This window comes from Natrix helvetica (genome assembly GCF_964273705.1).
Source record: "Natrix helvetica genome assembly, chromosome: 2".
Lineage (NCBI taxonomy): Eukaryota > Metazoa > Chordata > Lepidosauria > Squamata > Natricidae > Natrix > Natrix helvetica.
The window spans coordinates 272,729,051-272,831,993 of NC_138552.1; the positions used below are offsets into that span (position 1 = coordinate 272,729,051).

The window sequence follows — 102,943 nt, forward strand, 5'->3', positions numbered from 1 at the left end:
CAGGGTCTCCCCAATGAGAAGAACCTCAGGCCTCCCCCCCACCTTCTGCACCAGGATCTGAAAATCCTGTAAGATCTTGTCCCCGGGGCCTGGGATGCATATTGGTGCAGGAAGCTGTTCCGAGCCCTGCCCCTCCTTGGTCATGTCCTGCTTTCATGGAGTCTCTGTCCAGCTGCCCTGAACTAACCTGGCAAGGCCTCTAGGCAAACCCCCTCCCCCCATGATGTCACAATGCCCAAGCTCAGCTTGTAAACCTGGATCAGCCTGTCCCAAAGACCAACGGTAGCAAAGTTAATTATTTAGCATGGGATTGAAGACAAATTGTTATCTAGCTAATGGAGCCCAGATGGATTCTTTCTAAATAAGAGCATCCCTAGTTAGAACTAACTGTTACTATCAGGTCTGAGGTGGGCTGCAGCCAAGTCAGTCAAACATAGCAGATCCCAAAGCCTTGCAACAACAATCTACTGTCAGAAACCACTTTGTCAGAGGGGTGATCTTTTAGTTATTGCCTAAATGGATCTCCAGAAGAAGTAAACGAAAATGTAAAATCAAGTGATCATAGGAAGGAAGAGGCCAAAAAACTTTGATAATTCTATGTAAGGATGAACACATGAGGAATCAAAAAGAATTATAATGACAGTCACTATAAGAAAGCTAGAAAGAATAACACCTGGAATGGGAGAGAAATCCATACATCCATATATTTTTTTTATTCATATAAAGGTTTAAAGGTTTTCTATTTTTGCTCTCTTTAAGGAAACAGAATCGAACTTGCTGATGTATTCTGGTGAGAGTCATCTTGCAGTTTCTTTTTGCATTTTGAAGACACAATCACCAAAATCAAATGCGAATGGCAACACTCGACGTAAGAAAGAGGATTCTGCATGCACTTTGTCCATCACTGTGTAAAACTCTGCAGACAGAAAATCAGCATGACAAGGGAGAAGGAATAATTCATATTAGTTTTCTCTTTTAATGGACCTGTTTTCTATAGAGAGCTTTCACCCCATATGGGGGGTGGGGACATGTGCAAAACGTTTCACTAGCAATTTACAGGGGTACTTTTCAGTTCTGCAGAAAAATGGTTTCACTCTGGGTTCCAAATAACTACCTTTGTGCATTATGGCTAGTCCTCGAGTTCTGCGGCAATGGAGCCTGCCCATCATAATCATAACCCGTGATGGTTGTAATTCATGACACCCGCATGACTAACCTGATTTTATGACCTTTTTGTGACAGTCATTAAATGAACGCCATGGAAGGAAAGCAAAGCAGTGGTTTGCTATGGATGACAGCAATGCATTTAAGATTGTATTTGATATCGTGCAGTCAGTACAATCTGGACATCTCTGATCCATAAAATTGTAGATTTAGGATGTATTATGCTGGGGATAGGTACTGGTGACTCAGTGGCTAAGACACTGAGTTTGTAGATCAGAAAGGTCGGCAGTTCAGAGGTTCGAATCCCTAGTGCCGCTTAATGGAGTGAGCTCCCATTACTTGTCCCAGCTTCTGCCAACCTAGTACATAAAAATGCAAGTAGAAAAATAGGGATCACCTTGGTGGGAAGGTAACAGCATTCCGCGGGCCTTTGGTGTTTAGTCATGCCAGCCACATGACCACGGAGACATCTTCGGACAGCGCTGGCTCTTCGGCTTTGAAACGGAGATGAGCACTAGCACATATGTGCGAGGGGAACCTTTACTTTTACCTATATTGGGGATAAATCCCACCGAATATAGCAGGGTTTTTAACTAAATAGGTTAATAGGCTATGGGGGAGGGGGGCGCAGGGAAATTGGCTGAATTTACCAAGAAATGCATGCAAAGCGCTTCCTTCAAACGGAGTTCTATAGACCCAAGGAAGACCCTCTTGCTTCTTCTACATTCTCCATGGAGTCCTTTCTCGCCCTGAACACTGAAAAACAAGGTGTAGAATGGTGGCCAGAAGCTGCATCTAACTAGCGCACAGCTTGCGGTTGGTAGACCCGGAGAACGAAAGGGAAAACCGACCTTCCTTCCAACAAAGCGCCCAGGAAGGAAGCGCGCTGGCGTCGAGGCCTCTCTGGGCAACGAAAGGCCGCTCGCTCAGCCCGTTTCTTTCTATTCCCCCTCAGGAAAGACGCGGGGTCACAGGCCGGGACTCTCTCCACGCTGCTCCTTACGCCCAGAAGGGGCCGGCGGACGATTGTGACACCCGCGCAGGACGCGGGAGAGGCTCGCGGGGAGCGACGGCGGCGCGCCGAGCGGCTGGACGGATCCAGGCGGGATGGAGCGCAAAGAGCAGCGGGGCGGGAGCTCGGGTGGCGGCCGGCGGACCGGCGGTCACGGCGTGGCCGGCGAGAGCGAACCCGGACCGTGCGAGGACGGGACGGTGGTGCAGCGCACGCAGGTGGTGCTGCTGGCCGGCGAGTCCTGGGGCTCCGACGGGGGCCAAACTGTGCTCAGCTCCTTCGCGCACCACGTGCTGCCCTCGACGGGCGGCGCCGGCAGCCCGGGCGGCTGCGCTGACCCTTGTGCCCCCCTTGCTGCGCGGCCGCTCCCAGCGCCCAGTTCCACGCCGTCGGGCCAGCTGATCTTCTTCCTGTGCCGGCCGTCGTCGCTGCGGGAGCGGCCCGATCGGTTGCGGGAGGTGTTGCAGGGCGTGCGGGATCAAAGCCGGGACTCCCCGGCTGCCCTGGTAGGGGTGATCGTGCAGCCGCGGCCCGACGAAGAAAAGCCGGCTCTCGTGCAGCTCGAGAAATTGCTCCGTGAGATCTTCCAGTCCGAAGGTGCCGGATACATGGAGGTGCACACGGCCGTCTTCGCACCGGGGCGACGCGACGGTGCCCTGGAGCTCAAGCGCGTCAAGGACGGGGCATCGGGTGAGGGGTGTGCAAAGGTGGTTAGGCGAAGAGAGGGTCGTCGGGTTACCTAGTACTGAGGAAAGGGCGTTATGCATCTAGGGAGATTCTCAGTCCTCCAGGTTATGGTTGTCCAAAGGTGCTTTTTCAAGAGTAACTCGACTTTCTGGGTTTTCTTCGAAGACTTTCGCTTCTCATCCAAGAGGCTTCTTCAGCTCTGACTGGATGGTGGGGAACGGAAGGATTGGAAGGGATTCCAGTCAGAGCTGAAGAAGCTTCTTGGATGAGAAGTGAAACTTCTTCAAAGAAAAACCAGAAAGTCCAGTTGCCTCTTGAAAAAAAGCACCTTTGGGACATTACGCATAGGTTCAGAGCAGGGGGTTCCAAATTTTTTAGAATCTCTTCTGTAGGTGTGGTCTGCTTTGTGGGAGTGGCTTGCTGGTTGTGTGAAGGTGGGAGTGGCTTGCCGGCCATGTGACTGGGTGGGAGTGGCTTGCCGGTCATGTGACTGGGTGGGCGTGGCGAACTTGTAAAATGTGGTGAAACTCACTTAACAACGCTCTTGCTTAGCAACCAAAATGTTGGCTCAGAAACTCTGGCATTTGAAGCACGCATCTTAAAGCTGTCAAGTTACAAGACCCTTGCACCCCTAACCCTTTAGAAAAAAAAAACCCAGGGGTGTTCAAACTTGACAGCTTTAAGACTTGTGGACTTCAACTCCCAGAATTCCTTCTCTCGCTCTTCATCTTGATGATGTGTGGACAGGCAGGGGGAGGGAGCTGGAACCAGTTCTAAACGGCACTGTAGATTTGTGGAACCTCTTCTATAAAAGAGGTTAGAACTGGCAGGAACCCACCCCTGGTTCAGAGGCTCTTCATGCTGACCATATTCCATTCACAGGGACTTTGTAGAGCTTACATCAACCCTTGCAGGAAGCTACTGCTACCAGGAAACCCAGCTGCCTTCACACAACACACAATAATAACCACTTCAGTCAAAGACACCCATTGAGGGGCTTCCTCAGTCTTAGTCTCATGCTTTAGTCCAGGGGTGTCCAAACTTGGGAACTTTAAGACTTGTGGACTTCAACTCCCAGAATTAAGTCCACAAGTCTTAAAGTTCCCAAGTTTGGACACCCCTGCTTTAGTCACACTGCCATACTACAGAGGCTGTCTATGAGGGAGGAAAGGTTATATCTACCCAGAGAGTGATTATTTTAATGATCTGTTGCAAGGGGGCCAGTATCTTTATCTGGTTGCCCTGTTGAACAACTTTGAGCTCCTTATACTACCCTTTGCAATGCCAAGTCAGTCTATCATTCAAAGACTCTTCAACCACACTGTTTTCTAGGGCAGGGGTGTCAAACTCAATTTCATTAAGGGCCAGATCAAGGTTGTGTTTGACCTGGGTGCGCGTGCATGCGGGTGTGGCCAAGCTGGGTGTGGCTAATTCAACATCACTCATGTCGGGGGCGCCTGTGGCGGCCCAAGCGCTCTGCCAGCGAAAACAGGCTCCTGACCTCCGCTTTTGGCTCCGATGGCTTCCTGCCACTCTCTGCCAGCAAAAATGGAGCTGTGGGGTGGGGGCACACACAGCCCTGCTCTGTTTTCACTGGCAGAAGCACCACGGGCTGGTTCTTCGCTTTTTCCAGGGCATCTCCGCAGATCTAAGCACCCTGCTGGCCAGATCCCATCCCTGGGCCTTGACTTTGATACCCCTGTTCTAAAGCATTTACTAGCCAGTCAAATAGTCAACAGAGCAAACGCAACCATGGGATAGGGGCTCCCCCTCCCTTTTTCCATGGGCATGACCACATTATAAAAGGGAGGAGCTTTCATCCCAAACGTATAGCCCATATCTTGATATTTTTGACCTGGTGGTCTTCTCTCCCCTCCAACACATCCCCCTAAGCCAGATCGATATTTCCAGAAGTTTGGAGCCTTTTGACAAAACAATGCCAAATTCACAGAGAATTTGGAAACTCTTTTCTCCTCATCAGACCCGTGGTAAAAATTATCCTTCAAAATCACTTGTTATATGCAGCAGACTTTCCTAGTTTGGCAGGCAGTGCTGATCAGAGCAACTCCTGGAATTCCTTCCTGATGTGGAAATCCGGAAATTGTAGTTCAGATACACCCGGTCAATTGGGAAAGGCTGACAATGCGAATTGAACCATTACTGTATACAAGTAGTGCTCAACTTATGCTTGTTTAACAAGAGTTCAAAGTTACGACAGCCTCAGAAAATGTGCTTTATAACCTGTACTTACAACCATTGCATTATTCCACAGTCACGTGATCATAATTCCGAGGCTAGACAAGCAACTCACATTTTAAAGACTTTAACCTTTCAAGTGACCTTTTAAAAAACATCCATTGGGGAAGCTCAGTTTGCCTTATGACTGCCAAATAAATGGCTATAAAATCCAGTCCAGTCACATGATGACCCAACTTATGATCACACTAACAAGTGACACATCTGTCCTAATTGTGGTCATACATTGAGAACTACCTGTACAGGCAACCCTCAACTTACAAGAATTCATTTAGTGACTATTCAAAGTTACAATGGCATTGAAAAAAGTGACATGACCGGTTTCCACACTTATGACCGTTTCAGCATCCCCATGATCATGTAACTAGAATTAAAAGACTTGGCAAATGATTCATATTTATGACAGTTGCAGTGTACATGATCACTTTGGTGACCTGATAAGCAAAGTCAATAGTGAAGCCAAGTTCACTTAACAGCCATGTTACTAACTTAACAAATGCAGTGATTCACTTAACAACTGAGGCAAGAAAGGTCATAAAGTGGGACAAAGTTCACTTAACAAAATGTCTCACTTAGCAACATAAATTTTGGGCACAGTTGTGGCCGTACATTGAGGATTATCAGTATTCCTCTTCCCAATTTCAACCCAAATCTTGCCCATATTTATTTTATTTATTTATCCAATTTATTGATCACCCATCTTATGACATGTCTATGAAATAAATGTATCTTCTTCTTTCCTCCTTATCTGTCTCTGTCTCCCTCTTCATTTTCTTGTTTCCCAAGTTTTACTAGAAAGCAGAGATGTGGCCTCTTGTATTTCATTTGATATAGTAAAGAATAAATAATTTTTCTCTTCCCTTAAAGCCAATTTAGTGTGGTTGGACAAATCGGTGATGCAAATTTTTGGAGCAATGCTGTGGTTTGGAATCGTGGCATATGGAGGCTATTACTTGTACAACTATTCTCCAGCATGAAGCTTGCTTCCCTGCCTGCACATTGCCCTCCCTACATGGTTAAGGTGGGTACAAGATGCAGGAAAGTGTTTTTGTAAAAGCTGAACTGCCTGACTTCTTTTTCCAACTTCACTGGTGGGAGGGCGAAGCTATTGGAGAAATTACTGTATTTTTCAGAGTATAAGATGCTTCGAAGTATAAGACACATCTAGCTCTTGGAGAGGAAAACAAGAGACAAAAAATCTGCCTCTGCCTCCCAGCAATTTGCCTCCTTGCAGCAAACAGCCTGTTTCAGTTTCAGTTTCAATTTTAGCACAGCTGATTAGCACAAGGAAAAAAATCTGCCTCCGAGCAATTTGCCTCGTTGCAGCAAACAGCCCATTTCAGTTTCAGCACAGCCTGATTAGCACAAGCAGGTGATTGTCGGGCCTCCCGTCAACCAGCTGTTTCAGGCTGCAGGGATTGCCATAGCCTATTGCCGCCTCCGCATGCCCCATTTTCTGCCTGTTTCGGGCAGTAGGGATTGGAATGGGTGGAAAATGGGGTGTGCACAGGCCGAAAAGGGGTGCACAGAGGTGGCAATAAGCAATGGCAGTCCATGCAGCCTGAAACAGGTGATGGTCCGGAGGCTGATCCAACTGACAATCAGCTGCTTGTGCTAATCAGGCTGTGCTGAAGCTGAAACAGGCTGTTTACTGTTTGCTGCAAGGAAGCAAATTGCTGGGAGGCAGAGGTCAAAGGGTGGGGGCCAGCTGGTGGGTGGGGCTACATTCAGTGTATAAGATGCACCCAAATTTTCACCCTCTTTTAGGGGGAAATGTGTGTCTTATACTCTGAAAAATGCGGTAATTCACTTTTTATGCAAAAATATGAAGATGTAAGTTTAAAAGGGGCTTAGCCAAAAGTGAGGCCTTCATAGTCGGAAGCAGTTTGCTTAGTGGTTGGGCAGTGTTCCTCATATTCCTTTATAATCTAAAGATAAGATTTCCTTCTAATAGCATGCATTTTTTTCTAGGTCTCTTATGCATCTGGATTTACAGCTGTCACCCAAAATAAAATTTAAAAAATCAAAAGTTGTTAACCTTGTCCGTGAAGATATGTAAACTTGAGATGAAGTGTTGAATTAGCTAAAGATTCATCACAGCGTCCCATCTCCTCACAAGTCCACTGTGAAGTCCATCTATTCCATCATGGATGTATGCACACATCCTGTCACAGGCTTTAACACAAAGCTGCTACTAGGTGTAGTTTCAAACCAAAAGTCCTCATACAACAGCAAATTATTCTTGATGGTGAAGAAATCCACTTGGATTGTAATAGTCTCCTAAAATATAAATCCAGAATGGACTGAATGGGCAAATAAGAGTTGCTTCAAATAAGTGTGAATAAAGTGATTGCACCAGGAAAGAGATCCCAGCTTTATTATAGATAGAAGGTTACAACATGCTGGCCAAACAGGAAATATATATTAGTTCATGGCTGATAAATCAGTGAAAACATAGGCAAAGTATAACGCACTTAAAGTTTTGAAAGGTTGAAATAAACATTCAGTTTTGAATATGACTTCATCACAAAGTTGGACCCATGATTCTTCCTATAACTGTAGTGAGGAAGGAGGATGTTGTAGTACTGAAAAGGAATTAAAACAATGAACCAAGATAAATTGGGCTGGAAACACCTCCATGATGAGCTAAGCTTCATTTTCCAAACTAGGGCCCCCACATATCTTGGCTTATGGTGCCTGGAATTCCAGCACAGATGATAAAAAATGGAGCTCTAGCCTAGTACCGTGATGGCGAACCTATGGCACACGCGCCACAGCTGGCACACGGAACCATTTGTTAGGGCATGCAAGGCGTTGCCCTGTCAGCTCCAGCATGCATGTGCGGCCAGCTGACTGGCCTTCTTTTGAGGCCGTTTTTTGCCCTCCGGAGGCTTCCTGGAACTGTCCCTACGGGCAAACTGGAAATTCAGGAACAGACTTCAGGTTTGGTCGTAGGGCCATTTTTCGCCCTCTGGAGCCTTCAGGAGGCTTCCCTGAAGGCTCCAGAGGTGAAAAACCGGCCCTATGAGCAAACTGGAAGTGACCGTTCCTGAACTTCTAAGCTGGGCCTCTGGGGGCAGGGGGGGCTTTTTTCTCCCTCCCCAGGTTCCTAGAAAGCCTCTGGAGTCTGGGGAGGGCGAAAAAACCACGCCAAATGTGTGGGTGTGCTCCCCCCCTTTTGGCACGGGAGCCAAAAAAAGGTTAGCCATCACTGGCCTAGCGCATGGAGAGTATGTGTTACGTGGTTTGGAGGGTTTCGTGAGTTGTTATGATCAATCCAGGAAACCAAAGGCTCAACCAGAATATAGAATTCTGACTGCGTGTAAATTACTGCTACAAGATGCAGTGATAATTTTTGGTAAATCAGTTTTGGTGATTTCAAAAGAGAAAGAGAACTTCATATAGGACAAGGGTGTCAAACTCAAGGCTTGCGGGCCGCATCCGGCTCATGGGCTGATTAGATTTGGCCCACAGAGCCACCCTGGAAACAGTGAAGGAACAGCCCATGGTGCCTCTGCCAGTGAAAACAGAGCTTGGGAGTGCTGCATGCAGCCCTCCTGGGCTCCATTTTCGCTGGCACAGGGCTGCAGGAGGCCATTGCAGACGAAAATGGAGCCCAGGAGAACTGCGTGCGCTACAGGATGTTGGGTTGGCCACGCCCATCCCAATCACAGCCACTCAGCCCCCCCCTCCCGAGTTCAAACACAACCCTGATGTGGCCCTTAGTGAAATGAGTTTGACACACCTTATATAGGATAAGGTTATCAGGGGCTACTAATCATGATGGATATATCCAGAGGCAATATACCTCAGTTTCTGGAGAATATGTGGGAGGTGCCTAGAGGTGGTATTCAGCAAGTTCTGACCAGTTCTGGAGAACCGGTAGTGGAAATTTTGAGTACTTTGGAGAACCACTAAATACCACCTCTGACTGGCCCCACCCCCTCTATTGTCTGCCTCCAGAGTCCCAGCTGATTGGGAGGGAATGGGGATTTTGCAGTATCCTCCTGCCACGCCCACCAAGCATGCCACACCCACCAAGCCACACCCACAGAACCGGTAGTAAAAAAAAAACTGAATCCCACCTGTTATTCTTGGCATTTGGATAGCCACTCTGGAAATAAACTAGAGAAGCTTTTTATTTCATTCAGCACACCTCCTTATACAGGACATAGGAGAAGCTATTTAAGTGCCATGGGTGCTTGAAATCAGGACAGAAATAATTGCCTCTGGCAGAAAGGAATCAAGTCAAGATTGGAGATTTTATTCCCAGTAATTAGTCCCTACCTAAACCCACGAGACAATCCAAGACAACAAAGGGGTTCATTACTGACAATAATAATAAACTCGACAAATACCTGACTCATCCTCATCTATGTATCTTGTATCATTTAGTAGCTGCACTGTATAATGATTACTGTGTCCACACAACAGTTTTGCTTCCATGTTATGCAGCGTAAGATCACCTGGCAGAATGGGATTCCAGCATCAGATTCCTTCCTGTGAGACGTTGAAAGCTCCACAGAGAATGTGAGGGTAGCAACTAGGACCAAACTAGCAGAACCTTCGTTGCTAACAACGTCTAAGGATGTTCTAGAAGGGTTGCTAAGATGTGGCAGTTGGAAGCTATGTCCTCCAAGGGCAGCAGCTCACCGTGAACCATCAAGATGACGTACCCCAACCGAGGGGTCCTGAAGGCAGCCATGGGACATTACTTAACAGAAAGTGCCCGGACTGCACTTGAAGCCATGGAACCTGAAGAGGATGTAGTAGAAGTAAGGGAGGGAGGAAAAACTGCAGTTGAACTAACTCTCCGTCTTTATTGCAGTGGGACTGTTATTTCTCAACCTTGGCAACTTTCAAGATATGTGGATGCTTCCTAAGGATGAGTGTGTGACAGGACTAAAGTCACCCAATTGGCTTCATGCCTAAGATGGGACTAGAACTCATGAACTCCTGATTTTTAGCCTGATGCCTTAACGCTGTGATGTTGAACCTATCCCACGTGTGCCATAGGTGGCACAGGGAGCCATATTTGCCGACACGCAAACCGTCAGTTTCAGTGTACATGCATGCTGATTTTCAGCCTTCCAGAGGACTGGAGGAAGCCGTTTTCACACCCCCCCCCAGACTTCAGGAAAGCCTCTGGAGCCTGGGGAGGGTGAAAGATGGGGCCAACCGGAAGTCTGGAAGTGATCCATTTCCAGCTTCCATTGGGCCTCCAAAGGACAGAGGGAGGCCATTTTCACCCTCCCCAGGCTTCAAGAAAGCCTCCGGAGCTTGGGGAGGGCGAAAACTCCCCCCCCCATGTGGGGGAGGGTCACGTGCGCATACACGGGGCGGGGATTACCCGTGCATGCGCAGGTGGTCATGGCACACTGAATTGTGGGTGTGGCCACACATGCTCGCGGGATAGCGCACACGCACAGAATTTTGGCACACCTTTACAAAAAAGTTAGCCATCACTGCCTTAACCACTTCACCAGAGTGGCTCTCTGTATAACTTATGTAGGGCCTTATTCCATTTACTAGCTTAGTTCTCCTTTTAGTTAAGTAGCTCAGACCAGTAATGTACAACTTCAAAAACTTAGAAGATGTATGGACTTCAACACACAGAATTCTCCAGCCAGCATACAGCTAGGGAAATGAGGAAGTTGTGAGCCAAATATGTCTTAAAATTGCCAAGATTGAGAAACTCTGCACTAAGAAGAAAAAAATAAATAGCATCTTTTGGCTGCTTCAGCTAAAGAAGACTCAAAGTAATCCCCCAAACTTTAGGGTTGATGACCTTTTTTGAGTGTGTATGTACGTGTGTGTGTATAATGGGTGTTGTCACAAAATGCCTGCCACATTTATTGTGACTGATTTACTGATTTACCTTTAACTGAATGGTTACTATTTAACATGTAACCATTCACTTAAAGTTAAGTCAGTGATGTGGCCATATACAACTTTTAGTTGATAGGAATATTAATGAAGCCTTCGTGAGGAAGAAGAGGTGATCTGATTTTTTTTACATTTAAACATTTTATTGGTAGATTATAACAATTATGATGAAGTACAACAAAAATATAGCATGGCTAATACGATCAAAAATTTACGAAGTAGTAAGTAAATAAGTGATGTTTGAAGAAATTAAAGATAAATAGTAAAATATCAGAAGCTGTAGAAATTGAATAAATAAATAAAATGCCAATATTGAACAAGCTCAATCCTTTAATACATTAAATCTAGCCATATAGATTTTCTGGTTTAATGCAGTCTTTCTGTACAATGATATTTATGTTGTATACTTTGATTTTAAAATGGAGAGGTGGTGTATTGAGGCAAAACATACATTTTATGTTTATTTTAACATAACATCCAAATTAAAACAATTGGAAATGTTAAAAAAATTAGGTGAGACTTGGTGTCTGGCAGAAGCCGCCAAGCAAGGGGTCTGTAAATTCCCCTGAAATATTTATTCATGTAAAAGGCATAAATAGAGTGGGATTTACTTGGGACTAAGAAATAAAGATTTTTTCCCCTCTCCAGACAAATAGGGCCTGTTCAGAAATGTGTAAAAAATCAAAATTTATAAAGTTCCAATAGCTAAGTAATCTATGACAAGGAAAAATTGGATGCTGTCTGAGCTTCTTGGAGAAAAGATGAATGAAATGGAAAAAAATGCAGTACATATAGTTGCGTTCTGAAATTTGTGGAGCCTGGAGGCTGTGAGATGAAACGGTATAGGGTTGCCTGAAACGGTATAGGGTTTCCTGCCTAGGCAGGGGGTTGGACTAGAAGACCTCCAAGGTCCCTTCCAACTCTACTATTGCATTGTATTGTATTGTATTGTATAAATGGATTGGCTGTGGGTATGCAGAGCCTCGGGGGTGGCACTACCCCAGATACATCCAATTGTGCAACGTGTGGGTTCTCCTAGACTCATGACAGCCATGGATAGGAGACTCTCCACACAACTTTGTGTGGTGCACCAGTTGCACTCTTTTCTGGATTGTGAGGCTCTGCGCTTAGCCCTGGATATCTCATACTTGGATTATTGCAATGCATTCTACTGCTAAGATGTGGAGACTCTAGAAAGAGTGCAGAGAAGAGCAACAAAGATGATTAGGGGACTGGAGGCCAAAACATATGAAAAACGGTTGCAGGAACTGGTTATGTCTAGTTTAATGAAGAGAAGGACATGGGGAGACATGATAGCAGTGTTCCAATATCTCAGGGGTTGCTACAAAGAAGAGGGAGTTAGTCAAGCTATTCTCCAAAGTACCTGAGGGTAGGACAAGAAGCAATGGGTGGAAACTAATCAAGGGCGAGACGCAGTCTAGAACTGAGAAGAAATTTCCTGACAGTTAGAACAATTAATTAGTGGAACAATTTGCCTCCAAAAGTTAATGAATGCTTCAACAGTGGAAGTTTTTAAGAAGAGATTGGATAACCAGTTGTCTGAAGTGGTGTCAGGTTTCCTGCCTAAGCAGGGGGTTTGGACTAAAATATAGGATAACAGAGTTTGAAGGAACCTTGGAGGTCTTCTAGTCCAGCCCCTTGCCTAGGCAGGAAACCCTACACCACTTCAGACAAATGGTCATCTAATCTCTTCTTTAAAAATTCACAACTTTTGGAGGCAAGTTGTTCCACTGATTAATTGTTCTAACTGTCATGAAATTTCTCTTGAAGACCTCCAAGGTCCCTTCCAACTCTGTTATTCTGTTCTGCTACCTTTGAAGAGTATTTAGAAGGTACAATGGATCCAGAACGAATTGATGCAGACAGTTTTGAAGGCCCCTAACATGACACTTGTAACACCATTGTTATGCAAGCTGCATGACATATAATTGTTGAATGCTTGTGAGTTTTATTTTGCTGTAAGCTGCTCAGAGTCACCTAAACCATGAGATGTTGGCAAATGGGTTCGATAAACAAACTCATACAAACTAGCCCTGGCTTGGAAGGAGAGACCAAATCAAACAAGAGCAAAGCTTGTGCATATTCTTGGAGATCTTAAAATACGGAAGCAAATTACTGCTGAGTTATGCAAAACAGATAATGAATAACATGCTTCCTCTATGCTTTTTTTCTTTTCTAGTTGGGTCCTGGGAAACAGATGCCAGTTGTGGGACCTAATCAAATTCTGGACATGCCACTTTTCACCAAGATCCCACTCCTGCCTGGCTCCAACACCATGTTTTACAGAACAAATTTGGGCGAAAAGGTGAAGAGAGACTATCTCAGTTCTGTTTTCCATAAAATGTTGTGGACACAAAATACAAAAGCATGCAACAAGAAACCATTTTTATGGGGCATGAAGCATGAAAACTTGTGGAAGTGTCCCATTGTTATTTTAAAGTAACTGAAACTATCCTGAGAAAGAAATTTAGAAGCAAAAGTGGGAAAGAACCCTTTATTTGTCTGTGTCCTGGCACTTTCCTCTCTCTTGAAGCTACCTTTCTTAGTAAAAACCAGTGTGGGAATCTCTCCCTCTCTCCCTCTCCCTCTCTCTCTCTCTTTGGGGGATGTCTCCGCCCCTGTACGGGAGGCCCACTTCTGCTTGTTCACGGCTGCAACAGGACAGGAGGCCACGTAGAGCGCCAGTGCTACCACTGTGACGTGGGGGTTGGAGCTCCCCCATGTGCCCTTCACTGGCTTACCTCAGGGCCCCGCAGCCAGGCCATCCATGCCCTGGCACCTGCCTTGCCTCGCAGCGGCGGCTTTAACAACCCCATCCAGCAAACCCTGTGCGGCCACCAGCCCACGGCCCATCACTCATGGTTGCAATGGAGCAAGCAAGTGGAGAGAAGGTGAGATGGAATGGGTGGGTGGCCGCAGGATGCATCTTTGCGTTTCTTGCCTTGCCTGCGTAGTGTGTTGGGATCGCCTGTCTTCCCCCCTGCGCCTCTGCCTCCATCTGCTGCTGGTACCGCCACGCAAAGATGAGCCTCCCGTGGCTGCCTGCCTGCTCTGGCCCATTGATTCTCAGATTTCCTGTGTCCTTTGCTTGGACATTCAGTAGACTGCGGCTGCTGCTGGACACCATCGGCCCCCGTGCTCTCACCAGCTCAAGTGCTGTCCACACCCACCTCATTGATGACAACCTTAATTAGGGCTTATTTTTGGGGTAGGGCTTATTATGAACATGCTAAAATCAGGGTAGGTCTTATTTTCAGGCAAGGTCTTATTTCTGGCGAACAGGATTATCTATCTATCTACTATCTACCTATCTATCTATCTATCTATCTATCTATCTATCTATCTATCTATCTATCATCTATCTATCTATCTATCTATCTATCTATCTATCTATCTATCTATCTATCTACCTACCTACCTACCTACCTACCTACCTACCTACCTACCTACCTACCTACCCACCCACCCACCCACCCATCCATCCATCCATCCCATCCATCCATCTATCCATCTATCATAATCATCTATCTATCATTTTTAAACCATGCATCTTCCCCTTTGTCATGCTTTTATATGTATATTTCCCATAGGCTCTTTCCTAGCATAACATTTCCTAATACTTCTTTAATTGATAGATCAAGCATGGTGTTTCCCTCCCCCCTCCCCCGAGGGGAGGGCGTTTCCCAATAAGTTACATGGGATGCCATCTTTCTTTGTTCTTTGTTCTCATCAATCTTTTGTGTTTCTTTCAGCTTTATCAGCCATCAGCTACATTTGATCTGAATGACCCATACTGTAAGATCATGGCCCCCAAATACAAAAGTCTTCATGACCCCCACTTGCGTGCTTATTACAAGCGTAAAGACAATCTGCGGAGACTGAAAAAGTCTGGCCTGATCACTGACAAAAACAAAGTAAGTTTGTGCCCATTCTGTCTTCTATTATACAATACAATACAATACAATAGTAGAGTTGGAAGGGATCTTGGAGGTCTTCTAGTCCAACCCCCTGCCTAGGCAGGAAACCCTATACCATTTCAGACAAATGGCTATCTAACATCTTCTTAAAGACTTCCAGTGTTGGGGCATTCACAACTTCTGGAGGCAAGCTGTTTCACTGATTAATTGTTCTAACTGTCAGGAAGTTTCTCCTCAGTTCTAAGTTTCTTCTTTCTTTGATTAGTTTCCACCCATTGCTTCTTGTTCTACCCTCAGGTGCCTTGGAGAATAGTTTGACTCCCTCTTCTTTGTGGCAGCCCCTGAGATATTGGAACAATGCTATCATGTCTCCCCTAGTCCTTCTTTCTCTTAAGCTAAACATACCCAGTTCCTGCAACCGTTCAGGAACTGGGTATGTTTAGCTTAAGAGAAAGAAGGATTATTAAAGTTACTAATACTAACTATTAAAGTTACTAAAGCAACAATCAGTAACATGGTAGAAGAAAAAAGAAACCCTGAACTAACAGTGGTAAATATCACAGTTAGACAGTCTTATTCCAAAGTCCATTTGTGATGTTATATACAAACTTTGAACTTGGGGTTGCTATCCATGGGTGCCTTCAATGTCTACATTATTTTTTTTTTTAAAAAAGACTTTCCTTATCAAGACTCAAGGACCTCTTCTACTCTTTTTTAAGAGATTCCACATTTTCTTTATCTTCTGACTCTCGGAAAATTCTCAAGAGACTCCCAAATTGTACCTTGTTTATTTATTTATTTTATTATTCATATTTATAGACCGCCCCCTCTCCCGAAAGGGACTCGGGGCGGTGTACAGTCACTAAAATGCGTTATAAAATACATACATAAAACAGTTAAATAATTAAATACGTAGGTTTCATTGCAATAACCTTGCAATCCTGCATACAGATGCCAAGTCTGTTTTTCTCCCAATTCTGACATACTCAACAGATATTCCTGGCTTACGGATTGAAAAGAATATGTAAGTTGATACAGTCATTTTTTACATGTCTCTTATTCATGTCGCTTGTGCTTAACACAAGCCATCAGCCACAGTTGTGGCTTGTAGGGAGCACCTTATGATTTTTGGCATGTTTTACTCAATGATTTTTGAAAACAACATGTTTTACACAGTTATTTTCTTTTAACGTATCGATATAACATTGGTTTCACATATTTTTAATTTGACTCAGAATGCCGTTCAAGTATATAAGCGGATGGGCACATATTCATTTCAGTTTCAAAGAACTGTTTCTTTTCAAAGAACTGTTCTTCATTCTGCATTTCAGCATCAATTAATTTTCCCTTTCCATTTTTTGATCATTGAACGATTCATGTCAATTCGCACAAAAATGAAGATTGCTGCCTTTAAAAGGCATATCCAACTCTAGAGCTCATGTCTTAAGCCACAATAAGCTCTATTCTCTATGTTAGCATCTTGGGGGGAAATATTCTATTGCCTTTCAGTGGTATTGGACTCCTGCATAGAACATTTGATAGTCTTAATGACCTCCTCAATCTCTAGCAATCTGTGACCTAATAATGCATATAATCATAACTGTTGCAAACACTAAATGACATTTGGCATGTCTGAATAATCCATTGTAAATGTAAGTCCATTGGTACAGTAGCACATCTGTATAACTGCCCATGAATGTCCCAAAGGTGCTTTTTCAAAAGGCAATTGGACTTTCTTTATTTTTTTTTCTTTTGAAGATGTTTCACTTCTCATCAAAGAAGCTTCTTCACCTCTGACAGAACAGTGTGGAATGGAAGGGTTTATATTCCTTACTGGTCATTTGCATCCTTTTAGAACAGGGGTGTCCAAACTTTTTGCAAGGAGGGCCAGATTTGGTGAGGTGAAAATGTGTGGGGCCGATCATTCAGCCTGACATTCTTTGAACCCTTAACATTAAATGTGAATTAACTACCGTATTTTTCAGAGTATAAGACGCACCAAGATTTTGAAGAGGCAAATAAAAAAAAAGTTTTTGCACTCTCCCACGAAAATGGGCCTTTTTTTTAAAGGGCATGAATAACCTTTAAGAGGCTTCTAGAGTGCTCCTGGGGGCTGGGGGGGGGCAAAGTTGAGCAAAAAATGACCTGTTTTTTGCTCATTTATGCCCTCCACAGCCCCCAGGAGCACTCTGAAAACTTCCTAAAGGCTATGCACAGCCATTTTGGTGAAGGGGGCAGAGTTTTGGAAGGCAAAAAATGCTGTATTCAGTGTATAAGATGCACCCAGATTTTTAGCCTCTTTTTTGAGGGGAAAAAGATGCATCTTTATACTTCGAAAAATACGGTATTTTATGAAAGACTAAACAAATAACTCCAGTGGGGAGAAGAGGCTGCGGGCCGCTTGAAATTTGAAAAGGGGCCACATTTGGCCCCCGGGCCGCACTTTGGACATGCCTGTTTTAGAAGGTCATTGAAGCCCTTGGAAGTTTATCTGAGTTCTCAGGATCACCTGAGGTAGTCAGCAATTTCCCCCTGGAAATCCATTTCTACTTCCACACCATTCAAAGGCTCTTCTGCAAATCTGAGAATCTCTACCGACTGCCCATGAACTTTATCACATAGCTACGCCTTAAGCTACCAGTGTAAATATATAGTATTAAGATATTCGGATTACAGAATATGATTTGAATGCTTGGCAACTGATTTATATCCATGGCGTTGCAGTGTTCTGAGTGTGACATGATCCCCCTCTGATAAGCAAAGTCAATGGGAAAGCCAGATTCCAGAATATGATCCTAGGCACAATTAGAATTAGATTATTTAAATTCCAATTAAATCTAACTCCTTGACTTATGACCACGATTGAGCCCCAAATTTCCATTGCAAAGTGAGACAATTGTCAAGTGAGTTTTGCCCAATTTTTCAACCTTTTTTTGCCCCACCTGTTAAGTGAATCACTGCAGATGTTAATTTAGTACCACGGTTGTTAAGTCAATCTGGCTTCCCCATTAACTTTGCTCATCAGACAGTTGCAAAGGGTAAACAATAAGTAAGTAAGTAAGTATAACCTTTATTGTCATTGTACTTAAATTTAACGAAATTGGTAATAAACAGTAACAGAGTTGGAAGGGACCTTGGAGGCCATCTAGTCCAGCGACCCGTACTAGGGATTTGAACCGCCGAACTGCCGACCTTTCTGATCGACAAGCTCAGTGTCTTAGCCACTGAGCCACCTAGTCAGACTCGCATGTTCAGTGATCACAGGACCCCCAGGGGATTGCAACCGTCATCAATATAACTCAGTTGACAAGCATCCAAATTTTGATCATCTGACCATGGAAATGCCAAAACCGTCGTAAGTGTGAAAAATGGTCATATGTCACTTCTTTCACTGCCATTGTATCTTCAAGCAATCACTCAACTAGTGGTTGTAAGGCAAGGACTATCTGTATTTTCAAGCCCGGAGTTTAATAAGGAAATAATTAAAGTGATAACATCTTTTTTTCAAACATTTTGAGAATATTTATTTTCATTATACTCTACATTTATTAGTATGCTTCAATTAAATATGTATAATCACATATTTCCTAATCACTGTCAATTTCCAATACTAATGATGGTTCCTAGAATACCTCATGAAACTCCTCTGGAATCCCTCATTGGACTAGGAAGTAGTGAGAGGCATACAAAATATATTAAGAAAATAAGACTGACATTTTAAACAAACACATTAAATGTCTATGGAGCCTTTCAGTCATCTAGGTCATATTTGTCCCAAAAGTGTTTTTTCAAGGGGCAACTGGACTTCCTTGTTTTGTCTTTGAAGAGCTGAAGAAGCTTCTTGAATGAGAAGCGAAACGTCTTCAAAGAAAAACAAGGAAGTCCAGTTACTTTTAGAAAAAGCACCTTTGGGACAAACACATTAATTGTATTTATCCGACACAAGACCTCGTTACATTTTGGATTAGGCTTCTCCTTTTGGAGTTCTGTTGCTGCAATGATAAACATTAAACTAGCTTCTCAATACAAGCTGCTATTTTTCTCACCCTTTGCTATTTAGGTTGTGTGCACTTTGAAGGAATTTAATGAATATAGGCAGTATTTGACCTCCCGCAAGCTGGAGTTTGAAAAACACTACCTAAAAGAACAAGTAAGTCCCGGAACCACTTGTAATTTCATCCTATGCTAACAAGAATATTGTAAATATAATTTCTTGTTTTAGTATCAATTGAATATGTACTATTTAGAAAATCTAACTGGTATGGAGCACAGGAAGAGTGCTGCTTGATCAGGCCCAGAGCCCATCTGATCCCACTTTCTAGATGCATTTGGGAACCTTTGATTAAATGACAATACTCCCTTTTGACTTCTGCAGTTATTATCTAGAAACTAATATATAAAGTATGTTGCCCATAATTCAAAACATCAGTATTAGAAACCTTTGAAGATCTGATGAATGTTCATTTTAAAATCACCCAAATTGGCTGTTTTCAACATTATGCTGGCAGCAGTGACGTGCGGTGAGGTTTATGACTGGTGAGGCACTGACACAGTGCTGAGTTTCAAATATTTTTAGACTTGTGGACTTCAACTCCCAGAATTCCACAGCCAGGCATGCTCAGTTCCAATTTAAAGCGACAGCATTTGTTTTCTCCTTTGCTCCTTCTTTCTTTTTCTTTTTCTTCTCCTTCCCCTCCTTCCTCCCTCTCTCCCTTCCTCCCCCTCTCTCAAACACACACACACACACACACACACACACACACACACACACAAGTTGGATTGGACTATCTCTCCTACCCCTTCCCTCTTCACTCACTCTCAAACAAACCCACACACACACAAAAGTTGGATTGGATATCTTTTCCAGTGGCTTGAAAGCAGCTCCTCTGCCATCCCCCCCCCCATTCCCCTGCTGCCTTTCCCAAACACCTCCACCATTGCAAATGCAGCCTGCTGTCTGGGTGGGAAATGCCTGGAACACAATAAAGCCCACCCACCACCTCCTGCTGGCAGGCTGGGGTGAGAGGAGAGGCAGAGAAGCCGGAGGGGAGCCGAGCCGAGCCTTCCAAAAGAAAGAGGCTGGGGGGAAGTGTGTGTACTACAGCATGGCTCTTTGCCTGGCTTCCTGCCTCCTCCTGTGGTCTCCTCAGTGCTCGCTTGTGCTCTCCCTCCCCAAGTGTAGTTTGATTGCAGGTGGAGCCACGTTGCCTTTTCAAACTTGTAATCAGTGAAGCTGGGCTAGATTTTTATATAGTTTTATCCAGCTGTGTGTGTGAGAGAGAGAAATGAATGGGGGCCTGGGGAGGAAGTCACTACACTTGGGGAGGGAGAGCACCAGTGAGGTTAAGCAGAGTCATCCACGGTGAGGCAGCAACTAGCTCAGCTTTTTCCTTTTACTTTTTTTTTTCATGATGAGAGTGGTGAGGCTGTGCCTCACTTGCCTCACCTGACTGCACGTCACTGGCTGGCAGTGATTTCCACAGTTAAACTGTGCATTAGAACTTAGAATTTAGAATAACTTTATTGTTACTTTGAATGGGCACTAATCAGCATGCATTAAAATGAAATTTTGTTGCATACAGCTCTCAAAAAGGGTCACCACCAATATATACTCCATAATATACACTACATAAACACGACAAAATAAATAAATAAATGCAAAATAATGCCTATACCCACATATATTATATGACACAGAGAAACAACACAGTCTAGTTCAGATGTAGACATGTACATGGCGAGCAAAACGAATCTTGTGAGTTTACCAGACAGATGGCATAGGGAACAAAGCTGTTACAGAATCTGAAACATCCTCCCAGAGGGGAACAATAAAAACAGATGGTAAAGTAAGCGTGTGGGATCTCTGAGAATGCTTTGAGCTCTAAACTCATAGTGCTTAGAAGCAGTATCCTGAATAACAGGAAGCGAGCTTCCTCTAATCTTCTCGGCTGTCCTTACCACTCTCTATATGGACTTTCTATCTGAGGCACTGCTGCCACCAAATCAAACAGTGATGCAGTTTGTTAAAACGCTCTCAATTGTGTCTTTGTAAAAAGTGGCCAGAGCAGAAGGAGAAAGATGTATTCTCCTCATCCGACACAAGAAACTGGTAATCAATCAAATGTAGAGGGAAGGCATGAAACCATATAACCGTAGACCTTTACCAATCTCTCAAAACACTTCATCATAATGGAAGTGAGTGCAACTGGACAGTAATTATTAAGGCATGTGATGATAGTCTTTTTGGACACTGATACAATGATTGCAGTCTTAAAACACGATGGAACCACGGCCTGATGCAACGAGAGGTTGAAGTTGTCTGTGAGAACAGTAGCCAGTTGGTCAGCACACTCCTTAAGTACTTGCCCAGGGATATTATCATGTGGTGAACAGCTAGAACATTATTTGTGTTCTCAAACCATCCAAAAAATGGTTTATATTTTACATAAAAATATTTAGCTTGTTTAGAGAATCCATGTGACCCTAATCCTATAAAGACTTCCTGATTCTAATCTGAAGGAATTACACCATAAAGATTCCTTGGCCCTAAGCCAGGCTACTATCTGGCATTACCATAGTGTCAAAATGGTAGCAGCATCTTGCACAAACTCTTAATTTCATCACAAACTTTTTGTTTCCTACCTGATTTTTAGAAAATGCTGGAGAAACAAGTCACCAAGTTGCAAGACACTCATGTTCTTCCAGAGGCTATAGAAACCTCAAAATACCGAGACTGGCTATTGAAAGAAGAAAGACCTACCATACAGGAGCAAGAGAATGTAATGAGAAACAGGTAAAGAACGGAACAGATAGGATGGGCCTTTGTACATAAAGTTCAGCTTTTCCCGCACTTTGCTGGGTTCCCTGAGCAAATGTTTTCCAAGGTCATTGTGTCAATTTGCTTAACGGTAGAGGCAATCCTGGATAATGGCGCTGGGAATCAGAATTCTGGCGTGCTCGCATCTCTCTCTAGGGGCATTATTGTTATTATTATTATGTGGTTAATCTTTGGTGAGATTCACAGCCCTTAGGGCTGGTTGGTAGCCTAACAGCACAAGTCCTAACCAAGGACCTAGGAACTGTTAAGGTAACGTCGGAGGATATAAGTTGTTCCAAGTAGGGTGGTTTTTTGTAGAGTCAGAATGTTCAAGTCAGGTAAATTTAGAATTTTCAAATAGCGAGGTAGCCCTTTAGGTATTGCTCCAAGAGCTCCAATTACAATTGGGACAACACATGATTTCTTTTTCCACAGTCGCAATATTATTATTATTATTATTATTATTATTATTATTATTATTATTTCTTTTTTGTGCAATACCTGGCCTTTCACCTTTGTGCCAAGAAACTGTATCTTGTGTGTTTTGGTCTGTTGGAAGAAATGTCCTTCTGGGTTCAGCTGCAAGTGGGGAAAAAGACACTGGAGACATGGAGGCTGCTTGGAAAGATGGTTTAATGGTGGACAGGACTACATGGCTTGAGTCCTGAACAGAAAAGGTGATCACATGCTTCAAGGTTGGGTGAAGAAGAAGAGAGCGTGAGGGAAGGGGCTTGCAGGGTTTTTTATAATCTGTGCGGCCCCACCTCTGTTTCCTGTTCCTGTGCAAGAAATGTATTCTGATTGGTTGTCAGATTCCCATGGGGCCATGCAAGGGCAACTCTCTAGGCCGTGTTTTGAATCCCAAGTTTGACTGAATTTTCAGATGCCATGTGGTGAGTTGGGTAAAAGGCTAATACTACCATGCCTTCATCCCATCAGCTCAAGGGGAAATCTCTTTATTATGTAGAATAGACTGGCTTGAGCATCTTAATGGCCCATTGACAAAGGGGGATGGGCAGGAAGCTGCAGGGAGCTACTTTGTCTTTAAAACATGTTTCTCTCTTTTCACATCCAGGGAAATATTCTGCCTTTTCAATATTTCCTAGGATATTTCATTTTTCTAGGAGTGGGCTGGCTGCTAACTTCCTATAGGTCTATGTGGGAAAATCCCCATCCGTTCCCCATTTCCAGTGATATCATAGAATCATAGTCCAAGCCCTATGGCAGCCCTCAGGCCATTGCAGGTGAATGGCTGCTTGATCTTTGTTTGAAAGCCACCTGTAATAGACCACCTGCAACTCTAGGAGAAAGGCTATTACTAATTCTTACAGCTGGGAGATTCCTCCTTATTTTGAGTTTGGATCCCCCTCTGTAAAGCTAAGGTTCTTTTCCTACCTTCAGGCAGTACAGAGAATAACTTCCCAGTCCTTCTCTGTGGCCATTCTTTAATTATTGGAAAACTGCTATCGTTTCTCCTCTTAGCTTTCTCTTCTTTGGACTAAATAATGCTCAGTTCTTTTAATCCTTGTTCACTCTTTTTAGTAATATTTTTTTATTAAAGTTGACAATTACAAAGATTGAAAAACACAAACTAAGAAAAATATTTAAAAACAAACAAAAAGTAGAGAGAAAAGGAAAAGAATAAAGATATATAAAGAAATGACTACCCCCTTCATTAAGATAAGTACAAACAATTTCAGTAACTTATCATCTTCTCTGACATTTCAACAAAAGATCTCTTCCTCTCATCTATCGCCTTTTCTTTTATCTATGTACACTATATTGCCAAAAGTATTCGCTCACCCATCCACATAATCAGACTCTGTTGTGAGCGAATACTTTTGGCAATATAGTGTATATCAGTGACGTGCGGTGAGGGTTATGGCTGGTGAGGCTGGTGACGTCATCAGGAAGGCGGAGCCTCAGCCTCCTGCTCACGTGGTCCCATTCCCCGCCTTCCTGAGTGAACATTAAGGGGACCGCAGAGTGCACTGTAGCATTGCTTCCTCCACCGGCCCCAGTCCCTCCCCCCCCCTCCTTCAAGGTCTCCTACCAACCCAAAGCCCGATCCCCAGCTCTCTTGGGCAAGTCTTGAGCGGGGTGAATGGGAAAGCAACGAAAGGGGCTGCGCTTTCACCCCGCTCAAGCCTTGCTGCCTGCAGCCACCGCCCGCTCTCGCTGCCTCTTTCCTTGCTTTCCCGTGCCCGCTCTCGCTGCCTCTTTCCTTGCTTTCCCACCCGCCCTCCCTTTCGTTGCTTTCCCACCCGCCCTCGCTGCCTCTTTCGTTGCTTTCCCGTGCCCACTCTCGCTGCCTCTTTCGTTGCTTCCCCCACCCGCTCACGCTGCCTCTTTCGTTTCTTTCCTGTGCCCGCTCTCGCTGCCTCTCGCTGCCTCTTTCGTTGCTTCCCCCACCCGCTCACGCTGCCTCTTTCCTTGCTTTCCCGTGCCCGCTCTCGCTGCCTCTTTCCTTGCTTTCCCGTGCCCGCTCTCGCTGCCTCTCGCTGCCTCTTTCGTTGCTTCCCCCACCCGATCACGCTGCCTCTTTCGTTGCTTCCCCCACCCGCTCACGCTGCCTCTTTCCTTGCTTTCCCGTGCCCGCTCTCGCTGCCTCTCGCTGCCTCTTTCGTTGCTTCCCCCACCCGCTCACGCTGCCTCTTTCCTTGCTTTCCCGTGCCCGCTCTCGCTGCCTCTCGCTGCCTCTTTCGTTGCTTCCCCCACCCGATCACGCTGCCTCTTTCGTTGCTTCCCCCACCCGCTCACGCTGCCTCTTTCCTTGCTTTCCCGTGCCCGCTCTCGCTGCCTCTCGCTGCCTCTTTCGTTGCTTCCCCCACTTGCTCACGCTGCCTCTTTCCTTGCTTTCCCGTGCCCGCTCTCGCTGCCTCTTTCGTTGCTTCCCCCACCCGATCACGCTGCCTCTTTCGTTGCTTCCCCCACCCGCTCACGCTGCCTCCATGGAAGAGCTCATGCGGGCGAAAGGAAGCGTTTTATTCCGCGGGGTGCGTGCGAGAGGAGAGAATATTCAGGCATTCTCTCCTCCTCTTGCACGCACCCCACGGACTAAAAACGCTTCCTTTCGCCCATGGAAGAGCTCATGCGGGCGAAAGGAAGCGTTTTATTCCGCGGGGTGCGTGCGAGAGGAGAGAATATTCAGGCATTCTCTCCTCCTCTTGCACGCATCCCACGGACTAAAAACGCTTCCTTTCGCCCATGGAAGAGCTCATGCGGGCGAAAGGAAGCGTTTTATTCCGCGGGGTGCGTGCGAGAGGAGAGAATATTCAGGCATTCTCTCCTCCTCTTGCACGCATCCCACGGACTAAAAACGCTTCCTTTCGCCCATGGAAGAGCTCATGCGGGCGAAAGGAAGCGTTTTATTCCGCGTGGTGCGTGCGAGAGGAGAGAATATTCAGGCATTCTCTCCTCCTCTTGCACGCATCCCACGGACTAAAAACGCTTCCTTTCGCCTGCATGAGCTCTTCCACGGGCGAAAGGAAGCGTTTTAGTCAGCGGCAGAGCTCAGAGCTTTAGAGGCTTTTTTAAAGAGGCAGTCATTCACGGTGAGCTAGCTAACCTCACTTCAGCACTCGCCTTTTCCCCGTTTACATTTTTTTTCCTTTTCATGATTGACAGTGGTGAGGCTCTGCCTCCCCTGCCTCCCCTGCCTCCCCTGACCGCACGTCCCTGGTGTATATAAAATGGCTGTGTTTGTGTGTGTATGTTCCAGCATAACCCTGGATCGCCTTAAGCAATTTCAACCAAACTTGGTACACAAATCACTTACTCTCTGGAAACAAATACTGCGGGAGTAAGACACCCCTATCACCCCTCAGAGTGTGTGTTCTGTTAAGATACAGCCTGCTATGCCTTAAAATGGCTTCTAATGTACAGTGCTGTGGTAAGGGCTTCACAGTACTCCACAAGGGGGCTCCCACTTGTAAGGGTAGAAAATCCAACATTAGAAATTGTGGCAACGTTCATGGAAGGAGGGTTGGGATAAATAAATACCCGGGCTGTGCTGGGTTATCAGCTAGTCTAGAAATAAATAAACAAAGCCTCAGTCATCCAGTCCTAATTACCAGCGAGTGCATTTGGAACAGGGAGGATAGTAGAATTAGAACGATAAACCAATATCTTTGCCTATCTCAGATAACCCACCCCAAGTCAAAGCTAGGAACAAAAACCACAGATTCAAGATAGAGATCAGCAATGGGGACAGCAAAGAATTACTTTCTGATTCCCTGAGGCCTGGATAGCACCTTGTAGTTCAGAAAGGCCCTTAGGCTATAATCACAGAGTATATTTCACCAGAAGCTAGCAATTGATATTTTAGCCTTCTATATTGTATGAATGCAGCTCATGTGATGACTTTATGATTCAGAGACTTTGCAAATGCTTCAAATTGTACAAGCGTCATACATAAAACAGGGTTATAACCATCAGTAAGTATCTGTGAAAATAATCACAGTATTGTATTAGCAAGGTAAAAGTCAAGAGAATAGTTTCAAATTGCAGACTTGAGGGCTGGTGGTAGCTTAGAGGATATGATAATTGATAGAACACCATTCTTTTAAGTTCCTCTTAGTCCCCTTCAGGTAGTATTTCCTAATTTTAGCAACTTTAAGATATGTGGACTTCAAATCAGAGGTGGTATTCAGCCAGTTCTGACAGGTTCTGGCGAACCGGTAGCTGAAATTTTTGAGTAGTTCAAAGAACCAGCAAATAGGCTGGCCTCGCCCCTGCAGCCTCCCAGCTGATCTTCTTTTGTTGCCCTGAACAGGAGAATGGAGCTGGAAAGCAGGTGAATGGGGTGGGGAGGGAATGGGGATTTTGCAGTAACCTTCCCCAGGAGTGGGGAGTGATTAGGGATTTTGCAGTATCCTTCCCCTGCCACGCCCACCAAGCCACACCACATCCACCAAGCCACGCCCACAGAACTGGTAGTAAAAAAATATGAATCCCACCACTGTTTCAAATCCCAAATTCCCCAGCCAGCATGGTCGATGTTGGTCAATGTTGAGGAACGCTGTCTTACAGGGTCTTCATTTCTGCCAGCTTCAGAGTACAGCAACACAATGGAGTGGTTCGAAACTGGTGGATAATGGGTGGAAACAATTTAGTTGCGGAAAGGAATTTCCTCTGGTGACCAGCACAAGTGATAGATACTGCATACCTGTTTTATCTTTCTTTATGCAGAAAATAGAATTATCCAAGTTACAAACAAGCCCCTAGCACAGGAGTGTCAAACTGGCAGCCCATGAGCTGGATGCGTCACTTGCAAGCAGGGGTGAAATCCCGCAGGTTCTGACATGTTCTGGGGAACTGGTAGTGGAAATTCTGAGTAGTTCGAAGAACTGGTAGCAGAACTTTTGATTTACATTCTGGCTGGCCCCAGAGTGGGGTAGGAATGGAGATTTTGCAGTATCCTTCCCCTGCCATGCTCACCAAGCCACGCCCACCAAGCCACGCCCACAGAACTGGTAATAAAAAATTGAATTTCACCACTGCGTGCAAGCCACACCCACCCTGGCTCTGCAAAGGCAAAAAACATTGCGATACGTCCCGATATGTCACATGATGCAATCGAGTTTGACACCTGTGCCCTAGCACATTCCTTGGCAACCATCGGGCTCGATCCTTGACTTGACATTTTAAAAATAAAAATTATCTAAAATTATACAGTGAAAGCATTGGCTTCAAGCATCACCTAGATCAGTGGTTCTCAACCTTCCCAATGCCGCGACCCTTTAATACAGTTCCTCATGTCGTGGTGACCCCCAACCATAAAATTGGTGTCTCCGTTCCTAAGACCATTGAAAATATGTGTTTTCCGATGGTCTTAGGCGACCCCTGTGAAAGGGTCGTTCGACCCCCAAAGGGGTCCCGACCCACAGGTTGAGAACCACTGACCTAGATGGATGTCTACAGACCAGTCCATTTTTTGAGCTGGGCTTGCCTAATCTGGAAAAGAAAATTGTGAACTGGGCAACTACTGGGGAGTAGAGAGTGTCGGGGAGGGGGGGAGCTATCTCATCAAGTTGCCAATGATGATTAGTCAAAGGGCTTCTGTTGGGAGAGGGCGCGGGTTAGAAATCAAATAAAAGTTAAAGTTAAAGTGTGTGACACAGCCCTCAATATATTCTTCACATTCCAATCTGCCCACTTAGGGTGATTATCTGTGGGGTCCTTGGTGCACTGATGGTGTTACCTAATTTGGTAGTGAAACGTCTAATACACGGGTGTCAACCTCGATCGCGTCATGTGATGTATCGTGATGAATCACAATGTTTTTTGCCTTGGCGGAGCTGTGGTGGGCGTGGCCTGTGCATGATGCCTCTGGCCCGCGGGCTGCAGGTTTGACAGGTCTGGTCTAGAAGAAAATAACCAAACTCACAGGGCATCAACGGCCCCACATGTCTATGGAGATTCTCAGTCATCCAGGTCATGGTTTTTCCAAGGCACCTGAGGGTAGAACAAGAAGCAATGGGTGGAAACTAATCAAGGAGAGAAGCAATTTAGAACTGAGGAGAAATTTCCTGACAGTTAGAACAATTAATCAGTGGAACAGCTTGCCTCCAGAAGTTGTGAATGCCCCAACACTGGAAGTCTTTAAGAAGATGTTGGATAGCCATTTGCCTGAAACGGTATAGGGTTTCCTGCCTAGGCAGGGGGTTGGACTAGAAGGCCTCCAAGGTCCCTTCCAACTCTACTATTGTATTGTATTGTATTGTATGGTTGTCCCAAAGGTGTTTTTTCAAGAAGCAACTGGACTTTTTGGTTTTTCTTTGAAGGCATTTTGCTTCTCATCCAGGAAGCTTCTTCAGCTCTGACTGGGTGGCTGGATTCCCCAACATCTAGTCTGAACTGAAGAAGCTTCTTGGATGAGAAGTGAAATGTCTTCAAAGAAAAACTAGAAAGTCCAGTTGTCTCTTGAAAAAAGCACCTTTGGGACAACGACCCCACATTTTGGTGAACTACAAATATTGTCTTCTATTGATGAGTTTCTGTCAGCCCTAGACGGTAGATCATACCAAGAAACAGATGCCTTGACACTACTTTTATTAAGATTAAATATGGTAGGTACACTATATTGCCAAAAGTATTCGCTCACAACAGAGTCTGATTATGTGGATGGGTGAGCAAATACTTTTGGCAATATAGTGTATATCCTTTTCTTATATATCATGTGAATTAGTGACTGCCTGTCTGAGAGGTTTTTGTAACCTTCTGTCCTCATGCAGGTTTAAAGAATGTTTATCTGTGCGTTGCCAAAGGAACTGGTGCACCCTCTCTCAAGGCCATCCTCTTTACTCTCTACCATATCCCAGCCAGGGATATATATGTATTCCAAAATCTAAGAGAAGGGACTTTGAATCTCAGATGGGCATTTCTAAACTTTTAATTCTTTACATTTCTTTTCTAAAAATAAAGATATTTAGAACTAATTAACCAAGAACTGGAAAAACTTGAAGAGCTTGCCGAAGAGAACCGCCGCCTCAGTTTGGCTCAAGAGGACAAAAAGAAGCAGGGGGCTGAGAAGAGAAAGCAGCTTCTGCTTCGTAAGAAAATGGAAGAGGTAATATGTCTGGGACAGAAGGGAATAGGAAAAGCTCATACAGCAGCCATGTTGAATGTTGGATGTTTTACAGCATTGCATAAGCACTCGATGTTTATTTTTAAGTCTGGACCTGGGGGATTAACATTAGGACTATAGCAGTGATGTGCAGTCAGGTGAGGCAGGGGAGGCACAGCCTCGCCACTGTCATCATGAAAAGAAAAAAAATGTAAAAGGAAAAAGGCAAGAGCTGAGGTCAGGCTGAGCTAGTTCCTGCCTCACTGTGGATGACTCTGCTTAACTGTTTAAAAAAGCCTCTAAAAAAGCGCCCTCTACTATGAGGCAGGAGAACTGCATGCTTCATCTAGTTTGACTTTAGGCATTTTATGATCATTTGAGCAGAGTTAAGCAAGGCTTAAAAGCCTAAAAATTCCTGACGTAGGTGAGGCACGCAGTTCTCCTGCCTCATAGTAGAGGGCGCTCGTTTGGGCGGGGCTTCTTCAGAGGACCCGAGGCAAGAGCAGAGTTGAAATCCTCTCTGAAACAGCTGGAAAAGGTGCATGTGGGTCGGAGGGAGGGGGAGGAATTCAAACTTCATCCTCCTGGTGCGGGGCTTTGGGCAAAGGCTGCAGGGAAGGACTCTGGCTCGCTTGTGCTCTCATCTCCCTCCCCAAGTGTAGTTTGATTGCAGGCAGAGCCACGTTGCCTTTTCAAACCTGTAATCAGTGAAGCTGGGCTGGATCCTTCCGGGGCTGGGGGAAAGTGTGTATGCTCCAATATGGCTCTTTGACTGGCTTCCTGCCTCCTCCTGTGGTGTCCTTGCTGGTGCTCTTCCCACCAATCCAACTCTGTGTGTGTGTGTGTGTGTGTGTGTGTGTGTTTGAGAGAGATTGAGTGAGAGAGAGGGAAGGAGGTAGGAGAGATAGTCCAATCCAATGTGTGTGTGTGTGTGTGTGTTTGAGAGAGGGGGGAGAGAGGGAGAGAGGGAGGAAGGAGGGGAAGGGAGAAGAAAAAGAAAAAGAAATAAGGAAACTTCTTTCGCAAATGAGAAAAACAAATGCTGTTGCTTTAAATCGGAACTGAGCAGGTGTGGCTGTGGAATTCAGGGAGTTGAAGTCCACAAGTCTAAAAAAATTTGAAACCCACCACTGTTCAGTACCTCACCAGCCATAAACCTCACCGCATGTCACTGGACTATACGATTGGTTGTTTGTCAGATTATTCATCACTTTCACTCTGGCTCTGCTAACGATTTTTATTTAAATAAAATATATTTCTTATTTAAACAACGAACAAACCATAATTCAGGATGTGGCTAATGATGGATCCTCTTTGGTTTCAGGGCTCCAGTTAAGAGAGGGCTGAATCTTACAGTAATACATATTTTTTTAAAAAATAATAATAAAAAATAAAAGTAGTAATATGCAAATTTTGAGCAAAAGGAAAATTATGGAGCTGTCTTCAAATCTTGCAATACCGCTGTTCTAGATAGATCATAGATACCCTAATTGTAATCCTATGCAGATTAGAAATCTCTTGTTGTTCATCAGGTCCTGGATTTTTAGCCAGAATAGGTAGGATTTATAATCCAATAAATCTGATAGGCACTGGTGGGTAAGTTTATTACTAAACTGTCTAAAAGCATACCAAATCAGTAACAATAACTATCCTGGAATAGATAGCAACCCTCAGAGAGAGATAGCAACCAATAGCTCAATTTTTGGTTTTCAGGAATGGAAAAAAAAAGAAATGTCACTTCTAATAAAAATTGGTGATGATGTTAAACGAGAAGCGAGGATTGAAGAACAGCAACGGAAAACCAAGGAAGAAAAACTGAAACGGGTGAGTTGCCACAAGGAACAAGGGTGTCATTCCATCATGGAATTGAAATAGCTATGTGGCCTCCTAAAGAGTCAAATTCTGTTTAACCTGGTATATGTTACCCAGTTCTTTTACGGTACTCCCAGGTATAAATCAAGATGTTCCGTCTGCAAGCTGAATCAAACTAAAATGAGTCTATTAATCCACAGGGACATAAATGTGGGCCTCCAATGTGTATTCAGGGATACGGTGTCTCAGTGGCTAAGATGCTGAGCTTATTGATCAGAAAGGTTGGCAGTTCGGCCGTTCAAATCCCTAGCACCGCGTAATGGAATGAGCTCCCTTTACTTGGCCCAGCTTCTGCTAACCTAGCAGTTAGAAAGCATGTAAAAATGCAAGTAGAAAAATAGGAACCACCTTTGTTGGGATGATAACAGCGTTCAGTGCGCCTTTGGCGTTTAGTCCTGCCGTCCAGATGTCCACGAAGACGTCTTTGGACAGTGCTGGCTCTTCGGCTTTGAAACAGAGATGAGCATTGCCCCCTAGAATCGGGAACAACTAGCACATACACTTTATTGGCAAAAGTATTCTCTCACCCATCCACATAATCAGACTCTGTTGTGAGCGAATACTTTTGGCAATATAGTGCATGTGCAAGGGGAACCTTTACCTTTAACTGCGTATTCTGCCCCCTAAAAGCCTTGCCACCAGTTTGCAAAATCACAATGCTTGCAGGTGACACAAAGCTGAGAAGGATGGATCCTCCTGTTTAGGGAAGAGATTTTAAAAGATCTTGTCAGGCATGAAAGATAAGGTCCACATGTGAAGGTCCAATTGAACTAATTTATTGAAGAATCCTATGCACAAGAATCTGCTCTACTAATGGTTAACGCCTGCTTGGGGTTAGATGTGGGTCAATGGAATTCAACAGGGGGTGGGATTTAGTTCGCTTTTGACTGTGTGGGGATTCTAGACTGATCCTTCTTTTAACTCTGCCCCACCCTGCAGGTTTTGCCATTCCTCCTCCTACAGATCTAGACAAATTTGAGCAGTGGGCTGAAATGAATAGGGTGGAATTTAACAGAGAGAAATGTAATGTTCTGCATCTAGTTAGAAAAAAAATGCATTATTATTGAATGGGGTGGGGGAAGGAGAACCTGAGTTGGAAAGGTCAGGTAAATTAATTGTTCCTGCCATACACTCCTCTAGGGCGGGGTGTGTGTCTCCAACCTTGGCAACTTTACGACTTGTGGACTTCAACTCCCAGAATTCCTCAGCCAGCGCACGCTGGCTGAGGAATTCTGGAAGTTGAAGTCCACAAGTCATAAAGTTGCCAAGGTTGGAGACCCTTGCTCTAGGGAGTTGTTTATGAGATAAGACAACAATTTGTTGGTCCTCTGATTCTTAGCAGATTCCTGGCAAATATCAAGGTAATTTAAATCCCCTATTAAATTCAAATTCAAATTTTTAATTTGTTAGCCGCTCCCTCTCCGCAAGGGACTCGGGGCGGCGTACAATAAAAAATACATACATACATATAGACATACAGATACACACATATACATACATATACATACATGGAGGAGGTAGTAATCAAAACATATATCACATTAATAATAATAATAGAAAATTAAAATTAGCCATTAAAATATCCCATGATAAAATACAATTTAAAAAGGACTGTCAGGAGGAGGATAAACTACGGTTGATCCAGGCCAGATAATTGAAAGAGGTGGGTCTTGAGCTTTACACGGAAGGAGCGGAGATCGGAAGTAATCCTGATGTCACGGGGGAGGTCATTCCACAGGGCTGGGCCCATCACAGCGAAGGCCCTGCTCCTGGGTGTCGCCCCCCGACACTGTTTAGCGGACGGCACCCGGAGAAGTCCCTCTCTGTGTGAGCGGATTGGTCGTAGGGATGTATGTCCCTATTATCCCTATTGTATGTCTCTTTGAAAGCCTGGTCATCAGATACAGAAAAGCCACATTTGGGTCTTCAGCCAGCTTGGGTGGTCTGTAATGAACTCCTTCCACAATATTAGGTTCTGTTCCTCTCTATTTTTTTTAATAACTCGAGTTCTTTCAAGAGGCCTTCCGTGCTCTTATTCCTGAATTTTCTCGGTGATGCCTATCCCATCAGATTTGTCTCCTGAGTTGGATCTCGGGTTCTCCCTGTTCATTTCCATTATTCTTATTTCCCTTCCCTTAGCCATTGGGCCTTTTCTTAGAGCTCTTGGGAGAGACTTTAAATAATTATTGGGTCCCCTCTTGGTCTACTTAGAAACAAGCCATGCTAGAGAAGAAAATGGCACACCAGCTGAAGAAACTGCAGAAGCAATTCCAAAGAGAGGGCCTATTGCCCTCTTCTATGATCTTCCCTGTGGACACCCCTGAAAACACGAGCTTGTCAGATAAAAAAGAAGGTAAGTGAATCTGCTTATCCTTTTCCCTTATTGCTTCCATTGATCCATCAAGATAGAATCAAGATCACTCAAAGTGTTAATATCACTTTATAATGCCTTGGTAAGGCCACACTTGGAAAACTGCATTCAGTTTTGGTTGCCATGATGTAAAAAAGATGTAAAGACTCTAGAAAGAGTGCAGAGAAGAGCAGCAAAGATGATGAGGGGACTGGAGGCTAAAGATGATGAGGGAACATACAAAGAGCGGTTGCAGGAACTGGGTATGTCTAGTTTAATGAAAAGAAGGACTAGGGAAGACATGATAGCAGTGTTCCAATATCTCAGGGGTTGCCACAAAGAAGAGGGAGTCAAACTATTCTCCAAGGCACCTGAGGGTAGAACAAGAAGTAATGGGTGGAAACTAATCAAGGAGAGAAGCAACTTAGAACTGAGGAGAAATTTCCTGACAGTTAGAACAATTAATCAGTGGAACAGCTTGCCTCCAGAAGTTGTGAATGCCCCAACACTGGAAGTCTTTAAGAAGATGTTGGATAGCCATTTGTCTGGAACGGTATAGGGTTTTCTGCCTAGGCAGGGGGTTGGATTAGAAGACCTCCAAGGTCCCTTCTAATTCTGCTATTGTATTATTGTATCAGCAAATTGCAGCCAATATTGAAAAGAGTTTCAGCTAAGCTTTTTGACAAACTCTTTTTTAAAATAATATCCTAATAACATTGTCATCATCCTCTCTCTCCCATCCGTACCTGGGTGAGCCTCAGATGAACCTTTGTTCTTTTTTTTAGTAGTGGTTTTTCCTTAGGCAGCCAGTACAGTTTGGCATTAATATGGTTCACCAACCGTTCACCAGATTGTATGGTGAGATAACCCCTAGGAGGTGTCAGATCAGGCAGTTCCTATCAGCTATTTGACGTGAATACACATTGTCCCTCTACAACACAGATACTGTTTTCCTGTAAGTCAGTTCAGTTATAGGCTCTCCTCCTTAATCTGCCATCCTCTTCATGTTTGAACTGATCCCTAACTCAAAGATAGCAATAGAAATAGCCTTTAGACTATATACCACTTTACAGTGATTTACAGACCTTTCTAAGCAGTTTACAGAGTCAGCCTATTGCCCCCAACAATCTGGGTCCTCATTTTACCCACCTCGGAAGGACGGAAGGCTGAGTCAACCTTGAGCCTGGTGAGATATGAATTGCCAAATTGCAGGCAGCCAGCAGCAGAAGTAGCCTGCAGTACTGCACTCTAACCACTGCGCCACAGATTTGGATCAGTTGATTAGCTGTGATGGTGGTGTGGGTTGTTTGCTGAAGTGAGTTGGTGAGAGAATTGGCTGCCTCTCTAGCCCTTCATGGTGCAACCCTATCCATGATTATAAGTTTTTTCAACAATGAATTAGCACTCTTTGGAAAAAATGCGAAATCTGTGTGCAGAAGAAATCTATCAGCTGCTAAGTGGCTCCTCCTTCATATGAATATAGCACTAATGTGGAAGAGCTCTTTTTGAACATAGGTTGACAACACTAACCTACTGACACTGGATATCAGCCAGTAGTCAGACTCCCTTGGAATGAACCTATGCAGAACCCTTGCATAGAACCAGAGATCAAAATTCATCTCTCCACTAACTCTAGCCCATGTTAAGGAAAGTGAATAATGGGCAGTTTCCCAATTGTCGGTAACAGTTGGTGGAAGCCTAGACAGCCAAGCAAAGATAATCAACCAAATTCTTTATGTGCCCTCTCCACTATAAATAAGCATAGCACAATATTTACCGCTATTGTAATTGTGCCAAGTTAGTTGAGACAGCAAATTTTATGCAGGCATAGTTTTCTGATGGTTCAAGAGCTGTGAAGATGAACCCCAAGGCCGCAGACATATTTGAAAAGCTACAGATATGGATGGTGCTGATAAAAAAATGATGGCCACTTTCACCAGTTATCATCACCAGGAATGGTGTGAGACAAGTAAATATGGAAATCCTATAATTCTCTTCTCTGATATTGCAAATCTCATCAGGATTTTTTTTTCTGCTTTGATTTATTTATCTTCTACGTTAATGTTAATTCTTTTCCCCCCCTTAAGAATACCGCTATAAGAAAAATGTAGCAGACATTAATGATCCTATGGAGCTGGAGAATGCATCAATTAGTCTCCCTGATAAAGAAACACAATTTTCCAAAGGTACTTTTCAATTCTGTGATGCAAAAAAAGAGATCTTGGGCTGGAAGAGTCGGTCTTGGGTCTGGAATGAGAAAACCACTTTTCAGGAGAATCAGCGAAATGAAAAAATGTGGGGGAAAATAGTTCAAAGCTAAAGATATGACAAATCTATTACCAAGGGTGAGCAAAGGATCACTGTAGGTCACAATGTCAGAAAATTGTCATGTATGGGCAGAAGGAACACATATTAAGTTTAAAACATATGCATACCTCAGACCACCATATTTTTACAGAAATTTTGTCTATAGTCAAATTTAAGAAAGGAGTTGACTGAAGGAGCGTGGGTAAGACGAATTACCTTTCCTGGTTCATTAACTAACAGTATGGATGGCTGATTTTAAGCTGGCCAAAGAAGCAACGGAGGAGACTACAAACCCAGTGGCTGCATTTACCCATCTAATCTTGAAAAGTTTGTGCCTTAGTTTATATGAACTCAAGTTATTGCATTAGTTGATGGTTCAGTGTAGTTTTCTGCCAATCTAGAAATGGACCTGATTTGGTAATCGGATTAAATGTGTGGTAAACGTGGCTATTAATCCATAAACCAGTGATGGTGAACATTTTCAGCATTGAGTGCCGAAAAGGGAGCTTGCGCACATGCGCACATGCGCACATGTGCGTGTGCGCTCGTCTGGATTACGACCCGGAAGAGGAGCTACCCAGGGGGCATGCACATTCCGTAAAATGAACTTCCGGTTTCCAGTGCACCAACTAGTTTTCAGGTTACTGGCACACATGCGCATGCAACAATCAGCTGGCCGGCGCGCACGCTCGCGCCAGAAAATGGAAGACCATCTCTTCCAGTTTCCAGCACTACCACATGCACAAAGTCCAGCTGATCATTGCATACACGTGCATGCCAGAATCCTGGAAGAGGAACCGGTGACGCCGTGTATGCCAGGCAACATGGCTCTCTGTGCCACTTTCCCATCACAGCCATAAACAATGACATACCAATGAAATAAGTCACTTTTTTACTTCGTATGGTATGCAAACACACCCATATACAGTACATTTGGCATTCCCATTTGTCCACCCAAATCTATTCCATAGCAATCTGTTTTTCTTTCTCGGATGCTCACTGAGCTTCTATTCAGGTAGGCAGAAAGAGAAGTTCCCTTCCCCCTCATTCAGCGCAGACACCATGCAAGCCCCTGAGGAAACAAAGGAACTTCTGTTCCTGTTCTCATCCTTCACTGGGCCTAAAGCACAAAGGTAGAGAATGTTGCTTGGAAAAGATTGGGGCTATAGGCTGGATCTAGCAATAATATTGCTAGTTTTCTGGAATAATATCTTCATAAATGACTTAGATGAGGGAATAGAAGGGGAACTTACCAAATTTGCAGATGATACTAAGCTGGCAGGAATAGCTAATACCCCAGAACAGTGATGGCTAACCTTTTTGCCACTGCGTGCCAAAAGTGAGGAGAGCGCAGAGGGGTAGTGTGTGCGCGTGCCCACACCCATAATTCTATGTGCCCTTTCCCTGCGCATGTGCCCGCGACAGCCCGTGCTCCCCCTGCTTTTGGTGCGCGATGGCACAGTGGACCCGTTTTTCATCCTTCCCCAGGCTCCAGAGCCTTTCTAGGAGCCTGTGGAAGGCAAAAAAGACCTTCCCCACCCCCCAGAGGACCTCCGGAGGCCGAAAACGGCCCATCTGCCGACTTCTGGTGGGCCCAAAAGGCCCAAAAATCAGCTGGCTGGTGTGCGCATGTGCCGAAGCTGAGCTCGCATGCCCACCGATATGGCTCCACATGCCACATGCGTGCCATAGGTTCGTCATCAAGGCCTTAGAAGGTAGGCTCAAGATCCAGATGGATCTTGACAGACTTGAACACTGGACCCTATCTAACAAAATGAAATTCATTGTAGAGAAAGTAAAGTCCTACATTTAGGTAAGAAAAACCAAAAGTGCACATATAAACTGGGTGAAACCAGGCTTAATAGCAGTGATTGTGAGAGGGATCTTGGAGTCTTAGTGGACAACCAGCTAAATATGAGCCAGTAGTGTGCAGCGGCAGCCAAAAAGGCCAATGCAATCCTAAATTGCATTAACAGAGGGATACAATCAAGATCAAGTGATGTATTAATACAACTTTATAAAGTCTTAGTAAGACCACACCTAGAGTAATGCATCCAGTTTTGGTCACCACACTATAAAAAAGATGTTGAGACTCTAGAAAAAGTGCTGAGAAGAGCAACAAAGGATATTAGGGGAGTGGAGACCAAAAGATATGAAGAACAGTTACAGGAACTGGGTGTGGCTAGTCTAGTGAAGAGAAGGACCAGGGGAGACATGATAGCAGTCTTCCAATATTTGAAAGGCTGCTACAGAGAGAAGGGGTTCAAGCTATTTTCCAAAGCACCAGAAGGCCGGACAAGGAATAATGGATGCAAACTGATCAAGGAGAGATTCAACCTAGAAATAAGGAGGAACTTTCTGACAGTAAGAACAATCAGCCAATGGAACAGAAGTTACCTTCAGAAGTTGTGGGAGCTTCATCACTCAAGACTTTCAAGAAGAGATTGGACTGCCATTTGTCAGAAATAGTGTGGGGTGTCCTGCTTGAGTGGGGGGTTGGACTAGATGACCTATAAGGTCCCTTCCACCTTTGTTAATCTGTTACCTTTTACATATAGCAAACCTCTTCTTTGGTTAGAAGCACCAGAGCTAAGGATGGGTTTCATAAGTCCCAAATTTGATTGCTCAGTTCTATCTTTTCCTCCCCACATTCCAGGAGACGTGACTGTGCCTGGGAGCCAGATATCACTTTTCAGAGAAAGAAGTGAGGCAAGATCTACCCGTATGCCCAGCTCTGAATTGATCCCAAGAAGGTTTTCCAGTACTATAGAGGTAAGATATGTCTGATGGAAAGGAAAAGTCTGCAAAACCCCTAAAGGGCCGCTTCTATCTTGCCTTGACTTAGAAGAATATCCAGGGTCAATCAAGCTAATCTTTGCATATAGAGTCCTCAACTTACAACACTTGGCTAAAACTTCCTTATACAATTCTACTTACTGCCACATTTGACATATAAGAAGCTAGGACAGGGGTTCTCAAACTTGGCAACTTTAAGACTTATGGACTTCAACTCCCAGAATTCTCCAGCCGAATTGGTGTCCACAAGTCTTAAAGTTGCCAAGTTTGAAGACCTCTGAGCTAGGACATATATTCTGAGATTACTGTCTTGTACTCTACAAACTATGTTTTATTTAAATGGCATTTTCATCAACATATGTACAGGCAGCCCTCGTCTTAGAACAGTTCATTTAGTGACTATTCAAAGTTACAACGGCCCTGGAAAAAGTGACTTATGACTGTTTTTCACACTTAACGACCATTGCAGCATCCCCATGGTCATGTGACCAACTTTCAGATACTTGGCAAGCTATTCATATTTGTGACAGTTGCAGTGTCCCAAGGCCACATGATCATCTTTTGCAATTTTCTGACAAACAAAGTCAATAGGGGAGCCAGATTCATTTAGCAACTGGGGTACTAACAACTGCAGTCGTTCACTCCACTGTGGCAAGAAAGATTGTAAAATGGGGGAAACAGATGTCTCATTTAGCAACACAAAGATTAGGATTAGAGTTAGAATTAACTGCCCTCCCCAGCTCTGTTTTTGCTGACAGAGGCACTGCGGGCCGGTACTTTGCTGTTTCTAAGGCGGCCCCGCGAGCCAGATCTAACCACCCTGTGGGCCGGATTCAGCCCCCGGGCCTTGAGTTTGACACCCCTGCAATATATAGGGTGATGAAAGCTGAACTGCAAAAATCCAAAGGATTTTCTTTTTTTCTTTGCTGCGAACAATGGCTGCTTCTCTTTCATGATGTCTATGACATTGAATAGAAAACGGCTTGCGTCGACGTACATGTGTTTCATTTTGTATTGTTAAAATACATTGTGGGCCACAGGATGCCTCCATGATTTAACTTTTCCAAGTACCAGTATCACTGTTGCAAAATCTTCTCTAGAACAAACTGGAAGAGAGGCCATCTTTTTTTTATTCACTTCTATTGTCTGATATACTTGTTTGCTCGCTTGCGTCATTCCGTTTATTCAAATGTAGGGGCTGCCTGACTCTGGCAGCTTACACTTTAAAAAAAAATAGGAATAATAAAATAAGCAGAATAATATTGTCCGGGGGGGGGGGGAATGTAAAACATGCCAATGAAACAATGGACAGGCTTAACACTCAGCATATGCAATGAAACAACTGAAAGGCTCAACACCCACCCTATGTAAAGTCCTGAGAAAACAGCCAGTTTTTTTTAAAAAAAGATTTTTGGAATATCATCAAGATGAGAGCTGAGTGAAACTCGGTAAGGTATTATTCTAGAAGGCAGGCTTTATGACAGTAAGGGTGCATTTCCTTGACTGACACAATCAATCAATCAATCAATCAATCAATCAGAATAGAGCTGGAGGGGCCTTTGAGGTCTTCTAGTCCAACCCCCTGCTTTAGCAGGGAACCCTATACCATTTCAGACAATTGACTGTCCAGTCTCTTCTTTAAAATCTCCAGCGACGAAGCACCCCCATTAATCAAAGTGGGTTGACATGACCCAATTAAATTGATGGGTAGAACAATCATGGCATACTTAAAAGTTAATGTATAGAATTATTGGCCGTAAGATTTGACCATAATCATTGGCCTTCCCATCATTCAGAAAGAATTTGAAGGATTCATGCAGGCCGAAGTGGAGGAGAATGACATCGGTAGTTCTATGAAAACAGTCTGTGGGGTTCCCCACCATGAGATATGGCTACAGACCTTTAGGAATCGAGGAGATAATTCATGGAGGAAAAGCTGCCACTTTATCTAGCAATCACGATGTCTTTTACACCATATCTGGATTAAAAGGAAGCATGTGTCTGAATGACTAAACACTAAGGAAAACAGATAGTCCTCGACTTGCAACAGGTCATTTAGTGACTGTTCGAAGTTACAACGGCACTAAAAAGAGTGACTTACGACCATTTTTCACACTTGCAACTACTATGCTAGCGATCTTTTGAGAGGCATCTGATTAGCCACAGGGAGAAATAATATTCTAGACCAGGGGTGTCCAAACTTGGCAACTTTAAGACTTGTGGACTTCAACTCCCAGAATTCCCCAGCCAAGAGCTGGGGAAGAGCTGGCTGGGGAATTCTGAGAGTTGAAGTCCACAAGTCTTAAAGTTGCCAAGTTTGGACACCCCTGGTCTAGACTCAATGGAACTTTGATTTAATCCAGCAGGCTATGGCATCTTTGGTGTTCCAATATCTCAGGAGTTGCCACAAAGAAGAGGGAGTCAAGCTATTCTCCAAAGCACATGAGGGTAGGACAAGAAGCAATGGGTGGAAAATAATAAAAGCAACCTAGAACTAAGGGGAAATTTCCTGGCAGTTAAAACAATTAATCAGTGGAACAACTTGCCTCCAGAAGCTGTGAATGCTCCAACACTGGAAGTTTTTAAGAAGATGTTGGATAACCATTTGTCTGAAGTGGTGTAGGGTTTCCTGCCTAAGCAGGGGATCGGACTGGAAGACCTCCAAGGATCCTTCCAACTCTGTTATTCTATGATTCTTTGGGGCAGACATGTGGTGCCAAAATCCATGTAATCCATTCAATTGAATGAATAGGACAGGAAAATAGCCAGATTACTTAACTGCATAACCCAGGAGTTGCATTAATTTTCCTCTGTACCTCTTTTTCAGTCCTCAATGTGCCCCAGAATAGATTGGTTCAAACCTTTTGGCATTGTTTTAGTTTGGGATGGGAGATAAGTGCCAAAAATAGTTTAAAGAAAGAAGAGTATGCTTCACCACTCAGCTTGAGCAGAATGCAGAAGATGCCAACTGGTAGCTGAAAGGGTAGAACAACACTGGCGAAAAGATAGGGAAAATGATGGCCGAGAGACTTTATCGGCCATCATTGGATCAACTGGAAGAAAAATAAATCTGCTGACCAGCTGAGAATGTAGCAACCCAACAGCACAGGATGAAATGGCCATTCAGGGAAGTGAGTAGCTACTGAAGAAACGGATGTGGGTCGGATGAATCCAGTAACTAATTGGAGTTGGAAATAGCAATAGCAGTAGCATTTAGACTTACATACCACTCCATAGTGCTTAACAGCATTCTCTGTCAGCATATTGCCCCCAACAATGTCAGCATATTGCCCCCAACAATCTGGGTCCTCCTTTTATCAATCTTGGAAGGATGGAAAGATGAATCAACCTTGAGCCAGTCAAGATTGAACTCCTGGCTGTGGGCAGCATTAGCCTGCAACACTGCATTCTAACCACTGGGCCACCACAACTCATGTTGCTAGACTGGAATGAAATGTGGTAGACTAGCTACCAAGGACTTAAGATGGTTCAGTAAAAACTAGTAGTGGGATATGATTTGGATGTCATTTGCAGCAAGCTGGGTGTTCCTACCTAGGCTTCCCAAGAGCATGAAGCAAACTCCTTGTCCCGACAAAAACCCCTTTTATTAATTGACTGTGAATTCTTCTCATTCACATCCAGCACAGTTTTTCAAGGGAGGATTTACAGTCACAGACTTTACCTGGCTTGGAGAGCTGACAGACTGATATCTGCAAAACTTGGCAAGGAGTCTGGGACAGTCACGAACCAATTAAGCAAACTAATGGTCTCCTGCAAACTCCACTCCCCTTTCGTTCTTCTTTTATTTCCTCTGGAAGGGGCCATTCATTGTCCACCTATGGCCTTACTCCCAAGTCAACTCCTGTTCTTTAGCTGTTCCCTTCATCTGGCACATGTGCACATGCGCACACTGGGAACAGGCTCCAACTGTTCGTCTGCCTCACTGATGTCTGACTCTGAAGGCAGCTGATAACTGGCATACGGCCTGGCCCCCTCTCTGCCTCCAACACAAAGCTCTCATCAGAGCCTTCTCTAGACTCCCAGACTGGCCCATGTTCCTCCCCAACCTCCTCACTCTCCGAATCTGTTGCCAGCTCTGCTGGCCGCTGGCGAGCCACAAAACTGGGAGTGTGTAGTGGAAATATCTATTCTCACAGGCATAAAACAGTGGGTGACGCATACTAATGATGGGGTAAGATGAAAGTTTGGATCAGACAACATTGTAATACGGACATATTTAGCTTACATACTGGCTGGGGAATTCTGGGGGTTGAAGTCCACACAACTTAAAGTTGCCAAGGCTGAGAAATATTGCTGTAATACATAAGAATGGAGCCATAGCAAATTCAGTCTTTTTCAGCTCTGTTAGTTAAGGTTGGGGCTGTTTAAAGTCTACTCTGAAGTTGTAATGTGCAATTCAATGCTCTCATCCTTACTTTTTAAATATATATATATTTTTAACTTTGTAGCAAGAAACCCTTGTCGAGAAAGACCAGCGCAAAAGGGGAAGTCTTGACTTGGAGCCAGGTAATCAGTGAGCAGCCTCCTTCCCCAAGGCTTAAAATAAATAAGATGGCACAGATTGCGGAGTTTTCTGTGTGTTTTGTTGCAATAATAACATAATGTTAAGTGGGGGAGGTTTCAATTCTTCATAGATGCTAACATTTATGCATAGATTAGTTGATTGAGGCCAAACTACATGATGTAAGTTAGATAAAAATCTGAATCTTGTGGCACCTTGAAAACTAAAAAGTATTATCGCACAGATTATTCTCCACTTCATTGCCTGAATAAGACATATATATGCTAAAACAAGGATATCTGTGGTTTCTATGCTTAGAATGAAGAAATAAAATATGGACGATAGAGACCCTATAGCAGGGATGTCAAACTCGTGTAGTCACGGCACCGTCACATGATGTATCACAACTTTCCCCCCTTCGCTAAACCGGGCGTGGGCGTGGCCAGCGCGTGATGCATCCGGCCCGCGGCCCCCGAGTTTGACAGCCCTGCCCTATAGACATAATTCCCTGGATTGGTAAGTGACTAAGAGCTGCAATTCTCTTTGTGTGTGTTAAAATGTGGGAATCTGTTGCCCCCCCCCCCAAGAGGTTAGCAATCGTCAAAAACCAAGATGTTAGCAATTGTTTTTGCTTTAATCATTGGTTTCCTTCATTGTTTTATTCCTTTATTTATTCTTTAACATAACCTTGAGTCTTCAGCAATATTAGGTATGTATTCATTATTAGGAAAAGTCCATGGGAGCTAATATGGGGACATTCGGTCAGGTCAAAATCCTGCATGCCTGTGCTACTGTAGCATCTCCCAGTCTTCTTGCCTTAGCTAATTTTATTTCTTTTTATTGACAAAAAAATGAATAGAAAGCCAGCATACTGCAAAGCAAAATATCACTGCTATTTCCATCAAGGCCTCTGAACCACACATAGAGCCCAGAGAGGGTTTGCCACCCAACTAATTCTGGGGCCCCTGACCAGAAAGCAATCATTATAAATTATTTCTAAAATATATCAATGATTTTATTGCAGTGTTTATATACCACCTTAGTACATAATGTCTGCACATACAATGGTAACCCAGAAGGCAGCCTACATATTTATTGCATGCAATGTCTAATTGCTTTTTACAGCCTCCAGAATCCTCTCCAACCACATCTCTGAATTTCAGTGGCTTGATCACAATCGCCAAAACGGTGCAGTCCGGTACCCTGCGTTGTGACTCAGGAAGCACATAAAACATGTAGCCATGAGCCTTAAGGAGTACTTCGTGCAGGGAAGCACTGTTCTTACCCTTCTGAATGGCATATTTTCCCACTGTAGTTTTCACCTCGCCCCAAAACCAACTGGGTTGGTGTCTAGCCACACTTTACCACCCAATAAACAGTATGCATAATGCTGTAGCGGAGGCCATCCCATGTCCCACAGAGAACACAATTTTCAGCTTGAACGACATTGTTACTATTCTTGCTGTTGACTCACTCTTGAATGCAAGTTTGTGGTAGACAATCTTTTCATGACTCTGAAGGCGTCTTTTGGGCCACTTTGCCCTTCTATTATTATTACAGTTGTCCCATTCATCCCATTTTAATCCAGCCTTTAGCAAGAATGGTATTCCCACATCAGGCAAATTTTCCTACAAATCTGAAGATCCTCTTATTTGCCTCAGGTTTATCACCTACTGCTCCTTCAGGATGCTCAGAACCCTTCCAAAATCATAACTTCATACTCTGACGTAGGCTATGTGGAAAGAGAATAGAAATGAGGAGTTGGATTTTCTATATCCAGCATTTAGCTCAGGGATACACAACTAATTTGGGCAAACCTGACTTTTGCCTCATGTTGATGGGATTGGTGTTTCCCCAAAGTAGGGTTGGGTCACGACAAAGAAATGTCCATGGCCAATTAAATGGGTGTAGGCAGAACAATAACCACATTTTATTTAAGTAGTATTAAAAAGAATGTAATGTGGACATTATTATGCACTAGATATTTAATGATTTCCCTCATTACTTATAAATTAAAACTCAGTGTCAATTTTTGCAAGATTTCAGAGGGCCACATTAAAAACTTTTGAAGATCGCATGCTATCCTCAGATGTGTACATCTTTTAAATCATCATTCAGTCACACTGTTATTTATTCTGTTTCACCTGTTTAAACCTTTTGGGTATTTGTCAGTGAGATTCAGTCTGTTTTGGAAAAGTCTGTATGCGTTTGCAGTATAGTAGTCCTTCATCCAGGACAGTCTCATCCATTAAAACCTTGATTTTCTGTTGTCCAGGGTAACTTTTAGCTTAACAGGATGTAACAGTATGGTCTATCTTCCCCTACCATGTTACTAGTGAAGTACCTTACTAACAGTCCTATTCCCGATCCTTCCCAATCTGGCTTTTGTCTTTTGTTTTCATTCTATTGAGATGATCCTGACAGTTTAAAAGCTTTATCCTCTCCCAGCAAATACTGCAAGTTTATATCTTCATGACATTTTGTTTGATCTTTGTTATGTTCTCTTTTGATTTTTCAAATATTAAGTCATGAATAAATTTCTTAACCTGCTTTGTTTTCTCTCTAGTGGTTCCATTTATTTATCTATGAAGTTTCTTAGGGAATCTGTATCAAAACTTCTCCTTCCTTTTTCCTTCCTTCCTTTTTCCTTCCTTCCTTCCTTCCTTCCTTCCTTCCTTCCTTCCTTCCTTCCTTCCTTCCGTTAGGTTTATTGGACTTCTTTCCTCCCTTCCCTTCCCTTCCCTTCCTTCCATCCATCCTTCTTTCTTTCTTTCTTTCCTTCCTTCCTTCCTTCCTTCCTTCCTTCCTTCTTTCTTTCTTTCTTTCTTTCTTTCTTTCTTTCTTTCTTTCTTTTCCATATTCTCCCTTTTGGTTATTTTACCATTATTGTGTTTCCTTGAAAATACAAGTGGATCTTATATTAATTTTTGCTCCAAAAGACCCGGTACGACCTATTAGGTCTTATTTTGGGGAAAATACAGTACTAAATGTGTCTGTCTTAACTGGGGCTTATTGGGGGGGGGGGTAGGGCTTATATTATGAGCCCTACTCATAATATAATCATGCTAGGGCTTATTTTCCAGTTGGTCCTATTTTCGGGGAAACAGGGTAGCTGTGTTCACACTATATGCTTAATTTGGTACCTGGCCTAAACCTTTGTCTAGGCTTGTACAACACATTGTACTATAGGGTAATTAAATGGCCTGAAATCATCTATAATGATAAAGCCAAAATAACCAGTTTAACATGCTGCAGTGAATGCAGTTGCTAAATTGGTAACTGATTTAATTAATTAATCAATTTGATATGCCCAATGATTCTGGGAAGTAAAGGATGTTCATAAATTCAGCTGTGAGAGAACAAAACATCAGTGTGACTGGAAAGTGAAGAGACAAAAAAAAAAGGAGAGCAATATCGGGGGTAGAAGTAAATCCTGGGGGACACTCGTGTCTCTCCATGCCCTCCAGTCCTCTAACCCGGCTCTTTTCCGTCTTGGTTTTCTTAGCCTGCTCTTTTTTCTTCCCCATTTCCTCTTTATGCCTTTATTGCTCACCCAAAATCAGTGAGAAGGAAAAGCCAGGATGACCATTTGCCCTGAACCTCGAACTAAAAGAGTGGCTCAGATTTAAAAACCTGCTAATTAAAAAAAACCTCATTTAATATAGGTCTCACTCACCATCTTCAGGCTGGTGTTTTCAGCCGAAAACACCAGCCTGAAGATGGCGAGTGAGACCTCGCTGAAATGTTGCCAAGACAATCTCAATCTTACACAGGAAAAGACCCGAATACATCAAGACCAATACACACACACACACACACACACACACACACACATTCTCATTTTTAACTTTTACCATGGCTAAGATCCCTGAAAGCTGGAAATAGTCTAGGGCTCTCTGCAACTTGCGGCAGGATTGCATGAACTCATGTATGTGAAACACACACACACAAACACACACACACACACACACGAAACTGCAATTATACCCATCTGCTTTGATTTCTCAAAAGGCATCAGGAGCCAAAGAGTCGCGTGGGATCATTTAGAGCTGGGGTGTCAAACTGGCAGCCCATGGGCTGGATGCATCAGGCACAGGCCACGCCCATTCCAGCTCCACGAATGGGAAAAAACATCACAAAACATCAAGGGACGGCAATGTGACACCACGAATTTGACACCCGTGCTCTAGAGCAGCGTTTCTCAACCTTAACAACTCTTAAGATGTGTCAACTTCAACGTCCAGAATTACCCAGCATGCTGACTAGGAAATTTTCAGAATTGAAGTTCACACATCTTTAAATGAATCTAATATCTGCATTGGAGGACCCATGTAGGATTTGGAAACCTGCTTCTGGTTGGGGAAGGTTAAATGCAAAAACAGAGAAGAGCCTAGAAGGAGAGAACCTTTATTGATGATTTTAGAGAGTTGTTAGTAGAGGAAAGAGAAAAAGAAGAAAAAAACAATGTAGGGTTCCAATTGAGCCCCATAAGTTTGAACTATCAGTATATGGCAATGCTGAAAATAAGACCTAACTGGAAAATAAGACCTAGCACGATTTTTCAGGATGTTCATAATATAAGCCCCCCCCCCCCCCAAATAAGCCTCAGTTAAGATAATCAGGCAGACGGACGCATTTAGTACTGTATTTATCCTAAAATAATCCTACATAATTTGGAACAAAAATTAGTATAAGAACCGATCTTATTTTAGGGGAAATTTGGGTACTGTACCTCCTAGGTGGTACAGTAAGCAAGATTTGTATTTTTTTCCTCTTTACATTTCCTATTAGGCCCATACAGGTCTCTGATTGGTAGAGCTGGGACAAAACTAAATTTGGATTAATTTTATTTAAATTGAAAGGCTTACTTAACACAAAGTATAGTTAGTATGATGGCTTTCCCATTTGTACTTGGTCATTTTCTTTTCATGTTTAAAATTTGACTTTGACAATACCTTTTCGATGTATTTGATGCCATGTTCAAGATTTTCAGGGCCTCAGTTTGTGCATCTCAGTTTTAAAAGTTTTATTCTCATGCACTGAGCAGTGAAACTGGCAGGGTAATAAGTAGGTTTCTTCTCCTTTTCATAAGCCCTCCTATCTTAGATAACACTTCTTGTCCTTTGCTGCAGGCGAATCTGTTGTTCCTCATCCTGGCAGCAGCAAAGTTTCCTTCTCTTCAGCTAAGGATGCTGTGTCATTGACCAGTAGTGTGGCTAGTCACAACCCATCAGCCAATCCTGGGTCTGGCCTGACAGGAATGAGCAAAGATAAATTTCCAACCTCTGTTTCAGCTGTGTCTGCCAGCAATGACGGTGGAGCATCAGCCTGTGGATCAGCTGGTTGTGTGAACAAAGCTGCCTGTTCTGGATCAGCTGGTTGTGGGAGCAAAACTTCCTGTTGCGGATCAGCTGGTTGCGGAAGCAAAACTTCCTGTTGCGGATCAGCCGGTTGCGGAAGCAAGATTGCCTGTTCTGGATCAGCCGGTTGTGGGAGCAAAACTTCCTGTTCTGGATCAGTCAGTTATGGAAGCAAAACTTCCTGTTGCGGATCAGCCGGTTGTGGAAGCAAGACTTCCTGCTGTGGATCAACTGGATGTGGAAGCAAATCTTGCAGATCAACCAGATGTGGAAGCAAGACTTCCTGTGGATTGGCCAGATGTGGGAGCAAAACTTCCTGCTGTGGATCCACTGGTTGTGGAAGCAAGACTTCCTGTTGTGGGTCAACTGGATGTGGGAGCAAGACTTCCTGTTGTGGATCCATTGGATGTGGGAGCAAGACTTCCTGTTGTGGTTCCGGTTGTGGGCCTGGAGGATATTCCAGTAACAGTGGCAAGACTGGTTGCTGTGGATCAGCCGGGTGTGGGAGCAGCAGTGGAAAAGCAGGCGGTGGTTATGATTCAAGTGGAAGCAGCAAACACGGAACAAGCAATAGCAACAACAAGCACCTTTTCTCATGCTCAGGTGGTAAGTCTTACCTCAAGATGCAGTCTCATGTCCTGGGACTGAAATGAGACAAACAGTCATGAAAAATGGCAGCAGGATAAAGGAATTCTATGGAGAAAATGTTCATTGGGTGGGGTGGGAGGCTGTCATTTGATATCCATAGCTAATATAGGATAGAGAGCTGTTGTGGCCCAGCAGGATCCGGTTGAGCTGCTGATGGACTCGGATAGCGAGGAACCATATGAGTCTGCCCTGGACGATGTGGAGGACCCTGTGCAGGGTTCAGACTCAGAGCAGGGACCAGAGAGGCTGGTTGGCCACCAGGAGGCGCCTGAGGCATGGAGCAGTGGGGAGGATCAAAGGTAGTTTGTCCCTGATGCTAGTTTGAGGAGGGCTGAGAAACGGAAGCAGCAACTCCATAGGCAGACTCACAGAAGATGATTAAGCACAGGTGGTTGTGGATTGGCCCCTCCCAAGAGAGATTATAGGTGAGGCGTTGGGAGGGAACATTTGCAGGAAACAGCTGTTCGACTTAGTAGTTAAGAAAATCTATCTGTGTATTCTAGCCGTGTCTGCTTGTTTGGACTATCTGCGTTGCTTCATTTAAATTATCTGGGTTGCTCTATTGAACATGAGTTGTCTGGGCCCTCAGCCAAAGGATTCGTTATCTCAGTAATTAAACAATGGCAAACAGCCAAGCCTGTGTTCTGGTTTATTCACAGGCGTGGAGGGGGGGGGATCAGAACAGAACTGAATACAAGTAGCCCTTGAGTTCCAACTATAATGGAGGTCGCAAGTCATTAGCAGTCATAAAAGGGATCTGTTGCGTGACCAATCTGATTTGACAATTTTTTTTTGCAGCAGTCATTAAACAAATGCAGTGGTCATCACTGTGAACTCATTGATCACTGTGAGTGTGATGCCAACCCTGAAGTGAACCTGGCTGAGGCCATCTTGGAGGCTTCAGAGTTACCACAAAGCAGAAGAAGGGACAGGGAGGGGGGATATAACTAGATGGAGTTTTGTAGCCAAAACAAAAAGTTTTCCTGTGGGAACCAAGGACATTCTAACAGGTAGTTGGCCAGAGGAGTAGTGAGGTAACCAAGCAACCGGTCAGCACTTTGATTGGACAGCGTGACCAGTGACTTGCGGGAAAGGGGAAAACTTTATTTTTTAATATGTGAAAGCCGCGGGAACTTTCAGAGTTGGCTTTCACCAGTTGTGCCAATATGATGTATCAAATAAAATTGTTCTTTGAGGAATCGACCTGCCTCAGAGTTCTACTTCCTCTTGGAATACTGACATGTGGTTTTGCAAAAACTGGAAGTAAGTGCCGGCTTTTGACAAAACTCTTGTCAAACATGATCATGTGACTGCGGGATACTAAATGTGGCCGTGTTGACAAGTGCTCAAAGTGCAATCACACGATTGTGGGAGGATGCCAATCATGGAAATTTCAGATCCAGAACCTAAGTCACTATTTCAGGTAGACCGTAACTTCAAACAGTTGCTAAGGGACCATTCGTAACTCGAGAACTACCTGTAAGACATTTGATCAAAATTTGACCTATCTCTCAAATTGTTTCCATTTCTAGCCTTTGGTTTTGGAAACGCATCGTTTTCTTCCTTTTTTACAGCAAATTCCAATCCGATCATATAAAAATCATTATATGTTATTAAATATGAGCCAGCAGTGTGCAGCAGCTGCCAAAAAAGCCAACACAGTTCTAGGCTACATAAACAGAGGGATAGAATCAAGATCACGTGAAGTGTTAATACCACTTTATAATGCCTTGGTAAGGCCACACTTGGAATACTGCATTCAGTTCTGGTCGCCAGGATGTAAAAAAGATGTGGAGACTCTAGAAAGAGTGCAGAGAAGAGCAACAAAGATGATTAGGGGACTGGAGACTAAAACATATGAAGAACGGTTGCAGGAACTAGGTATGTCTAGCTTAAGAGAAAGAAGGACTAGGGGAGACATGATAGCAGTCTTCCAATATCTCAGGGGTTGCCACAAAGAAGAGGGAGTCAAGCTATTCTCCAAAGCACCTGAGGGCAGAAGCAATGGGTGGAAACTAATCAAAGAGAGAATCAACCTAGAACTAAGGAGAAATTTCCTATCAGTTAGAACAATTAATCAGTGGAATGCCTTGCCTTCAGAAGTTGTGGGTGCTCCAACACTGGAAGTTTTAAAGAAGAGATTAGATAACCATTTGTCTGAAGTGGTGTAGGGTTTCCTGCCGAGGCAGGGGGTTGGACTAGAAGACCTCCAAGATCCCTCCCAACTCTGTTATTCTGTTCTGTTCTGTTGCATTCCTGTGCTTTCCATGTTGCCTTTCGGTGTTTTGTAATGCGTAGAGAGGTTGCTTTTCATTATGAAATGGTAATGAGCTCTGACTAAATTTGCAAACCTTGTTCTGATTATGCTGCTGATATTGCTAATGCTCATCGGCATGAAAGGCCCAAAGCACTTCATGATGCTCTCTTGGCCTCTGCCATCCTATGATTTGTTGCATTGGAGTAATGTAGTTGGGTGGTTATGAAATTTGAGTTTTGGGCATTCGCAAATGCAAGTTTTTTCCTGCTAGGAGGAAATCCATCTCACCGAACTCCGTCGAAGCCATCGGGCAAAGCGTCCATTTATTCAACAGGCTCTCGTCATGCTGCTAAGGAAGGCTCTTCGAAAGTCAAACAAAGGAAGAAAGCAACTTTAATGGTATAACCCTACCCTTTGGACTTCAAAAGGCTCAGGGGCTGTGCTTGGGTGAGGGAGGGCCTGAATAGATAGCAGGTAGACTATACAAGGAGTAGTTTAAACTCTGGGCCGACCGACCATTGCAGGCAAAGCATTGATAACATTTTTCTAAAATCCTTTTTAAAATTTTGCTAGAATGACCCAGAAAGTCAACCACGTGAAAGACACTCAGAGAAGAAGAGACGACTTAATAAGGGGAAAACAGGTAAGGGGCAACTGTTTCAGTGGTGGGATTCAATTTTTTTTTACTTCTGGTTCTGTGGGCATGGCTTGGTGGGCGTGGCATGGCTTGGTGGGCATGGCTTGGTGGGCGTGGCTTGGTGGGCATGGCTTGGTGGGCATGGCATGGCTTGGTGGGCATGGGTTGCTGGGCGTGGCAGGGGAAGGATATTATAAAATCCCCATTTCCTCCCTACTCCAGGGGAAGGTTACTGCAAAATCCCCATTCCCTCCCAATCAGCTGGGACTCGGGAGGCAGAGAATAGATGGGGGTGGAGCCAGTCAGAGGTGGTATTTACCAGTTCTCCAAACTGCTCAAAATTTTCGCTACCGCCAAAAATAGGCTAGTTTTTTTTTTTAGAAAAAATTACTATATATGTATACTTTTTTTCCTTTAAAAAAGGAAGAGGAAGCTATATGTTAAAATTAAATATGTATATTGAAATGGAATTATAAATATCATCAACGTAAAATGGAGCTTGCTCAGAGGCTGAAATACACCAAGTAAATGAGATGAAGAGTGTGAAGTAGAGGAGAGAGATAAGGGAAGAAGAGAAAGATAGGAGAGAGGGCGGGGGGGGGAGAGGAGGCGAGAAAGAAGGAGTGGAAAAGGGGAAAGAGAAGAAGGAGAGAGGAAGGGGAAGTAGAGAAGAGAAGGACGACAGAGGGAAGAAAGGAAGTAGGGAGGAGAGAGGGAGAAGAAAGTGATGGATAGGGTACAAATACAGTGTATGGAGAGCAGAAGAGCCAATAATCATTTTTTGGGAGTTGATGGTAAGACGATAGATGTAAACATTTAACAATATAATATAATGTTGGTTATGTAATAGTATACATGTGGTTGTTTGTTATGAAAATGAAAAAATAAAAAACTTTATTAAAAAGATTTCCGCTACCGGTTCTCCAGAACCGGTCAGAACCTGCTGAACACCACCTCTGAACTGTTTCCCCACTGGGTGTAACTAGTTCACACCTTTTTTCAGGCCTACTGCAACAACTGGACATTTAATATCAGGCTTTCCACATCCAAATAACCTCCCTTTTCACAAAACAAAAGAGCACACTCCAACAAGCCTTTCTCTGAAAGGATCCTTCTGTGAGAATTGCTGCAAATGTATGAACATCTTTCCTGCATCATGAAGGGCAATACAGGTACTCCTTGACGGACAACCCCAATCGAGCCCAACATTCCTGTTGCTAAGTGAGACAGTTGTTAAGTGAATTTTGCCCCATTTTACGATCTTTCTTGCCCCAGCTGTTAAGTGAATCACTGCAGCTGTTAAGTTAGCAACGTGGTTGCTAAGTGAGTCTGGCTTCCCCATGGAGTTTGCTTGTCAGAAAGTCGCAAAAGGGCATCCCTTACATGACCTCAGGACACTGCATAGCCGTCATAAAGAGGAGTCAGTTGCCAAACGTCTGAATTTTGACCGTGTGACCATGGGGAAACAGTATAGGTCGTAAGTATGAAAAATGGTCATAAGTCACCTTTCAGAGCCGTTGTAACTTTGAACGATCACAAAATGAACTGTTGTAACTCGAGATCTACCTGTACTAGAAGATGAATTAGGCTCCAGTCAATGCCATTGATTCGTCCTTTCTGTCTTGTGTGTCCCTTTTGGTGCACTTTCCATTTCCAACTGGGGTGAGGTCGACAGTAAGGCTAAAGTTTGGGGGATTGGGGGAAGAAACCACAGTATCAGGTAGTGCATTCCAGGAATTGACAAATCTGTTACTGAAGTATTTTATGCAATCAAGTTTGGAGCCGTTTACCATACGTTTGTATCAGTGGTGGGTTTCAAATTTTTTACAACCTCTTCTGTAGGTGTGGTCTGCTTTGTGGGAGTGCCTTGCTGGCTATGTGACTCGGTGGGCGTGGCCAATTTGTAAAATGTGGTGAAACTCACTTAACAACACTCTTGCTTAGCAACTAAAATGTTGGCTCAGAAACTCTGGCATTTGAAGCACGCAAGTCTTAAAGCTGTCAAGTTACAAGACCCATGCACCCCTAAACCTTTAGGGGAAAAAACCCCCAGGGGTGTTCAAACTTGACAGCTTTAAGACTTGTGGACTTCAACTCCCAGAATTCCTCCTCCAGTCATGTTGGCTCAGGAACTCTGGCATTGAAGTGTGCAAGTCTTAAAGCTGTCAAGTTACAAGACCCTTGCACCACTAACCCTTTAGAAAAAAACCCCCAGGAGTGTTCAAACTTGACAGCTTTAAGACTTGTGGACTTCAACTCCCAGAATTCCTCCTCTCGCTCTTCATCTTGATGATATACGGATGGGTGGGGGGAGGGAGCTCAACCGGTTCTAAACGGCACTGTAGATTTGTGGAACCTCTTCTATAGAAGAGGTTAGAACTGGCAGGAACCCACCCTGGTTTGTATCTATTGTGAACTCGTGTGTTGTTGCGGTTGAAGCTGAAGTAGTCATTGACAGGTAGGACGTTGTAGCAGATAATTTTACTAGCTTAGCATTGATTGATTAAAGTATCACTTATTAGACATGTTTCTGATAAGCTATCAAAAGCACTGCAGACTTGTACAGAAATACCTGTGGCATCTTGATAGGTAAAATAGTGGAAATGATTCTGGTTTAGCTTCCATTCTGAAATTAAAACATTTTGTTGACAGAACAGCTGACCACCTAGATATATTTCATCAAATAATAATACTCCCATTTGAGACAGTAAGCGGAAGAGAACAAGGCATCCTTGAACTCTCTCCAGGGTGTTCAGTTTCGACAGTTATGCATTAGACTGCACATCTACTCCATTTATGGATCAAAATCCCATGTCTGACTTAGTGGACTCCCCTCATCTGACATTCGGTTGCGTTAGAGTTTGGTGGATGAAAGCGAGGGGAACATTGGCATTTCAAGGCTCCCTTCATTAATTAGATCGCTGTACAGCGCGTTAGAATAAAATAGAATTCTTTATGGGCCAAGTGTGATTGGACACACAAGGAATTTGTCTTTGGTGCACATGCTCTCAGTGTACATAAAAGAAAAGATGCATTTGTCACGAATCATAAGATACAACACTTAATTATAGTCATAGGGTACAAATAAGCAATCAGGAAACAATCAACGTCAATATAAATCGTAAGGAGACAAGCAACAAAGTCACAGTCCTGCAGTCGTAAGTGGGAGGAGATGGGTGAAAGATAGAGAGGTTAATGCTGATATTCACCTTCTTTCAGAGCACATGACTACAAAATTTCAGGACAATGAAGAATGTGAGTCAGCTTACTCAGCTTATCTTCAGCACTTGCTTTCTACTTCGTAAGTCTCAGACATCCTAAAAGATCCATTTATTGCTGAACCACCTTTTCCAGAATTCCCAATAAGTTTCCTTTATCATTCTGATCAGAAGAAGGTTTCCAGGTTGTTCATTGGAGGGTATTATATGCCTGTGTCAGTAGTGGGTTTCAATTTATTTTATTACCAGTTCGCTTTTGCGTGCTTGCGCAACGCTTTTGCGCATGCGCAAAAGCATCCGGGCGGATGGGTGGAGCTTCCCATTGCCGCCACTACCTGTTCACCCGATCCGGGGCGAACTAGCAGAAACCCACCTGTATGTGTACCTGTCTATCTGCATCTGTATCTGTGTGTGTGCATGGGTGTAATAGTTTGCCCCATAATCTTTCATTGACCCTCCCCATCATTTTTTGCTTTCAGAGATCAATCAGCACTTCGAGAGACCCTAAAAGGAAAAGTAGGTCATTCTATTATTAATCATTCTTACATTTGAGATGACTGTGTACTTGTAAGGGCCGTGATGGCACAGTGGTTAGAATGCAGCATTGCAGGCTAATTCTGCCAATTGCCAGCAGCTCGACTCTCACCGTCTCAAGGTTGACTCAGCTTTCTACCCTTCTGAGATCGATAAAATGAGGACCCAAATTGTTGGGCGCAATATGCTGACTCTGTAAACCACTTAGAGCAGGGGGTGTCAAACTTGTGCTATCACATTGCCACGTGATGTAGCGCGCCTTTCCCCCCCTTCACTAAACCGGGGGTGGGCGTGGCCTATGGGCCGTGAGTTTGACACCCCTGGCTTAGAGAGAGCTGTAAAGCACTCTGAAGTGGTAAATAAGTCTTTAAGTGCTATTGCTATTGCTATCCATAACCATCTGATTCAAAACCATAGAGAACCTAAACGTTAATAAAAGTGTAATTAGACACTGCAGCTCTGTTTGCCAATTATCCCCAGTTTTATCCCAAATAAAACGTCTGCATATGGGAAACATAGAGATATAATGTGATCGCATTTACACAACATGTTCAACCAAGTTTCTCAATTTTAACTTTGCACAGTGTGTTAATTAAATTGCCTGATTTCTAACATCATGTAAGTAGGACTGTGTATCTGGTCCAGATTTGAAGACAAAAAGAAAATTAAGAAGCTTTCCTCTTTAAATCCCGATCACTGGGAAACCAGCATCCCCAAGCAAGCTTTCTCCATAGCTACTTCAACCCCTTCCCCCCACTTATTCCTGAACGGAGAATAGCTGTCCCCTTAATGGACCTCTGGGCGCAAATGAAAATTATTTCTTTTGTTGAATCTTTTTGGATGGCAATATAGATAGAATATTGGCTTCTATTTTGCCCCTGTAGGCTATGGTATAATGTTTTTAGGTATTGGGTGAACATTGTTAAAATAATAGCAAAAACTGAAATGGAAATGAGTAGGAAAGAGGTCACTCAAAGGTTTGATTATTTAGATTGATTAAGAAGAGATAGATGTTCATCCTTCCCCCAAACTGCTTATTTGGAGTTACGTGCAGGTCTTTTGCCTGTTATGTCACACTTCTTCTCTTCTCATTAGGTATCTTCTTCGGAACTGAATAAAATCATCCAGAATATCATGACGTGGGTAGTGTCAGCAGTTACAAGTATCCTCTATCCCGCTCTCACCAAATTTGAAGAGAGGGTCAGGACACGGGTGTACACAATCTCTGAGGAGTCTGTAGTATCTTCGGAGAATTCCAGCAGCTGCACCAGTTGCAATGAAGATCTTTGTGAAAGTTATGGGGGCCTCCCACCTTTTGCCAGTAGGAAAGTCAGCTTTACTAACACAAGCATGAAACCTACCACTAGCACTCCGAGTGAATTCCGTTCTACTAGTGGGAAGCCAGTCTCAACCTCTTTGCTCTCCTCCAAGTCTTCCTTTACCTCTTTTACCAAGAGCACTCACCTGTCTCTAGATAGTGAAATCCTTAAGGGAAAATTTAAGAGAGGAAAAGCAGCTGTTTTTTTCTCTCCATCTAAAGACCATGGTCTTCTGTCTACCACACCGAGCATGAAGAGTTCCAAATCAGACAGCCATATCTCCCAGTTGCAGAAAAGTTCTACAGATGATCCAGAAAACGTTAGTACTTTATACCACAGCAAACAGAAGCACAGAATGCCAAAAGGGCTCCTTTGTAAAACTGAAACGACTATGACCACTGATTCAGAAGAATTGCCCTCTACTGGAGGGGAACAGAACCCGCCAAACTGTTCCGTTAGCCAAAGGGAGACCATCGATGTGAAGGACCTTAAGAGTATTTTCAGTGACCTGAAGTTGCCTCTCGCCAGAGTCACCGCAGTGATTCTGGATGACATTTTCAAAAAAATACTAGGTGACCTGGGATGTACTGCTTGTTCTGTCTCTATTTCAATGGAAGTCCTTCTTGAATCCATATCAGATAGCTTGCTAGGCAGCCATTCTGCCGAGCCGCCAGTGGCTGGTTCGGTTTCAAGGGTGGCCAGTTTTGTCGCCAACGATATTGTTGAAAATGTGCTCAGTAAACTCCACTGCACCGCTCAGAAGAAATATTTTGAAACCATTTCCAGAGATGACTTCTCCACAGAATGGAAAGCGATGTGCCTGGCAGCCAGTGAGAAATATACTGACCCGGATCCAACTTTTTGGAGGGCTCAGATGCCCCTCTCCTTTGAGTCTATGCTGGGCATTGCCGAGGAGATTGTTCAGATTATTATCGACAAACTGAAGGTCTTTGCTATGTCGAGCCAAACCAAAGTGTCCCAGTTTGAACTCTTTTCCAAAATCAAAGCAATTGGCATACCGCTCGAACAACTGTATGCCGCAGTTCCACCGCACACGGCAGAATCCGAAGCAGCGAATGCCATTGTGAAAGACACAATTCGGAAGATAGTTTCCAAAACGGTTGCTTCTTCAGAGACAAACATCCTTCAATACGTGGAAGAGATGATTGGCAACATCCTATGCTACATCCAGCGTCAGGTGAGCCAAGAAGGAGTTATTCCATCCGGAGAGAGCTCAGTTATCCTCCAGATCATTAACGATGTTTTCAACGATTTAAGTACTGAAAAACTGAGGATTCTCTCTCCATCAGCAAAACCCAGTTCTTGCCCCAAGATACAAATAGAACCTCCTAGCCACAAAACCTATGAAACATCGGCCGAAGGGGTGACCATGAAAACACTCTTTACAACAGAGAAAAATGTAAGAAAACCATTTCCTCCTGTTAATGTTCCTGGCATGGTCATTTACGCTGAAGCTGAACAGGAAGAAAAAGATAAGCGGCATCAGGATGGGAAATTAAAAACCAACAAGGTTCCAAAGCCTGAATATGAAGGTTTTGGTCTTGAACCACGACAGAGAAGCCGGTCTCACTCCAAATCTGCTTTGCAGGATGATGGGGAGTTTCTGGACGACGATACGACGGGTCAATCAAAATATCTGCAGAAGACAGAAAGTACCTTGGATACTCTTGTGCAAAATGCCATTTTTTGTTCTTTGGAAAGTCCGGAAAACGCCACACCTTCCGCTGACCCAGTGTTGAAGGCAAGACAAGGGATGGCAGCTCCTGAGTGGACTTTAGAGCAGGCCATGAAACAAATGGAAGATGACTTTAAAGGGGAAGAACAATTGCCAATCATTGAAACGGTGCAGAATCTTTTAAAGGAAACATTCCAGCATGTTTTGGCAGAGCAAACAGCCTGGCCCCCCAGTGTTTCTCCGTCGTCTCTCTCCCAAGTGAACACGAGCAGGCAACAGGCAGAGGGGCAACCTGCCTCCAAAGGACAAAATGAAATCATTGGTCAGATTCTAATCTCGGACACAGAAATCCATGCTTTTACAGACGATCTGGTAAAATCTGTGTTCCAAATTCTTTCCCGCATGGCTCAAACGGACATGCAAGACGTCGGGAACAGGCAATCTAGCCTCATTTTCACTGATATCCTTCCTCTATGTGTGCCAAGAGAAGCTGGCAAAAGCCTACCAACAGTACATTTCAGAGACCCCGAGAATGACTCAGAAGTTCCCCAGGAAGAAATGCAGAGTAGCAGAAAAATGCACATTAATCAGCCTGAACACCCATCTAAGTCAGATCTGGCTAATGATTTAGTGCAAATGTTTATAGCAAAACTGGAATCCTTTGTCATATCCAAAGTGGAATCTCAGTTATGCTTGGATGTGCAAAACTTAAAAATGTCAATTAGTTCAGATTTTTCCTCAGCTTTACAAGAAGAATTCAAAAGAATCCTAGCCAACCAACATGGTAATTTGCCTAATTGTTTAGAGGATATTTTTAACTCCTACAATAGTTCTATTTTAGCTGCAAAAGAAAAACCAGAACAGACAGTATCATTGTCTTTCTCAGATTTAAAATCATATGCCAGTGATGTGGCTAGGTTGATTTTGAAAAATCTAAAGCACGAGCTGGATAAGGAAGTGGATAAAATTTCAACTCCTCCCGTTATATTCTCTGAAAGCATAGCTGCTACCCAAATTATCAGCATGGTTTTGACTATTTTTGCCCCCCAAGAACATATTCCTGAAGCAGAGTCCTCTTTACCACGGAAAGAAAGCGTATTGGAAAAGGTTTTCAAGAAAAACCCTACCTATAAAAGAGATCTTCAGACCCAAATCCAAAACACAGTGGAAACTCTTTTAAATGAAATCTTTCAGACGATAATGTTAGATATGGACAATTCTGGAACGGGGGAATTACAGTTTCCCAAGGCTGCAGATGGCAGCACCAAAAAATCATTGTCCAACCCAGCTGGGGTGAAATCTGATGCTTCACTGGTTTCCAACGACTTGGTGGATATTGTGTTTGAAGATCTGAGTTCTGGTCTTGCAGCTGCTCTGAATATGAAGGGGGCACTTTCATCTCAACTCCAGTCCCTCCTCTATGATTTTGTGCAGAAGACAGTAGAGCCTCTGGCACAGTTGAAAGAATGTGGGTCCAAGGCTGGGCACAAGAGTCGTTTTCCAGACCTCAAAAGAAATAAGCATCAAGTCCCTGGCATATCAAAAGCTGAAAAATCATCTGGCAGAAAACTGGTGGAATTTAGCGCTAAGCAACTTCCAGATATAAAAGACTTTTCTCCCGAAGGCATAGCAAAATATTTAGTTGATAATGTCTTCCTCAGACTGGAAATGTTTGTTGAAGAGAAACTAGAATCTGAATTGGGAATGGCTGCTAAGCAAGTAAAGCCATCTCGTCTTGAAAGTGGATATGCAACATCAAGTGCACAAAAAGCCACAGCGATCAGAACAGGCAACCACTGCGATAAAGCAAAATTAGCAGTTCAGGACTCTCAATATAATTTAAGACTCTGTGCTGAAAAGCTGACTTGCACCATTGTTAAAGTAATTCAGAAGGACCTGGAGCGGGAGATGCTTTCTTGTCAAAATATCCTCCCCCATGAAGAAAATGCTTCTGCCAATGAAATTATGAATGATCTCCTCAAGATCATAACTGTTCAGATAGCCTTGACTGAAAATGAGATTCAAAAAAGAGTTCTGAAAAGGATTTTTCAGAAACAACAACCTGGACAGCATGGGGGTTTTCCATTGTTGGCAAGTGTGGAAGATGTTCTCAACCAAGTTACCCAGCGAATAATGGGAGATCTGGGACTTCTGTCCTCTTTTAATAATGATTCTGTCTTTTTTAATTCTGAACCCAAGTCTTCACACTATAACGGAATGATGGACTCTGCATCTCAGGCAAATGCTTGTAATGTAGCTGGTGAGATTGTGGATGGAATACTTAATAAGATGTATTCAGCAGTTGTGGACACGCTGTTTAGCTCATCAAAGTTAGAAACAAATACTTCAGGCAGCATTAAAGGTTCATCTGACATCCAAAAGATTACTCTGGCAGTATCTCAACTCCAGCCCTCTCCACAGTCCTTGAGTGAAGAACTCATTCAAAGCGTTTTGAATAAGATTGCCTGTTTTGCTGCATCTCATTTGGAAGAGGTCCTTCCATTGTCTGTGCAACAGAGATGGAAAGGGCAGTCATCTTTTCAATGTGACATGCAAGCCGGCAGTAACACAACAAGTAGGCCAAGAGCAATATCAGATGATTCGGACAGCTCGTTCCTGAGAGGCACTTTGTCAAAATCTGACTTGACAGTATACGCCAAAGACGTAGTAAGCAAAGTTTTGGGAACTATTATTGATGAATTCAAAACAGAAAATTATCACAGAACTATATTTCAAGTCAATACCTTGTCATCGGAGCAGATCTCCAAAGCAAGTGAACTCATAAATTCTGTCGTCCATGATCTACACACCGATGAGGCACAGTGTCCTCATATGCATAAACAGACTTCTTTGAACCGTTCCCAAATTGATGGACTTCCTTCCACCCAGATGTTCTTCCAGTTTGAAATGACAACTAAAGACATCCATGGAAAACCTAAAGGCCTCTTTTATGAAGATTATGCATGCTACCTCAATCAAATCCTTCCAAAGGAAGGCATATTAAGAGAAATTTTTGAGCAGCAGCCTATGACAGATGAAAATATAAACGAAACCCTAAAAATGCTGCAGGTGGCTGAGAATATTGTAAGTGAGGTTTACATGAGAAGTCGAGATCTAGAATCTTCTGTTTGCATTTTGAAGAAGATTCAAGGGGAGCTCAATGAGCGACTATTCTGTTGTAATTTTAAAAAAGGTGATAGCTCTAGGCTTTTTCACAGTGATTCTCAGGCAGAGATTGGCTCAGTTGCCAGAGATATTGTAGCCAGCGTGTTTGAAAATGTCCATAGATGTTTATTATGCAGCGTTCCTACTTCTCAAGATAAATGCAGCTTTTTGGGAAGAAAAGACCAGGCAGGACCCAAAGGATGCGCAAAAACTCTGAAAAATCGATTCACTCAACCCGAATTTTCTTATTTTTCACTGAAAAGTGCTATGGACACAATTGACAAAATAGCCAAAGAAACAGTTGAATGTATTGTCATCACACTGGAGACTTTTGTGACTCGATATTTTAAACGGGACTTTAAATGTAATTTCTTGGACATAGTGAAGTTCCCATTAGAAAGCCTTTCTTTTGCACAACTGACACGCTCCTTAGATTCTCTTTCAGGTCATGTAGGAAACATAGCAGAAACAACCGTAGAAGCCTTGCGAAATAAGCTGCAGGGAGACGCTGGGAAAGGAACATTGCCTACTTTAGGATCGACCCATAACTTTCTGGACTTTACGAAGTTGGGTGGTGCAGTCACCAGGGAGTGCATTGAAACGGCTTTCCATCAGGTGCAAATGCTCCACTCTGAATTGAATGTGTATGCCAACAATGCTGTCAGCAGCATTCTTGAAATTATTAAGCACACTTTGGACAGGGAGCTAGCCCAGAAGGAGGCCAACGTACTTAGCAGCTCTTCTGAAAGCTTGGTGGTAAGTGAGACCATCAGTGTCATGTTGGATCGTTGCAACGAAAGCCTTACTGAGATCACCTCTGAATTAATGGTGGAGAATCTGCAGCTAGAAATGTCAGGCCGAGCATTTGCAAAGGAAAGGGCTCTTGCCCAGAATCAGTTTAAATCACCGAGGGTGAAGACAACTTCTAAACTGTACAGAAGGGTAGATAGTTTCCCACCAATCAATGTTCCTGGCATGGTAATCTACTCAGAGGAGGAGAATGAAGTACAAGAAGAAGCCCCAGCTAAATTTCCTTCTGTCTTTAAATATTCTGAGTGGGATGCTCACAGTCCTTCAGAGAGAGAAAAAGGTCGATCAAGACATCCCAGAAGACGAAGACAGGATAAAGGTCAAGTCAAACTAGGTTGTCTTGAGGAAGATTGGCTTCCCCGACAAAGCTCTATCCCCGAGGGAAGCATTTTGGAAAAGCTATTTAAGAAAACGGCAGACTGTGAATGTAGTCCTAAGCAAGCTGGAATGGGACATCAGAGGAAAGCCAATCCCCTTCCTCACCATGAATCCTTTGCAGGGAAATATCCTTTTACAGGTCCAGAAAGCACCTGCTATTCTGCCTACTGTCCTCTGAAGCTCGGCCATACAGCGGAATCCATTGTCAACGCTCTCCTATGTGAGTTTGGAGTGGAAGATGAGCCTATGGTGCAAAACAGCTACAGTGAGAAATCCAGACATCTTTCTCCGTTGAAGGAAAAATCTCACCTGAGATCTTCGTGCTCCTCCAAATGTGTACAACCAAAGCAGAAGAATCAAAGCTTACTCAATCGCTGGGAAATCAGGTTGAGTGATTCTAGTGACAAGACACTGACAGAAGAAAGCTGCCTCCTGCTGGACAGTGGCAGCCTTCTGTCCAAATGGGAGAGTAAGCAGCATATCTTCAAATGCAAGAGTCCAGAGAAATATAAAGAACTAGAACGTCTGGCTTGTTCTCATGTTCCAGATCCCTGTGAGACTCTTCTGCTAGCCAACCACATTGTTTTGAGTGTCATCAAAGAACTGATTACCTTCCAATCTAGAGGTTAGTCTGAACACTTTGTAGCAGATGATGTCCGATAAGCTGTATAGCTCACATTTATTTAGATCAGAAACATTTCTGTCTCTAAATTTTTTTAGCTAAATTGAAACTCCTCTTCCTTGTTCCCTATGAAAAAAGAACCAGTTCACACATATCAACAATTCACTGTTGTAAGTTAGACGTTGATCTATCTTTCCAGTGTTGTATAAATAATTCCTTTGTGTGTATCCAGTATATGAACCTATGTTTCTGTGACAAGTAGCATTTGCCATAAATTGATTTCGATAAACCCATTAATTTAGCTCAAAATGTGCCAGTTGCAGGAAAATCATGCAACCTAATGTTTCATCTCTCAGATTACATCTTCAACTATTGTGCCCCAGATGTGAAATAGTAACCTGTTCATGTTTACTTCCGCAGATGCTTTGGATGAAATGTCCTGTAGGACCTCTTTGCCAGCATGGAAACAAGAACTAATCCAGTCTGAATCAAAGTGGCTTCAGGATCAAATCTGGAGGAACACATATCTGCCTTCTGGTAGAAAGCAGTCATCATGCCATGATGTGTTTTGGGAACCTCTGACTCAAGCTGTTCTTTCCAATGTGCTGTACAGCATTTCAAGTCCCAGTGCACGCCACAGCATGCCAGAAAGAAATGAGTTTTGTGAAAGGTCCCTTTCAATGTTTTGCTCTGTAGATGCTTGCTGTCCTGTACATGGCCTGAGATGCTCTAAAAGCCCTCCAATGAACATTGAAGAGTTAGCATTCCACATTTCTGAGGTTATCATCAATAGCTTGTGTGAACGAAACATTTTGCAAGAGAGTTTCAACAGAAAAAGTTTTCAGGCTAGGAGATCAAGAAGAATTTTTGTCCCACCTCTCTGTTTGGCTGACTTTGATAATGTTTATCAACCTCTTGTGAAAGAAGTTAATAATGTATTATCATTGGAAATTGAAATGAGAAGCAGATGTGCACACCAAGACAGAATTGGAGATAGTTTCTCTCAACAGCATTTGATTTCTTCACCTCGGTTAAGTAGAGCTTCTAGGGGTGATTGTAGAGGCGCCAGTGATGTCAAAAGGATGTCCTGTCTCTCCACAATGGATCAACTAGCCCTTAAAAACAGGAGGCTAAACAATGTTGCTTCCAATTTGGACACTTTCATCCGTAGCCTGAAAACCAGTGAGTCAAAAAATATTGTCAACAAAGTTCTGCACATCATTTTAGATTCGTTATGGCCTGACCAGTCCCAGAATGATTTTGGCGGGTCCTACCCAGATGCCCACTCTCAAAATATGATGCCTTATCAAAATATGAATAGATCAACTAAAAAACAGCTACTTTATTCCTCGATGTGTCCACATGCTTGCAAACTTAGTAATGACCTATTTAACAGCAACTTGGGTCTGTCTCCCAAGTCTGTGGTCCTCTTGGATGTTGTGAGTGAAAAGCTGATCCGGGCACTTTTGGACAAGTGCCTCTTGACTGAAACTTTTTCGGGCAGTTTTGCTTTTGATGAGTTTCCAGAGAATGAACAGCTTCGTGAACTGAGGAAGTGTGACGATGAAGTCTTGCCCTATTCATATAAAGAGTTTAAAGTCCAGGAGTCTGAGTCCAGCACCTCCCTTTTCACATATGATGTTAGATACCTAGAGGAGCCATGGGTGGACGCTCAGTCAGGAGTGTCTTCCTGTGAATCAGCCCTGGATGTTTTAGCTCATACATTGGTAAAACCTGTAATGACAGAGCTTTCCTTCAGCATTGAGCATCCCAGACAAATGAGAACTTCTTCAAAAAAGACGGTTGAATTCACAAAGCCCTGCCCTAGAAAAGGACATGGTCAAGGATTTAATAAAAAGCATGCCCGCTATGGTAAAAATGAATTGTGTCCCTCATCACGAAGTAGAAGATCAGAATCTAGGGCAACTGGTCCAGGAAGGCGTCATATGAGAAAAAGAGACAGAAACCGGTCCGTCCTGGATGCAGCAGTCCAACATAGGCCAGTTGTACCCATCTGCACATTACCTGCGAAAAAACCTTGGTTTGCAACCTGCAAAAAGAAGTACTACAGAAAAGAAGTGATGACAGTGACAGAACATGGAGATCATCATCAACTCCAGTCAGTTTTTTCTGCAATTTATTCTTCACAGTTTCTGGGGGACATTGTTTCTCAGCTCTTGATCAAGATCTTTTCTTCACTGCGGAACAAGTACGATCGAAATTCTTGTATCGACCTTCATGAGATGAACACATTGTTTGTGCATGCACTGATGGAAGAATTTAAGAAAGCCGGTGTTGGAGTCTTGCAGAGAGCTGAGGAGAAAGCATACTTCTCCCTTGTGGACCGTCGAACTGTCAGCAGAATAACTGACTCCATTTTGAGGGAGTTTGGATTCCAGTTAGCTGCTGAGGGAAACACGGAAAAGGACATAGAGAATCTGGCTGAGAGGGCAGCTGAAATTATCCTGACAGAAATTTTGGATTACCAGTTGCCACCAGCAGTGTTTAGGAGACTACCTCAGAGTGCTTTCAGAAATCTTAAACCTGGACCCATCATCCAAAACATTGAGCTCTGTGTCTGCTTTCCTAAAGAAAAAAGGAGTAGGCCACCTCCTCCAACGTACGTTACTATATTGTCTGAGAAATATTTAGAAAGAGTAGTAAGTCGACTCTTAACTCAACTTTTCCCACCCTCAGAGGACACTCCCTGCAACCAAGACAAAAGAGACATGTCAGACTTTGACTTTAACGAGCTCTGTTCCTATATAATCAAACACGTAATGAAGTCCATTTCAAAACACAAAATCTGGGTAGCAAAAAAGGATGATCGATGCCGATTACATTCAGAGAAAGAGATTGAGAACATGGTTGATTCAGTCTACAGTAATATGTTAAAAAAGTCTGGCTCACAACTCTCTATACAAAAGGATGTGGAATGCAGGAACGCTGCTTTTATCGATTGCATGACCAGCTTCATAATTCGGGAAATCACTAACCATCACCTTCAGACTTTTCTTTCCAAAGATGAAGACTTTTTGGAAAATCCTGAGCCTGAAGCCTTGTCTGAGAATATAGTCAGGACGGTTTTGGATAGCATCAGCGAATCTTCAGTGTCTTCTACTGAGGTTTTCCCAGCTAAGTTTTTAGAAGAAATTGTTTCCAGGGTTTTATCTAAAATATTTTCTGCTTCTCTAGACGAAAAGAAAATGTCTAAAGGGCAGCCTGAAATTGAGCTTGGTAACGTGGTTAAAAGGATAGCCAGTTCAATCAACTTGCAATTTGGCAGAGCTTCGGTTAGTGGGGTGAAAACAGGAGAAGAACAATGCCTGGGGGCCCCATTGTCCGCCGTCATGGATGATGTGGTAGATTCTGTATACCACAATATGGCGAGAGAAAAACAGATGGTTTTAGGCGGTGATGTCAGCCGCATAAGAAAGAATATAATTTATGACAACGTTAAAAGATTGATTGAAAAAGGCATCTCTGATTATCTTTTACACCCTCTGTTTTCTGGAGATTTGTCTAGAATTTCGGGTTTACCTGCACTAGAGGTTAGTGATGCTGTTAGAGACAAGGAATTCCACGAGGATGAGAGCTGGCCACCATTTAGCACCTTATTATCATCAGGGTTCCTAAAAGATCTCATCACTGGTCTACTCTCGAGGATTTTCCCTTCCAAGCCACCTGGAGATGCTTCATCCACTTGGAACAAAACGGCCATGTCCGAAGAGGACTTAAGCAAGCTCTCCAGTCAATTGCTCAATGACGTTCGGCTGAAACTTCTAAAACATGAAATCAGAGTTATAAAGGACACACACCCTGAACAGTATAAATATTCTGAGGAGGATGTTCAGAACCTGACCGATTCTTTGTGCAGCAAGATCATACAGAAATCGGGCTCCCTTGAAGCTGTCCAGAGAGATGTGAAAAACAAGAGCAACGCCCTTATCGATCAACTAGCTGGCTTTCTTGTTGGAGACATCCTCCAACAGCACGTTGAAGCTTTTGTCTGCAGTGAGGAGGAGGCTTCTGATTGGGACCGAGCTGCTGCAGGAGACTCTATGGGAGGGTTAGAAGTTTATAGAAGTGCTATCAAGCCCTTGAACCTCAGGGAAGCAATTGAGAGAAAAAGTAAAAGTTCGCCCACTTCTGTGCTGGGAAATGTTATTTCTGAATTGCTTTCGAAAATCTCTGATACATTTTCAGACATCCCTCTTAGTGCCTCTGGGGAAGATGTGGGAGAGGTAGCAATGAGGTTGGCAAAAACAGTTACGAAAGAGCTTGCAAAAGCTCACATCAACTTTCAAGAGGGGCCTGATGAGCGTCTTGGATCCGCTCCGCCGGAGGCAAATGTAGCAGACCAAAATCCATCTCACAAGGGTTCCATAGGAAGTTCTCTGTCTAAAGAAGATATAGAAAATGTAGGGGATGCTTTGCCTTGTCAAACAACCACTGTAGAAATGGACGGAGTTATAGATCACCTGCTTCATTCAGAATGCCCATCAAATGTGTTAGACGCAAAGTGCCTCATCCAGGAAAACCTGGTGGAAGAACAAGGTGGTCCTCAGGAGGAGCCTTCAGCTTCGCCCTACATCACTGTGCTCTCTTATCCAGTGTTAGACGCTATCATCGATAGGTTATTTCTCTACATTTTCCCATTAGCTCTTAGTACTACTGCAGTGTCCGATAAAGGAGAAGGTCTATACGGATCTGAATTGCAAGACAGACTTGCCCAGATTAAGATGGACATCAGGGCAATGATTTTGAAACAGGCCATCTGGACCAGCACTTACGGCAGTGAAAAAGAAACTGGTATTTCAGAAAAAGCAATTGAGAACATGGTGGAATCCGTGTATTGCGATGTCCTACATGAGGTTCTGCTCCAGCAGCCTTTCTCAGAAGACAGAGAAAGCTTAAATAATCTGTATGTCACGCAGATAGCTTGTTTCATTATTAATGAAATGTTTAAGCATCATCTTCAGTCTTTAACATCAGAATGCGCCCCACCTTATGTAAACCACGACGATAGGATCATTCCAGACTCTGGAATAACTGTATTTCCTTGCACGGTCTTAGAGAAGATGCTTAACCAGCTCTTGGAGAAATTATTCCCCAATCCAGAGAACATTGCTGAAAATGCTGGAAAATGCGATGACTTTTCTGAAACAGATTTCACCGAGATGACTGCAAACCTGAAAAGCTGCGTTGTTACAGAGATTTCAGCCCATGAAGTCAAGCTAGAAAATGTGTCGGAGCGAATCCCAGACATGGATCGAGAGACTGAAGAAGACATTGCTAATTCAGTGTATAATGACCTTTTGCAAAAGTATCAATCTCAAGGCGAACTTCGAAATACTCTCATGGCTCAGGGCAATGGCATTGTGCCTGAAATTGCCAAATTACTCATAAGGGAAATTTTAAACTTCCACTTCCACCCATTTTTAAGTAGCAACGATTCCTCGGAGTGTTCTAAGTGGCAAAAGGAAAGGCAGCAGGTTTCCAAGCGCATCTATTCTGCCCAGTTTTTAGAGGACGTGGTTGTTGCTTTCTTTTGCAAATTCTTATCTTCCCCTAATATTTTGGCATATTCCAAGGACACTAATTTATCAGAGAATGAGATGAGAAATCTAGTGATTGAACTTGTAAATGGTTTGGTCATTGAATTTAAAATGTCAGAAGTTAAGGTCATGCAAAGCTCAGGGGAGACTATCTGCCTCCCACCAGTAGGTGCTGAAAAGGTGATTGAAATAAGTAATTCTATTTATGAAAAATTACTGCAACAATTTGGGTCGGAGTTTGAGATTTTTAAAGCTTTTCAAGCAAACAGCTGCCTGTTAGCAGAAAAACTGGCTCCCGTCATAATAAGAGATATTTCCCGTTTCCAGTTGTTGCCTTTGTTTACTGGCGACACTTCTCCATATTTGTTTTCATTTGTGGAAGCGGAAACCATTGTTGACAGAGTTGAAACTCTCCTCCCAGAACCGCCATCCTCTGGTTTGGTATTTGGAGATATATTTGTCAAGATATTACATCGAGTATTTCCTTCTTGGCTCCCTGATAGTAGATCGGCTTCTCCTGATCCAACAGTGAATGAAGAACGGAAGAGAAGTCATCCTATGAGCCATTTGAAGGAAGAACCAAGTTCTGATGCCAGCAAAACGATTGAAGACATAGTACAAAATATTTGTAAAACAGTCTGTGTGAAGTCTGGCTCTCCGAACAGAAAACAGGAAAGCATAGCTGAAACAGGATTTCTCAGTAAAACAAAACAAGGTTATCAAACAAGACCCCAGTTAATGCAGTTTGAGAATGCAGGCGATACTTACTCAGCATCCTTCTTGAAGGACATCTTTAGTGGATTAATTAGCAAATTGCTCACATCTACAGCCAGTGTTTGTATGGTAGGGAAACAAGGGGCTGAGGCTGAACCTTCACTTAAACATTTAATTGAATCCATCTTAAAGGAGTTTGCAAAGTCCCCAGTAAAAGTGATACAAATACCTGAAGGTGGGCAAACTTTCCCAGACGTGGAAAAAGCAGAGGTTGCTAAAATTATCCATGCTGCTTTATGTAGCATTTTGCAAGATCAGAGATGCGGAGTCCCAATCTGCATGGACAAGGAAAACGGTCAGACGCTCGCAGAAAAATTGGCTGGTGCAGTAAAGAAAGAAATTTTAGGCTACCAGATTCAGGAAGTGCAATCAAAGATGTTCCAGGATCCAACCTCTAAACCTTTTGAATTTGGAGAAATGGCTAAAAAGGTGTTCACAGAGGTGAAGAAAATCAGTACTCCATCCCAGATGGACACACCATGTCCATTTCTAGTCTCTCAGAGATTTATCTATGATGTCCTTGCTTTCCTCTTATCTAAAATCCTCCCTCTTCCTACAACCCTCTCTCCGTCTATCGATACAGAAGAGCGATGTGCAGAGTTTGATTTTATTCACATGAAACTCCTGAGCAAAGTGATGGCTGAAATCTCAAAAAACAAAAATGCAGAGGTGAAGTATCTTGACCGTGTGCCGCCCAACCGTGTTGTCAGTCAAACTGTAGCCAACTCAATCTACAACAATCTTTTGCCAGAATTTGGAAGCACTTCCGATGTTCAAAAGTGTATCAGAACTGGCTGTACAATTCTCCTGGAGAGGATTGTGGACATCGTGATCAAAGAGATTTCTGGGAATCAAATGCAGATGTACTTTACAGAAGAGTTAAACCGACAGCAAGAAGCCATTGAAGCTGAGAAGGCTCTCGAGGATCAATATGGAGCCGATTCAGAGCCATCAGAGGGCCAGACACAGTTGCGATCCCACCTGAAAGGTTTATCCTCTCTAATCTTAGAGGAGATAGCTGTTAAACTTCTCACAAAAATATTCAGTTCTCTACCTCTGAATGAAGTGGATAGAAGCAATGTGGCATCTATGAAGGAAGTGGCAAGAAAGATCATTAATTCCTTGCAGAATCTCCTCTCAAATGGCGAACTTAAAGTGTGGCAGCATGATGACTCGGGAGACTTGGCCTCGGAAGATAGCCGGACAGTTGGAGAAGTGGTTGACTCCGTTTACACGGATATCCTAAAACACTCCAACTCTGAAACGTCTCTGTATGAAGACTTAACTAACAGCAATGAAGACTTTGCTAACCGAGTTGCCTGCTTCATGGTGAGTGAGATTTCTAAACATGACTTTCAGCCGGTCGTCGACTCCGAGAAAGAAATACCCAGCCCCAGTCTGATAAAGCTGGAATCTGAAAAAATTCTCAAAAAAATTATTTCTGATATAGAAGCAGGGAAAAAACCGAATAACCTCCCAGATACGCCCACCCCTTTTGTGTCTGTTGTTTTCTTGGAAGAGATCGTAAGCCGCTTCCTGATAAGAATCCTAAAGGCACAATATGACATGGGAATTTATAAGAAAAGAAGGTTATCCAAAGCAGGTATAAATGAAATCACTGCCCAGCTAAAAACATCGGTGGAAAAAGAGATATCAAAGAACAAGATCAATCTTGTAGCTTCAGATCATCAGCCAGTACTGGATCCACAGCATGAAGAGGCAGTTAACCAAGTTGTCCATACTGTTATCAGCAACGTCCTGGAGAAATCAGGGTCTCAGAAAGATCTGTATAACGACATGATAACCAAGCAAGTGATATTCCCAGAGCAAGTAGCCAGTATCATTATCAATGAGATCTCCAGCAACAACTCAGAAAAGCCTGTGCGCGATAATTCAGAAAACGAAACCTACAGTGCCCTGGAATTGGACCGCATTGTAAGCAAAGTCCTTGCTAAAGTTAACTCCCACATGGAACTGGAGGAAGATGAGTCTATATTAGAGCTCTCTGGCCTGTCAGAATGTCGAGATGAATCCATACCAGCTAACCAATCGCAAACAGATGACATGCCAGTGAGAATCGTCCCTTATCTTGGTAAAAGGCCCTTGAAGGTTGACCCAGACATAGTTGGAGACCATTTGGCAGTGCTGTCCATAAAAACAGAACCCCTGGAGAAACTGAAAAAGGCATGCTTATCAAAGATGGGTTTCAGTTTGGAAGAATTAAGAAGAGCCTCTGCATCAGGCAAAAGTCTCTCCCATGGCCTGGGGGCTGCAAGTGTTCCTGAAACCAACAAAAAGAAGGAAAGGCGCCCATCTTTGGATATGACTGGGCGCCTTGCAGTGAAACCAAAGGAGGTAGGTGAGACTGCTTGCATGAACTGAAGTGGCTTCTGTTGAATGCTTTTTATCTTTGTCCTTTTCAGTATGTTACCTGACCTTACTAGGTTGATACTATTTGCTTCCAAATATTCCCTGATGACTGTGGATAGGCCCATGCAATTTCCTTTGTGGTACAGGTAGCCTTCAACTTACGACCAGGGTTTAGTAACTGTCCAAAATTGTGACTGAACAATGAATGGATCAGCTTGCCTCCAGAAGTTGTGGGTATTAAATTCTTAATTAGAATTAAGATGCATGAGGCCATTCGTAAAGAACTTATATTTATTTGAGACTTAACTAAGTAATAGCATAACAAGAACAGTGAACTCCGGTTTGACAGCTATTTATACAGCCGCTGTCAAACCGGCAACCAATCAGAATAAGGTTAGCTCCCTCTGGTGACGCCTACTGGTATTGACCAATCCAGACGTTTGGTGGGTGTTGAGTGACACCTTATGTTTGCTGGCTTTGGACACAACACTGGGTACTCTTTCATGGAAGGTTTTTAAGGAGAAATTCGGTTGGGCAGCTATTTGTCCTGAATGATATAGGGTTCCTGCTATAGCAGGGGACTTGACTACAAGACCTCCAAAGCCTCTGCCGGTTATTCTATATTCTAGTATGTGTGGACTTCAACTCCTTAGGAGCTTTAAAGGTGAATTGAAATACCATACAGGTGGTCCTCAACTTATGACCAGAGTGGAGCCTGCCCATTATGAGCCATGGTGGTGCAGTGGTTAGAATGCAGTATTGCAAGCTACCTCTGCCCACTGCCGGCAGTTTGATGCTTACCATCTCCAGGTTGACTCAGCCTTCCATCCTTCCGGGATGATAAAATGAGGACCCAGGTTGTTGGGGGCAATATACTGACTCTGTAAACTGCTTAGAAAGAGCTGTAAAGCACTATGAAGTGGTATATAAGTCTAAGTGCTTATTGCTATTTATTTATTAAATTTTTATGCTACCCATCTCCCCTATAAGGCGACTCTGGGTGGCTTACAATTATAAAAACAATTAAATAGAAAAACAATTCAAATATTAAAACTATACCAATTAAAATGTTAAAACTATAAAAAAATGATCCTAAGTTGTGACAGTTGCAAAATGGGTCACCATGTGACCATACCCATTTTTGCAACCTGTTTTGAGGTGGCCATTAAGCAATATGGATGTTCTACCGATTCTGCCATCTGTTACAATATTAGACAACACAGTTATCGATAGTAGAGACCTTCAGGTTTCCATGTTCTATAATCTCCCAGGATTTGAAATGGACATCTAACATTAGAACCATCATTAAAAAGGCACAACAAAGAATCTTCTTCCTATGTCAACTCAGGAAGCTCAGAGTGCCCAAGAAGCTGCTGATACAGTTCTATGGGGAAATGATTGAGTCTGTCATTTGTACTTCTACAACTGCCTGGTTTGGTACAACAATCAAACAGGACAGATACAGACTTCATCAAATAGTTAGGACTGCATAAAAAAAAAACAATTGCACCCAGCCTGCCTTCCATACTGCATGAGACAGAAAGAGGGCTGAGAAAATATCTACAGACCCCTCATATCCTGGACATAAATTGTTTCAACGCCTCCCTTCAAGATGCCGATATAGGGTATTGCATGCCAAAACAACTAGCTATAGAGACAGGTTAAAATTGATGTGCTTTCTGGAAGTACTGTCATTCTCTGTTATTTAAAAGACGTTAGCACTGGGCCTTTTCAGATCAAGCATTTATTTTAAAAAGCTTCTTCATTTTGTTAAGCTGCCTAGAACAATAATAAAGCAGTCTTTAAAAAATAAGTTTAATAATTTGAACATTCAATAGCAGCGATGGCGAACCTTTTTTGGCTCGCGTGCCCTAAGAGGGTGCTCAGGGGGGGTCATGCGTGGGCATGCCGCACACATAATGCAATGTGTGACACCCCCCCCCCCGTGCACATGCGTGCATGAGAGGTGCTCTCCCCCATTTCCATGCTTTTTTCACCCTCCCCAGGCTCCAGAGGCTTTATAGGAGCCTGGGGAGGGCGAAAACAGCTTCCCCGCTTCCCCGGAGGCCCTCCGGAGACTTCAGGGACCTTCAGGTTTGCTCGTTGGGTGGTTTTTAGTCCTCCGGAGGCTTCAGGGAAGCCTCCCGATGGTCCCTGAAGCCTCCAGAAGGCTTAAACCGACACTACGAGTAAACCTGAAGGTCCCTGAAGTCTCCGGAGGGCCTCCGGGGAAGCGGGGGAGCTGTTTTCGCCCTCCCCAGGCTCCTATAAAGCCTCTGGAGCCTAGGGAGGGCAAAAAATGTATTTAAAAAAGGCTGAACTCAGCTGGCCAGCGCGTGCATGCGCGCTGGCCAGCTGACAGGGCAACACCTCACGTGCCCTGACAAATGGCTCCACGTGCCACCTGTGGCACGCCTGCCATAGGTTCGCCATCCCGGTTCTATAGGCATTTATAGTTATTGACTTACCTCCTTGCAGCAAACAGCCTGATTAGCACAAGAAAAAAGAATTCTGCTTCTGCCTCCCAGCAATTTGCCTTGTGGAGCAAACAGCAAGTTTCACTTTCAATTTCTCCCAATCATTAGCTGTTTCAGGCTGCACGGATTGCTATAGCCTATTACAGCCTCCGCAAGCCCCCCACCCTCCACCTTGCTGCAAGGAGGTAAATTGCTGGGAGGAAGAGGCCAAAACGTTGGGCCAGTGGGTGGGTGGGTGGGAGTACATTCAGTGTATAAAATTTTCACCGTCTTTTAGGAGTGAGGGAAAGGTGCATCTTATACTCCAAAAAATACGGTAATTCCCACAGCATTGTCTTATGCCTAAGGATATTTACCCACGTGGTAGGGCTCCATTACTATCAGCCTTCCTGTCATTCCTACTAACTCCTCCTATTGTTATCTTGTGATTTATCACTTTGTCATATTTGAATCTTTGATTTATGACTGTATCTTATGATTTAAGATTTGTCACTTCGTTGCTTGCACGTACACTGAGAGTTTATGCACTGGAGACAAATTCCTTGTGTGTCCGGTCCCACTTAGAATGGAATAGAGCTGGATAGAGCTGGAAGGGATCTTTGAGGTCTTTTAGTCCAGCCCCCTGCTCAAGCAGGAGAACCTAGAGCAGTGTTTCTCAAACTTGGCGACTTTAAGTCCTGTGGACTTCAACTCCTAGAATTCCCCAGCCAGCTATGCTGGCTGGGGGATTCTGGGAGTTGAAGTCCACAGGACTTAAAGTCGCCAAGTTTGAGAAACACTGACCTAGAGACTTGCCCAATAAAGAATATTTTAATTCTATTTTAATCTTCTAATTTAATGGATTCACTGCCCTTAATACTAACTGATTTTAAAATGGACCAGTATGCCCATGTGATGTTGGTTGGCTTCCCTTTTGGATTTCAGCCTGTCTGCAGAAATTCTTTCCAAAGCCTGATGAAGCCAGACATCACAAAAGTGGAACTGCTGAAGGATGTGGAGAGCAAGCAAGACCTCATAATTCGCCTGGTAGCCCATGACATTGACACACGGGACTACCCTCCAACCCAGGCTCACGAAGAAATGACGAGTGAGAGTGACGAGGAGGAACAAGTACTGAGGGAGCACACATCTTTTTATTTTGCGGTTCCACCTTATCATCCACCACATGAAAGTACAGTGATTTCAGTAAGCGGATAGTTCAGTGAAAGGAGGCCTCACAGGATAACTTCTGTGGGTGATGCTACATGTAGTGAATTCACAACTGGGGCTTTAATAAAGCACTGAGAGAATGTGTCCTATACAGGTAGTCCTCGACTTGCGGCCACAATTGAACCCAACGTTTGTGTTACTAAGTGAGACATTTCTTAAGTGAGTTTTGCCCCAGTTTATGATCTTTCTCTCCACAGTTTTTAAGGGATTCACTGCAGTCGTTAAGTTAGAGACCTGGTTGTTAAGTGAATGGGGCTTCCCCATTGACTTTGCTTGTCAGAAGTTCGCAAAAAGGGATCACATGACCCCAGGACAATGCAACCATCATAAACATGAGTCAGTTGCGGAGCCTCTGACTTCTCTCCCGGCATCTAAAAATTGCTTGAAATCTCAAATCTCATATAAGATCACCAATATCTTTTTTTTTTAATTGTTCAAATTTTCATTGATTTTAAAAGTTTTATAAGGAATTATAGGGTTATAAAACATTTTGACAGCTACATCGTGCGGGGGGGGGGAGAGAAGCCCCCCCAGGTCTTACAACTTTTACAAACGAAAATAGAAAAATATTAACATTTACATAAGTATTAGCAGTTTTGAGTTTAACACAAAATCATCAGTATGTTTCAATCATTTGTTTTGTATCACTTCCATAAAGGTACATTGTAACAACAATTGCAATAATGTTTCAAATCACTTTTGTGATCTGAGTCTTCTAGTTGTTGCGTCCTCCCCCCCCCCCCCGGCTGAGCCTCAGCCCCTCCCTCCTTTGTTTCTTGTGTAGCATCTCCCATTTCACCTAAGAGAGCACTGTGTTTTTTAGTGAAAGCCTCTGCTTCCACTACTGTGTTGATTCTAATTCTACTGCCCTCCCAGAAAATCAACATGCCTTCTGGCCACCTAAACCAAACCCCATTATTATATAATTTTTTTGCTAAGAAGGAATATTTCCTTCTGTTATCTCTTACTTTCTTTGGGATCTGTTTAAGAATGGTTATTTCGTTATCTTTATATTTTAATGGTTCTCCCCTTTGAGCTCCTAGAATCTCATCTCTTGTAGTTTTTCTAAGAAATTTAACATGAACTTCCCTTGGAACATTGTGTGTTCTTGCATAGGCTGAATTAACCCTATAGATCAGATCAATGTCCCACCAAAGCTGCTGTTTATCTCTATTAATATATTCTGCTAGTATTGTGGTCATAATCTCCTTAAGATCTCCATTCTCAACTTCTGGCAAGTTTTGGAACCTAAGAAAAAAAGACATCCTTTCAAATTCCATTTTTAACATCTGATTTCCAAATTCTACATTCCCCCTTTGGATTGTCTTCATCTCGTCTCTCATCCCAACCGCACCCTCCTCCAGTACACCTATCCTCTGTTCATTCCGTGTGGTTCACTGATTCGTCTCTCTGAGCTGTTCATTTAAGTCCTGCAGTTGTTTTTTGATTTCGTCCTGTCCCTTTAAGATGGATTGAAGCATCTGATGAGTAGACAAATCCTTTGCACTTTCTTCAGAGGCTTTAGGTTGTAAAAAAGATCCCAGTTGTAACTGGTGAGCAATGGGGCTGGACGTGGAAGATGTTGGGGCCGATGAGGCCTTATCAGGCGGTAACTTCTTTGGACCCATCATGAGGCTCAGAGATAGTTATTGTTCTGTGCAAAGAAATGGTGTCTGTGGGAGAGCACAGCCGGTAGGGATCACCAGGCAAGCAAGTCCAAAGGAGAATAAGTCTTCTAGTACAAAACTAGAGTAAATAGGTGGGTCAAAATATTCCAAATCCAGGGGAAAAACGTATTTGAAGAGGCTCTTGGAGATCTCTGGGGTGGAAATTAGTTGAAAGCCATAAAGTTTTCCAAGGGAGGAGTCTCATTCATGAAGACAAAGAAGAAGGAGGAAGTTGGCCATATTGGCTCAGTCAGTATAGGTGGTCAGGAAACAACAAAATCAAAGTTCCCATAGATAGTTTAGAGAAGAATCAGTTCAGCCATCCTTTCTCTCGCAGTTGTAGTCAAGAAAAAAAAATCCCCCCATTATTTAAGGGAAATGAAAGTAGATTTTAAACTTTCTCTCTCCCCCATAAAAGGGAGAGATTTTCCAAGTACCGCTTTTCCAAGGGGGGGTGGAATTTCCCCCCCCCCCTCCAATCTGAACTCCTCCAGAGGTTGAAACAAAGTCCCCCCCCAAAAAACTGCAGAACAGTCAAAAGAGTAAAGATAGTAAAAGACCTGGGGAGACCCCTCACCTCACCGCGCTTCAGCTGTTTCGTTCAAATTAATTGTTTCCTTCCAGGCTGCGTTCGGCAAAGCACACGGTGGCATCCTGGGGCAAGGCTGGAGACCCCCCTGCGGCCGCCGCCATTCCAGGGGGTCCCAGCGAGCCTCCCCTATGGCAGGGCGCCCCTCCAAGGCACCCTGTGCTCCCCCTAGACTTCAGGGGAGCCCACCAAAGCAGCTAAAAGGCAGACGCACGGGTCTGTGACCTTCGGCTGCCGGAAGTCGTCTCAAGATCACCAATATCTTGAAATTGTTACACAAGTAGTCGCAGTGACGTGCGGTGAGGTTTATGGCTGGTGAGGCTGGTGACGTCATCAGGAAGGTGGGGAAAGGGACCACGTGTGCTGGAGGCTCAGGCTGCCTCAGCCTCCAGCACACGTGATCCCATTTCCCGCCTTCCTGAGCGTGCTCCGCCGGTTCGCGCTCCGCAGTCCTCGAAAGCGACTGGGGAACGACGAGAACCTTCCTGCCTCTGCTGGACTTTGCGTGCTCCTCGCGACAGTTGCGAGGAGCGCGCAAAGTCCAGCAGAGGCAGGAAGGTTCTTGTCGTTCCCCAGTCGCTTCCGTGCCTTCGTCATCCAGGAGCGCCGACAACATTTCTGCCTCCGCCCTCCGCAGCTCCTGGGCACGCCCGGGTGGATGTATATAATATTATAATATTATATATATATATATATATATATATATATATATATATATATATATATATATATATATATATATATATATATATATATAGTATATAATATTATATACTATTATTTCATGAAGAGAGGTGAGGCTCTGCCTCCCTTGCCTCCCCTGACCGCACGTCCCTGAGTAGTCGTCACTTATCGACCCCAGTTGGGCCCAAAATTTTGCTTGTCAGTTGTTGCCATTGTTAAGCAGGTCAATAGGTGACCTGACTCGGTTTTACAACTGTTTTTAATGACAATTGTAAACTGTTATCAAATACTTAAATTGATATCATTGCAAATTGCAGTAATGTGACCAGGCAATGCTATAACTGCTTGTACATGTGAGGTAGTTGCCAAGAGCTCAAAATGCAATTGTGTAACTGTGAGGGGTGTGCAGCAGTCATAACTTTGAAAACGGGTTGTAAATAACAGGTTTTGAGCCTGTTGAAACTTTGAACGGCTGTTAAACGAATACTTGTTAAATGAGAATTACCTGTATATTGCTATGAATATCACATGCCCGACCTCTGTTCTAGAAGGATCCTATCGAGGAATCAGAATTGTTAATATAGCGGTTACAAAAAAAAAAAAAAAAAACCTCTGAGACCCTTACAGAGTAGCGCATTTAATGGGTCATGAGCTCCTACAGACCTTTTGGTGCAATAATGTATTTTTCTCAGTCAGAAAGACTATTTTAAATATAAAGGACACACCCATCCAGCTGAACAAATGCCACCACATACATACACAGCGAGAAAGGAGGATTAAAAAAAAATCATTGTACCACGTTTTCTATGGAAGTGATAATTTGTGGTCAAAGTGGGCCCAGTGGTTTTGAAACCCCTCTCTTCTCCTTCTAATGCAGCACACACTACGTGACTCCGTTGAAACAAGGCCATTCTTCTGGAGAAGGGACGGTTCCACCTGTGAAGACTTGTCAGCTGGATCCAGCATTGATGGAGTTTGGCTCCCCAGCGTTCAGAAAGGTGACTCTCATCTTCCATCCCCGTCTCTGACAAACCGTTTACATGAGGTAAGGCAAAAGAAGACCCTCTCTTGTTTATCTAAGACTCAGATTGTCTTTCTCTCCATTTTTGAAGATAAACTCATGTGTTTCATCTTTTGCTTGCCTAGTAGGAAGCAAAAAAAAAAAAAGATTAGTTGGAAACTAATCAAGGAGAGAAGCAACTTAGAACTGAGGAGAAATTTCCTGGCAGTTAGAACAATTAATCAGTTAGAACAACTTGCCTCCAGATGTTGTGAATGCCCCAACACTGGAAGTCTTTAAGAAGATGTTGGATAGCCATTTGTTTGGAACAGTATAGGGTTTCCTGCCTAGGCGGGGGGTTGGTCTAGAAGACCTCCAAGGTCCCTTCCAACTCTGTCCTTCTCTTCTCTTCCCTATTCCATTCCATTCCAATATGTCCCATTCAATTTCCCTTCTTTTTAAAGCATCATTTCATGGGCACCCCCTTCCCAGGCTGCTCTGATCTTGATCTGGTGACCGGCTTCATAGTCATTGTGATCTTAAAAAGGACCTAATGGGAATGTGAGGCCCTGATAGATTCACCTTTCCTGGCATAAGTCATAAGGGCAGAGGAAAGCTAAGAGGGGTTTGCCACTGAGATGAGGGCCAGGGTGGTTATGCAAAAATGAGGGAAGCCGGTTCAGAGAAAAACAGCAACACCAAAATGAAAAACTGGAAGGAAAGAAAAAGAGGAACTCAAAGTTATTGCTTGGAGGTGAACATTTTGTCCGGGCAGTCTCCAAGGGCCAAGCCCAACCATGCCACAGAACCAGGGGTGAACTCCAGCAGGTTCTGACAGGTTCTGGAGAACTAGTAGCAGAAATTTTGAGTAGTTCAGAGAACCGATAGCGGAAATTTTGAGTAATTCGGAGAACCAGTAGCAGAAATTTTGAGTAGTTTGGAGAACCGGCAAATGCCACCTCTGGAGTTGGGTAGGAATGGAGATTTTGCAGTAGTTCCCAAGCCATGCCCACCAAGCCACAAAACACCCACCAAGCCATGCCCACAGAACCGGTAGTAAAAAAATAAATGTCACCACTGCCCAGAACTAATTAACCCATTCTGTAGCGATTCTCCATCATCCAGGCCATGTTTGTCCCAAAGGTGCTTTTTCAGGAGGTGAGTGGACTTCCCTGTTTTTTTTACTTTTGAAGACGTTTCGCTTCTCATCCAAGAAGCTTCTTCAGCTCTGAAAGAAAAAAACAAGAAAATACAGTTGCTTCCTGAAAAAAAAAGCACCAGTGGGATAATTAACGCATCGAACCTAGTTGTGGGAGAAATGGCCTCTTACGTTTACAAGTTTTTAAAAAATGATTCTGCTTTCCAAATGAATCACTGGCTGGAGTGTTGGGAACCCTGAGGTCCTACCTGTAATGTTTTTTTTTTCCCTAGGCTGTTGGCTCTTCCCCTGGTTCTCCTGCTACTGAAAAAGCCCCCATCATCTCTTCTGTGTCCTTTCAGCCTAGTGTGCAATCTGCAGAGGTTACCAAGAGGTAAGGATTTGGCGGCTGGTTAGGCCTACAAAGTGATTCAGAAGACTGTGTTATTTTCCTAACACAGTCTTTAAACTTAAAAGTAAGTCCTTTACAGCAGGGGTCTCCAACCTTGGCCACTTTAAGCCTGGCAGACTTCAACTCCCAGAATTCCCCAGCCAGCTTTGTGGGCACTGTAGGAGAGACCCTCTGCTTTAGAGAAAGTCCTGAGTTCTAGTCTTGATTGTTAGGGTGTGAATTCCGCCCTGAATTAAGGAGGTGTGAATCTTGGCATCCCTTGTAGCATACTTTTGAAATAAGCGAAAATAAACCCGAAGCAAGATCTAATAAAAACATTTTTAATATAAAAGAAAATAAAAATACAAAACTTGCTAACGTAATTAATTACATCTTGGCAAAGCTATGTGCCTGCCTCCTTCAGCAGGCGAACAAAAGATCAGAAGAGAAAGTTAAGAAGGAATGTGAATGAGCATGCGCACTAAATCATTTGCAGATAAGAACTGTGACCTGCGCAGTAAATCTCAGCGCAGCTAGCAAACCAATTAATGCAGTGACATTGATAGGGGAGATAAGCAGTGGTGGGTTCCTCTCCCCGTCGCTACCAGTACACTGTGCACGGGGCTGGGCATCCTGGTTGCGCATGTGCGCTGCGCCCGCATGTGCACTGCACTGCCCCTGTGACACCCAGCTGTTTGTCAGAGTTGTGCAGGCACTGCATGCTGTGTGCATGTACGCAATTGGCCTGTTGCTTTAAAAACAAATATGGAATGCAGGCGTGCGGGCCAAACAAGCCACCATACCAGTACGGTGGCTGCTGCTCCCGGCTACTCCTGGTACGGGCATACCAGGCCATACCTGCCAGAACCCACTGCTGGAGATAAAGGAGACAGGTTTTCTTTGCAATGACAGCCACCGTTCTATTCACAGGCATGCACATAACACATGCTATGTTCAATGTGTGAGAGGCACACGCTTATGATTTTTTCCTCCTATTCCATCCAACCTACTTCAAATGTTACTATATTGAGTGCTTTAATCATTGCAGTCACAGGTAGTCCTCGGCCTAAGACAGTTCATTTAGTGACCGATGGAAGTTACAACATCACTGAAAAAAGTGACTTATCCCCATTTTCTTTCCACACTTATCACCGTTGTAGCATCCCCACGGTCATGTGATTTTCATTTGGATGCTTGACAATGGACTCACATTTATGACGGTTGCAGTGTCTCGGAGTCACCTGGTCGCCTTTTGTGACCCTTCTGACAAGCAAAGCCAATGAGGAAACCAAATTCACTTAACAATTGTGTTGCTAATTTAACAGCTGCAGTGATTCACGTAACAAATGTGGCAAAGAAAAGTGGTAGAATGGGGCAAAACTCAATAAATTTCTCACTTAACAACATAAATGTTGGGCTCCATTGTGGTCGTAAGTTGAAGACCACCTGTATCTGCTTTGTGTGGACACTGAGTACTTCAATAAGCTTTAATGAGGACTTCAAATTGGCTTGCTAGAGCTTTTGAAAAACATAAGTGGTGAAAGCTGAAGGACCCATACAAAACCCATTCATATTAAATCCTACTTAGTGGCGATAGAAGCGGCAAAACGGCAATATTTTTCAGTTCTTATTGCGTCCGCAGATAACCGCCCAGCCGCCCTGTTTAGGGTGACCTGCTCCTTACTTAACCAAGGAACTGGGGAAGACCCCTTGCAGGGTAGGGCTGAAGAATTTGTTCAGTATCTGCAGGATAAAATCGCTCAGATCCGGACAGGCTTGGACTCTGACTGGGTAGATTCGGGCGAGCCGACGGGGATGAATCTTGAGGAGACAATCTGGGATGGGTTTGACCCTGTGACCCCCGAAGGCATGGACAGGATTATGGGGAGACTCAGTGCGGCCACTTGTGTGCTGGACCCGTGTCCCACTTGGTTAGTTTCGGCTTCCCAGGAGGTGACACGAGGCTGGCTCCAGGCGATTACCAACGCTTCATTGAGAGAGGGTTTTTTTCCCACCACCTTGAAGGAGGCAGTGGTGAGGCTCCTCCTCAAGAAGCCTTCCCTGGACCCAGCTTCTTTAGCCAACTATCGTCTGGTCTCCAACCTTTGCTTTGTAGCAAAGGTTGTCGAGAGTGTGGTAGCACGTCAGCTTCCCCAGTACCTGGATGAAGCTGTCTACCTGGATCCATTTCAGTCGGGTTTCAGGCCTGGGTACAGCACGGAGATGGCATTGGTCGCGTTGATCGATGATCTCTGGCGGGCCTGGGACAGGGGCTGTTCCTCTGTCCTGGTCCTATTAGACCTCTCAGCGGCTTTCGATACCATCGACCATGGTATCCTACTGCGACGACTCGGGGGGTACGGAGTGGGGGGCACCGTTTTACTGTGGTTCTCCTCCTACCTGTCGGATCGGTCGCAGTTTGTGTTGACTGGAGGGCAGAGATCGACCCCCAGGCGCATCACTTGTGGGGTGCCCCAGGGGTCGGTTCTCTCACCCCTCCTGTTCAACATATACATGAAACCGCTGGGCGAGATCATCCGTGGTTTTGGGGTACGGTATCATCAATATGCTGATGATACCAAACTTTTCATCTCTACCCCAAACCACACAAACGATGCCCTCGACGTGATCTCCCGATGCCTGGAGGCTGTGCGGATCTGGATGGGGAGGAACAGGCTCAAGCTCAATCCCTCCAAGACTAAGTGGCTGTGGTTTCCGTCATCCCGATTTGTACATCTTGTTCCATCTTTGATGATAGGGGGAGAAATTTTAGCCCCCTCAGAGAAGGCTTGCAATCTGGGAGTCCTCCTGGATACACGGCTTAGTTTAGAAGAACACCTGACGGACGTGACCAGGGGGGCCTTTTACCAGGTTCGCCTGGTACGTCAGTTGCTCCCCTTCCTGGATCGGGATGCTCTGTGCACAGTCACTCATGCCCTCGTCCTTTCTCGCCTGGACTACTGCAATGCTCTCTACATGGGGCTGCCCTTGAAGAGCACCCGGAGGCTTCAGCTGGTCCAGAATGCGGCCGCGCGGGTTGTCATGGGGGTACCTAGGTGCTCCCATGTTACACCCCTTTTGGGCGGCCTGCACTGGTTGCCGGTTGTTTTCCGGGTGCGATTCAAGGTATTAATTATGACCTTTAAAGCGCTCCATGGCTTAGGCCCAGGGTACCTGCGAGACCACCTACTGCCACCAGTAGCCTCCCACCGTCCAGTACGATCCCACAGAGTTGGCCTCCTCAGGGTGCCGTCGGCCGGACAGTGTCGGCTGGTGACCCCCAGGGGGAGAGCCTTCTCTGTGGGAGCGCCTTCCCTCTGGAATGAGCTGCCCCCGGAGCTTTGCACAATCCCTGACCTCCGGTCCTTCCGACTCGCCCTAAAAAGTTGGCTTTTCCAGCAAGCCAGCCTGGCCTGTTAATTTTAATTTATTTTAAATGTATTGTCTTTTAAATTCGGTTTGTTTTTTTGGATATGGATTTAATTTTTTTTTTAACTTTTGGGATGTATGTTTTTTAATGTTGTATGCCGCCCTGAGTCCTTTTGGAGAAGGGCGGCATATAAAACCAAACAAACAAACAAACAAACAAACTGCAGCTCATAATCTGGTTCTTGAAGCCTTCCACCACATGGGAAGGAGACTATGGTAAACCTCTATATGCAACCTAACCAGAGGTGAGTTCCTGCCAGTTCTATCCTCTTCTATAGAAGAGGTTCTACAAATCTACAGTGCCGTTTAGAACCGGTTCCAGCTCCCTCCCCCCGCCCGTCCGCACATCAAGATGAAGAGCAAGAGGAGGAATTCTGGGAGTTGAAGTCCACAAATCTTAAAGCTGTCAAGTTTGAACACCCCTGGGGTTTTTTTCTAAAGGGTTAGGGATGCAAGGGTCTTGTAACTTGACAGCTTTATGACTTGCACACTTCAATGCCAGAGTTCCTGAGCCAACATTTTGGTTGCTAAGGATGAGTGTTGTTAAGTGAGTTTCACCACATTTTATAAGTTGGGCCACGCCCACCCAGTCACATGACTGCCAAGCCACTCCCACTCAGTCACATGGTGGCAAGCCACTCCCACAAAGCAGGCCACACCTACAGAAGAGGTTCTAAAAAATTTTGAAACCCACCACTGAAACTAACATTTACAGAAATGGGAGGCAGAAAGATAAAATGACTGCAAAGCTTTTCAGACAAATGCCTTAATAAATGGTCCACATAGAAAATAGCATCATCTTTCCTGAGGCCTTGATTTAGAAGGGAGTGTCTCCAGGCAATTGAAAATATAGCCTGCCTGAAAAGAAATAGCGACATTATTTCATTTTACTTTGCTTTTTTTCTAGTGATGAAAAAGACACATCAATTGAAAAAGGTAACTATCATTTGATGCCATCTGAATACCGTGAGCTATTTTCTGTCATCTTTAAACTGGGGTGGGGTCAGGAGTAGGTTCCTACCGGTCTGGTCCGATTTGGCCAAATAGGTAGTAACTTCGGCGGACATGTGACCATACTGTCCGCACCGCCATCTTGTTTTTGGCTGCTGCGCATGCGCAAAAGCAATTTTTCATTAATGCGCATGAGCGCATAGCATGCGCCAAGCACATGTGCGCACGAAGCACATCCCTGAGCAAACCAGCAGTCAAAAAATCCGGAACCCACTTCTGGGTGGGGCAATGTATTGTCTCAAAGTTACATACTTTTTTGTGGTGTCATAGACTCTTCCAGTTGTGCCATGAAATTTGAGCAATACAGTTTTCCCCATGTACTGAGATAAAAAGCTCTCACATAAATATTAAGAAAAAACATAAAACAACTGGAAATCCCCATCCCCAATGGAGAAAAGCAGAATATCCTCAGATATTTCATAACCCTGCTCTATTTGTATCATCATCCACTCACCCAGTCACCTCCAAAATTCTAAGCATGTCTATCCCAGCTACTAAAATTTTGCTCATCTTTGCCTTAGTTGCAAAGTTCATATGAGTACTTCCTTGCTAAAAGAGCCTTCAGGCAAGTGAGGACTACAGGGTCCATGCTTTGTGAGGGGAGGAACATAGAACTGTCCCCTCCCTGCCAAAACAATAGGGCAGACTATTACTCCTTAAAAACAGTGGACTTAAATGCTAACAGGGGCCTCCTTGCAATTTTGTTCCAGCTCTTGTTGGCATGCATCTTACCCGGGATACAGAAGAGACAGCTGCCATTGAGGTGAAGTGTTAATGTTCATAAAATTATTCTTGTCTGTAGAGATAGGGAGCCTTTTTTTATTTTTTTCTTTGGAAAAAAAATCCTCTGGTTTTAGAACTTTGTAAAAATGGATCTTGGTAAAAGCATTAGAAGGTACATATATGCTTCAAGCTCCATATCTGGCACTGAGTAAAAACCAGGAGTTCAGTTCCACTTTTTCTGACTAAAGCGTTTAGTAAAAGTCATAAAGCTTTCATAAGGGGCGTGGTGGCTCATATGGGTAGGACACTGAATTGGAGGCTAGCAAGCCCACGTTTGAGACCTGTATGCTGTTGGGGAGGGGGGAGGTGTCAGGCCTGCCCAGCTAGGTCCCTAGGAAAGAAAGACCCTTGACTCCATTTGATTGAAGTGATAGGTTCTTTTATTAAGGATTACTGGTTGCAGCAAAAATAAAGCTAGAACTAAAATTCCCACGCCAAGTGTTATAAATTTTCCTTCATCCAATGGCATACTACGTGGGTGTTTTGGGAACCGCTCGGATGTTTGGTGCCATTTGATGCTGTTTGCATTCCTTTCCCGGGCTCTGCGGTCTTGAAGATTGGAACAGACCGGCTCTCACACCTCTGGCTTCCATCAAGCTTGTTACCCGCCCCCTGCTCCTCTCTACTCTCTACATGCCAATTGCTTGCTTCCCCTTCTCCCTATTCCCAACAATTTATGATCTGGTTGCCAGCAAAACGCAAAGCTGAAGTTGGCAGATCTGACAGGCAAGGTGAGCTCTTCACTCCAGCCCCTGCCGGGGACATGAAAGGAGCCCCCCCCAGGGCAACGGTATTGTCGCTGGCTAATTTTTTCAACCCCGAGCACCTCAGAAGTGTCTCAGGTTTGATGAGATAAGCTTTCATGAGCTACGCAAAAGCTTATGACTTTTAAGAAAAGAGAAGGTGCTACCTGACTAAATATGGCTATCCTAAAAAGGCTGTGAGTGGAAAATCCTGGGCATCGGAGAGCCGGTTTGATGTAGTGGTTAAGGGACCAGGCTAGAAGCCGGAAGTCTTGAGTTTTACTCTTGCCTTAGTCATGAAAGCCACCTTTGGGCCAGTCACTCACTCTCTTAGCCCAACCCACCTCACAAGGTGGTGGTTGTAGGGAAAACAGGAAGAGGAAGGAGTATTGTGTGTATTCACCACCTTGAGTTATTTATAAAAAGAAAGTGTTAGGGTTCTAAATACCATGCAGAAATAAATCATTGTCCAAGGCAAAACATCCTTAAAGGTCCAATTTATTCTACAGGCAAGTTAGCACCTCTATGGAAAAATTCCAACTCTGATTTACATCCTGGAATTCCACCCAGTTGAAAGTTCATGATCTATCCCCACGCCCACAAATCCATCACATGTTCCAATCATCATCTTCCACGCTGGCATCTACACCCCTCTGGTTCCGGTCAGGTGTCGAGGTGCGGAGACAAAAGATGACCTTGACTTCTATAAAAGAATGTCAACAATCCATTCTACAATCCTACTCCTTTCTATTCCCCCCTCCCAACTACTACACTATTGAAACAGCATAGAAAATTATAAGAAAGTGTGGCAGGCCAAAGATCCTAAAAAGAATATAACTACAGGCCTGACAGAAAGATGGGATATAAATTAGATTAGAGCGAGAGAAAGAGGGAAAGAGATGGGAGGGTAGAGGGAGGGAGGAAGAAAGAGAGAGAGAAAGAGAGAGGGAGATAAATAGATTATAAATACCATAGTAGCTGGGGACAAACAAAGATGCCACATGTTTCTTGCTGCAATCAATTTTTCATTAATGGGTATTATCAATTTGAGGGCTCCATTACATCAGAGGATGTAGGGGGTTTTCCAGTGTTCACCCTTTATCATTTACTTGTCTTTATTAAAGCCAAAACATCCTAGAGCTTTGGATGCCTGGTATCTGTTAGCTGTCCAACATCTGCTTTTTCTTGGTGTTTGCCTGCTTGGTTGCAAAAGATCTGCTTGTTATGCACAGTTTGCCTTGGTCCCATGGATGATGTGACCAGAGGTTTTCTTTGTCAGCTGCCTTGTCGCTGTGCCTGATGATGATTTGGGCTGGGCGGGAATGATCGGGACAAGGCTTCTGTGTCTAAGGGAGGACTAGAATCCAGGTGCCCCTACACCAGCACTTAAATCATCATTCTACACTGGCTCTTGTTTGGCTACACTCTCCTCCTCTCAAATACTGTCTCTCATTAATCCTGCCAGTATGGTGAAGGCTGATAAAACCTCTTTCCTTCTAGTCACCAAACATACTGACTCATGAGCTGGATTCACATAATGTGCTTAGTAGGTCTATTGAAGACCTTTTGCTGGTGGGCTCAGTATTCTGCAACCCCAGCCTCTGTTAAGGTTAATAATTAAATGTTATTTAAATAACATTTAAATTGAATAAACTTTTGTTAACGCAGCCCCTACCATGACTCTCAAAGACAGAGAAGGTAAACAACCCTCCTCCTTTGTTCTAAAGGCTGGTAGATTCTAAGATTCTAAAGTAAATTTTTATTAAGCTTTGAGCAAAGCCCTCAAAATGGGTCAATTCATCCATGTGTTTTACGTATTGTAAGTGTAGCCATCATGATGATTGAATTAAGTTCTGTGAGTTTCTGAATGATAAACTACGTACATTACTAGGATTCATGGGTCAAACCTAGGTATAAACCATCCATAGTTTAATTATTTGGGTGAACCTAGATTTTATAGAGCTACTGCCCATCTGGTATTTGATTTAGGAGGACCGGATGTGGACTGCAAAAATCCAAATGATCCATATAAATGGCAGTAGTAAATTTATTTTTTTCTGCTGCCATCTAATGGTAGTTCAAGGATATGCAGCCCAATTCTGATAAATTTACCGGTAGTTCCTGGAACAAGAATGTGAATAAATTTATAATAGAAGTGACATGTTCTTATTTTCTCATTATATTTTTCTGCTTCTGCAGATTACCTCTGTCTATCAGGACAAAAGTGTCAAAGTCCCAGGCTCTGGTTCACACAGCCAGACAGGTACGTGGTGTGCTTCCCGTAACCTTTGCTTTTTTAACTCTAGTCAAAATCAGAGAGGACTAGAGCATCTGAGCTGGGAATAACTACCAGAGGTCCTCCTGGTGCTTACTCTAGTCCAGGGGTGTCCAAACTTGGGAACTTTAAGACTTGTGGACTTCAACTCCCAGAATTCCCCAACCAGCAGGGAATTCTGGGAGTTGAAGTCCACAAGTCTTAAAGTTCCCAAGTTTGGACACCCCTGCTCTAGTACGATTTATGGTACGTTTCAAGGTTGATTCAAAAACATTAGATTCTGGGTTCCAAATAGCTGGCAAGAGAAAGGCTACTCAGGATCATTTTATGCTTCTGAGATGCACTTTGTGTCACTGCTAATTCAGCTGAATTACACTTACTCATTTAGCAACTACCTTGTTTAGCAATAATTTGCAAATACACCAGTAATTTCTTTAAAATCTAACTAATGTACACATTTACACCAAAATCCCCACCTTTTAAAGTTCTTAGAGTTGAAAGCTACTGCTCTGAAGCTCTCCTAGGTGTCTAGATATACTCTAGCAGCCTTCCTTACTCTGGTACCTCCCAGATGAGTTGGATCTGAAGCCAAGGAGGTACAAGCTGCATATGGGTGGCATTGGGCTGGAGAAAGTTGAGCCTTGGAGAATTCTTAATTTTTAAGAAAGCTGCTTTAAGTAAATAGTTCCATAAATCAACAGGAAGACTCTCTGACTGATTTTTGACACTGTACAACGTCTGCTCGTTATTGATGGTCTTATAATGCTTTGCTAACAAGCATTTTATAAAACACATTGTTTTCCCCTCCGCTCCTACCATATTTCACTTTCTCCTACCATATTTTACTTTTGTGCCTTTAATTTCTTCAACATAACTTTTTTTCTGCTTTGCATATTCCCTCCCCCCCAAAAAAAATGGTGTGATGGGTAGATATGTATGCATGCATGTCATTTTTAGTACCTTAAGGCAGCTTGCAGCATCTTTAATTATGGGAAATTTTAAAAAATGAAATTGAGATTTTAAGGGGTACTGAGACACCCGGTAGCCTGCTGAAATGAGGTTATCACAGAACAAAGAAACAGATCAAAGAATTGCTCTTTCTTTCTGCTTTCTCAAGTGTCAGGACAGTGATCAAGTGCCCAGGCAATTAGTTCTTTTAAATAATAAACACACGAGTAAATAGAGGGATTCTAAGCTTTATTATTAGCTCCAGCAAACAGATTTAAAAGCATAACAAAAAAAGCATACGTACCAAGCAAGATAATACCCAAATTTCTTACAAGCTATCAGGGCCTCCTTAATAATGGCAGCAGAGGTACCCCATGGGTAGCCAGTTTACATAATACCTAATGCTCAATTCTGTGCAGAAGCTCTCCACAAACAACACAACTCCAAGGTTTTTATGAAAACCCTGGCATTATGACTTCAGAGCAATAGTAATAGTACTCAGACTTATGTACCGCTTTACATAGTGCTTTACAGTATTCTCTAAGCAGTTTACACTTTACAGCATATTGCCCCCAACAATCTGGGTCCTCATTTTACTGACCTCAGAATAATGGAAGGCTGAGTCAACCTTGAGCCGATTAGGATTGAACTCCTGGCAGTTGACAGAATTAGCCTGCAATACTGCATTCTAACCACTGTGCCACCACAGCTCATGGCCTTGCAATGGTCAGGAGACTGCAGGAACTGACCTTTGATTGTCTGGCACATGTCGCCAGCATGAGAATTGAGAGTCTGAGAATTTCACAGTGAGAAAAGCTTTGAAGCTACATGAAGATTCCTCCCCTTTTTCCTGTATTCGGTAAGTAAGAGTAAAAAATAAACAGGTTAGTTTAGAATAAACTCTAAACCATCCTAGACAGTTTTTAATCTGAAGGGACACTAAACTCCTTGAATAACACAGGGGTGAAATCTACTTACCTTCGCTACTGGTTTGCAAATGTGAGTGCACGCGCCACCTCTGTGCATGCACAGGACCTTCCATGCATGCGCAGAGCATCAAAAATGGATGTGATGATGTCCAGGTGGGTGGGTGGAGCCTGCTCCCGAGCGTGACTGAAAGGTAAGTAGATCAGCGAGAGGGGGTATCCTCTGTGCCACGCAATTTAAATTAGCTAGAAATCCTGCTTTCTAACTAATATAAATCACGAGTCACAGCTGATCGTCGAAAATAGAGGTTCGCCCGAACCAGTAGCATTTTTTACTACTGGTTGAGGAGAACCGGTAGCATTTCACCCCTGGAATAACAATGTTTTCTCACATTGCCACTATACTTTCCTAGACTCTATTTATATACCCCATTGATATATTAAGGCAGGGGTCTCAACCTTGGCAACTTTAAACCTGATGGACTTCAACTCCCAGAATTCCCCTTGCCAGCTGGGGAATTCTGGGAGTTGAAGTCCGCCAGGCTTAAAGTTGCCAAGGTTGGAGACCCCTGTATTAAGGCATGCAAACCCTTGACAAGAGCTCTGTTTCATTCCACAGAACAAGAGGATGCAAAAGTCATTGCAGCCACTGGCCTTGAGGGAAGTGTACCACACCACCGATCTTCTGTGTTTGAGAAAGTCTCCACTGCTCTTTCAAAAGTTTTCTCTCGAACATCAACCAGCAACCTGACCCAATCTGCAACAGTTCAAGAGAAATCCCCAGGGGACTAGGGCCCCTAATAAAAAAAAAATCTTTATATAGTTGAAAGAATAAATATTTTCATCAGAAACAGGGACCTTTGCTCTATGCTTGTAAAGTAGGAAGCCCATTAGGCAGTTGTATTTGTAGAATAATCTACATAAGCAAAATATGGTGTCTATCCTGGATCCTGTCACCAAGCACGTAGTCCACTATTTTCTCATCTTCCAATATTTTTCATGCCACAGAAAGCCTGTAATTCATTATCCTTGGAAATTTCATAATGTTCCTTTCTTCCTGAAGGGCAATTCATCAATAGCGCCCTAGAAGTTTCTCAGAGTGTGCACAGTGTGACTACTATTTTGAGACAACCCAGGAGCAAAATAAAATACAGAGAGGTTTTGTCTTTCAAACAGTGGTCTACAAGGTACCGTATTTTTTGAAGTATAAGACGCACCCGAGCATAAGACTCATCAAGATTTTTAAGAGGCAAATTTGCACTTTGCAGACTTCCCAAAAATGGCCTGTCTTTCATGAAAATGGGCCCATTTTTTGTTCAAAAAAAGGGCATGAATAGCCTTTAGGAGGCTTATAGAGTGCTCCTCGGGGCTTGGGGGGCAAAACTGAGCAAAAAATGGCCCGTTTTCCACTCATTTTTGCCCTCCCCAGCCCCCAGTAGCACTCTAAGAAGCCTCCTAAAGGCTATGAATGGCCATTTTGGTGAAGGGGGTGGGGTTTCGGGAGATCAAAAATGTTGTATTCAGTGTATAAGATGCACCCAGATTTTCACCCTCTTTTTTGAGGGAAAAAGGTGTGTCTTATACTCCGAAAAATACGATGTGTATGTATATGTATATGTGTGTGTGTGTGTGTGTGTGTGTGTGTGTGTGTTGTATTTGTGCTGATAAATAAATAAAGGGAGACTAATATAGATCTATTTCAAGCTATTTAGCTCTCATCAGCTAGCCATACCCTTACTGGGATTTGAACCAGTAAGAGTATGGCTAGCTGATGAGAGCTAAATAGCTTGAAATAGATCTATACTAGTCTCCCTTTATTTATTTATCAGCACAAATACAACACAAATATAAAAAGGCAACATTAAAAATAAAAATATGGTTTTCTGCCTGGATGGTTTTCTGTAATGAGCCGAAGGACAGAAAGGGGGAGTAGTGAGCTCCCTCCCATATTTGGGCATACCAGGGGTTGTAACACAAATACACACACACACACACACACACACACACACACACACACACACACATATATATATATATATATATATATATATATATATATAGTGTGTGTGTGTGTGTGTACATATACACACATACACATACATGTACTAGGCAAAACCAGGCAATCAATCAATCTTCAACTATAACACGGAAGCACACTTACACACACAGTGAAAGTACGCTCACAGGGCCTCTCTTATATAGACAGCCTCTTAAAGTGGTAACCCTGCTGACTCATTCTTATTCCATCATCTTGGTTTACAGCCTTACAGCAGCTGGTCAGCTATTAAATCATCATTACCTTAACAAAGTTTATTAATGAAAATATACATTTGCAGAGTTCTTGCTCTTCACTCTTGAAGTGGCTGAGCTGATCAAAAGAAAGCAGTGCGGTGGCTGTGGTAGTTTCACTGAATGGGAGTGACAACAGTTCCAGCAGGCTGCCCCAAGATGCAACACTGGGCTTTCCAACTGCAGCTATTGAATAAGATCTGCAGGAAGAAGTTGTGTTGGCTGCCACAACAGTAGGGATTATGCAGATATCTCAGATGTGCCAAGTCTTGCCATTTCTTCTACCGTAGCATGAAGACACCCTGAAGTGCCCAGCAATGCAGTAGAATCAACATCTCCACCATCTCCAACCAGATAAACTTTTCAGAAAAATATTTGGTTTGTACCAACTAGAGCAAACCAGCTCTAACTAGATATTACCAGGTACGGCATCCAGTTTGTAAACTACTGTAGTATTAAATTATTTTCATTGAGCACAGTAGGCTTTACAGGATCCAATCTGAGTTGGTCACCAGGACCAGAGGTTTGTTCTTTCCAGCTTTTGGACTTGTGCTGGAGCCCATCTTCAGGGAACTTCTCAATCTCCAGAACTTCTCAATCTCCAACACATCCCGTTGATTGAGAAATTCTCTGAGGATGGGCTCCAGTACAAGTCCAAAAGCTTGAAAGAACAAATGTCTGATCCTGGTGACCAATTTAGATTGGATCCTGCAACATTATCCTGGAACACACATATTTCCCTTCATTCACAGTAGGCTTTGTCACCTAGGGAATGGGAGATTGGCATATAGGGTTTAGGAGTCGAGTCAAAAAATAGCACATGAGTAGCATTCTTTATTTGTACCATAGCTTCCCAGAGAAATTTATTTTTACAGTAGATAGCTCTGTAAGTGGCATTGAGTACAGAAAATAAACAAATCCCCCCTTCTGCTAAAGAACAATTTGATTAGTGGACCAGAGGAATGCTGTCGATATAATTTACTTGGACTTCAGTAAGGCTTTTGATAAAGTAGATCATAACGTACTACTAGATAAAGTAAAAGAATGTGGGTTAGACAGCATGACCACCAGATGGTTTCATAACTGGCTGACCAACCGCACTCAACGTGTAGTCCTCAATGGAACTGCATCTACATGGAGGGAAGTATGCAGTGGATTACCCCAAGGCTCTGTTTTAGGCCCAGTACTCTTCAACATCTTCATCAATGATTTGGACAAAGGGATAGATGGGGAACTCATCAAATTTGCAGACGACACCAAACTAGCAGGAATAGCCAACACTCCAGAAGAATAGGCTTAAGATACAGAAGGACCATGACAGACTTGAACATTGGACACTATCTAACAAAATCAAATTCAATTGTGAAAAAAGTAAGGTTCTACATTTAGGCAAGAAAAATGAAATGCACAGGTACAGTATAGGTGATACCCTGTTCAACAGTAGTAACTGTGAAAGGGATCTTGGAGTCCTAGTGGACAACCATTTAAATATGAGCCAGCAGTATGCAGCAGCTGCCAAAGAAGCCAACACAGTTCTAGGCTGCATCAACAGAGGGATAGAATCAAGATCACGTGAAGTGTTAATACCACTTTATAACGCCTTGGAAAGGCCACACTTGGAATACTGAATCCAGTTTTGGTCGCCACGATGTAAAACAGATGTTGAGACTCTAGAAAGAGTGCAGAAATGAGCAACAAAGATGATTAGGGGACTGGAGGCTAAAACATATGAAGAACGATTGCAGGAACTGGGTAGGTCTAGTTTAATGAAAAGAAGGACTAGGGGAGACATGATAGCAGTTTTCCAATATCTCAGGGAATGCCACAAAGAAGAGGGAGTCAAACTATTCTCCAAGGCACCTGAGGGCAGGACAAGAAGCAATGAGTGGAAACTAATCAAGGAGAGAAGCAAACTACAACTAAGGAGAAATTTCCTGATATTTAGAACAATTAATCAGTGGAACAACTTGCCTCCAGAAGTGTGAATGCTCCAACACTGGGAGTTTTTAAGAAGATATTGGATAACCATTTGTCTGAAGTGGTGTAAGGTTTCCTGCCTAAGCAGGGGGTTGGACTAGAAAACCTCAAAGGTCCCTTCCAACTCTGTTATTCAGTTTTCTGACTGCCTAGGTTCTCTACCATTCTGAGCTCAGTTATCTCCCTACTTGAAATAATAAAACTTCTATTACATTTTGTGTTTATTCCAAATTCTTCTTAGAGTTAATCAATAATTTTAGCAACAACTTTACTGGCAATCTCTCATGTCAAGTAAAAATTGATAATATCTTTCAATTCTGTTTTCCTCATTTTTGCACCTAATGGATGTGATCCTATGTTGCAGTGTCTCTTCATTGAATCACCCAGAAATTATCTTCAATGGTCTTAATTTACCTCAGGACGTATATACTGTCAGCAGTCTAAAAACAGCCAAATATAGTAATACTTGATCTGCAAGCATCTCTGACAGCAACTTCCTTCCTACTAACTCCTTGACCTATTTCAGCTTCTTCTCCATTGTCCTCTGGGAAACTCTGTACATGTAGCAATAGCACTTCAGGTTATATACCACTCCACAGTGTTTTTACAGTGCACTCTGAGCAATTTACAATGTAGCATATTGCCCCCAACAATCTGGGCCCTTATTTTACCAACCTTGAAAAGATCGAAGGCTGAGTCAACCTCAAGTCCCATCAGGATCGAACTCCTGGCTGTGGGCAGTGTTAGGCTGCAATACTGTATTCTAATCACTACGCAACCGGGGCTCATAAGTGAAAATCTTATCTGTTTCACTCTCAACTGTTTTCCCAAGAGAGTTTGTCATATAAGAGAGTTTCAAGGTAGTCTTATCTGCTCCATTCTGTCATGGGCTTCAGCAGTTGTAGGCTCTAATATCTACATATTCTCAGATGCAATGGTGGAAGAATTCAAGATTGCTCAACAATGACAATCTTTAAGTATCTTGCAAAGCAGCAAGGACATTGATTGGTCAACTACCACGTTTTCCCAAAAGAAAGACAGGATCTTATTTTCTTTTGACCCCTTAAATAAGCGCTTGGCCTTATTTTGGGGGAGGTCTTATTATTTTTGAGATGCAGGAGGCGGCAAGTGTGGTCACCTCATGGCTGCTGCTGTGTTACAATATTTTCAGGGAGGGCTTATTTTTGGGGGGAGGGCTTATTTTAGCGCATGCGCTCAAAAGCCCGACTGGGCTTATTATCCGTCGAGGTCTTATTTTCAGGAAAACAAGGTAATATGTCCATATTTTCTACTTATATTATTTTAAGACATCTTAGATACTGGTATAAGTTATATGGAAATTCTCAAATATTGTGAAGTTGAGTGAGTACTTTGACATATGACAGGAACTTTCTGCAAGCTATTTTTGCATTTGGTGCTTCTCCTCTTTAGCAGCTCAGCTAATTCCCCCCCCCACCCCCCCCGAAGAATGGTTCAAATTTTCTAGATCAGTGATCTCTGAATGGGACGCCAATTCCTCTCTCCATCTTGCACCCCCCCCTCCAAAAGACAACCAGAAAAAGTCAAAAGAAAAAGGCACAGAGATCTCAGCGAATCCTTTCCACAAATCCCACTCATTTCCTTGATTGCTTCTTCTCAGGTTTGAAGGGTAAATAGCCAAGAGAGAAAAGGATGCTTCATTAGACCACACATACCACCACTCGCATCAAATATGAAAGAGGCTATATTTCCATTTCTTTTCTGATGGTTCTTGTCTTTAAGCTGGCCTCGGCTTTGCAGCTCCCGGGTTTTTTGGGGGCTCCCTCCTGAACAACCATCCCAAAAGCACAGCTCTCCTTTGGTGTCCAGAGGCCAACGTGGTCTGCCTCTCCTGCCATTTCTGCTGGATAGTGTGAGTAGCTTCTAAGGCTGCTCCGATCACAGTGGCGCTGGGATCATGACTCGCGGAGTATAGAGCTGTGAAGGGTGAAATAAGAAGCACTGAGACAGAAAGATTAACCCAAAACTAATCGGCTACCATGTCCCAAAGGTGCTTTTTTCAAGAGGCAACTGGACTTCCTGGTTTTTCTTTGAAAACGTTTCGCTTCTCATCCAAAGAAGCTTCTTCAGGAACCATGACTTTGATGGCTGAGAATCTCCACAGACAATTGGCTACCATGTTTCTGGTCCTTCATACCATCTTGATAAAAGCCTTTTTGTGCATAAGCTATTTATACATCCGTTGTTACTATAGCCTAACATTCATATTTAATCATTGCAGCTTCAGACTTCTTTTAGTTCAAGGTTATTTTGGTCATTTCTTTAGACATCTGTGTCAGGTCCTGATAGGATTCGGCGGTAATTTAATTCAATGGCTTGGGGTTTGTATCACACACTAAAGTCTAGACTAAAAATCAACTGGATAATTTATGGATAATAGATTGTGCAAATCAAGCGACATCTTTGTGACTGTGTGAACCAAACCAGAGGTGAGTTGTTCAGCCCGGATCAGGCGAACCGGTAGAAGCAATGGCGGGAGCATATTATATGAACATGGCAATTTATTAATCCAGGTGAAGGACTTTTATTGTGTGAGCCCAACATGTCAGGACAGGTAATGTCTCACCGCAGTATGCACATTCACCCCCAAACCTTAATTCAATAACAAAATAGTGTGTTCCACTGCTCTGACCGAGGCTTCCCCAGCAGCACAAAGCCGAGTCCTCGTCCCAATAAACCCCTTTTATTTAATTTACGGTGAATTCCTCCCCAGCAAAGTCTTTCCTCTCCCACAGTCTTTCAAGATAGTTCACAATTACCAACCTTTATCAGGCTTTATCAGGCTTGGAGAGAGTCTTTCAGATGCCGTAGTACTTGGCAAGAATGCAGGAATGAACTAATGGTCTCCTGCAAACCTCCTTCCCCTTTGACTCATCTTTTATTGCCTATGAGAGGGGCCATTCACCGTCCACCTGTTCCTTTACTCCCAAGTTGGCCCTTGCTCCTTAACTATTCCCTTCCTCTGGCAACTCTGTGCATTACACATACTGGGAACAGGCTGCAGCTGTTCGTCTGTCTCACTGATGTCTGCCTCTGAAGGGAGCTGATAACTGGCATACGGTTCTGACTCCGTCTCTGCCTCCAACACAGAGCCCTCATCAGAGCCTTCCCCAGATTCCAGGACTGGCCCATGTTCCTCCCCAACCTGCTTACTATCTCAGTCTGCCACCAGCTCCGGTGGCCGCTGGTGGGCCACAACATGTACACGCACAATTATAGTACATTGATAGCGTACGTATAACTTAGTTATTCATTGCTGATAGTGGATTGAAGCATTTTCTTTGCATGGTTTGCTGTCAGTGGAGGAGAACAGTGATTTCAAGAGACAAGGCCCAGGATGTTTGGTGGAAACCAGGGCAAGGATCTCAATCCCAGTGAAAGTATATCACGTGACCATGGATTTTATCCACATTGTAACGTTTCATTTGCTCTTCCTTCTTGGGATCATTTAACTACTGTTGATATTTAAATCAAATATACCTTTGGTAATGCTGTCCCTAACAGGACCTTCAAGCAACCATTATAATTCCCGTCTGGAATATAGTTCTGCCCCTTTGCTCTAGTCCAGGGGTGTCCAAACTTGGGAACTTTAAGACTTGTGGACTTCAACTCCCAGAATTCCCCAGCCAGCTGGCTGGGGAATTCTGGGAGTTGAAGTCCACAAGTCTTAAAGTTCCCAAGTTTGGACACCCCTGCTCTAGTCGAAAAACTTCATATGCAACACTTACCTTGTAAGAGATGTTCTACATCAAACTGTCCAAGATGCTGGGTTTCCACCTTCTCTACAAGAATTCCTAGTATAAGTAAAAGAATACATAAGTGTGCCTGGCTGCAATACGCTGATGTGGATTTCACAATGTTAATGTCAGGCCTGGAAGGCATCTTTTGCCTTGACACTGCCACATTCAATGCTGTGGGAAAATGTGAGGGGGGATTATATGGAGTAAGGGAGATATACAGTCATAATAACATTCCTTTCTCAGAGAGTCAAGAACATCTTGTCCTGTATCTGGAAGGGCGTGACTAGGAGGCATCTCCAGTTGGCATGGTTCTTGATTGGACCATGTGATGGACATGTGGGTGCTGGGCAGGGACTTGGACTTTCACTTGGGTGGGGAAAACCTGGAAGCTTTCAGATTCAGGTTTTCCCAGATGTGCCAATATGACATCTCTAATAAAATGGAACTTTGAGGAACGTCGACCCTTAGAGTCTTCTTTCATTGGGGGTGTTCTTGGAACCCTGACAGTTAAACTATAGTGGCAGTGAGTAGGTTGAGGGTCAACATGCACAAACCCCACCATTAGTTCATACAGAATTGGGTAGCTCAGTGCATTCTAGCGAGCCTGATGACAGTCTTCACATTTTGCGTGAACCAGGGGATCATGTTATGGTTTATTCAGTTTTGATAACTCGGGTGTAGGGTTTAGCTTATAACATTATGGAAATCTAATCAAATGGCTTACCTGCCAGCTTGCATGCCACAAGCCTGATTTCTTCCCAGTTACAACATATATACTGAGCCACCTCTGCCATGACAGCTTCCAGCAGCAATGGGTTTCTCTGAGCCTAAGAAACACACGAGAAAGGGAATTCAGGAAAGAAAGTGCTATAAAGTGCTATAAAGAAGGAACTGCCACCTACTTGGGTAAATGTCTAAAGGGAGGGAGGCATGATCAGCTTTTAAAACAATCCAGAGTGTTGAAAGGAAAAAAAACACATCTATTTTGTAATAATATTATATCAATTTAAGAAAAACAATCAACCCACGCATCTCCTAGTAGTTAACCTTGAAGGCCTCATGGCCATTTGTTCAAACACTTTGAAAAGAGATTGACACACGTTTACAGAAAATGGAAGGCAAGTGATACCTCTAAGTTTCTTCCTCAGGGTTGTAGTAGTTTTTACTCATTGTTTTTCTTATGTACAGATCTCTCAATTGACCCAAAGGCTTTGTTTAGAAACATGCTTACCCAGCTGAGGTAAAGGTACGACAGATACATTCACAGAACACACTAAACCTGATTAGCATTAATCTTGGTTAGATTTTCTTGGGTTTAGAAACTTTCTCAGCTGATTGGTGTGTGTGTGTGTGTGTGTGTGTGTGTGTGTGTGTGTGTGTGTGTAATTGATTGATTCAGTTTAGAATTCAAATGGGGAATGTGAACAACTTCAGTATGTGAGGTAAGATCAGCATGTGAGGTTATAATACGCAGTAAGAGAAGATTTGCAAAGACATAGGAATAGTCGTATCGATTTTGTTGTTTTGCTTTGTTTTTTTCTGGTAAGATCAAAGAATTTATTTTTTATTTTATTTTTATTTATTATTCACACTTATAGACCGCCCCCTCTCCCGAAGAGGACTCGGGGCGGTGTACAGTCACTAAAATACGTTGTAAAATACATACATAAACAGTTAAATAATTAAATACGTAGGTGAAGGAGGTTGTGAGACTGTAATAGAATAATAAATATAATACGTTAAAAGCCTATTAAAACCCCAAACCCAATTAAAATAAATGAATCCCGGGAGGTAAAACTAAGAAAGTGCCATTGAAAGAATACAGATAACTTTGTTAATAAAAACGATAATGGTTCTCAAACATTATTAAGCGCAAATAGAAATACATACTAGTTCCACAGCAAGGAAGATAAAACAGGAATGGTTAAATTGATCGTTTTATTCAAAAGAGGAGAATATATTTGAGTATGTTTTTCACTTGGATGTCACTTCTGGATTTTGTGCTTGGGATGAAAAAAAATGGAACTTTGACTTTGGTTTATCGATCAGATAGATTTGTCGTTGTGGAAATGGCTAGTTAAATATTAATTTGAAAAAGCAAAAAGTTGAGGCTGGAGTATTTTTATCTTGTACTGTCCTAAAAAGGATCAGAAATCAACACCTTTTTTTTCTATACCTCACACCTTCTTGTCCCTTCTCTTTTCCCTTCCCTTAGCTTCCTAATTTCTATTTTTCTTGTATTTTATATATCAAATAAATAAACAAAACGTCTGGGAGAGGAGGAAAAAAACGAATAGTCATATATGGATGCCATAAGGAACCTACGCTTAGCTGCCTGACCATTCCAAAAGAGATTGCCTAGCTCAAATTTCTCTGCTTACCAGCTGTTGACAAACTCTGTCCATGAGGTGGGAGTGTTGCATATCTGAGAGGTCCATCAGCAATAAATCTGAACTTGTACTTTTTAAGAATCCACACAGACCCATGAACGGGGCACATGAAATGAAGGCCATTTGGCAGGCCTAAGTAGAAAAGAAAGGCAAGTTTACTATACCACATCCCTTCTGCTACCTAGATCCAAGCCTCCTAGCCTAGGAATGGCCCTCGGCCAGCCCAGAACTGTATCACATTGCAGACAATTCAGAGGTGGTATTCAGCAGGTCATGTCAAGTTCTGGAGAAACCTGTCGTGGAAATTTTGAGTAGTTCAGAGAACCGGTAAATACTACTTCTGACTGGCCCCACCCCCATCTATTCTCTGCCTCCCAAGTCCCAGCTGATTGGGAGGAAATAAGGATTTTGCAGTATCCTTCCCTTGGAGCAGAGTGGGAATGTAGATTTTGCAGTATCATTCCCCTGGAGAGGGAAGGGAATGGAGATTTTACAGTATCCTTACCCTGGAGTGGGGAAGGAATGGAGATTTTGCAGTATCCTTCCCCCGGAGCGGGGAGGGAATGGAGATTTTGCAGTATCCTTCCCCTGGAGCGGGGAGGGAATGGAGATTTTGCAGTATCCTTCCCCTGGAGCGGGGAGGGAATGGAGATTTTGCAGTATCCTTCCCCTGGAGCAGGGAGGGAATGGAGATTTTGCAGTATCCTTCCCCTGGAGT

The 102,943-nt window shown here is 43.5% G+C and overlaps 3 protein-coding genes across 4 annotated transcripts in view; 1 reads left to right on the forward strand and 2 right to left on the reverse strand.

The window, feature by feature from the left end:
* The window catches only part of LOC309387459 (uncharacterized protein C2orf72 homolog), a gene marked incomplete at both ends in the record, with an annotated part of 666 nt that extends 522 nt beyond the window's left edge, over nucleotides 1-144 (reverse strand). Inside the window, one exon of the mRNA XM_081943940.1 lies at nucleotides 1-144. This exon is cut by the window's left edge and continues 522 nt beyond it. Within this exon, the coding sequence (XP_081800066.1) occupies nucleotides 1-144 (144 nt within the window).
* Nucleotides 145-9,786: 9,642 nt separating this feature from the next.
* Nucleotides 9,787-92,582, forward strand: LOC309387460 (fibrous sheath-interacting protein 2-like; the record flags this gene model as incomplete). The annotated part of the gene is made up of 20 exons (XM_081943941.1): nucleotides 9,787-9,894; nucleotides 13,206-13,331; nucleotides 14,779-14,940; nucleotides 19,004-19,093; nucleotides 21,597-21,736; nucleotides 29,186-29,330; nucleotides 31,041-31,151; nucleotides 33,411-33,552; nucleotides 35,637-35,735; nucleotides 48,307-49,140; nucleotides 55,296-55,377; nucleotides 55,774-55,810; nucleotides 56,924-63,821; nucleotides 64,239-72,505; nucleotides 75,922-76,107; nucleotides 81,578-81,678; nucleotides 86,012-86,070; nucleotides 86,826-86,878; nucleotides 89,841-89,904; nucleotides 92,410-92,582. 20 exons carry the CDS (start codon nucleotides 9,787-9,789, stop codon nucleotides 92,580-92,582), a joined length of 17,877 nt encoding a protein of 5,958 aa, XP_081800067.1.
* A 4,235-nt stretch (nucleotides 92,583-96,817) lies between these two features.
* LOC309388523 (maestro heat-like repeat-containing protein family member 2A) lies at nucleotides 96,818-101,855 on the reverse strand. 2 transcript variants are annotated; one of them, XM_081945929.1, is made up of 4 exons: nucleotides 101,726-101,855; nucleotides 100,560-100,662; nucleotides 99,824-99,889; nucleotides 96,818-98,012 (listed from the first exon to the last, which is right to left on the reverse strand). In XM_081945929.1, the coding sequence occupies exons 2-4, from the start codon at nucleotides 100,627-100,629 to the stop codon at nucleotides 97,813-97,815; spliced, it is 336 nt and encodes a 111-aa protein (XP_081802055.1). In that variant the 5' UTR covers nucleotides 100,630-100,662; nucleotides 101,726-101,855; the 3' UTR covers nucleotides 96,818-97,812. The 2 variants fall into 2 exon arrangements, with proteins under 2 accessions (XP_081802055.1, XP_081802054.1); XM_081945928.1 differs by lacking the exon at nucleotides 101,726-101,855 and adding an exon at nucleotides 101,067-101,195.
* Nucleotides 101,856-102,943: the final 1,088 nt, after the last annotated feature.

Bases quoted from the DNA above. Each gene is read 5' to 3' on its own strand.
- LOC309388523 (XM_081945928.1), bottom strand. From the start codon at position 101,096: ATGTATCTGTCGTACCTTTACCTCAGCTGG. The intron at 99,890-100,559 runs GTAAGCCATTTG...TACTTATACTAG, and splicing joins TGTGGCATGCAAGCTGGCAG to GAATTCTTGTAGAGAAGGTG. The intron at 98,013-99,823 runs GTAAGTGTTGCA...CACCCTTCACAG, and splicing joins TGTAGAACATCTCTTACAAG to CTCTATACTCCGCGAGTCAT.